General features: G+C 39.3%; 1 protein-coding gene, 2 long non-coding RNA genes and 1 other non-coding gene across 5 annotated transcripts; 1 reads left to right on the plus strand and 3 right to left on the minus strand.

Moving 5' to 3' along the window:
- Positions 1-24329: 24329 nt before the first annotated feature.
- Positions 24330-25678, minus strand: LOC141364294 (uncharacterized). The gene is made up of 2 exons (XR_012369998.1): positions 24967-25678; positions 24330-24856 (listed from the first exon to the last, which is right to left on the minus strand). It is a non-coding gene; the product is annotated as an uncharacterized lncRNA (long non-coding RNA).
- A 184-nt stretch (positions 25679-25862) lies between these two features.
- LOC129413609 (uncharacterized) lies at positions 25863-31226 on the minus strand. 2 transcript variants are annotated; one of them, XR_012369988.1, is made up of 5 exons: positions 30922-31226; positions 30238-30283; positions 30020-30151; positions 29820-29915; positions 25863-26865 (listed from the first exon to the last, which is right to left on the minus strand). It is a non-coding gene; the product is annotated as an uncharacterized lncRNA (long non-coding RNA). The 2 variants fall into 2 exon arrangements; XR_012369987.1 differs by having other exon boundaries at positions 30238-30286; positions 30922-31225.
- A 5841-nt stretch (positions 31227-37067) lies between these two features.
- Positions 37068-95032, minus strand: LOC141364204 (uncharacterized). Its single transcript, XM_073868292.1, has 7 exons — positions 94741-95032; positions 90913-91000; positions 53754-53819; positions 53486-53649; positions 53166-53292; positions 45834-46544; positions 37068-37351 (listed from the first exon to the last, which is right to left on the minus strand). The coding sequence occupies exons 1-7, from the start codon at positions 94876-94878 to the stop codon at positions 37332-37334; spliced, it is 1314 nt and encodes a 437-aa protein (XP_073724393.1). The 5' UTR covers positions 94879-95032; the 3' UTR covers positions 37068-37331.
- Positions 95033-123244: 28212 nt separating this feature from the next.
- LOC129445856 (uncharacterized) lies at positions 123245-126282 on the plus strand. Its single transcript, XR_012369999.1, has 3 exons — positions 123245-123467; positions 124042-124159; positions 126167-126282. It is a non-coding gene; the product is annotated as an uncharacterized protein (transcript).
- Positions 126283-144179: the final 17897 nt, after the last annotated feature.

Genomic DNA, 144179 nt, shown 5'->3' on the forward strand with positions numbered 1-144179 from the left:
GTTATTAGATTTTAAGAGGGGCTCGCAGGCTAAACCCCTCGCGCCCTCCCTCTATTCCTCCGAGACCTGTTCATGTTGCTGAAGCCCTACTACAGGTTCCGCGTTCGAGCCTTTGCAGTCTTCGAGTCTGAAGTTTTTGTCAATGAAAACTCTGACCCTGCTAGCATTGGCCTCCGTGAAGAGAGTAAAGGATTTATATGCATTCTCTGTTGACGATTCGTGCCTTCAGTCTGGTCCTGCTGTCTCACTGAGACCCAGACCAGACTACATGCCCACAGTTCCCACCACTCCCTTCAGAGATCAGGTGGTGAGCTTGCAAGCGTTGCCCCCGGAGGAGACAGACCCAACCATGGCTTTATTATGCCCCGTACGAGCGTTACGCATCTACGTGGATCGCACACAAAGCCTCAGGACTTCAGATCAGCTCTTTGTTTGTTACGGTGGTCAGCAGAGAGGGAAAGCTGTCACTAAGCAGAGGATGTCTCATTGGATAGTTGATACTATCGCCCTTGCTTATAATCTGCAGGGCATTCCTTGTCCATTTAATTTGAGAGCTCACTCTACTAGAAGGGTTGCCTCATTTTGGGCATTCGCTCGTGGTTCCTCGCTAACAGACATCTGCAGAGCTGCTGGTTGGGCGACACCTAATACGTTCATTAGATTTTACAGTGTTCGTGCCCCTGACTGCTGCTCCAAACTGAGCTCAGTATGGAAGGCCATCAAGGCAAAAATGCGTAATAATTTGTTTTGCCTTCCTCCGCTGCCTTGGCAGCCTGATGTTGCGGAGCATCCGCTGCCAGCCTCTCACTAGCTGCGTCCTTGCGAACCAGACCAGTTGGCTCGGGCATCCACATTGCGTCCCACCGGGTTCCTTTGTGAGTATTTTTCCGTGGGGTTAATCCTACTGGCCCACGTTTCCCTCAGCAGAGCACTGCTTTGCTTACACAGCCACGGCTGTCATTTATACCTCAACTACGGTTGATTTTTGCCCACCAATAGCCCTTAACGGGGCGGTGGCTTCCGCAGCATTCCTATACCGCTCAGATAGGGCGCTTCCCAGTCGCTGGCACTACTGTGGGGTTAAAGCAGTAATTCTCAAAGTGTGGTCCGCGGACCACTGGTGGTCCGCCAAACCCCCCCAGTGGTCCGCCAAAAGATGACCTAAACTAGGCAAGTGTTTATACCAGGGGTTCTCAAAGTCCGAACTGCGGTCCGGACCCGCGTCCACTTCATATTACAAGTGCATTAATTTCTATGTGATTGCTAAATGTGTGCATTTGCAACTTTAAGAGTATTCCTGGTCCGAAAATAAAACAAGTTATTAAAAAATTTCCTGTGTGACGCTGTAGCCATCACACCCAGATATTATGCATAGCTACTTCATGCACTACGGCTTTTGATCAGTAAGTCCATATCAATCTGAAATCACTGTTGGTTTGAGTCGTTTAAAACATGCATTTGAAAAAGCAACACTCGTCAAACATAATCACTATACATATTCTTTATTATCATGAAAATACCTGAAAACGTTTGAAAAACAGCAATATAAATATATCCTTAAGACATTTCCTGGAGCTGCGTGTGTCTGGTTTTTCGTTTGCAGCGAATATTGAGTTTCTGCAAGAGAGCGCCCCCTGGCTTATGGATGTAGCGTCATTTCACCGTAATTCATTGAGACATTGAGAAGCATAGTAAGCATTATTTCTTGTGTTTATGTTTAAAAAAATATTTTTTGTTTAAATGCAAAATACACTTTTGTTTTTCCCAAACTATTTGTGTTGATTTGTTATATAAACAAATGATTTACATAAAGTTTTTCCAGACCTATGTAAATGATGAGAATTCAGATTTTGACCTTTGAATGTAAACTTTGAGAACCCCTGGGGCCTCATTCATAAAGCGTTTTTACGCACAGATTTGATCTAAGACCGTGCGTACGCTCAAATCCACTCAAACGCTCAGATTTATAAAACTTGTCTTTGACGTGGAAAAGTACTTACCTCCACGTCAGGTTCCGACTTGACGTACGCACGTTTCCTTGTGGCAATATTGCAGTATTGCAGGTAGGCATATTCGAAACTTTTTGTTTTGTAACTTTTGTGGTCAACATGCAGAAACATTTTTTCATTTGTTTTGGAGTTGTCCTTATTCAAAAAAAAAATGGTTAGATTTGTGCTCTTTTGTTAGAATTCATATATTTTTCTTAAGACTTTGGAAAATATTTAATTAGTTTTTTTCTCTTATGATATCTTATTACATAAGAAATATTATTTGATTAATGTGTTACTTTTGTTTGCAACGTTTATTATAAATAAATGTAAATATGTTGATTATAAACCATTATTCCGTATTTTTTTTATTAGAAGTTAAGCAATAGGCTACCTAAAATCTATTAATAATCTGATAAACCAGAAAGCTGCTAAGTGTATTAATGTATGTCAGCATTTCCATGTTTTAATTTAATTATTTTTCTCTTTCATCCCCTGGCTAATGTAAAAAAAGGGTTGAATATGTTTGATAAAAAATAAATAAATATTCGAAACTTTTACAGCGTCAACATCATCTGTATTAGAGTTTAGATCGGGCACAAAAAAACCATAACCGACACGTTGTGTCCGTCCGAGCCCAGCCCGACCGACACATTACCGACAATGTTTTAACAGTGTGCTGTGACGTTCTCAACTACAATTCAGAGTTTTTTGAATTACAGAAATTTGTTTAGAATTATCTTAATGAGCTTATGCAACAAGGACGAAGCATGTAAACTGCGCTGTTTGTTTATTCAGAATAGAAACCTAAAAACATGCAACAATGATGCACACAGAAAATGAACAAACTGTGGAGAAGGCCTACTAGGCTACTCCAAAATAATTTAACCAGGTTTTAGAATATATTTTAAAAATATGTTGGCCTATTTTGATATTTTAAAATGTAGGCCTATTCTAATGCAAAAAATGCGCCCAAGATATGTTCAGGAAACGATTTTCTAGTTCGTCATCTTTTCAAAAAATATTTAAAAATATAGCAAAATTGTTTTGCGGTGTTTAACGCACATGTACATGTTACAGAACATGTGCTTTATTGAATGAAAGTAAAACCGATCGAATTTAATGATTAAAACGACGTGAAAGGAACTAAATTGTGAAGCCTCGATGTATCCTACAATAAGGGACATGCGACATTTAAGAGTGATGGGTATTTCAAAAATTTATACAAATTATTCCCATGCATCGATTTTAATGTTAAACATCTGTAAATCCAAATGAATCCATATGGAATATATTCCGACAGTTTAAGATACGATCTTTGAATTTTAAAGTCGAAAATATCTTATTTTAACACCGCCGCGCAGGATGCATGGCAAACTGAAACAAAACTTTAAAGACACAAATATTACGTTTAGCCTACGTGTAAAACTATATTTAAATGAAACCCGTGAATTGAAAGATCCACTAATAATCGCCTTAACTTGAGTGATGTCAATAAAGTTTCCATGTTAGAATTTAGAAATATTAAAAACTTAAGCAAACGACAACAAATATGTTTTCTTACCACTCGCCATTGTAGCAGTCATTGAATTTGGCCTTTGAAAATTTAATATTTATATGCTAATGAATTAAATTAGGGGCGTTTACAAGGCGGAGTTCTAAAAGCATTCAGCCGCGCACAATTTTAAGATCATTTGTGATTTATAAACCGCACATCTGGAAAAGAGGCGTACGCACGGTTTTTTGTGCGTAAGCTCCTTTTCTCTGAATCACACTTACGATCATTTCAGAAATGGTCTTAGATGAAATTTAGGACATTTCCTACGTCGCACTTTTATAAATGAGGCCCCAGGTTTATACAATTATCACTTATTTAAGTAGATTTTTAATGCACGTGCGAAACTGTGATATCAGTTCTTGCCTTTCTGTTGCCTTTCGGTTGGCTAAACCAAAGAGAAGTCAAAATAAAAGATCAAGCATCAACTGAAAGCAGCTAAAATCCACAGATCCACAGATCTATTAGTTTTGTAATGTACTAGTTTTTGTTCATGTGTAAAATCCCTGTAATTTTAGTGATTTTGGACATTAAGGGGAACATTTTTTTCCAGTATTTTATTGTTACCATAGTTACAATCATAGACTTCATATACCCACCACCTCAGTTTTAGTATGTTTAATTGCATTTTTTTTCTACACATGTGCAGTTTGTTGTTCATATTAAGCTGCAACTCATTTCACATTTACTTTTTCAAATGAAATAAAATTCATATAATAATTTCTGAACATAGCATTGCATTTGTTTTTAAAAAATTAGTTTTTGACTTGAAACAGTTGCATATTAAACTTAAACTTAGCGTATCCTTCCTATTTTGTTGTTTTTTGGGGGAGTGTTAGAGTGAGATTCTGTTAGATAAAGTGGTCCTTGGGCTGAAAAAGTTTGAGAAACACTGGGTTAAAGGAACATCTAGTGCCCGGCCTTCTGCCTTAAAACCTAATTCTCCTTATCCTTAAGTGGAACCGGAGGGCTTTACGCAGACACTGGAAGAGGTCAGCCCTCAGTGGCGTTTTGGTAGGGATTCCCAATTCGTCGGTCACGACGTGACGTCGTAGTGACCGGCTGAAAGGGAACGTCTCGGTTACGTATGTAACCCTCATTCCCTGAAGGAAGGGAACGGAGACGTCACGTCCTGTCGCCACAGGGCTGCTCCCTGCTGTTTATTGGCCGGTCACACTTTCCGGCTTTCTCAGCGAAACGAAGCTAATTTCCATATTTGCACCTGTGGCTTATATGCGCACCTGGCGGGCGGCGCCAGCATTATGCAAATATCTCAATGCCAAGTTCATTGGCGTTTTAGTAGAGTACGAAGCAGATTGGTCTCTCTAAGCGAGTTCCCAATTCGTCGGTCACGACGTGACGTCTCCGTTCCCTTCCTTCAGGGAACGAGGGTTACATACGTAACTGAGACGTTTTCCATAGTTTAAATCCTCCATCCTTATATTTATTATTATTTATTGTTAGACAGTTTCTAAATGGTCTTGATGAATGTGAAGGGGTCATGTTTGCCTTCTTATTCCTAATTACAACATTTATAAATGTTGTAAGCTATTGCATTTTGCAGAAAATCTTAATTAAATGTGTTGATAAGATAAACTTATTTGCTCTGTTTACATAGTTTACTGACACCTATTGGTTATTTACTGGTACTACTGCCTTAACAATGACACTCCCAATGGATAAGATGAGGATAATTTAATAGCATTTAATAGAGCCGTGTCTGATAGACTGGTTAATATACAACACATGACTTAATTTGGCATACAAACAACCAATTTGTAACCAAAGACTATGCTATGTAAAATGTGAATTAACTTCTATTAGTAAATTTGGTAAGTTTCAGATTTCAATTCATAAATAACCTAGATGGGGGGTGGGGGAGGAGGGGGGCAAAAAATGCAGCCTGCCTAGTGTAGTCTATTTATTTAATCCGCCTCTGCCGACGGTGGTGAAACTAATCCGACGGTGGTGACAGTGGCTTCATTACAACATACAATTCCAAAATGTATACCACTCAAGTCAATGGCTTCTTGCTTAAACTTTATATAAACATTTGGTCCAAAAAATAACAATCCTGAGCACTGTGATGAACAAATATCAAATCATAACTTCCTAAAATACATAAAACCTGACAGAAAAGACAGAAAACCTGATGGTGGTGACATCTGACGGTAAAAACCTAATATAGATAAAAAAATAGATGAGTTGTTCACATTAGCCATCTTGTTTCCCCTCTGTTGCTAGCTACTTCAGACCTCTTCTTAAAAATGATACATTTATTTCATAATCTAATCTAATATTTTTTTACAAAGATGATGGTATTGACATTTTATGTAGCAGTGTCCAAAAATATGAACAAGTTTAAGAGAAAATAGCAACCATACAGGGGCTTGAGTGATCCTGAAGCATGCAGTAGAGCTGAAGGTTTGAAAATTGGGTCCTCAGGAATGCAGTTGACCCTGTAGTCATCTGATTTTATTAATTAAGTTGAAATGATTATCTCTTAACCGAGGACAGCTGATTTTGTAGGCAATGGGCCAGCATATAATCATTAAATTAATAAAAAATAAACCTATAAAGAACCTTACATATGTGCAAAGGACCCCCTGATTATAACATTGATTCTTTTTCTTAATGAATATGTTATTCATTTCCAACAGAATTAGCACTTCTTAGTGGGACATGTTTTTGCCAAATTTCAAGAATCAGTGACAACCCCAAATCAGAAAAAGTTGGGACACTGTAAAATTTTGAGTAAAAATGTAATGGAATAATTTACAAATGTCATAAACTTATATTTTATTCACAGTAGAATATAGATAACATATCAAATGTAGAAAGTGAGACATTTTGAAATGTCATGCCAAATATTGGCTCATTTTGGATTTCATGAGAGCTACACATTCCAAAAAAAGTTAGGACATATAGCAATAAGAGGCCAGAAAATTTAAATGTACATATAAGGAAAAGCTTAAGGACTAATTTGCAACTTATTAGGTCAATTGGCAACATGATTGGGTATAAAAAGAGCCACTCAGAGTGTCAGTGTCTGTCAGAAGTCAAGATGGGCAGAGAATCACCAATTACCCCAATGCTGCAGCGAAAAATAGTTTTCTGAGTTTCTCAGAGAAAAATTGCAAAGACATTGAAGTTATCATCATCTACAGTGCATAATATCATCCAAAGATTCAGAGAATCTGGAAAAAACTCTGTCCGATGAGCTGGCTGGCGCCTTGCATGGCTGACACCGCCATCGGTGTATGAATGAGTGTGTGAATGGGTGAATGTGAGGCTAATCGTAAAGCGCTTTGGATGGCCATAGGTCTGTTAAAAGCGCTATATAAATGCAGTCTATTTACCATTTATTTACCATAAAGGTCAAGACCGGAAAACCATACTGGATGCCCGAGATCTTCAGGCCCGTAGACGGCACTGCATCACATACAGGAATGCTACTGTAATGGAAATCATAACATGGGCTCTGGAATACTTCCAGAAAACATTGTCAGTGAACACAATCCACCGTGCCATTCGCCGTTGCCAGCTAAAACTCTATAGGTCAAACAAGAAGCCACATCTAAACATGAAGCACAGTTGTTTTCTCTGTGCCAAGGCTCATTTAAAATGGACTGTGGCATAGTGGAAAACTGTTCTGTGGTCAGACGAATCAAAATTTGAAGGTTTTTTTTGAAAACTGGGACACCATTTCATCCGGACTAAAGAGGACAATGACAACCCAAGTTGTTATTAGCGCTAATTTCAGAAGCCTGCATCTCTGATGGTTTGGGGTTGCATGAGTGCGTGTGGCATGGGCAGCTTACATATCTGGAAAGGCACCATCAATGCTGAAAGGTTTATCTAAGTTTAAGAACAACATATGCTCCCATTCAGACGTCGTCTCTTTCAGGGAAGACCTTGCATTTTCCAACATGACAATGCCAGACAACATACTGCATCAATTACAACACCATGGCTGCTTAGAATAAGGATCTGAGTACTGAAATGGCCAGCCTGCAGTCCAGATCTGTCACCCACAGAAAACATCTGACGCATCATAAAGAGGAAGATGCAACAAAGAAGACCTAAGACAGTGGAGCTACTATAAGCCTGTTTTAGACAAGAATGGGACAACTTTCCTATTTCTAAACATTGGTCCTTCTCCAGCTGTTCCTTGTGTGTACATTTGACTTTTCCGGCCTCTTATTGCTTCCTGTCCCAACTTTTTTTGTAATGTGTAGCTCTCATGAAATCCTAAAATGAGCCAATATTTGGTAGCCTGACTACGTCAGACTTTGTACTTCCGCTAAATTTCATTACGCTTCTGTACTCAGTCTGAGATACCTCCAATTCAAACCGTTTTCTCCCGGCTTCAAGACCAACGGCCCAGTCAACAAACAGAGGGCGGGCTCAGAACCGTGACGTAGACGCTAAGCGCCGAATGTACGGTTGTAGTTTGTAGTGGACATGGAGGCACAGAAAGCTATTTGCTCTGTTGTGGAAAACCGGCACTTGCCAACTTAAGCCAGAACAAGAAAAGTGTTTGTTAAACATTTTGAATGGAGATTATGTTGTTGCCCTACTCCCGACAGGTTTTGGGAAAAGTTGAATTTATCAACTATTACCGATCGTCAGCGAGAAACTGTGTGCAGCACAACTTGATGTGCAAAACAATTGAGAAATCATGGAAGGGAATTTCATTGTTCACAATTAATGGTGGAGGATATAGTATTTTTTGTTGGGTAAATTACTGATCATATGCTGTATTAAAGGGGGGGTTTAATGGTATTTCAAGCATTCTGACTTATTAACACAGTTATAGAGTTGTTTCCTCATGCTAAACGTAGGCAAAGTGTCAAAACAGCAGTTGGGCGTTTCAGAGTATTTCTGTGCCGAATGCACTTTGCCAGGGTTCGTACAAGTTTCGGCTAGTTTTTTTCGATTACAGTTCTAACTGACGTTTCAGGGGTTTTCGATACGTATCACTTCTTTATATGGGCTTCCGCCGGAAAACTTCCCCCGGAAAACCCCGCCCAGCCGTTAGTCAGCGGGAAACGCTAGAGCTTGCTAACAGATTATCACGCCACTCAGCTTTGTTTAATTTCAAAAGTCAACAATGGCACAACAAGAAGTGTGTTTTTGGATGTAAGGAGAAGACATCCAGCCTTAGGGAAACAATGGATATAGTTTATTATCCGGATTAGCAGCGGAGTTTTGCGTGTGTGTTTGATGCGGTGGATTTTCAGAACCGGGTCATGACGAGTTACACGTGGTAAGTAAGACTTCTGTCTTATGTTGGAAATAGGCGCGTGTATATTATATAAATGACACGAACATGTAGTGAATCATAAGTTAAAACAGTGTTGTATAATGTTGCATGACTCGTACTCGCTCCTCCCGTGTTATAACTCCTCCTTCTTCATTTTTTCGTACGTTATCGGAAAGAATCGGTAAAGCTAATCTTTATTTTATAAATCTGATTAAACTAAAGAGTCTTTGGAGATATAAAGGATGTAACACTACTCTATAGGTACTCCAGATTAACATCAGAAATGCAGAAACAGCGTGTGTTACGTGAGCTTTAATATTATATTAGGCCTAAGGCCTGTTGTTTCTACACAAGGCTATAAGACACCCAGTTAAACTTTCGTTTTCTCAGTTAACTTTCATTTCCTAATTAAAAGAGTCCAGGTGCGATCCTGCGACTATACCCCGATTGTTCTCGCCACGATTATCTTGAGAAGCAAGGTCGAAACAACTGACAACAAGAGTATGCCACAACATAACTTGGTGACCCCGCGACGTGATTGGACAGAGGCTACGGAGTGGAGGGCTGCAGACGGGCAGAGGTCGGCCAGGTCACACAAGGGCACGCCACTATAGAGGTGAACATAAATTTACTTGCTTATTCTGTATAGTGCTTGTGTGGTCTGCCGAAGGTAAGCCCTGAGCGGTGTTGATACTCCAGGTCTCTCCAAATTGAACACAGCAATTTGATACTTATAATATATTATTTGCTTCCATTAAGATAATGATAAAATATTGAATTGATAAAGCAAAAAGGTTCCAGATTCTAAACAGGTGTGTGTGTGAGTGCGAGTGTCGAGCTTGGTGCTCGAAAAAACCCTGCTTGGGCAGGTCACGCGAGAGGCGTGTCGGGCCTTGGGGTCCGGAGCTTGGTGCTCGATAAAACCCTGCTTGGGCAGGTCGGGCCTTGGGGTCCGGAGCTTGGTGCTCGAAAAAACCCTGCTTGGGCAGGTCACGCGAGAGGCGTGTCGGGCCTTGGGGTCCGGAGCTTGGTGCTCAAAAAACCCTGCTTGGGCAGGTCGGGCCTTGGGGTCCGGAGCTTGGTGCTTGAAAAAACCCTGCTTGGGCAGGTCACGCGAGAGGCGTGTCGGGCCTTGGGGTCCGGAGCTTGGTGCTCGAAAAAACCCTGCTTGGGCAGGTCACGTGAGAGGCGTGTCGGGCCTTGGGGTCCGGAGCTTGGTGCTCGAAAAAACCCTGCTTGGGCAGGTCGGGCCTTGGGGTCCGGAGCTTAGTGCTCGAAAAAACCCTGCTTGGGCAGGTCACGCGAGAGGCGTGTCAGGCCTTGGGGTCCGGAGCTTGGTGCTCGAAAAAACCCTGCTTGGCCAGGTCACGCGAGAGGCGTGTCCGGCCTTGGGGTCCGGAGCTTGGTGCTCGAAAAAACCCTGCTTGGGCAGGTCACACGAGAGGCGTGTCGGGCCTTGGGGTCCGGAGCTAGGTGCTCGAAAAAATATATAATTATTACACTGTGAGATTTAGATGCTCAAATCCTGTAGGTCAGGTGGTTGTAAGTACGGTCTATGTGTTATTTGTCTTGTTGCTTTGTGTTGTTTTTGTCAGTAATTGTAGCATTAAGTTGGTGAACTGTGTTAAAACTGCAATCAGTTTGTGTGTTATATATGAAGGTTGGGCTGATGAGAGAGTGTTTTTCTATGTCTGTGTCTTATTCAGCGTGGGAAAATGTTTGCCTGCTAGAACTGTGTGTGTGAAAAGATAAGAACTAAGAGAGCAGAGGAAGGAGGGGCTCATTGTGTATGAGAAAAAGAGTGAGAGAGATTTTTGTGAATGAAAAACTGTTTTGAGTGAGAGCATATGAGAGATCAGTGTGTGTTAGTAAAGGGAAAGCGAGGCCTCTGTAAATATAAACTGTAAATATGAGTGATTTTATCTTTAAAAACTTTTAAAAGCTTTTGATCTTATTTTTCATTTTCTCATTTTCTTTTTTCCTTAATAGACTTGATGAAGTAATTATGGATGATAATAACTTAAACTATAAGAGACGTGTATTTATAGCAGCTAGGGATGTTCATATTGTATATAATAATAATTGTTAACGCATGCTGACACAAAGGTGGCCCCTAAATGATACAAATTAGCAAAAGCAAAACTTTTTGAAATGCGTCCTGCTTTAGAAATGACCTCTGTGGTAGATGAAAAAGAGACAATCTCCCCTTTTTGGATAATAATCATCTGAGCTAATTGCGTGCTCTTTGATGAGGTTATGTTGCCTGAATATCTGATAATGCATGAATACTGATCCTGTTGTTGATCTGTCGCTGCTGTTTGCACGTTTAAATGAGATAAAAATGTTTTGTTTTTATCAGGTCACAGACAACCGTTAACTATTTTTACTCAATGACAATTTAATATTAAAATCTTATAAGTTAATGGTTAATGTTCAGTTAATAAGCTGCAGTTGTCGGTTGAGAAAATTATCTGATATGAACATCCCTATTAGCAGCAGAAAGAGTGTGAAATGCTTAAATTCAAACTGAAATAAGAGATATTAACAATAACTTTTGGAAAAGCATTTAGCAAATATGTAGCAGTAATATAAATTAAAAGACTGGTAGCTGAGATAATTAGTGGAAGTACAAAAGTTACCAGAAGTAGAGAAAAAGTGGCCATAGATAACCTGGCAAGTAATAATTAGAATCCTTTTTGAGATGTCATGTTGATAGAATATTTAGATGAGGTTTGCTCATGCAACCTTCAGAGATCAAGTAGGCCACGTACGCCTGAAACTGGAAAATAATATTTTGGAAATATTATTTGTGACTGTGAAGTTGTGTATTTATTCATTAGTCACCCCTTATTTTGTTTTAGGGAATATACAATAATTATTACATAATAGTAAACAATAATAAACAGTATTATGAATAAATAAATGAATAAATAAAAAGTAATCCGTGATAAGAGTATATGCATAAATAAGACTGGTGCATTGCGAACATAGGCCTTTGATTGCCTGTGACAGACATGTGTAATAAGAGTATTTGTGGGAGAATTTGAGGGAGGAACCTTGAAGAAATAAATTTTTCAAATTTACCTATGTAATTAATTCTAATTATGGTGAAGTGTGTTTACAGACATGGCATCCATATCATTGGAAAGGCTGAAGTCCAGACATCCTATCAGCACGGATTTGATTACAAGAACTTCCAAACAAATGGACCAAACGTACCAAACACTTGAGGACAAAATGGCCAAAGGATGGGAAGTTTAAGGTAACAGTGTGTGAGGACATAAAAGCATTTGTAATTATTACCAACCCTAAAATTAAAACACACGAAGGGACGAGAAAAGATAGAAAGAACTGTTTTAAATTTACTCAGGTGGGAAAACTTTTTGAAATTTGGGAAAAGAGATTTGGGAAATTCTAGAAGATGATGATAAATAAAGATAAAAAGTCACAATGGTAGAAAAAAAAACATTTCCTAACCTACCTCCTTATAAGGGACCTAATAACCATTTACCAATGATTACAGGTGACATACAATTTGAGGAAAGAATAGAGGTAGAGCCAGACCAAAAACAGACCCAAACGCAAACCCCTGCAAATACCCCAATTAGTTTACTGACCCCTACACACACTCCAGCACACTTTCCCATACTCACCCCTGTTAGAGAAATGCCCACTAGCCCAATAGAAACACTACGGGGGTGTGCGGGTAAGGCTCCTCCGCCTTGTTTTGTGGATCCCGTGGCGCCCTCCTTTTCTCCTGGAGGCAGACAGAAAAGCAGAACAGTTCAATGTTTTCACGCCCAGGGGAGCACAGATACCTGGCGCCTTCGAATAAGGTGGAGGTAAGTAACTCGAGCTCTCTATCCTTTCGTAGGCGTATAGCTGACACACAGAGGCTCACTTCACAGGTGCTGGGACGTCCTCTCGTCACTCCAGGGCCACACACATGTAGTTCTCTCCAGGTAAGTATCACACGTTCTCCTTCTCTCTTAGTGTGGATCACAGCTATAACACAAGAGATCACTCCACAGGCAATGAGACTCGCACCGGCCACTCAGGACCGCACATAGGTAAGTACTCACAGGTGCAGAATCCAGGCTCTCTGTCTCGTTGTAGGCGTACCACTGTCACACTGGGGCTTTCTTTTACAGTCGCAGGGGCATCAGGGGTCGCTCCGGACCGCCCACAGGTAAGTATTTCACAAGAGATGTCCTCAGGTTCTCTCTCTTACTATAGGCTGATAGCTGTAACATAGAGGGTTAATTTAGACACTGGGGCTCACACTGGGCTCTGGTGACCACACAGGTAGGTATCTCACGGTGACAAGCTCTTTCTCTCTCTCTCTTGCTGTAGGCTTATAGCTGTAACACAGAGTGTTAATTTCAGACACTGGGGCTCTCACTAGGTCAACACTGGTAACTCTTGACCACTGGAACAGGGGTAAGTTAGCTTTAGCCACGCTATCTCTTCAGTTTCCTCAGACAATATTAACGTTCTGGGCATTCAACGAATAATTACAACAATGGCCCCGATTCGGGGATGGTGAACTTACGATGGTTGTACTTCAGTCAATCGGTAGGTATTCTCCAGCCTTTGAGACGGCGAAGCGTCGTGGCACGACCTTCCCAAAACGCCTCTGATACTATCAGCGGGGGCAATCCAACACTGGCACGCCGAGCCGAACCCTGCCCTCTCCTCTTGTTCACTTTGACTCCCGAGAACTGGACAGGGGCGCACCTTTGTAGAGGCTCCGTGACAGGTGATATCGATCTATGCCACCCTATGCAACAGTGCAACATACACACAGCGTACTCCTTAAATGGTTACTTTACTCACAATGGTCTGGTATCCCAATATCCTTCACCACCGTTCCACCGAATCGGCCACGTCCAAGGGATGACAGAGTCAGCACTCCGCTTGAAGCTCCAACACAAGAGTCACACACACAGCATATACAGTAAGTAGATTGCCAGCCTCAACGGCCTCTCGTTGTCTCACGACGAGTTCAGCAAAGGGGGCTACTGACGACACCACACAGCATCACACTGCAATAATTTAAAGTGTATTCTCACTACAAAGTCTCAGACTCACCCACAGCACTCTTCTACGTGAATCAATAAAGTCGCAGCCCCAACCTCATCTGACTGTCTTCGGGCCGATTGGAAAGTGGTGTTGCAGGCTAGCGGTAGAAACGTCGCTGCTGTAGCCCTTCAATCCTCTCGAAATCGTTGCGCCCCGGCTCGCCCACCGCTTTACTCCGTGGTGGGGCCGTAGTCTCACACACTGAAGGCTCACAATGCACGTTGAACAAGTATTCCGCAATATCACACTGAATCAAATGCTGAGTACTCACAATGTTGACGATTGCTTTCCTTCATTTACCTCCGTAGGACAGATACTTTCCTCTTCGCCCCGAAGTATATCCACATCTGCCGTTTCCCTCCATACACTCCCGGTGAGTCGGCTTCTAGCAACAGCACACACACATCAATGACGTACACAAAGCAACTCGTTTCTCAAAGAGCCTTCAATGCATCATATACTCAGCCTGTGTCTCTCTCTTCTTCTTGTCCTTAGTTCCAGTAAACTGTAGAATCCTTTCGTTACCAGCGTGACTTAGCCCAAATCTTCACTCGATGACACCGGAGTGGTCCAACAACGAGATCCCAGCCGCTACCAACACACAGCGAACTCCTGCGCTGACTGAACTGCACAACAGAGCAACAACAGCAATGGAACACGTGTCTTTGTGGTGCTCCTTTAATGATCCACAGCATGCCTTCCTTTCACCTCCTGCGGCTCCGCACTCTCTCCGCTCGCTTCCCAGCGATCGCCGGATCAACGGAGCCTTTGGGCTCTTCAAAAGGCGTGTGTGTTTTCGGTCCGCCCTTGGCGGGAAGGAGCTTTTCCCGAATCAATCGCTACCCTACTTGTGTTCCTACAGAGCCATTTATGTGTCTCATCCTCACACAGCCTCCAATCACAATTTACTTCCTTAATTCTTCACACCTGTGGCTCGTAAGGCCCCGATTGTGTTGCCCTTGGAAACAGGAAGTACTAGTGTTTTTTAAAATTAGGTCCGGGCGGAAACCATCTTCAGGCGGAACCAATTTTCGCCATTTTCGGTTCTGCCCTATAAAAGTCACCCTGTGACAATAGTCCAGTGCTTAACACATATGATGATGCTGCAAAAGCATTTAAACAGATGATGGTGCCCCCAGAGATACATAACACATATGAGTGCAGTACAGCCAAAGCTTTACATCAGATAACACCCCCAAATTTAGGGAGAGCAGTAAGGCCTAAGTTAAGGATGGACAAATACAGTGATGATATTTTAGAAGAGGAATATGAGACAGATGCATCCTTAGGAGAGAAAGACATTAGGGAGGAAGAATGGATGAAAACCCTTCCTTACAACCCAAGCAGAAAGTGTAGAGTAGGGAACAGACAGGCTGGAGAAACCGGATCAGTGAGAGAACCTCGCACAAAAGGAAAACTAAAGCAAGTCACTGGCAGCCTCTATCTTGAAGATTAAGAAAGAGAGCGGGGATTTAAAGCATGGGACCGAGCACCTGGGAAACGTTTGACAAGGGCAGCAAGCTGTGTGGATCTAGTGGACTTGTCACAAGAAGACAATGCATGTTTTTCAGGACCAGGAAATGCGTCAGTGTGCCCAATCACGATAAAGAGACAACAAGGACAATATATACCAGGATATTGATGGACTAACTGCATGTCTTCCAGAAATACACGAAGGAGCCGGAAAATGGATACAAATTTTTGAGCAAAAGACAACAGAGTGTGTCTTGGCCATAGGAGACATTAAAGCCCTGTTGGCGAGGTGTGTGGGAATGAAAAAACTGAATGAACTCTTGACCAATGCTGGACTGAGAATCGCAATTGACAATATTAGAACAGACGGAATGGCTTTTGATCCCTACAGAATGAACATGTGGGCAACACTACGCAGAGAATACCCCATGCGGACTGACCCAAAGATGCTGAGAGGTGATCCGATTGGAGAAACAGAGAATCCAACAGCATACATGCAGAAACAGCTGAAGCAGTGGCATGAAGAACTGGAAAAAAAACCCAGAAAAAGACTTTGCTTTAGCTGCACTGTTCAGAAATGCAATAGTGGAGGCTGTGCCACCACCAGTTAAAACCAAACTTGAAGATCTGGTCGGACTGAACTCCAAAACACACAAGGAGTTCTGTCATCATGTTTCACATGCAGTCAAGCAGCACCGAAAGAATGAGCTGAAGGCAACAACAGCAGAGAGAGAGAGAGAGAGAGAGAGAGAGAGAGAGAGATGCAGAGGGGGCTGCCACAGTTACAGTTGGACGACTTTGTGAGCAAAACTAAGAAAAAAGCACAAGCTGTTCTGAAGGAGAAACAACCAGCTTTAATGGCGCTCATCAACACACCTGCCCCTACCATCCAGCAAACACATATAACAACACCAGCCCAACCCACTCCGGGAAATGCTCAACAGCAAGCCATTCTCATTATTATCTGTGCAAAGCCAAAACAGAAAAACAGCAGGAATGGACAAAAACAGCAAGGAGGCAAAGGACAAGGCAGAACAAAAATATCACGTGATAGATGCTGGGACTGTGAAGATACTGGGGCAGCCTGGACACTTCAGAAGTGAATTTCCGAATAACCCATGGTATAATTAAGATCACCAGAACTGACAGCAGAATTAACAAGGCGCACGGTTGAACCAACAAGACTGGTAGCCAAACCAGAGACAGTAAGGCCCACCCATAGCAGCAGCAGCAGCAGCAATCACAACAACAATCACAGTGTGGTCCAGTCAGTGAATCTGTGGTGTGGGCCAGACCAAAGCTACTAAGGTTGCCCAGAGCTTTCTAACGGGAGGGGCCAACATCCAATGATAACTGAGAATGGTGACGACAGATTATTGACTCAGCAGGTTGAAGTTGAAGGCAAGTCTGAACCTATGATGACTGACACTGGAGCAACTTACACATGCGTAAGTCCAAATTATACCACACACCTCCACCTGTCTGAAAATTTTGACAAACAAGCAGGATTTTAAGGAAAAAACCCAGTTGACACCTCTGACTGCTCCAGTCTGTCTGTAAGCAAAAGCTAAACAAGTGATTTTAGCAATATTAGGTTTTAAGCACACCCATTAATTAATAGAAAGAGGTGCCCGGTGTAGATTAAAATTGAAGATATCTTGTTCCCCTGATGGAACTTATATTAACAGTGAGGTAGTTAGAAAAATTACAATGATGACACCACAAGTAAACTTATATTGGATAGGAAAATTTAGAATAGAATATATACATGATAATTACAAAATGGAAAAAGTTTGTGAAAAAGCAAATTAATGAACATAAAAGGTACAGTCTGAATTTTTACTGTATTGTGATGTATGACCCCTTATGCAGAACAGATCTAGAAAAAAAGTGAATAAATGAGAAGGAAGGATAGAAAGTTCCCCTGATTTCCCCACATGAATAGGGCCCCAAGTTACAGCTTCACAGATAGACACTTGATTTAAAAAAAAAAGAAGGATTTTTGACTCTACAGCACATGTAACTATTTTGCAGGCAAATCATTTTAGTATTAAGATCTTAGCCATATGATGAAAAATAAAATAGGGAATGCAGTAAAATTCTATACTGCTCATTTTGGAAGAGAGGAGAAACAAGAAAGTTGTGTGCACCATGGTTCTGGCAGTAGTTGCAACTGATAAGATAGAGATGCTTTGGCTGTCATCCCAGAAATACAGGCAGGCCTAACATCAGAAATAGAGCAGCTGATTTGAACTAATTTATGGAAAAGCTAAAACATATGTAAGTTTAACAAAAATTAGCAAAATCCGTAAGAATTAAAATAGAAAACAAGAGGTACCCATTGTAACAGGAAACAATAAAATGTTAGAAGCACTATTGAGGCATTAGGAGTTTTTAGTAGAAACATCAAACTATTGTAAAACACCAATATTTTCTGTAGCTAAAGCTTTATTTTTGTACATGATTGGAGAAATATAAATGATGTATTTGAAGATTGGCCAGCACACAGTAAGTTCCAGATCCACACACACTGTTAACTAGTATCCCTCCTGAAGTAAAATGTTTAAATTAAATTGACTTATGCTCGGCTTTCTTTAGTATTTAACTGGACAAGAAATGCAGAAACTTTGCATTTATCTACAAAGGTAAACAACTCACTTATTCTAGATTACTGCAAGATTTCCTTTTTAATTATTAAAAACAGATTTGAAAAGATCTAGTGCTGGACAATGCGCTATTCCAATATGTGGATGACCTATTAATTTACTATCTCACACTTGACCCATGCTGTAGAGATTATAAAAGTATTAAATAAATTATCTGAGGGGGGAGGCACAAAGCCTCTAGAGCTAAATTACAACATTGTTAAACATAGGTTAAATATTTGATAAGATTAATTGCATATAAGACTGAAATTATGACCCAGCAAATTAGAAGGCATGAATAAGGTTCTTCTGCCACAAAGGAAAAAACATGACAGAGTTTAGATTTGATAGGATAGAAGATCATTTAACAAAGATTGCATATCCCTAAAATCATTCATAATTCGGTGAAGCAACAAAATTTAAGTGCCTTACTTTCATTTTACAGCATTCATATTATAAAAATGAGACATAACTGTAGCCCCAATTGTGATGAAGATTTCTCACTAGATGATAATGTCTTAACAGAACTAATGGAACAGGGGAAATAAATGTGGGAAAAATTCCATAATAATTGTATCACAATTTGACATTTGGATAAATATATATTTTGGCAAAAAGGATATGTCAGAACTGATTTAATCTGTGAGCTAAAATGACATTTGCAGACAATTTCACAACAGTACAGTCAACTAGGAATACCTGTAAAAACTAAACTATAACTTTTTCCTGTTACAAACAAAAAATGCTGTTGTAGCTGAATGTTTTTGGATGTGTGGGAGAAATGCCTTACGATACACACTCCCCAGATACTGAAAATGCTTGTGTGCTAGTTAACTTAGCCCAGGCCATTAGTATTTAAATGTGAAAATTATATAACCTTGTTTCAAACCCCTGCTCTTTATTTTTGTGTAGTTTGGGTTTTTCTCTGTCCTAGTAGTGGTTGTCCATTTGGAAGGGGACAGAAACCAATTATCTATGACACCTGGGGTATAACTATTTAAGAGCTGTTGCCCCTCCCCACAGAGGATAGCTACCTATTTGTTTGAAAACCTTTCGTATGTTTGCATTTCATTTGGTATCAAACAGTGAGTTTGAATTTGTCTAGTTAAATTAGCTCAGAGAAAGTGTGGGTAAGTGAGCTGAACCGGAAGACTTTTTCCTGTGTTTGTTATTTTCTTTCTCGGAAGTTAGGATAGTTTTAACTCAGGAGATCATGTAGTTCAGATTAGTTAGCTCACTGCCCTGGCCTTATGTACGTATTAAGTAACATTATATTTTCCATTAGTTTGTTTCATTTTGTTACATTTTTATTTTGGGAAAACTTTTGCTTCGCCATGTGATTTGTTTTCTGTTTTTTGACTAGTTTAACCTCAATTGGGTGGTAACAAACCTGATGAGCATGTTGAGCCCTGACCACTTTATGATAGAATAAATAGAGCATATCAAATTGCCAATTCTTTAATGATTGGATAGATTGTATTGATCAGCCAAGAGGAATACCAAATGGTATCTGAATTCCAAATTTGGATTTAAATTCACACTGGTTTGGATCTGAATGAATTAATCATCTCTATTACAATTAGAATCAATTTATTAACTATAGTGATGATAAAATGAAGCTGATAGAACAACTTAATGATGGTACTGATTTGAAAATTGATAACTGTTTTGCGTCTGTTCCTGGGGAGCTTGGCTAACCAAAACTGATATTTCATGTTGTCTTGCACTTGTTGTTTTTTCTTTCTGTCTTCTGTTGTGTTCTACCTATCCTCAGGTCTGGACAAAGCTGAGGCAAAGATGAAGGTGCAAGCAGAACTTAGTCTGTGCCAAAGTACCGATGGCCTAATGCTAAAACATACAAACTGCACCATTAGCTGACACTACACCACCACCCGACTATGCTTATGAAACTATGAATTAAAAAGTCAAAACACTTTGTTTTTACTTTACACCCTTTTTGTGATGTTTTTGGTAAGTGAGGGAGCTAGATTGTAATTGTATTTCTTTTATTGTTTTTCAGTATTAGTTACAAATTATTAGTTCTGAGTAGGCAGAAAGTTAGAGAAATTTTGTTTTTATCTTTGTTTTCATCTTTAATTTCCCCTCTTGTGTGGTGACTGTAGGTCCTGGTGTCTTCTTAGATATAAAATCCAGGGGCAATGTAAAGATGTGAAATATACCATATAACACACATAGACACATTTTACAAAACACAGATATGAGAGCACACCTTCACCTCAACGACTACGCTAAAGAGTGTCTCGGATAGCGCCCCTGGTGACCGGAAAAGCTAGGGGTTCCTCTGAGAACGAAGATCCATCATTACGCAGCCACTGGAATTATAATCTTTGCATTAAAGTTACACACATTACCATTATATTATTAAACATAGACTGTCTAGATATTTTGACTACTGATATACTACACTACTGAATTTTTACTGCTGTATTACACTACAGTTGTATCTCTCTACCTGCACTGAGAACATCTTTAATTAATCAATATATTTACTACTGATCATGATTATTGGCTTATTTTGATTGATATATTTTCTTTCTGCATTCTTTAGTAATGATAAGTCTTACACATTTTAAAATGACTGAATTTGATTTTACATGTGTCTTTCTTTTTCTTAATTACAAATAATGAGATATTAATTGTTTTTGAACATTTTCATTTTTTGGGTTCCTTTAGTATGTACAGGGTCCAATAATCTTTTTTCCTTCTTTTAAGCTACAGTAATACACTCACTAAAACAAACAAGAATGGTACCATTTTGGGAAGGTTTTTGATTCTTGTTCCCTTAAGGGAGTGAGTGCTGCATCTTAACTGCGTCTGTGTTAGGATCTGCATGGAACTTTTGATCCATGAAAGCTCTTAGCTAGTATAACATCATGTGCAACAACGTTCTGCTGCAGCACTCTCATTATGTGATGTTTTCTTGAAGTACCCCCTCATGTTTGATGGACTCAGGAGTCCATGAGGGGGGAAATATATAGTAGTTTTTGTTGCTTATATTACTGATCATATACTGTATTAATATTATATTAGGCCTAAGGCCTGTTGTTTCTACAAGGCTATAAGACACCCAGTTAAACTTTCGTTTTCTCAGTTAACTTTCGTTTCCTAATAAAAAGAGCCCAGGTGCGATCCTGCAACTACACCCCAATTGTTCTCGCCACGATTATCTTGAGAAGCAAGGTCGAAACAACCGATAAACAAGAGTACATCAATTTAGATTAGAGAATTTGCCCAGCTGTACTTCGTTACATTAACAATAAGGTATCTGTGCAAGCTAGGCCAAGGCCAAAAGAACCAATAAGCAGAATACATCATTTTAGATGAGGAAGGATCCAGCTGCACTTTTGCTACATCAAACAAATAAATTAATTATGGTAGACCGAGACCAATGAGAAGAATGTACGTCATCTCAGATAAGAAGTGTTTGATCTTACTGTATAAAAATGGAGTCAGATGTTGGGAGAGCAGATGATCTTTGAGCACCTCTTTGAGGGGTATTGATTGTCTCACTTTGTTGGCTCGAGCGAATAAAGTAATTTTTGTTTGGCACCTGGAACCTTTGTCTCCTGAGTATTTTTCTTATGAAGATTCAAGCTTAGACTTTTTGCCACAACATGAATCAAATGAGTGTTGTTTTTTGTGCCTTTCTTATGTGATAAAAAGATGTTATTTCTTAAAATGTATCATTTTAATAAAAAATCCTGTATAATGTTACACAAATAATCAGACCTAATCTCACTTTGATAGAATTTCAAGATTTGATTTTAAAATACATCCATTAACCTACCATAAGATGTTCAAATTACAAGTAGCAAATGTAATGAACTACAATATGTTAATTTACTTGTCCATATCTGTAACACCACATTTGCAACGTTTGTCTTTGTTTTTTGAATCATTGCTTTGCTGTAAATATGAGCAAATAAAATGATGAGGACTCCAGTTTTCTTTTATATTCATGCATTTTGTTGAAGTCATTGGTACTGTCATACACTCTAAAAATTTTGGGTTGTTTTTAACCCAGGGCTGGGTATTAGACAGAACACATTGCTGGTTTAAAATGACTCAATGGGTTGTTTTAACCCAACTGATGGGTTATTGTTATACAATGTTAAAACAACCCCTTTTACATTTTACTCTCTGTAAGCTAAACTCTGTAGTGCTCCGGCCCTCCAGGGTAAGATTTGGGGAACCCTGCGTTAAATCAACATTTGAGTTTAAACAGTTTGAGTTTACACCCCCAAAATCTTTTCTGATGGCAAGAAATGTTAATGCAAATTAAACAGATGCCACACTTCACCATCTAAGAGGGGACTGAATGTATTTTATCTTCAATTAAGTCACCATTTAATATTATTTGCACACAAATCTTAGAAATGAGCAGTTTAAGCAGAAAAAATGAGACATGAACATGTTATGTTACTGGTCCCCTGTTTGATGATACAGTTCTGTATTATTTTTGAGAAGATGACTAGACCCTTCGGTCAGTTTAAACACATGCTGTTAACATTTTTTAGAGAAGGGCCTAAGATAAAAAAATTGTGTATCACTTGTGGCTATCTGTGCTATCCGAGACAGTTCACACTCAAGTTTCACATATGTTTACAAAAGACCATTTTTTACCTCATTATTCATTCGACAATTGTTAGATAGGTGATGATAATAGGACAAAAATAACGCTGTAGCCTTATTCCTGAGAGTGAGAGCTTTCATTTGATATAAGACTTGCCCATGTTTGTCATACTTGAAAAATATGAAATATGTGAATATTAAATGATATTAAAAAAATATGGGGGGGGGTGATAGTGTAAATTAATTGTAAATAACTTTCTTACAGTAAAAGATATGTCAAAGTGATGCATATCTGCAGAAAGTAGAGAGTCTAAGCTTTCAAACAGTATCTCATATGTGGTACTGGGTCCATGACAGACCATTATAAATTAAAGGAAGATTTTATATTAAGTCAAAATAAGATAATTCTGGACCCGGTACAGGGTCCCAGAGTTAAAGAAGTTAAGAACACTTTAATAGTACTTCAGCATATTAGAAATATACTAGCATTAAATGAATAGAAATGTATTAGCATTACACTACTATTTTATTATAGACCAGTTCAAGAGATGTAAACAACACTGGTCCAGAAGCACTTCCTGTTTCCGTTTTTTAACACTAGATAAACGTTGGGATAAAATAAACCAATTAACTGAAGTTAAACAAACATCTTAAAGATAATAATATATGTAAAATAAAAAAATAACTGTCACAAACTGTAACAGGAAGTGTTTCTGGACCAGCGCTGTTCACATCATTTGAACTGGTCTATAAAGCTGTTTTTAATATTTAAAATGTATCATTAAAATCATTAAATATTAAGACACATACACAGATTTTGAATACAGAAAAATTTAATATACTTCATATTGTGTTGTGTACATTACAAAAATATCTAAAGTAAATGAATCAAGCAAAGAGACTGTAAGGGTGGATTCACTACAGTGGTTCAGTCTGTAGGAACGCTGAAATGACTGAGAAATGTTAACAGCAAGATATTATAAAACTGTGTATTTCTGGTCAATTATCACCCTTCTGCAACCTATACCAACGACGGAAATAAGTGCAGTTAAAATAGCAAAATATGTGGGAGAGCATTGCTATTATATAAATATATTGTATTGCAATAGGTAGCGTTTAAGTATTCACATTAAATCGAAACTAAACAACAGATTTGTAAATGAAAAGGTTTAATAACAGTACTGACTTAAAGTTACAATTTAAATGGATAAATGCATGAAATGGTACTTAATACAAACAATTAACTGTTTCCAATGTATGTGAGATATTACCTGATAAGATAGAGAAAGAAAGAAAGTTTAGAAGAAAGAGAATGACCATTAAGAACTGGAATCTGGGCCTAATGGCCTAAACCCAAGAACTCAGGTAAAGAAGAAAAGCAGAGGGCAGATGGCAAATGCCAAAAGGCAAAAGCCCAGATCTCATGAAAACCAAGACCTTTATTCTCAATCCCTTGACCATGTGACTAAACCTAACATCATACATTCAAACTGACCAATCAGAAGACCACACCTTTAACCCCCACTGTATTGAATAAACAGCTGTGACAATAGTCTGTGATCACCATCAGTAGGCACAGGAATGCAGATGGTACAGTATGGAAATGGGGGTTGTGACAAAGTAATAAATTCCTATATTTTTTTCCCTACAAGACATACATAATCAATTGACCGAAGAGAAACAATATAAAACAAATAGAGAAATGCAATTACAGAGCTACTTCTATCAAATTGTACAACATTAACATTAAATGTATTAATGAAAAGTACACTATGAATATGCAATCACTAAATAGGCATAAGCAATGATTATATAATAATCATAATGTAATTCTCTGCATAAAAAGTTACTGAAACAAAAATGTTTAAGTGCAATTTAAAGGCGGAGTGCACAATGTTTGAAAAACGCTTTGGAAAAGGAAATTGGGCCGACTACCAAAACACACTTGTAGCCAACCAGCAGTAAGGGGCGTGTCTACTAACCGACATCCTTGCCGGGGTTGCGTATGTGTGTGGTGGGTCTATCAAAAGAAGGTCCAGATTCTATTGGGGTAGAGGCATGTTTGTTTAGGTAATTTCAAATGTTAACATTGGCTTTCAAAAATTGTGCACTCCGCCTTTAACCAACTTAAGATAAACCTGTAAAAAGCTGAACCAAAACACAAAACAGTTTAGATGTCACATGTTTAAGTGGAGGGTCACTTCTTCTTGCAATTCAGACACCTTAGTAATTGAAGACTGCTTTATCGCACGGTCTGTGAAAAGGAAACCGAATATACCAATTAACCAATAATGAATGAACATTTGGCTATCCAAATTGGCATAGATATGCATGTATGAAAGTTTTGTTAACTTCTCAGTTTACCTTTTAAAGCTTTGACTGTGTCCTCATCAAGCGTGTCAGTTTATGTGTCACAGCACTCTAAAAGTGGGAATGAAGATAGGATTAGAACAGGCTCATGATATAAAGCAACCTGTGTGTATTACAGGATATGTTTTACATTGATAATTGTGTTTTCTTTAAACCTAGATCATTTTCCATTGTTTGTCTATTGTGGTCTTGTAAACGTAAGGTTCACCTCTGTTTAAGGAGATTTAAGGAAATCAGAAATGATGCCAAACAGGGCTCCAGACTGCCATCAAATGGTGGCATTTTGCCACCTAAATTTGAGAGTGTGCCACTGAATTTTATATCGTCGCACATGTGCGACCAGCAAATTTGACCTTTTTTTTGTGATATGACACTGAATTTAAAACAGCACATTGTACTTTCTGAATCTATAATTAAAGTATTTATTAGTAATACAGTGGAAATTAGTAGACATGTGAATATTTGGTTAGCATGTTGATTTACACTGTGTGCCCCTAAATTTTCTGGTTGCGTCCCTAAAATTTTCAGTTGGGGGCCACTGTGCTCCTAGTAAAAAAAGTTAGTCTGGAGCCCTGCCAAATTGTATATGCAAGGATGACTAGGCCAAGTCCCTTACAGCTTTACAATAAAAAAAAAAAACAGGTTTTTACATGAATAACTCAAAAGGACAGAAATTAGCCACCTGGAATGTGTTGCAAACGTTTTACTTCCGAATCACTCCACATTTGTCCCAATCCAAAAATGTCAATACACTGTAAAATGTAATAAGTTGAGTTTACTTAAAAAAGTGAGGAAACTGATTGCCTCATAATTTTAAGTAAGTTAGTATATTGCTTTTAAGTTGGCAAAACTTTATATTATTTGTAGCCTAAACTTATTAATCAAGTAAGGTAGAGTATTGATTTTAAGTTGTCAAAACTTAACAGTACAAGTAGACTAAACTTATTAATCAAGTAAAGTTAAGTACTCTTTACTTAAAATCATTAGTTGAGATAACTTCTTTTTATTGTTCACTTTACTTGTAAATATAAGGAAACTGATTGCCTTACATTTGTAAGTAAGCTGAACTAACAAAAATGAGTAAAGCCAAAAAGCAACAAAATGAGGTTAAAACATTTATTTTAAACATGTTAACAGTGTACAAAGTAAAACATTTTACACAACACACACACACACACACACACACACACACACACACACACACAAGAAAGGGGTTTGTGTTCAGTCACCCATCAATCTGGATACCCAAAATGCAACAATAGACCTAAGACAGTCTTGTTTCTGTTATTACAAACACAATGAACACACCTTGACAAACAAATTCAAAACTAGTTTTTTTTTTTAGTGACTGCAGTTTTGGTTTTGTATCCAGGTTGTCATGTGACTGATAAAAAAATCACAAATTGCATCAACAGACCTACAGTAACAATCTTGTTTCTGCCATCAGAAACACGCAAAATACAGCTTAACTAAAACATCAAAGTTTTGCAGCAATTAAAGTTGAGTTTTTCTGGAACTTGTATCCAGGTTGACGAAAAATAAAAACCCCAAAATGCAACAGATCTACAGTAACACGGACTTGTTTCACACAAAACACACTACTTCACATTAGTATGTTTTGTAGTGATGGCAGTTTTGACTTTAGTGATTTGTGCCCCAGGGAAAGAAAAACCCTGTGAATCAACTCAAAATAAGCTGTGAAGAGGTACTCCATATTTAAAACAACGATCAGTCCAAAAACTAAACACATGGCATGTGATACTTTCTCAAGTCCATCCATGGCTGTGACACCCTACCAAATAATTGCTGTAAACCATGTGGAGAAATGTGTCTGTCCTCCGGCACCAGACTGAGAATTCCTATTGATAGTTGAGGTGGGTCACCATCACAGTCCTAATAAGATAGAAACGCAATATTAATATGCATTCTCATAATACAAATGCAGAGTGGATGTGTCATTTAAAAATTTAAACTGTTCAAGGTGATGTTACTAGTTTTTGAAGTGACACTTAAATTTCTAACAGTGCTTCGGTTGGAATTGCCAATAATAATTTGGATCTTTCAGGAGAAGCTTCTTTCCTGGTGGTGCAAAAACATCCTTGGAGCATATTTAATTAATAATATCTTGTTAGAAAACTCTTCTATAGGTAAGGTATATTGTATAGGCAGCAGGTTGTTTTTGCAGAAATAATCCCCAACAGTGTGATCAGGACTCTGTGTCAAGCAGAGGGTCTTGTATCAAACTGGAGGGGCTTATTTCACGATAACAACCTGCTGTCTGTGCATTATTCCACTTATTATGTGGCTATTTTACACTCTAAAAACAAACGGTGCTATATAGCACCAAAAGTGGTTCTTTGCTCGTAATCATAGAAGAACCGTTTTTAGTGCCATATAGCACCGGTGAAGCACCAGTGAAGCACCTGTGCAGAACCACATAGTGCCACGCAGAACCAAATGTGGTGCTATAGTGGTTCTATATGGCCCCTATATGGCTCTACACAGGTGCCCCACCGGTGCTACACGGCACCAAAAACGGCTCCTCCATGGCCACGATTCAAATCAACAGTTTTGGTTCTATACAGCACCGCTTGTTTTTTTAGAGTGTACTCATAAGGTAAGCAACATTAAATATTTATTTAAACTATTTTATTAGCTCATTTTTAACAAATACAGGAAAACCTGTTTATTTTCAGGTTTAAGACAAGACGTTCAAATGTCACAAACACACTATTTGGTTTAATCATTTGTAACTATAACATCATATGTTATTAAAAGACATTTAATTTTGTGTATTGTTAAACTGTACCTGTCAAAATTATTTCCAGCATTCAGGTTACAGCGTGTTTAAGCGGTTCTAATCTGTTTTGAATACATCTGAATGTAGTCGAAAGTGGACAGCTCAAAACGGTTTACACACTGTTAACACCTGTATGTAAGCAATAAGGTACGAGAGGCTGTGCTGTATTGTGAATAAGGCTACATTTACACATAGCCGGGTATTTTGAGAAACGAATACTTTCCCGCCTCCGTTTTCAATAATAACATCGTGCACACAACATCGTTTTCAAAAAAACGTTCCATTTACATCAACCCGCATAAATACGCCATCGAGCTGCATAATAACTATGCCAAACCTGTGGGAGGCAGTGTAGGAAGGGGAATACAGCCATGCAAGCCAATCAAAATCGTCAGAATCGACACCAACGAAGAACACGAGCGACTTCCTGTTCCTTTCATAACAGCAAACATGATAAACCAGTAGCCAAACAAAGTGTAAGGGCGCTCTCATGACGTTAAACATTTTTTGGCGCAAAATGTAACGTTTAAGAACCTAAAACCCCGTTTCTCCCAGTTGACACGGCAACACATAACCGGGGTAATCAGAAATATCCACTTTGGCCGGAGGTTTTAGAAATAATCGTTTTCTGTAATAAAAACGCGGTTTTCGTGTAAATGACAGGCCAAACCGCAAGGAAAAATATATGCGTCTTTCCTTCGTGTAAACGGGGTATAAGTAACGCCTGAAGGGCATTGTTCGCGTCGTGCCTGCAACCCCTTCAGCCGTTACTTATTCACAATACAGCACTTGCCTCAAGTACCTTACTGCTTTTATAAAACGGTTACCACACAATATTAAAGTAAAAAAATTTTGTGCAACTTTCATGAAGTTAAATCAATAAAAAGCATTCCTTCCGCTAGAAAAAACCATGAACAAAAATGTGTTCCAATGTGTAATATGCATGAAAGCTCAAATAAAAACAACAAACCGATATGTGAGGTTGCTAAGGGTGTTGCTAAGGGCGCAGTGATCAACAGAACCGTTGGGTGAAGCGGTCATAGCCGTGTTTTATCATGAATAAAGCACACCTATTGACCAATCAGAATCAAGGATTGGAACTAACCGTTTTATAATAAGCTTTGTTCACTCATAATGCGATCAACCAAAACCCATAGTGTCGTGTTGATGTATTTCTTTATTTCGCTACTGTCAGGTATACATCTCAGACTGATCTTTGAATATTTGATGTTTTGCTTTCTTTATAATCTTTGAATTGGTTATGTAATTGGCATAAAACCTTTACCTGGCAAATAAATTGTGTTTTCATTTATTCACAGCATTTACGCCCGCGGCCGGCGCAGGTTTTCAATTGTTTTCAATGGAAGCTCAGCGTTTTTCAAATAAGCCAGCAGCTAGCGGGTTTTTTCCGTGCTGAAAACCGGCGCTCGGCAGTTTTTCTGCACTCTGCGCTGAGCGTCGAGAGTTGAAAGAGATTCAACTTTGGGAGAAAAGCTCCGCTCTTCAATGTCAGTTCTCACATGGCCGCCCAATCACAGTGGAGGAGGGGCGGGACATTACCACAGCAACCAACCGGCTCGCAGCTGAAGTATCACAGCTACCAAAGCGCTCAGCTGAAGAAAGCTGGCACTCAGCTGAAAAACAGCTGGCATTCGGCGTCCTTAAGGCGTTTTCAGCTGCGTTTAAAAGTTTGGGTTTGTCCAGCCCCTTATCGATTCTCTTAATTGACGGAATAACTCAATGGTGGGGAAAGAGTTCAAAACTACAATACAAATTTCTCGCTAGAAATGCAACCAAAAGTGAAAATATTACTTTATTTACACTAAATGTGTGCTCAGTTGCTTTCTTGGCCACCATTTTATTTTATCGAACTCTACCAGGCTCGACCAATCCTGAGCATGCTCACGCAAAGAATTGTGGGACAAAAAGATGTGCCTTGGTGCCTTTAATTATCTTCTATTTACACATTATTTCTTTAATAATGCTAATTAAATGCTAACACAAAAATTAGGACATCTCATATTGATTAAACAAGAAGAATACTAACCATGTTTGTTTTCAGGAAGTCTGTAGTGTCTTCCGCAAGAAGGATAGCAAGACCACGGAGAACTACCGTCCACCGAGCAGTGACATCAGTGATGTTCTGACGAATAATACATAAAACATTGAGATCAACAGTGAGAACAGATTACTTAAAGTTAGCATATGGACTTAAACTATTTAAAACAAACAAACAAAAATACTTACTATTAGATACTCAAGAGAGCTTTTAAACTTTTCTTTCATTCAAAATCTTCAAAAACAATGTTTAGCAAGGGATGAAAACCTTCTTGCTTGAGGTTTTTGCTTGCGACTTGGTTGTACTCCACAGTAACGTTACTATATGAAAGAAGGATAACAAAAGAAACAACATATCAAGATTTAAAAAGTTTTAACATGCCCTAAATAAAATGTGTGTTAATTACCTGACTTTCCATGATGGGTATGCGCTCTCTTCAAAGAAACAAGCTCCTGCTAAATAATAATACAATTAACAAAGTATATTGATTGATAGATACTAAAAAGCAATTGTAAAAACAACATTTTTAGCATTCACTCTATAAACTTAAAACTTTTTAAACAGCACATCTTTTATTTAACATAACTTGGCATTTTAAGGTATGAAATTATTAATGTTTTTTCTCCAGAGGTGGGTAGAAACATGCTTACTGCATTACATTGACTTGAGTAACAATTTTGAAAGCACCTACTTTAAATGTGCTATTTTACCTTTTATAAGCAGTTCTAAGTATTTAGTTTATTATTATAAACCGCACCAACACAAATTATAAACTCACTACTTAAGCAGTTTTTCCATTGCATACTTTTACTTTACTCAAGCAGTTATTACTATAAGGCTTAACTTTTTATATAATTACATTTTTACTCAATCTACCTCTGCATATTAGTTACTTATGTCTGTTGAACGAAAATATGTTTATCTTTAAACATACATGATTAGCAGTTGTTGGATTGCTAATTGTGATCAAATAGCATGCATCAGTTTTATTATTACCGACAAAATATTACTGTTTACAAACTGTGATTGTAATATTGCGATAAAAATGTAGCAATTAAAAAATAAAAATGATATATAAGCACAAACTTACCTCCTCATGCTCTCATCCGACCATGTGCTGTTGTCGTCTTCTTCAGTTAACCACTCAGTTAAGCCACCACTTACTCCTTGGGAGCATTACTGCCACCTACTGTGCAGTCATCCTTTTTGAAAATACTTGAAATTTTAAGTTGAGCTAAATTAATTTGTTAAGTTTAATCAAGTTGACTTGAGTTTGCATAGAAAAAAGTTGGGATTACTTAGTTAAACTAAGTAAGGTTAACAAACTTAATTAAATAAGTTAAGTTTACTTAATCTTTTTAGTAAGCTCAGCTATTACATTTTACAGTGTAGCAGTTGATAAACAAAACAACAGGCAGGTAAATGATGATTTGTTTTCTTTTTAAGAATTACTTACTTAATGTTATTCAAATAGCAACAACAAACTTACCACCAAGAATAAGTGGGTGATTCTCACGAAACCATTAAAACACCACGGCACTAATGATTTTAGCTTTAAAATGTGTAATATAGTAACATTAAAAAGCATCAGAATTAACACAATACTGTGTTCTACCTTGCACAATGTGTGATTTCAACATAAGAATTTATAATTGTAAATTTTATCTAATTTTCTGCTGAAATTCTCATTACCGCAATGTGTCCGGCTGTGTTTGAACATGTGTTATGTTGTAATTTAATCAAAATCACAAAAATATATTAAAAAAATGATGTTTTGCTAGATATTTTGCAACATTTACTGAATATTCATGTATAATAATAATGAAGAAAAATTAGGAAAATTATGTGTCCATGCCTGATGTTCTCAACAGTTTAAGCACACATACAGAATTTTAATAAAGTTTGATTTTGAGTGGCCAAGCACATGGACCAGTTACTTCAAGATGGCTACCAGGTAAGATCATTTTTTTACAGTTAATTTGAAATATTGTCTTGTCAGAATGCTTACACGACATTTTGATTATCATTACCGCAACAGATGCTTATTAAATGTTAATTTAATTAATAGAAGCATAATACTTTGATTTTAAATGCATGTGTAGAATCTCCAAATTATGTTCTTTCAGTTTGTCATGTCATTTTGAAAATACGTCAGTGTTGATGTTTTCTGACTGTTGCGGTTATGAGATTTTTTAGGACTAATTTTTTTTATTATGTTACAAAAAGTGTTAAATGATAAGTAAAAGTTTTTAAATTAATGTTCCCATTTACTCGAGACTTTGTTTTTCAATGTCTGGTGGGAAAAAAAGTAAATTAAAGCAATTTTTACATTTTCATGCTTGACATTTTTAAAACCAAGTTTTCGTGAGAATCACCCAAGTATTTCTATGGGCTGTATCTTCATTTGTTCCTGTCTATTTGGCTCTGGTTGGTCATATTTATGTCGCTGTGCTAAAAAAATGAAAGGTTTTAATGATTTCTGAAATGCTTAAGAGAAATGCTTAGTCACACTATAACGACGTTCCAATTATCACACGCGACACCGACATAACGTTACATAAAGAAGCTGGGTTAAAATAAGGACAACTGTAATGTTTTACTTATTTAATAGTTAACTAAATAAAGAAATGCGAAAATCTGTCATCACTTACCCTCGTGTTGTCTCGTCCATCTCCAAACAAAAAGCGAAATACTTTTTCCCTCAACGTCAGATGCACTAAAACTGCTCACATTTTAAATCGAGTTGTTTTATCTTAGTCCTCTGGTGAAATATGATCGACGATTAATTTAGTTTAGGCCTATATGTTTAGTGCAGAGTCGCCATCTAATTTAACAGTTTATACGTTTAATGCAAGCAACCGCATGCACGTTGTGAACTTACTAAACAACAGGTGTGGTCGACATCGGCTGTGGCTGGATGTAACCGATCGGCGGGATTAGCCGCGTGCAGGTGGGGAGGAGCTGAAAACGGAGAAGTGAAGTCGGACGTGCTGTGGTTCCCGTAGTTTGCTGCATTTACGTCAGGCATGGCTGATCACGTGCCGTTCGCTTGCTTAATTGCATTAAACATGATTTGTAAGATGTAAACTACATAAAAAGTGAAATATACTGTTTTGAATGTCCGTGTATGAGCATGAGTGGAACTGAAGAGGCTTACAGCATCTGTTTTTACAAGAATAAAGTTCAACATAAGCATATATTATTTAAATACCAATGTAGTGCGGTCTACGTTTTTTATCCATTTTATTTTGATGAAGATGACACAATATAACATCGCGACTACATGAAAAGAGCTTTAACTGTTATAAAAATACAGATTTGTAAGCATTTGTGGAACTGAGGGCGTGAAAATACACACGAAACACACGTGATTGTTGTCATGTGGTGAATCTGACCAATCGTGAAACAGCTGTGTCGTCATTACAGCCCGTGCAGCTCCCCTTCGCGAACTGCGCTGGCTAACTCAGGCGGCTGATCTCGAATCGCTCTTGCGGTACTTAAAAACCATATGACACAGTCACGTGCCTGCAGCGCCAGCTTAAGTCGGACAAAGTTACTAACCGGAATGCACTGCTTCAAGTCAGCCGCTGATCGGTCTGCGCAGCGCCACATGAAGTCGAACACACCTATCAGCTTTCAGATAGCACCGTGACGTCACGTGTTACTATGACAACAACCAATCAGGTTTAGTCACGTGTGTCACGTGTGTTGTTTGAAAATAAACACTAGCGTATATAGATTGCAAATCTTTGAAAAATTCGTTTATAATGCAATCGGAATGATATGATGTTGAAATGCTTGAGAAAATTTCAATGTTAGCTTATTACAATTAATGAATCATGTTTTGAAAAAAGTATGTTTATCTAAACATACTAAAACTTCACTAGAAGTACACTTGTGTTTAGCATATTTCTTAAAAGTGTAATTACGCACATTTATTACCAGCATACTTCTAGTACACTCAATATAAATACATTAAAAATATTCTTAGGTTTAGCATATTTCTTTACAATGTAATAAAGCATATATTTATTACCAGCACACTTCTAGTACACTTAATATAAATACATAAAAAATATTTTTAAGTTTAGCATATTTTTTAAAAATGTAATTAAGTATATATTTATTACTAATGTACTTCTAATACACTTAATATAAATACATTAAACATATTCTTAAGTTTAGCATATTTCTTAAAAATGTAATTAAGTACTGTATATATTTATTACCAGTGTACTTCTAGTATACTTTTAAAAAATATCTTTAAATGCAATTTAACATATTTTTAATACACTTGAAATAAGTATGTTGGAAATACAAATGTATTATAAACATACTATTTGTATTTTAAGTATATTTTTAATACATTAATACTACTTAGCTGTAACATCTCACTCAAACGACACCCGCCAATAAAACAAGAATAAGAACATCTTCCCAAGGAAGGAGTTTGATGAGCCTTGTGCAAAGTTACTCAAAATGCTTTGCCCACCGTCATGCGCACCCAGTCACACCCGTCGCTATGGGCGGGCCATAGGGGGCCGGGCCTGCCTTCAAAGACGCCTGTGTCCCCCCCTAGTATTTAAAAAATACTGTCATTTTAAATGATCATAGTTGCTAATTTTGTGTTGCATTAATGTTGTATTCTTTATAATTAAAACATTAAAAATATAAAAAACAATGGTGTGATTTTGTTTGATTGATGGGAATCTAGCTACACTGCAACAGCCTATCACGAGGCTACTACGACACGTACGTGACGTAGCCTACGTCAGTGTAGCCGCTCAACAGTTACCGCACTTTTTTTAAACTGGATGAGTTTTCACTTAGCTATACTGCTTTAAGATGGATATTATCCACAAATGGTTAAAAAAGGAACAAGGACCTCACTCACAAGTTTAATTCCGAGTGGACACTTTATTAATGAGGAGGTTCTGCTTGGAGAAACGCCGCCTGCCGCGCTGTACTGACAGGAGGGAAGGGAGAGACGACAGCGCTGCCTCCACTCAAGTACCGTAGGTTCAAAGTCTGCGTGTGTGTGTGTGTGTGTGTGTGTGTGTGCGCACGTGTCTCATGGCAATGCATATCCCTCTGTTGACAGCTTTAAAATGCAATGTTTGAGAGATGCCTCTGGTGTTAGATGTAATATGTTGTATAGATTTATGGATATTCATAAAATTGCTTCTATATGTAATGTGGTGTAGGTTATAGGCTATCTGGTCATATTGCTGATGGTTATGTTTAACGTGATGATTACGTGCTGCGCGAATAGAGTATATATTATTAGGGCTGCTCGATTATGGGAAAAATCATAATCCCGATTGTTTTGATAAAAATCTTAATCTCGATTATTTAACACGATTACTTAAATGACTGTAAAAACATGCATTTATACATGGGCTTGACATTAACTTTTTTGCTCACCAGCCAAAGTGGCTAGTTGTTTTCCAAAGTTACTAGCCACTCAGCATTTTCACAGGCCACAATTTTGTTGCTGGTAAAATAAATTTTATATGATTAAACTTGACTTTGGCATCCTAAAATGAATTTAATTTGAGCAAATTTACTTGGTTTAGCTAAATTAGATGCAGATTGAATTTCAAATGCAGTCTGACCACCCAAATTAGGACAACATTAGCTGGTATATACCAGGTATATCAGTATAGATCATATCATATATTTAGGTGCATAAAAACAGTCTAGTAAGGCATAAATAGATTTACATTGAATGAATATATTAAAAGTGGAGCAGGGGTGTAGAAGATTAACTGAAAAGATATACACAAAACCCCTCGACAACCACTTTAAATATTTATTAACAACAGCAGTCAAGAAATGTACATGAATTTTACTTTCAACTTGTTTATGCAGATTGTATTTTATATGCTTGATCATGTTTTCTGTTAAAAGTGATTTAAGACTTTTAATGACAACTGTCGAGAGGGCATTATTGTTGCCCAAAGTAGCTTACATCATGCGCGAACCTCTCAGCTGGCGGGTTTCATTTGATTTCGTGTGCATTCAGGAATGCGCTGAATTTCTCTCCGCTCTTGCCCTGAGAATGTGCACGCAATATATATCTCTCCAATCACTTCCATGCAATTGTTGTATCTTTCCCGAAGTGTGTATGCGCTCAGACTGCGTCCTCTTGTGCATTCGCAAATCCATCACCTCTCGCGCGCTCTCTGGGAGGTGGCGATTTGGTCCGCAACGCTCCGCTGAACGCGCGCGTCTCCACAAACGGTCGCAGCCGAAATCTACCCCCATTTGGCGGGTGTTAATGTCGAGCCCTGCATACATGCATTGTTTAGTGTTGCTGCAGAAGGCTAGACGTGTCAAAGCAGTAGTGTTTAAGTGCCAGCAGAACGCGATTCACATTTTAAACATGATCGCTTTAAATGCATATAACTTTACAAACATAAACAGGATTATTAGTGACCTGACTTTAAACAGATGACTGAGTGCGCAGCTCTCTGCACGGAGAGCGGCGCAACGATACAGCTGATATTTTAAACGTGAGGGATAGTTTGCCTCCGCTCGCTTGAAAAGCATAAAACTGAACAAATACATGAGGATTTCTACTTTGTGTGCGAGGCGCAGCTGCTTATGACGCGTCGGATTAATGACTCAAAACGAAATAACAGAAATGCAGCACACTAATCGATCTCCCTCGATTATCTTGTTTTTGCAATCGAAATGTGCAAAAATCGAAATTGAAATCGAAAAACGATTAATTGCACAGCCCTATATATTATTATAAGTATACGTACTGTAGGCTAATAATAAGTGTGCCCTCCCATGCATTTCATGTACCCCCCTTAAGACTGAGGTCTGGCGACGGGTCTGCACTCAGTGGACACGTCCGCCCACTTCTCGCATACAAAAACTTGCACATTTGGATGTGCCCACGACATTGTTTATAACTTTGGGAAACACTGCGGTTTGTGCTTTACTGTCATGTAAAATCAATCACACACAGCTTAGAAATACACTCCTTAGAAGGTGTTAAAAAATGCAACGTCTGTGATGTTTGAGTATAACAAGACCTTTGCAGATTCAGGAGAGCCACACAACAAATGAAAAAAGGTATCCCCGATCCATTCTCTTGGTTAGACCAGGGGGTGTTTAAACTGTGGGTGGGGACCATCTAGTGGATTGCGCAAAGTCACTTGTTGGTTGTAGTGAATGACTCAAAAACAGTTTTGTCATATTAATGACAATGATTTTAATGTCAGGTTGTTTGGACTGCAATTAAACATACATTTAATTCATACATTGAAAAGATAAACTACTCTCTTCTAAAAGAGAACAAATAATTTTTTCTGTATTTCTAAAAATATTTTGGTGGGTCCTGAGAAAGATTATACCCGTCAGTGGGCTGCGGAGTAAGGGTGGTTCGCAGAATGGGGGGGGGGGTATTAATGTTGGGGTTGGGAAATTTCGCATCTCAATGTTGACAGGTATGGTGAAGATCCATCTCCAAAGCTGATTGGTTTGTCTTTAGAGTTTATCTCCTCTCACTGAAAATAATGAACAAGAAAAGAAGATTTTTAAATAGTACGACAACATTTACGTATTTTAAAATAAAATAATATTATAATATTTTAAACGAAGAGTCGAGACGTCTAACCCCTAAGGTTAACTGATTGAGGTGGATGAGCAAAGTTACTGAATGAACTTAATCCTATGATATCGACGGCGGCTCCTTTCACAATGTGCACTTGACCGCAAGATGTGCTAACATTTCTTATGATTTGTAAATGAGCATCATTTATAAATGAACGCTTACAAAAATGTTCCATTGGCGGCGATTCCGCTGGTGGATTCTCACACTCAATATGTAATGTATTTTGAGCAGTGTTAACTCTAAAATACTGTCTTAAAGGAAAAGTTGACTCAAAATTTTTAATTCTATCAAAATTTACAAAACAGCCTCATTTTGTTCCAAACCTTTATGAGTTTCTTTGTGTGCAACACAAATTAAGTTATTTTGAAAAATGTTGTTAACCAAATCCCACTGCCCTCCATTGTATTTTTTCTAGTCAGGAAACCAGTAACTAAATTTTTCAAAATAATTTCATTTGTGTTTAAACAAGAAAGAATCATAAAGGTTAGGAACAATTTTGCAAAACATTTATAATTATTATTAAAGCAAATTATATTACAGTTAGCACACCCTGTTGGCAAATTGGACCGTGTCCTTTGGTGTGAACCCCTAAAATTCTAACAATTATAATGGAATAAAATAAATTAAAAAGATCTATAATGGAGTCATACCTTAAAACTTTGAATCTAATTCAAATAATTCAGATGATGAGCGGAAAATTTGGGATGTGAAATCATCTCAGGTTACGTATTTAACCCTGGTTCCCTGAGAAGGGACCGAGACGCTGCGTCAGAGCTGACACTATGGGGAATGCCTACAGCGTGATGGCGTCTGAGTATGTATATCAAATTCGACCAAGGGTTGGGTGTGACGTCATAAACGGAAGCCAGAGAGCATAAATACGGTGGAAAGGAACGCCCACTTTATCTGGCATATGCCGAAGCGGGTGTACAGGCATGCTGGGAGTATGGCAAGGGAGAAGCAGCTTCTGGTTCCCTTCTCAGGGAACAAGGGTTACATACGTAACCTGAGACGTTCCCTTTCCAGGGAAATTCAAGGCTGTGTCAGAGCTGACGCTATGGGGAATGTTATACCCAATCTGACAGACTACAAGTGCCTGTCTGTGTGTAAAAAGCACAACTGAGGCCAAAACATGATCCCCAGGAGTAGAGTTGAGATCCAACTTATAAGTGTACAAAAGTGAGCGGTGAAGACCTGCCTGCCGCATCACAGATATCCTGGATCGAGGTCCCTGCCCACAGGGCCCTATATGCTGCCGTAACTCGAGTTGAATGCGCTCTGACAGTTAAAGGAAAGGGCCGTCAGGAGGCTTTATAAGCACATGGGATAGCCTCAGCTATCCATCTACTTAAAGGCTGCTTGGTGGCCCGGAACCCATTCCGGGCCAAACCAAAGCATACATACATGTCCAGTGCATGTACTGCACTGCAAACTAAGCGCCTCTATCTAAAATACTTGAAAGGTGGTGGGCTGAAAGCCTGCAATATTACGGGCTGTGGGATATTATTCCGAACCTTATGCACGTAATTCAACCTAGGGTGTAGAAAGCCTTCACCATGCCGGGAGCGAACTTGAAGGCAGGTGAGTGAAACCGAGAGAGACACTAAATCTCCTACCCTCTTAAGGAAGGTAATAGCTAGGAGAAGTATAGTTTCCAGAGTAAGAAACATTCTGAGATGGAATCCAATATCCAATGGCGACCCTGATAAGTCCTCCAGGACCACAGACAGATCCCACACAGGGATCCTAGAATGACTCGCAGGCCTCAGCCTCCGAGTGCCACACAGGAAACACATGAATATATGGTCTCTATGTCACAGGTTGGAGCGGACCACTTCTAACGTGAGTCACGCCCCTCCCTCAGTTTCCACCCCGAGGAGGTCCCAAAATGCCCCAATGACCAAACATATGAGAAATTGAATAAAATATAACAATCTTTATTAAATATTAAAAGGTCAGGGGAAAAGGGGAAGGGATTCTTAAAAGGTGAGTGCGGAGACTTTGAATGGCTCTGAGTCGCTTCCGACTCACACGGGGATCACAGGTAAGTCCTCTTAGCCTGCCTTTATCTTCTTTGTCCACTCGTGAATTACAGGGGGATATTCTCAACTTCCGCTCTTTGTGTCTTGTAGATGGACTCCAGGTGGATGCTCCAACCTCTCTTCCTGGGCGTAAAAGCAGAGATAGGTAAGTACACTGGAGAATAGGTAGGTAAATACCTTAACGGGCCACCTTCGGCATGTAGAGGAATACGCTGGGCTCACAGCACGGCGTCTAGAAGGTATACAAGTGCGTGCCGGGACTTGGGGCTGAAGACATCTAGGAGGTACACAGGTGAGTATACAGAGAGGTACACTGGGCCCTTGGCTCTGGGTGTACAGGTGAGTATCCGGGGAAGTACACTGGGCTCTTAGCTTTGGGCGTACAAGTGAGCATACAGGGAAGTACACTGGGCTCTTGGCTTTGGGCGTACAGGTGAGTAGACAAGGCTTAAAACAAATGTAACTCACAGACCTGTAGATAGACAGACGTCAGGCTTTAGCCCTTAGGCAGCTTGAGAGGATGTATATACACACGGCAAACTTCTAGCCTTTCTCGCTAGGACGGACTTCCAATGCAACACTTGAACGTTGACTTTCAATACATCGTGGAACAGTCCCACGTTGACACGGAGCCCTTGGCTCAACCCTGCAGACTGGCAGCAGACACACACACAGAGTCTCCTCAACAATATACTATTGCAGTGAATATGTAGGGAGAGATACAACACCTCTTGAGTTCGAACAAACGAACAGATGGAGGGACAGGCCGAGGCTGCTGAACGTGTGGCCCAACACGGACACGGATGGAATCCTAGACGGTGGGTAGGATGGAATAGGACAACACCAGGTGATGCACTGTACGAGTGGGCCTTTCACTTCCCTCTCCTCTCTTTCAACAGCGTGACAAGAGATCTAGACAGGGGCAGGCATCTGCAAACACTCAACAGGCGTATAATCATACACCAAAACAGCACATGTACTTTCTTCCACACAGCAGCCAATTAAAGTTCTCCCTCCTTCCAATACTCCACACAATATCCACAACAATATTCTTACTTCTCACAGTTGGTACGCCACCACCCGTTGGGGGAAGGGATTACGAGTCACAATCGGGTTGTATATTAGATGTTTCAGTCATCCACCGACACCAGCTCACCTCCTTCAATCCAAGGCTCTCCTCTTTGGCCTAGTGAGTGATCGCTGACAACATTGACACAGCACAACACTACAATTCTTCGAGTGTACACACGTCAAAAGACTCACCCACGGCACTCCACACACACTCACGGTGAATTAAGGTCCGATCACCACGTTGGGCCGAGAATTGGTCCTGAACAGCAGAAAGGGGTTGGTACGGAGAATGACTAAATGGCGACGTCACATCCACGACTTGTAAACACACTTTTTCCTCTTCGTAGCTAGCTTCGGCTCGCCCACCACTCCTTTCTACGAGTGGGGCCGTACTGTATACACGCTGAGCGAGCACTCAGGAGATGCACTAGGACACACGGTTAACAAAAGATGTAACTAGCAAGACAACAACTCCACATACTCACAGTTTGTTGACAATTGATGTTTCCCTCTCTCTTCCAGAGGAATAGCGTATACAAGGTTGCTAGTACCACACTCCTTCGTTCCTTCCAATGTATTTCACAGTGACTCCTCAGTATACACAATCTCTTCAAAGTAAACAGCACAGGTCAACACAATTACTTTGGCAGGAATTTCCTAAATACTTAGCTCCATTTTCCTTCAGCCCAATCCTCCACTTTGTCTTCGCCCAGTCTGCAATCTCCACAATAATAAAACGCCTCTCCAACACACCATGCTGGAACAAACTTCGTCTTCCTGTTTTCCTGATGCTCTATTTATACTCCTTCTCTTCTCTGAACTGCCCAATCGGCAATCGCCACGCTTGATAAGCACACCTGACGGCAATATCGCCTGATTACGGTTGCCCGAAGTTACCGGAGCTGGCCGGGTGTTTCGGTGAAAATGGTCCGGGTGGAACTACTTCCACCATTTTTTTGTTCCGCCATATTTTTAGTTCCGCTGCTTACAGTCACTCCGTGACATCTACTTAATGAGGGACCGACCACTAAGGCATGAAAGGCAGATATAACTGCCACAAAAGCCTTACTGGTCAAAGGAGACAGCCCTGCTGCAAACTTCTCCTATTAAACTCCAGAACTGTACCAAGGGGCAGATAACTGGGTCATATAAGTGCCCTGGCACCATGTAAAAAAAGTCTTTCTTTTAATGCATATAATTTCCTGGTGGATGGAGCTCTGGAAGTAAAAGTCTGCACAACCTCAGTTGAGAGACCCGTTTCTAAGTCTGTTCTCCTCAGAGGCCAGACCCAAAAACTCTAGGCAGGGGTAAAACACAGTGCCCCTCGCCTGAGACTACAGAGCCCTCCAGATCGGCCCCTGAAATGGGGAGCCGTCTAAGAGGGAGATCAGGTTCGAAAACCACACTCGGGTCGGCCAACACAGGGCTACACGCAACAGCTGTGCCTGTGCTGCCGGACCCTCTCCAGATCTCCCGGGCGCAGAGCAATTGGGGCAAAACACACTGGAGGCCCTCAGGCCCTTCCTGTGTCATGGCAACCAGTCTGAGTGGGACTGGGTGAGAGAGAGAGAAAACCAAAGAGTACAATGTGAATTCTCCTGAATTGCAAAGAGGTCAGCTTTCGCTTCGCCAAACCTGAGCCAGATTTGCTCCCCCACGTGTGGGTGGAATCTTCATTCTCCGAGCTCAACGTCTGCCTCAGCAGAATGTCTGCTCCATGTGGACTTACATAGATTTTGACCTTATGGTCTTCCATAGCCACTTCCAGGCCTTAGAGGGATGCATCCGTCGTAAGACTGATATAGTTTCTTCCATAATACTAAGGCACAAAGCATCTGCGTGTGACCTTGATCATGAGGGGACCCTGCCTGCTGGCATTGAAATCCATACTACGCCCAGAAAAGGGGTCCTCTGTACTGGAGAAGCACACTTTTTCTGGCGATTTAGCTGATTGGACATTTTGGCCTTCAATAGCTGATCCTCAGCTTAAGAGAGCTGCATCTGTCATTAATGTCATGCAGCAACAGACCACACCTAACCTCGGTCCTTGAGAAAGAAACCCAAAATCTTTCCATATTCTAGAGTACAAAGACATGTGCGCGTAACCCTGAACATGCACAAAGGGTTGCCCCTCTGGGAAAAATCCTGTTTTTGAAACCACCATTTGGTGTGTGATTGACCTAGCTTCATCTTATTCACTTCTGTGAAAAATGAACATGACATGAACAGGAGACATCTGTGTCTGCATCGTCATCGAGTTCCATATTATCACATTAAATGTGATCACCTGTGTTGGGACTAACATACTTTTCTTGGTGTTCCGTTTCAACGCTAGGTATCTTAGATGTGCAAGCACAACATCTCGATGCTGTGCTGCCATCTGTGCTGACTGGGCTAATATAAACCAATCGTCAATATAAATAGTAGGCAAATGCCCAAAAGATGCAATGGCGCCAGGGAAAAATCGAGCATGGCGGCCGTTCTGAGCCCCAATTTGAGCATGGTGGTGGACCTCCCAGTAAATGACCCAGATAACTCGACCAACAGGGAAACCAACAGAAACGATTCGACCCTCACAGGAGCCGGCTCGAGTGTCGTGGCAGCCACCCCGGGGAATGAATCGGGCGTGGTGACTGGTAACTTGAGCTCAGCCTGGAGTTTCGAGCACTCCCTCTCGGTAAGTTCCAAGGGGCACCGGGACTTCGAAATAGATATGTTTAGAATGTTTTCCCATGCTGTTATAAATTTTACCAAGGGAACCTGATTTACTGTGCTCTGTACTTCGAGAGGCAGAGTGTTCACAGTTAATACAGGAGGGCACTGAGAGGTGTGGGAACCCGTAAATGGTGGATAAATTCCACACTCCCCAGGAGGGCATACCCTTATAGGGCTTTATACACAAATATATATATTTGACAATGCTGGAGTCTTTAGGGATGAAGCCACTCATGGCAACATAAAAACATTCGCTAAATATATTATGTTTAAAAGCTAGCTGAAGTGCTTGTGTAAACATGGTCAGAGAATGGCTTTTCCATAACTTGCATAATAAGAATGGAGATCAGGAAAGAAAGGAAACCTCTGGTGTTGAGGTTGCATTCATTTAGTAAAAAATCGCTCATCTAACTTGCTGGATGATATAGTTTATTTCTTATCTACTGGTTCATACATATTAAAACTAGCAGTGTCACGAGAAACAACCTTGATCAACTTCTCATTTAATAGATCTGTTGAGGGGGGCCTCGAACCATGAGGCACGCGAACATCATCTGACACCGTCAAACAGTGAAGCAGGGGCTACCGATCGGGGTGGGAGAAACCGGCATGCGGGCTCCCGAGTCCCTCCTGGCAGCAAGGATAAGTGCACACTGCCTTAGCGGACACGGATCTTGAACCGGTTCGTAAAGAGAAGGGCTGTGCTTACAACATATATCTCCTCAGAGGTAAAACATTGCATAGGGCTCCTGTTTGGGTTGGAAGTGACCGCAATGCATGCTTCCAAACCCTCCTAAGGCAGAGCCTTCACGGTCAAAGTACACTAACGTTACACTACCTCAGTGGACGCAAGACTTCAGCCGCGATAGATGCGGTCATTGTCTTGACTCATTAAAACAAGGACACACAGTCCGAAGGGTGTGTGACTGAGTTTTAGGATGTAGGAAGGGCTCAGACAGCTTATTGTGTGGACACTCTTCCCGAGATTGCGTCCCTCTCACTGAGGGGAAGTAACTCCAGCGCAGGCTTCCACACCCAGAGGAGGAATCACGGAGCATTTTGAAAGGTTAGTTATCATAATGAACACACTCCACGCCCTCAAAAGTGGCGTGAATGTGCTCAGCTCCTAAACATGCCGTCTAAAGTTTCTGAATTCTTAGTTACTTTCATTATCAGCCACACAGTTAAACTATTAAGTCACACAGTTTAAGCTATTCAAACACTCTTGATACACACACACACATAGATAGCCGCTGAGGTGAAAAAAGGATAAAGTGGGCGTTCCTTTCCACCGTATTTATGCTCTCTGGCTTCCGTCTATGACGTCACACCAAACCATTGGTCGAATTTAATATACATACTCAGACGCTGTCATGCTGTAGGCGTTCCCCATAGCGTCAGCTCTGACGCAGCGTTGAAGTTCCCTCAAAAGGGAACCCAGCTAACAAAGACATAGTACACTGAAAAGAAGTGGAGGACAAAAAAATAAGTTTTACAAGAAGTTTTGAAACGTCTGGTATTGTGTGACGACTTCTAGTGACTCCTTTATTTCAGCAAATAAAAAACATGACTAATATAGGGTGTAGAGGAATTTCAAATATATTGTTATGCATTAAAACATTTCTGATCTGTGTGATGCCTTTTCTTTTAGCAACAATTGCAGCCATTTCAAGGGCATTTCGCATTAAATAATGGTGCAAATACCAGTCATAACACACACACAAACATTAGTAAATCGCGTTGCGTAAATCATTTAAATATTCTCATCCATAAATGTTGCATCTGTAAGGGAAACTCCTAGATTGCAATAAGAGATATGCAATAAGGTCAGTCTAAAAAAAACTAGGCCACACCTTTTCAGTGCTAATTACCCAATGTGCGTTTTTCCTGACAGTCTTTATTTAATGTCAAAATAAGGGTTTGAGGTGGCGCAAGCTGTTAGTAAATCTGGCCTTTACAGTGCAAACCTTTTATTTGCATATTGGTAAATTATTATTGATTTTACTTATTACACCAAGAGAACCAAAGCTAAATAACCATTTCAATAAATAAACAAATAAAAAATATTTAACATCAATCCTAAACTGGTGGTCTTCTTAGTCTGCAAATTCCATCATGTAAATAGGGAATCTGCCATGGTGGGAGCGCAACTGGCTTTTAAATGGGATGGGAGAAGAGACAGTCATTGTTTTATTGCACGTTACGCCAAAAACACACCCATTAATCATTAAGAGAATATGAACAACCCTTTTAGACCATGCGCGGGGCACACATTTTTCCTGTCATTGAACTAGCAAAAGTGGAATTATACATGCCCTACGGTAAGCGCACTTGCGCTGTACACTTCAGACCACTCACTTAGATCGTTAAAATAGGGCCCAATATTTTACTATTTATTGTTAATGTTTTGTGCAGTTGTTTATGAAATTTATTTTTATTGCTTCTATTGTTTTCCCTATTGGTAAGTCACTTTGAATAAAAGTGTCTGCAAAACGATTAAATGTAAATGTATTCAGTGTTTATATCGTCACTGTGGTGTTTACTCACTCATCTGTGATCTGATCATCTCTCTCTGTTTCTTCATCCTCTTCATTCGTTCTTCTGCTCTCTCTTTCTCTGCTCTCCTTCTCTCTTCCATTTCCTGTAAAATCTTTCTGTCCATTTCAAAATGGCAGCCGTTGTTTTCTGTCACTGTCTCCTCTATCTTCTCCAGCAGATCTTTGATCTGAGTCTCATCACTTCTGTTGTTATTGTTGAGAAGATGATATCTGTTCCCACATTTCTCCACCAGCCACTGGAGATCCTCACCTTCACTCTCAATGTGTTGCTCTATAGATGTGTCTCCTAGAAAGTCTCCATGAGTGAAGAGCACTATAGTGTGACTCCAGACTCTCTCACTGAGAAGATCAACATAACCCTGAAATACTTTTCTCTCATCCTCTTTAAATCTTCTGTCCACACGTATAACCAGAAGAACAATGTGAGGTCCTGGAGGACACAGAGACACACTGAGTAAAATCTCTTCTTTCAGTAACTCAGAGCTCTGATCTACAGGTGTTGTCCACCATCCAGGAGCTTCAATCACAGTGATGTGTCTGTCTGCTACTTCTCTCTGTCTCTTCACACACTGAGCAGATGTCTTCAAGTCAAACTCCTCTCTGTTCAGGATGATGTTTCCTGATGAACTCTTTCCAGCCTTTTTATATCCCAGTAACACAATCCTCAGATCTGAGTGAGAGCTGTCACCTGCAGGCTCCCCTATGTAAAGATGAACATGAAATTACTAATTAACACTATAGAAAATGGCTAAAAACATCAAATACACCCTGTAGCGGCCCGTTAGTTCTAAAGATGAGGCACAGAGATTTCACTGATGCTTGTCCGTTTATTTTTTATGCAATAACCCTTTTCTTTGCATTAACCCTCTGGGGTCTAATGGGGTTTTAGGGCCCTAAGGAAGTTTTGACATGCACTGACATTTGTGCTTTTTTCAGTTGCTTTAAAACATATTAATAGCAAAAGTCTCATAACACTGTGTTTAGCACAAACTAAGCTACAATATTTATATGATCAACATGTATGCACATGTTTGTATTTTTGAAAAAGCAAAAATTTTAAGTCACTGAAATAAGTCCACAAAACTCATTCTAAACATGTTTTCCCAAGATTTTTCAAAACAGGATCTAGTAGTCTGGAGTTTTTTCTTCAAAATTATGTGAAAATCATTTGGCCTGCTCATTCACATAAAACAATATATTGATTTACAATTTCTAAGACACTTTTGCTTGGGAAAGGCCGTATGCGTGAAGGCAGGAAAGCTTCTGAATAATCAGTGATTGACAGCTCAGGAACAAAAGAGTTGAATAATGTGCCACATAATGAGCCTCGTGGGGATGTTCAACACGAATGTAATCATCATCAATCGGCTGCAAACAGTGTAGGTTGACAGTCGGTCACTAATTTTGTCCATTCCTCGCGATTTTTGGCGACTTTTCGTAGTTCGCTCATTGTTGCTGCTACGTCCTTGTTGATAAGTTCCCCGATATATTGGTGGTATAGTTTTCGCGCTCTGCCTTGCCCTCTTTTGCCATGTCGCTGTTGTGGGGTGTAGAGGACGTACTTGTTGATCAAGTCACTCTCATGTCTTCTTATTGAATGTCCTACAAATCTTAACTGCCTCTGTTGTACTTGAAGGACAAGTTGGTTGCAGCCGACTCTATAATAAGCCTCTTTATTGCTTTTCTTGTCCAGACGTTTTATGCCTTAAGCCCGGAATACACTGCACAATTTTTGTCCTCTTATTAGATCATTACCTTATCACACTGTGCGACATGTATCGTTTAAACTCGGGTACGAGAGGCGTGTAGACTGTACGATGATGACACGGAAACTTCGGCGGCTGCGTCACACGTTGCGCAACGTCACCAGCATGCGCTCGTGGTAAACAAATACCGGCGCGCAGGTCGTAGCAGCAAACACACTGTGCGGTGATCATGCCGAATTTCTGACACTGCCAGAAAACTATCGTAGGCTATCTTTGGACGCAAGACCGGGCCGTCTTTGAACCTCTCTCACTGTACGACATAGGACCACCGATGGAGAGCCACGATCACAGAAATCGTGACGATAGTTTCACGATGGCAATCTTTCGTCTGGGACAGCCAATTATCGTGCAGTGTATCCCGGGCTTAAAGGAATGTAACTTTCTCTGTAGTAAAACCATGATAAGGTTTACTTGGGAATTTATAACAAAAATTTTCAATAGAATGTAAACACACACACACACACACACACACACACACACACATTTATTGAAATATTTTATATTAATTTCACAAGTATACCTTTAAAAACCATAGTAATCATTGTAAAGGTACTGTTTGGCCATTGTAAAAATGAACACAGGGTTAGTGTTTGGTTGGCCAGCGAGAGGTTTAAGGCCCGGGTATACTTTTTTCCGCGTCCGGCTCGCGCGCACGCATCCGCGCAGCTTTCCGAGTATAGTCCCCGCGGCTACACGCGGATGGCCGCGTTCGACACTATATGCAATACAAATGATTTCTTATTCAAATTATTAGTCTAACAGGCTGTCAGGGCAGCACTGATTTGGAGACATTTACAGTACATTAAAACATTAGGATAGGTGAAGAAAAGTAACTGATCCACAATTGCAAACACAGTTTGGAACAAACATTAAGACAACAAATGACAGGAATCAAACAAACATGCTCCAGGGCTTTCTGTTCTTGGAAGAAGTAAAAGTTAAAGAAGAAAAACGATAGTGTGTGCGCAAATGCTGTCTAGTCCTTTGTATAATTGTTTATAGTGGAGTGCCCTGTCTAAATATTTTCACGCGCATGCGCTGTTGTACGCGGACTGTACGCGCACTGTCCACGCGGTCTCAAATTTTGGGCTGCACGCGGACGGTCCGCGCGGCCGGCCGCGGACCCTCTTGATGACGAAAATGACGTCCCTAGTATACTTTCGGCTTTACTTTTGTGCAGTTAACAGCTCAAAAGAAGAACTGCCTATCGTTGTCTGGACTCTAATTTGTGTTTTTGTAATCATTATAGTAGAAAACACAACATGGCACACGCGTGATAAACTATCAATGTTTGTTTACAGCCTCCGCCGCCACCATTACTCCCTCACGTGTTGATCATGAAAGCATGCACATTCGAGTGATCCTGTGTTTAATAAACTTGCTGTGCAGAGATAAACGCTTAGATGCAACTAAATAAGGATTGTACTGTTTGCAATCGCGTTTTTTATAAGAATTCCAAAAACTGCGTCGAATTTCCTGACTCGTGTGTTTGTGTTTGTGTGTGTGCGTTTCTCTTCGCGTGAACTGTTTGACGGAAGACAAAGTAAACACTCGCGTCTGGAGATACTGACACCCATACACAAGTAAATAAGGATTTAGATGTCATGTTTGGTGCAATCGGATGAAACAACAAGGGACTCATGTGCAATAGGCCTAAGGGAATCACATTGGACACTGCTGCTATCAGACCAAATTCTTCAGTGTGAATGTGGTCTAATATGATCTTGGATACTGCTGTCAGGATTGACTCAGTGCAAACGGAAAATAGAAGTGCCTGCCGAGAAACAATGTTCTTTGTTCGGAGGTTAGATTGCTCTTTTATTGATTTAAGCCATAGCTCCAGACATTTCATATGGCCAGGAACACATCACACCATTGACGAGAGTAGATAAAAGTAGCATAGGAAGGTGTGTATGTTGTGCGAGCTTTTGGAGACAGATCATGCGTGGCCTCAATTTCGCTCTATGTTTTTAATCCATAAGGTCAAAAAGAACAGTTTCGTAATGCGATGCATGCTGTATGCACCAAAACAAACTGACATCTTAGTGTACAGAAACTCAAGCTCCAATTTGAAACAACACGTAGCGGTATGTGTCACAGTGATGCCTATTTGTACTATTAATGGTAACTTGGTAACTATGGGCACTTTTACCTTATTGTAATACTATTTCAAACACTGTGCAAGTGTTTTTGTCATATGCACTATTATGCAAGCAAATTCTATAAACCTTAGAAACAACGCATGTTTACATCTGCACATTTCCATATCCTTTCCTCACAAAACTAAACAAAATAAACATCATAATGTGACGTCTTGAATTTATACACAAATCTGTACACCTCACCAAAGTGTAGAAAAATACAGATAAAAACGGGATTGTATTTTATTAATATCCTTCCTAAAGAATGTATATACTTATAAAAATAAAAGAATAAAGTATGTTTTTAAAGAAACATATTATATATTATAATAAATGTAGAGTTGATTTGCAAAAACAGATAAGTTCCATATGAAAATTAGCATTTTTATCAAGCTCCTGTTTATGTTCAGTAATAGCAATGAAAATAGCATATTTATATATAAACATGACACATAGAGCCCGACCGATAAAGGATTTTGAAGGCCTATACCGATACAAATGTTTGTTGGTTTTAAAATCCGATTTTCCGATATATCGGCCGATTTCCCTAACATTAGTTATTTGTAGTTATTTATGAGTTTTAACTAAAATAATATGATAATGCATTTTAACTCTTTCCCCGCCATTGACGAGATATCTCGTCAATCAAGAGAAAATGCTTCCCCGCCAATGACGAGTATTTCCGTTTTTCCGCAATACCGCTATTATCCACTAGGTGGCGCCCTTCCGCAACTTTTTAAAACCGGAAGTATTGCCCTCTGGCAAGCTGCTGCATGTCCGTGTCTGTTTTAAAGATCGCTCTGAATGGGATCTCTATGAAAAGTCTGTCACAAAAATGGAATTATCTCTGCTTTTTGCTCAAAATGTGGTGTTTTTGAAGAAACCTACCCATATTCAAAAGCTGATTACAAAAGAACTACTGAAGGTAGGATGAAACTTTTTTTTTTTTTTGAAAGCAGAGGGTCTGTTCTTTCATTTGGTATATTGTATATTTATTAGGGCTGTCAATAGATTAAAATATTTAATCGCAGTTAATCGCATGATTTCATGAGTTAACTCGCGATTAATCGCAAATTAATCGCACATTTTTATCTGTTCTAAATTTACCTAAATGTAACACTTTTTAAGTTTGTAATGCTCTAATCAGCATGGATTTGGATAATATATATGCTATATGCAAATGTATGTCTACAACAGCCTGTTTACATTTTCAACAGAACCATCAGCCATAGTTTATAAATGTTTTTGCCTTTAGAAGACCTTGTTCTTTCTCCATTTCTGTTTGCTGCTGCATCATTTGTGACCTGTGCTGGCAAATTGAGTTGGGATGAGCAAATTTTTTAAAAATGTGTCATTTATATTTTAACATTCTCTATTAAAAAACTTCAAAACAATTGGAACAATTGTTGGAATCTGACAAAGCATGACAGAACTTTACCTGTTAATGCAGAGCAAAAACAATATCAATATTCATATATGTTTTTCTTTTATTGTTTAATTTTGACATTGAGACAGACCACTTTAAGACTGTAGGATATGCAAGGGTTTAATATAAATGACACAACAGATACTTTTCCTTAACAGTTAACCAAACATTCACTTCAGATATAACAGATTATAGGTCATACCTGCGTGAATTATTGTCAAAACAGATATTTTTAAACCTGTAATTTTGTGTTAGATATCTATATATATCAGGGTCACCCACTCGCGCATTTGTGTGCATGCGCTTCAGACGTCTGCGTCAGACATCGCTTTTGAGCCTTGTCACTCTTAATAACTCTTTTAACATCAATCAGATCCCGAACTTTATCTCTCTTAATAATTATTTTAACATCAAGAAAGTCCTGCGGTCTATTTTCTATCATTTCTGAATGCTTTTTAAAACGAAACTAAAAAGTGAAAGAAGACGCATCTTTGCTTTATATGGATTTGGGACGGTACACCTCACAGAAAACGTGCAGATAAAGAAAACTGCACGTGCAGAAAACTTGCATTTTAGATGTTTAATTGCCATTTAGAGCATTGGATTCGCTAGACGAGAGCTTAATGTTCTTATTTTTATGAAAAGCTCAGACTCATCTAGACAGCGCCAGTCACTTGCTGCGTCTCAATTCATCCAGCTGTGGGTCAAACAGAAATTGCGTGTTGCGTTAATCGCGCGTTAATAAAATTAGTGCCGTTAAAATGAATTTGCGTTAACGCGTTATTAACGCGTTTATTTTGACAGCCCTAATATTTATATATTTGAAGAAGAACGTTTCTGGAAGGCATTAAACTTTTGTGAAAATCATGAAAAACGCTGGCGCTGGCTGGCAACTTTTTAAAAAAATGCTGGCGGTGAAAGAGTTAAAAAGAAACTTGTTTCTTTAATTGTCTCGTAACCAACTCACCATGAACTCACTTAACCGTTGTTCTCTCTGCCCGACTCTGGCTGGATCAGCAGGTTGCAGGATGTGTGACGCGTTATACACGAGTGTTGCCAACAGGGAGGTTGTAGAGTGCTTTCTGGTGGACAAACTATACAATGGCAACACTCATGACATGGTTGAAGGCTGTTTCGTCCGTTCTTTTTTAATTTATTTATTTATCGGCCATTCTGAATGCCAATACCGATAGTTTGAAAAATGCCTAATATCGGCCAGGCTCTAAGTCACATTCTTTTTTTTTTGTTTACTGTTAGCTTGTTTAAAGGCAGATGCTGACGAGTTTGTGTTGTAAATGTGAAAGTAAAAACATAGTTAATTGTCAGAAAAACGTACCGAGCCCCTAAGGTGACATTGGAGTAAAAAAAATCAAAAGTTTAGTTTCATGTGCTCACGTGATAGTTTCACATGCACACACGAAACTAAACTTTATTTCATTTTTGCTCCATGTCCCCTTGGGGGCTCCGTAATAACATCTGTGTGTGTTTGAGATTTTTTCTTAAACGACACGTCATGTAATGTTAATGTTTCCATTGCAGGACTGAGATACACTACTATAAGCTGAACAATGAGACTATCAAGGAGAGGTTTGTGAAAGCCCTTCAAATAGTCTGAAATTCAGTGTTTTAATGGTTCTCTATCAGATCGGAAGTAACTACTGTAGTAAATAACTACTTGAGTTTTTTTCATTTAATTTTTTTATTCTTACTTAAGTAAATAATTAGATGCGAGTATGCACAAATAAGAATTGAGAAACACCCAAAGTGTACCGAGGCTCAAGAACCTATAACATTGTGCAAAATCCCCGCACAGGCACAGTGGCTATTTGAACTGAACACAGAATCGATTCTACATTTTTGAGAATCGATTCTGAATCGTTCCATAATGAATCGCGATGCATCGATGCATCAAGTTTTTCTCCCACCCCTAATACAAATATGAATGTAGCCTTCTGGCCTTACAAACACATGAAGAAATCTTTTCTTACGGTTGGGAGGTCCAGCTGCCTGTAAGCCTTGGTAAGGAGGTTGTGTGGTGGGTCTGGAGAACACAGGTGGCTCCTCACCGAACACCACAATCATCACCTGGATGAGCCCGTACAGATCTGACTGAGGCTGATGAATGATGAGGGAGCACAAAGATGATCAGAAAATCATTTTTATTTCTTTAACAAGCAAACATTCCTAACTAGACTGTATTTATTTGTAATGTGAACATGCAGGTGATCTTTGTCCTGCAAAACTCGCCACTGTCATGCCAACTGTTCTGCTATATGGTTACTTGGGTAGTAAGATGTTAAGGTCATACGTGTTTCCACTCATGCATGTAGGACAGGAAAATCTTGCCATGGGCATCAATTTGTTTGCCAGTCTTGATCATCATCGTACTGGTAGGCTTTACAAAACAAATAGGGGGATTGTGGGGATATGTGTCCAGCAGCCAGAGGCACACAGGAATATTGTACACATTCCCTGTAAAAAGAGGCAGAACAATTAGGACAAGACACCATGTTTGGCGTTTTTGCCCTCTAAACACGCTGGTCAAACACACTGCTATTTTTAAATGCCTCACTCACCTCTATAGCTAACTGGTATAGTCCCTGTAAGACACACAAGATCACTGGTGGAGCCATCAGTAAATACTGTGAAAAAAAGAAGTGTTAAAAAAACACGAAATTCCTGTAGTTCCACATCTTGAGGTCAAGGGTGTGATTCCAAGGGAACAAACAAAATAACTAAATGTGTATCTTGAATGTACTGTAAGCTGCTTTGTATAAAACTGTTTGCCAAATGAAATGTATACAACATACTTCATTTAGAAGGTATTTCAAATACAGCAGTAGCCAAAAGTGATTTGGGGAGGGGGTTGCATAGAATTCTAATGCATAGAAAAACACGCAAAAACTCACGGGTAATAAACCATACGATGACTACAATTTCATCTGTAATTGGTTTTGTACAGGGGAGATTCTAGGATTTTCATTTTAGGGGGGCTCAGCTCCCAGTAAGAGTATGATTAAAAAAATATTATTTAACTATTAGGCTGTATACTACTAACCTTATTGCAATCCACTATTCAATTGTATTCCCTGTGTGTCATATATATATGGGACTAGAAATTTTTCATTTGGGAATGGAGATTTTTTTACAATGAAGACTTCCTGATTCATTATTCACTGTGCAAATACACGTACACTTTTCCAGTACAAACACATCATTTTACTGTTTGCATTTCTATGCTCACATAGAAACCTTAGCTAATGATTTTTTGACAAAATAAACTTTTAACCAGAAAATAAGATAAATGTGTGTGTTAACATGTAAACATAAATCGGATTTGCTAATCTTATAGGTTAATATTATTAGTTGATAGCCACTGTGTTAATCTGGGAATTATACAGATCTAAAATATAGAAAAGGGGACTGACCAACAAGTGATCTACCTTAATACTGAGTTGTCAAGATGCAGTATGATGTGGTTTTCAGGACAGGGTTTAGATTAAGCCAGGACAAGGCCTTAGTTATATTAGGATGTTTATGTCGTTTTTACAAGCATACCTTACAAAAATATTACAGGTGTGCATCTTGAGACAAAACAATGTGACTGATGTATTTTAAGATATGTTAGTGCAAGCTACTTTTAGTTAAGAACTAAAACTCAAACAGCCATTTTAGTCTTGAACTAGACTTAAGCCCTGTTTGGGCCTTACACATTTTAAAAGGAAGGAGTTCAAATGTTGAAATATTAATATTTTAAATGAAATGAAACTAACATATTTAATAAGATATACTTTACTTATATTATTAGATTAAAAAAAAATATTTTACTGCAAATATAAGGTGAAATGCCCATTAAAAGCTCGATTTGCACGTTTGATCCAGTTTTTCCACAAAAAAAAAACAAGTTTTATAAAAGGATACACTTCACAATCACCTGGTGTTTCGCTGCATGAAATTATCTGCCTGATGCATTCAGAACAACAACTGTAAAGCAATGCATCACGCCAGCACCTGACTTAAAAACCTGTAACGTTAATAAGCAATATAGATGTGTGCTTTTACTGGTAACTTGACTGACCTGCTCCCTTCTTGGCGAATATTTCTGTAATTGATTTTGCAGCATCTCGCTGCGTCTGTCTCTCTTTGTTTCTCCTTTGCGCTGCATATTTGTTAGATAAAGCCAAAAAGGCAGTGGGTTGCCGCCGTTAGATCATGTGGTGGCATTTTCGCACCGCGATTGACTGACTCATAGGTCCGTCATTCATTCATATCATATTATTTCACATGTCAACCTGAGCTGACTGCACGCCAGGTTAGAACAGCCGCCAGGTCAAGATGGCCAGTCCGCCCTGCACACACCTTGTACTACTGATATTCATTCTGCTCCTCGTCCCTGCGGATTGAAAAACGCGCGGAATCCACGCAGACTCAGTTCAGGTGAGGAGCCGAAACATGACGCAGCATGCCGCCTTTTCTAAAGAGTTTTTATAGGGGACTGAAGCGATCACAAATTAATGAATCAAATCATTTTTTAGGGGGGCTGGACGGAATTGCTGAAGCCCCCCTAAAAAGAGCCTAGTGACGCCCCTGGTTTTGTATAAATCTTTTTGTGGCAATATTTTGTAGTCATTGTCTTGGCCTATGTCTTTATAAACTTTACACGTGTGTGTGTGTGTGTGTGTGTGTGTGTGTGTGTGTGTGTGTGTGTGTGTGTGTGTGTGTGTGTGCGTGTGTGTAATTCTTTTCCAAGCCTCCTTAAATTTTTTTCAAAGCTGAGCTTCAGTTTATACTCCAAACACACCAATGTAACGTAATTGCAATGAGTAGCAACGTTAATACTTGAAGAGTTTCGATGCAAAATGAGATAACATTTTTTTTTCATAAATCTCGTTTTTTGGTTGTGCATTCCAATTAATGTCAATTCAATTACAGTTGGTTTGTTTTGATTTAAACCTTTATAACTTAAAAAACACAGCTAAGTTGCACCATAATAACAACAAAATAATAATAATAACAACAAACATAATAATAAACATGTTTTGACAAAAATGTTAAAAACTGAGTTATCTCGTTTTGCAACAAAACTCTTCACCTGTAAATAGTACCAGAAAGATATTTATAATAGACAGGGCTTGATGTTAACTTTTTTGCTCACCAGCCACAGTGGCTAGTGGTTTTTTGAACGTTACTAGCCACTCAGCATTTTCATTGGCCACAATTTTGTTGTTGAGGAAAATACATATTTTATGATTATCAATTTGCATTTTCAAAAAGTTCTGCTGTTTTTATGCAACCACAGCGAAACACCAAGGGTGATATGTGAAGTTTATCATTTTATAAAATTTAGTTTTTGTAAAAAACAGTAATTTAGGTAATTTCACACTTTAACTTGAAAGCTCTTAAAAAGGTATTTAAAAAATCTATGAACATAAGTAAAGTATAGATTATTAAATACGTTTTATTTAAGGCTGTCAAAAGATTAATCACGATTAATCGCATCCAAAATAAAAGTTTGTGTTTACATAACATATGTGTGTGTGCTGTGTGTAATGAAACAAACATATTTGTGTGATGTTCGACAGCAAGAGAGACGCAAGAGAGAGACGCAAGAGAGAGACGCAAGAGAGAGACGCAAGAGAGAGACGCAAGAGAGAGACGCAAGAGAGAGACGCAAGAGAGAGTGGAGTGGCAACACTGTTATCGGAGCTCCATCGAGTTCATCATCCAAATCCTATTTTCTTACTATCTTGTTACTATCTATATAATATAACTTACTAGTTCATCTTAGGAATACTTTAGCGTGACGATTATTCAACAGTATTTATAACTAAATCGATTTATCACTGGTAAACACTTAGTGTTAGCATATAGCCCGCTAGCTTCAACAAACGTGCCGGCTGAAGTTTGTTTACCGTTTCCTCACTGTTTGTTCACTGTAAATCTGCCTTCCTTTTCGATCTAATGGCGGACTCATCCGATGTATGTTTTTCAGACCTTTCCTCACCAGAGCGGGAAGCTGTGGAGGAGTTGTGTCCCGGCATTAGCACTAGGCGGTACAGCATGCCTCACATCACCCTGGCTCCTGACACCCGGAGACGTACGAGGCAGCCAGCGAGCGAGCACCGGTCTCGATGCAGCTTCACGGACCGCTTTCAGGCGAACAGAGACGCCATCGCCCAAAATGAAAACGGTAAGACTCCGCTTGTCATTGTAACCTGCACTGCTTGCCACATGTACAGTTTAGCTTCCTCCGTCAGCACAGAGGGGTTTACATGTGTTAAGTGTATTGAAGTAGTAAGGCTGACGGAGAAGGTTGCAGAACTAGAAGCGCACATCCGAACGCTCGTTGAGGACAGTAAGACCGCTAATGTTAATGTTTCAAACACTGTTTCGGATGCGCCTACGGCAACGCGTAGTACACATAGCTCGGTTCCGGCAACTGATTTAACACGGCCGACTAACTGGGGGACTGTCAGGCGGCGTAGTCATATTCGATGCCCATCGAAGTCCCCCCTAGTAATTTCGAACAGATTCGACATTCTAAACAATACACCGGCTGAGACATCTGTTAAAGGTGCCCTTGTTATTGGAGACTCGATACTTAAGAACGTGAACATTGAGGCACCAGCCACCATAGTTGACTGTATACCGGGAGCCAGATCGTCAGACATTAGATCCAAACTTAAAGTACTGGCTAATGCTAAGCGTAAGTTTTCTAAAATTGTTATTCATGCCGGCACAAATGACACCAGACTCCGCCAGTTAGAGATCAACAAAGATACTATTAAAGAGGTGTGTGAAATTGCAAAAACAATGTCAGATAATGTCATTTGCTCTGGTCCCCTCCCCGCCTACCGGGGTGATGAAACTTATAGCAGATTAGTGTCTCTTCACCACTGGATGTCAAAATGGTGCCCTCAGCATAACGTAGGGTTTATAGATAATTGGAAACACTTCAGGGGGAGACCTGACCTGCTAAAGAGAGATGGCCTTCATCCGTCATCGGAAGGAAATGCTATACTCTCTAGAAATCTGACCAATACTCTAAATTCTAATACAGTTTGACTACCCAGGGCCCAGGTCAGGAAACAGATAGATCGGCCTACCCGTCCATCTGTTAGTAGCTCTGACATGTCAAGATCACATATATCCCAGAACTTAGAGTCTATCTTACCAGAGTATCAACACATTCCAACTGTGTGCGTTCCTCGAACAAACGAATACAGAGCACCGTTTACCTCGTCTCGTACAAATCTTACTAACATAAAATTAGAAAACAATACGTTTACAGATGAACCTCGAATGTTAAAATTCGGCCTTCTTAACATTAGATCGCTTACCAATAAAGAACCTATTGTCAATGAAATAATTACTGACCAAAACTTAGATGCACTCTCTTTAACAGAAACCTGGCTTAAAGCAGACGATTACATTAGTTTAAACGAATCCACCCCACAAGACTACTATTATAAACATGAACCGCGTTTAAAGGGGAGAGGGGGTGGTGTAGCTACAATATACAAATTTTTTTTTAAAGTAAACCATAAATCCGAACTAAAATTTAATTCATTTGAAATAATGCTATTAAATATGGAAATAACTGATCGTAACCATAAACAGCTCTCTTTTGTCCTTGCTACAATCTATAGACCTCCGGGCCATCATGTAGATTTTCTTAAAGAAATATCAAATTTCCTGTCTGACCTCGTAGTCACTGTAGATAAAGCTCTTATCGTTGGTGACTTTAATATACATGTTGATAACCCAACAGATACATTAGGATTAGCATTTATGGATATTCTAAATTCTCTCAATATTAGACAAAACGTGACAGGGCCCACGCATACTCATAGGCACACATTAGACTTAATTCTGTCAATCGGGCTCAATATTAATGAAATCGAGATATCACCTCAGAGCGATGCAGTTTCAGACCATTGCCTTGTCTCATACACGGTACTTCTAGATATGATCACTCGATCTACAATACGCTACCGACTAGCCAGAACAATAATTTCCACCACTAAAGATAACTTTATTAGCACTCTTCCAGACCTGTCCCAAATGAAACATGTAGCAGATAACCCTGAAGATCTAGATATTGTAATAGAAAACCTGAACAGTATTTGTTCTAACACATTGGATGCCGTAGCTCCAATTCGAAAAAAGAGAATCAAAGAAAAAACGCCAGCTCCATGGTACGACCATCATACCGCTGCCCTTAAAAAGGCTGCTAGAAAAATGGAAAGAAATTATAGAAGCACAAAGCTAGAGGTATGGCGTGCAGCATGGAAAGAGAGTGTTAAACACTACAGACAGGCTATAAAAATCGCCAGATCTACGTATCTCAGCAATCTTATTAAAGAAAATCATAATAACCCTCGCTTCCTCTTTAGCACAGTTGCGAAACTGACTAGAAATAAAGAACAAACAGAACCCACTAACAAACTCCCACACAATAGTAACGACTTCATGAACTTCTTTACTAAGAAAATTATGATTATTAGGGAAAACATTGTAGGTACCCAAGCAGCCACCACTCTACCCAGTAATACATTTAACGCTTGCCTACCATACAAACATCTTGAGTCATTTAAACCTACTACAATAGATGAGCTATCTAAATTAGTAGCATCATCCAAATCATCGTCCTGTATATTGGACCCTGTTCCCACAAAATTACTTAAAGAGGTATTCCCTATAGTGTCTAACCCAGTATTAAATGTCTTTAACTCATCATTAGAATTAGGCTACGTTCCATCAGCTTTCAAACTAGCAGTTATTAGACCGCTCATTAAAAAAACAAACCTTGACCAGGGAGATCTAAATAACTTTAGACCAATCTCAAATCTCCCTTTTCTTTCCAAAATTTTAGAAAAGGTAGTGGCAAGCCAGCTACGCACATTCTTAGCAAATAATAGTACGTATGAAAAGTTCCAATCAGGATTCAGGCCCCACCATAGCACAGAGACAGCGCTGCTTAGAGTCACAAACAGTGATGGGCAGTAACGCGTTAGAAGTAACGCGTTACTGTAATCCGATTACTTTTTTCAAGTAACGAGTAAAGTAAGGGATTACAATTGCAAAACCAGTAATTAGATTACTGTTACTTTCCCATTAGCAGGCTGGGTTACTGCGTTTTTTTTTAATCTTGATTTTGTTTCGTGAGACTCTCTCGTGTCGTGACGCGAGTCGAGTGACAATGACGTATGAGCGATGCGCCGTCAGTCAGTGTATTGTTGAACGTGAGAAGACAACATGGGGCGCGGAAGAGAACAGGACTATGCAGCGTTCAGTGCTTGGAAGTACAGACATTACTTTGAGTTTAACCCAGTTAACGGTGACAAAAACATCAGCGTCCGCTGTACACTCTGCGTGGGAATAAAACTTTTATCTACAGCGAAAGATTCCACCTCAAATCTAAGCAAACACCTAGCAAGCCGGCACAGGAAAGTGAAACTTACTGAAAATATCCCTGAACCCCCAGCTGACATGACCGCTGCGGCTCCATCTCATACACGTTCACGCGAAATCTGATGTAACTTAAAACAACAGACTATATATCTGTATTTCATGGATTATACGCATTTGTGGACAAGCTGACGTGACCGCTGCGGCTCCATCTCATACACGTTCACGCGAAATCTGATGTAAACAACAGACTACTATATTTCATGGATTATACGCATTTGTGGACAAAAATTGTCATTTGATGAATTTTATATTTCATGTGTTATTCATCTGAAACAGACCGGATTCGACTCGCGGTCGTTATAAGGTAAGAAGTCCCGTTTATATTTTGCATGTTGTCATCTGGACTTATGTAACAAAATAACTTACTGCCTTCATTTTGTACATTAAAATGGTCTTCTTTTGAAAAATATATATGATGCTATATAGCATATAACGTTAGCCTATGATATGTATCTCAAAACAGAGACCATACTCTGATGCTAAACCCGTAGACCTTTTAAACGATGTATAGTAATGTTGATATTAATATTGTTAATGTTAGCAGGCTTAAAAAAAACGAATTAGTGCGCGTCGAGAGGTTAAAACAGAGAATGTTTTATTTGATTCAATTTCAGATGATGGATGCAGAAAGAATAGAATTAGGCAGAAAGGTCTTGGTCCGGTTGCATAAAGCACCTTAAGTTTTTCCCTTACACTAACCCACATTAAGAGAATAATTTAAAGGTGTTGCATACAGTATAATCCCTAAAATGGTTCTCTTAGGTAAGGGTAATCGTTAAATGTTTCACGACAGCGACCCAGGTTTATAAAATACTATTGTTGCCATGGAGATGCAACAGAAAAAGCTTAAGGTTTTTTGCAAAACCCTTAAGTTTAAATGAAACATAATGGTGAATTTAAGGGAACATTACACTTAAGGTACTTTATGCAACCGGGCCCTGTTGCTTTATACTGTGTAGCATATTCAGGTCGTGCATCATGTTTTTGAAAAGTAATTAGTAAAGTAACTAGTAAAGTAACTAATTACTTTTGAAAATAAGTAATCAGTAAAGTAACGGGATTACTTTCATAGGGAAGTAATCAGTAATCAGTAACTAATTACTTTTTCCAAGTAACTTGACCAACACTGGTCACAAATGACCTTCTCCTAACATCCGACCGTGGTGAAATATCACTCCTTATATTATTAGACCTTAGTGCAGCCTTTGACACAATAGATCACACAATCTTACTTAATAGGCTAGAAAGCTATGTTGGCATCAGTGGTCAGGCGCTAGCTTGGTTCAGATCGTATCTAACCAATCGCTATCACTTTGTTTATGTAAATGAGGAGGAGTCACATCACTCCCTGGTTAAATACGGCGTACCGCAGGGATCAGTTTTAGGTCCTATTCTGTTTTCGTTATATACGTTACCTCTGGGAGATATTATCAGAAATCATAACATACAGTTTCACTGCTATGCAGATGACACACAGCTTTACATCTCCTCGCATCCTAGCGAAACACAAAATTTTTCTAAGCTATCAGACTGCATCAGCGATATAAGTGACTGGATGTCACATAACTTTCTTATGCTAAACTCCAATAAGACAGAGATGCTTGTTATCGAACCGAATCGCTACAAATATAATATGACAGATTACAAGTTGCCCATAGATGGCTGCACTGTGGTGCCAACCTCCACGGTTAAGAATTTAGGTGTGATGTTCGACAGCAGTTTATCCTTCGACAGCCATATCTCCAATGTCTGCCGCACAGCATTCTTCCACCTTAGAAATATCTCAAAAATACGCCATATGTTGTCTGCATCAGATGCAGAGAAGCTTATCCACGCTTTTATGACCTCTAGAATAGACTATTGTAACTCGTTACTCGGAGGATGCCATTCAAAACAGGTCAACAAGCTTCAGCTAGTTCAAAACGCTTCTGCAAGAGTTCTTACTCGAACTAAGAAGTATGACCGCATAAGCCCAATTCTGGCATCTTTACACTAGCTACCAGTTAAATATCGTATACAATTTAAAATATTACTAATCACCTACAAAGCCTTAAATGGCCTAGCACCCTTATATTAGGGATGCACCGAATATTCGGCCACCGAAAATTTTCGGCCGAAAATGGCCCAAAAGTGGTTTTTCGGTTTTCGGCCGAAAGACTTTTATCACCGAAAAAATACGGCCGAAATAATGTGATGACGCAAACAGAAACCTGCACGTGCTTGTCTGAAGTAACATATCTGCGGTGTGGACTACATTTCTCTCAAACCCGCGTCCAGCGAATTTCTGACCAGGACCTCCGCAACCTGTGAGTTTCACTCCCGCCCACGACCGTAATGTGTGTGTCCAAACCCGCGGAGTTTCTCTGGGCATTTGTACAGTTTTCACAAGCTCCGACTAAACATTCGTTCAGATTAACATCCAGAATAACAGACATTTAACATGATTGCTTTTAAAATTAGGGATGTGCACGAATGGTCAAATATTCGATCTGCAATAATAATTAGAATGGGGAAAAAATGATATTCAAATGTTTTTAATCCGCCACCGCAGCATTAATGCTACTGCTCATTGAATCCTTTTTCACTTCACCTGTACGGTCTTTTACAAGCTTTAATATAAAATATACATGAAAATTAATATGTATGTATTTCTGATTGTTTTGGTAATTCAGATTGCAGACTCATTTAAGTGTTTAGAGTTTTAATGCCGGGTGTTAGACGTGCTTCTCCGCCGCCGCATCAGCGTGCATGATGAGAGATTTGTTCGCTTCCTTATATAGCCTAGTTTATTTTGTTGTTAAAACGACACGAGACACGCATGGAAAGCGAAACGGAGAACGTTTATTTTATCTGTGGATATGGTTATAACAAACCCGATAACAGCAAACAATAGCTCCGTTTTGTGAAGTGTTGTTAAATTAAGCTCGTAACTTTGCACCCTCAGCAATAATGTATCAAGCCAGCTTGCGTTATTTGTAACATAATATTAAATTCAGATATATTTGTTAGATCCATTTGTTGTTCTTACTGGATAACAACATAGAGTTTTTTCTGCAGCTGGCATTAATGAGAAAAACGGGTTTCAGCGGAGAAGGTAGGCTAAATATGATTTTCTTTTTAAACAAAAACATGTCAGACTAAATAAAGAAGATATTCATATTTGACTGAGCCTTCGACCCATTCGGGGTTTTAACGTGCATTAAAATGCCATCATTTTTATATCAGCATTTTGTAACATTAACGTTAGGACAAAACCACAACTAGCACATCTCAGTTTTTAAATGTATACTGCATGGCAAACAAGCACCAAAGGATTAATCAAACAAATCCTTCAGCCTATATAACTGAAGTTGGGTTTGTTTATGGCACATGCTGTTTGGCTTATTTTTCTTCTCAAATTGTGTGTGTTGACTCCATTTATATTACACACAAAAATACTATAAGTGCAATGGTAGTACTAATAATTGGCATAATTTCTTTCGGTGTTTCGGCTTTCGGTTTTCGGCCTTGGTGTCCTCTTTTTCGGTTTTCGGTTTCGGCCAAGAATTTTCATTTCGGTGCATCCCTACCTTATATCTTAGAGAATTATTATCAGAATACAATCCATCACGTGCATTGCGGTCACAAAATTCTGGCCTCTTAATTATCCCTAAAATATCAAAAGTGTCTAAAGGTGGCAGATCCTTTTCCTACTTAGCCCCTAAGCTATGGAATGATTTACCAACCGACGTCCGAAAATCAGAGAAAGTAGATAACTTTTAAATCTAGACTTTAGCTTTAGACTTTAGACTCTTTAACAAGGCTTTCAAATAGTTGTTTTAACAATGGTACTTATCTCCTAATAGCTAGCTTGTACAACCTAATAAATAAATAAATTAATGAATAAATTAAATCCTTTTTTTTTCGTCAACACTTCAAAGCATGGTAAATCTCATTAATACTCTTTAGTAATATGCTGAAACTTTGAATTGGTTTTCGATTGAGTCTTAACTGCCAAATATGGCCGGCTTGCAATTTTGGCCTTTTCCCATGACCTTAAAATAGTATGTCATACAGAACCGTTTGCCACTGTATGTTAGTATTAACGACGGCAGTGGGGCCTCTGGCCTTAGTCAAACGAGTTCTGTTTCCGTTTCTAAAAATCATCAACTATATGTAATACACTTAACCAGCAATAGTTAGCCTGTCCGGAACCGAGCTGACTAAAACCACATTACTGTGTGACACTTGTTTTCTATGTGAACGGCCCCTACGCTAATAAGATTTTGTTTCTCTCTCCCTGTCTCGTCCTTGATCCCGAGGACGAGACAAACAGATCCAGTTCCGGTACATGTGAAAGTCGGCACACAACTGATCTACTAGCTGTTCTTCAACGTGATGTCCAGCTGATGCCTGACCAAAGACCACCGGCAGAACCCGCTTAATCTCCGCTTAATCTCCGCTTAATTTCCTTCCTTTTCAATGTGTGTGTATATATATATATATATACCTCCCAAGGGTTTTTTCCTCCTATGACTTTTTTTACTTCCCCGGCTAAAATTCCGGGGTTTTTTTCTCCTAGGGGGTTTTTCAACCCGGGGAGGCAGCCTTTTTGGGCTTAACTTCTATACGTTACATTAGTAATACGTTTGCTTATAATGTTGATTTATTATGGAGGTATATTTGGTGCAAAACAACTGCACACCTGTGACAGTGGAATTTGTATTTGTAGAAATTATCCACACATGTGTATCAGTAAATTTGAAGTCACAGATGAAGATTTGCAAACTTGTAGATTTTTTTTCTTTCCCTCAAATACAACACAACAGTTACACATTCACAAATCCTTCAGTGCAGCTGCACAAATCCCATTTTACAAATCACAGATTAAGAAACTCACAAGCTCACGTTTATTGCTACAATTGCTGCAGTAAATATGGTGCAAAACCTACTTGAACACCTGCATCAAAGTATGTGAAGTCACACACAAATTTTGTACATTCGCAAATCAGTTTGTGCATCTGTGCGATGAGAGTTGCATGTGTGTAAAACATTTTTTTCACAAATATTTTTTTATTTTTGAAATATTTTCTAGCACAAACACAAGTACATAAATACAACTGCTTGAATCTGCTGCTACGAGTTTCAAACACTTTTCCGTGTGCTCTCTGTTTTGCACCAAATATCTCGAGATAAATGGTGCGAAAGTGATTTGTATACCTGTAGGCTATGTTCAGCACTTCCCACCAGGTGGCACCCGACACTCACTGAAGCAGAGTTTATTAATTACCAGCAATGTTTCAGCAAGGTAAATCGCCTTTATCAAGGTATTATTTTCACCAAGTGGAGAACAATATAAATGGGAGTGCTAATTATACACAGATGAAGGTAATTACATACAATATTCCAATGATTCATTAGTAAACGAAATATAAGTTCCAATAATCTCAAACCATCAATATAAGTAGATTAAAAAATACAAGCAGCAAATACACACATAGGCCTACATATAAATAAGATACCAAATGATGTAAGACCCATTCATTTTTAATATCATAATACCTATAAAAACAACCCAAATCAAAATCTTTTAAACCATGTGTGGCCAATCTTCGCATTTAATATACCTAAACGGCCTCCTGTCTAAGTAAAAATTGGTCCAACTCACCTCAACTTCTAGATGAAAATACCCTCTCAATTCCTATATACAATAATGAAGTTATAGGATGATTAAGTTCAACAAAATGCAGTGCTAATGGAAGGTTCATATTTCTGCATATTATTGCACTCTGATGTTTCACGATGCGTGTTTTATACTCTCTATTTGTTTTCCTACTTATGATTTTCAACAATGACAGTGTTAAAGTGGTTTTTGTTGGTATAGATGGAGAAGAGAGGTCCGATCTAACTAATTTATCTCCTAGATTACATTCACCTATATTCAGTTAGCCTATGTTTACTTTACTGACACAGCAATGTGCCCAGGATGGTAAAATAATTATTTCAATGTATTACTAATAAACAACACAAGTCTTGTGCATACTGACATGGTTTGACATCTATAGTTATTTGATTGTTTTTTTTCTGATGTATTAGAAGTCATATATGTAGAGCAGAGAAATAAGAATTTTTTTTCCTGGGGTGCATGCCCTAGAAAAATATATATGGACCTTGGTATTTATAAAATCCTCTGTACGACCCTGCTCATGACAATAAGAATCCACTCTCAATAGTGTATTAAGAGCTGTAGGTTTTTTAATCGGATCCCTATATAAAAAATTACGAGCTACCCACAAGTCTAAAAAGCGGATTTGATTTGGGTTAGCATCCGGGGTAAATGTTAAGAAATTAGAACAACTGTTTAGATAATAATAAAAACAATTTAGTTGTTCAGTTACCCGATTCAAAAAGACAGAAATAATCATCCAAATTAGTATATTAGAAGAAAAAGCATGTATCTTATTTATATGTAGGCCTATGTGTGTATTTGCTGCTTGTATTTTTTAATCTACTTATATTGATGGTTTGAGATTTATGGAACTTATATTTTGTTTACTAATGAATCATTGGAATATTGTATGTAATTACCTTCATCTGTGTATAATTAGCACTCCCATTTATATTGTTCTCCACTTGGTGAAAATAATACCTTGATAAAGGCGATTTACCTTGCTGAAACATTGCTGGTAATTAATAAACTCTGCTTCAGTGAGTGTGGGGCGCCACCTGGTCGGAAGTGCTGAACATAGCCTACAGGTATACAAATTACTTTTGCACCATTTTTCTCGAAATATTTGGTGCAAAACAGAGAGCACACGAAAAAGAGTGTTTGAAACTCGTAGCAGCAGATTCAAGCAGTTGTATTTATGTACTTGTGTTTGTGCTAGAAAATATTTCAAAAATAAAAAAATATTTGTGAAATTTTTTTTTTACACACATGCAACTCTCATCGCACAGATGCACAAACTGAGTTGTGAATGTACAAAATTTGTGTCTGACTTCACATACTTTGATGCAGGTGTTCAAGTAGGTTTTGCACCATACTTACTGCAGCAATTGTAGCAAAAACGTGAGCTTGTGAGTTTCTTAATCTGTGATTTGTAAAATGGGATTTGTGCAGCTGCACTGAAGGATTTGTGAATGTGTAACTGTTGTGTTGTATTTGAGGAAAGGAAAAAAAATCTACAAGTTTGCAAATCTTCATCTGTGACTTCAAATTTGCTGATGCACATGTGTGGATGATCCCTACAGATGCAGGTTCCACTCTCACAGGTGTGCAGTTGTTTTGCACCAAATATACCTTCATAATTTATAGCCGTAGCAAATTTAACTGCTTGTGCTATCGTTTATTATGTTGTGCTATCTGTCGATTTTCTGTGCTTTTCACTGCATCTATTATGTAAAGCTGCTTTGATACAATTACCAAATTGTGAAAAGCGCTATATAAATAAAATTGAATTGAATTGAATTGTAAATATTATGTATATATAAAAACACACACATTCATGTATATATTTAAGAAATATTTGCATTTACTGTATATACATTTATATAAATTATGTTATATATAAATATAAATATTTTATATATAAATATAACCAATTTTTCTTAAATATCTACATGATTGGGAGCGTTAATAATTATACACAGTACCCACACATATGTTATGTAAACATAAACTTTTATTTTGGATGTGATTAATCGCGATTAATCTTTTGACAGCCCTAGTTTTATTTCATTTCATTTAAAATATAAAAATTTGAACATTCTCATTACTTTTAAAAAGTGTAAGCCAACTGTCTATTTGTCTTTTGGTATGGTAGTACACATTGTGTATTCCTAGTAAATTTTTGAGGGTTCACCTACAGTATAGACATAGACTGCATCTTGACAACTCATTATTAAGGTAGATCACTTGTGGGTCAGTCCCCTTTCCAATATTTTAAATCTGTATAATTTTATTCCCAGTCAGGTGAACACAGAGGCTGAGTTTATAATTTGTCTGTTGGTCTACCTGTTATATCAACCAATAATATTAACCTATAAGATTATCAAGTCCAATGGATTACATGAACATGGTGACAGCAGTAGCGAAGGTGGCCTGGAATGGAGTCAAATTCCCGGCGTGAATTATTCTGCCCCTGGTACTAACTGATTTTGTGTGCTTGCTGTCAGTTATGGTGCGTGTGTACATTTCCATATGCCTCGGGAACTAGGTGCCACCACTCTGGGCACTAGAAGGCAGTTTATATAATTCACATGGCTTGTAGGTGCTGTCATTATTGTGCAAAGGCTGGCTTACAGTCGTTTGTAAACTGCCCCCTTCAGAACATAACCAATTATGATTTTGTCTGAGCTATGAATTAATATAAATAATAGAATTCTTGTATTCTCATTTTATTTATCTTATCTTATTATTTTAGCGGGTAGACTGAGTAGGGGAGACCGGGGCTGGTTGTCTCACGGGTTGGTTGTCACACTGCTTATTCCAGACATACTACATGGCGCTGTGGTACAATTTTGATATCAATTTGTTAGCCTTTAATAGCTTACTCATTTGCACTTGAAATTTTGCTGAGCAGACACAAAACATTGAGGTTAGGAGACAATTTTTTATTTTTATGGGTCAGAGTAAATGTTTATGTTGGTGTTGTTTTTGTGTTGAGATCTTGTAGGATATTAGTCATTCAAAAACAAAACACTCATTAAAAAGCTAAAAGTAGTAGCTTTATTTTGAATCATCTTTTAGCGATCAAGTTAAAGCCGTGTGGCAGCAAGCTTATCATGTTTGTCAAGAAGTCAGTTGGGGATGGTTGTCATATAGCTTGCGGGGTTGGTTGTCACATGTGAGTATGGGAGATGTAGACCTTTTGAGACTGTTTGTTTGTTTTTGTTTGCTGTTATAAATAAACAAAGCATCAAATAAAGAGGTTTTAACACAAAAAAATATTTCAATTTATTTCTCAACACAGTAGACAATAGGCTTTATGCCCAGCTGAACTACTTCCTGAACTTCATCCAGCTTCTTGTTTCCTGCCTGCATTATTGGACAAACTGATTAATCCAGGTGTGCCTGACCTCCGTAGTCACAATAACAATAATCAGACACACCTGGATTAATCAGTTTGTCCAATAATGGCAGACAGGAAACAAGAAGCTGGCTGGGGTTCATATTGCAGCTGGGCATAAAGCCTATTCAAGTAACTGATCACCCACTTTAATTCCATTGTTTAAACATAAGGGGCATTAATAACAACTATCATAGGGGTGGATTCATATTAAAACTTATTTGAAGTTTCTAGCTTAAAAAACTAAAAAGTTACACATTATCTTTTCAGATCCCAATTTATCACTGAAATCATATTGAATCACTATAGGGACAACCAACCCCATACCCTGTGACAACCAACCCCGTGATGGGGTTGGTTGTCACATTGTGTCAGAGTGTCTTTGATGGTTAATTACTTCCTGTTACAATACATTCAAAAAGTAAAACATATACACATTTAAAGCCAAGACTCCAACGTTTCATTTCATGTAGGAATTACTGCTGAAAGATTTTTTTAAGATGAGCAATTCATGCATGAGTAAAAATTGTGACAACCAACCCCGGTCTCCATTAACTTATGGCTATTTATTTAAACTATATTTGAAAACCAGAAAGTTGCACTTAGCTGCACTATATGGCTAATCTGACAGTATTCCAATTCTCTTGTCTACCGGTAAATGGCAAGAGCAAATACATATGTAAGCAATAAGGTACGAGAGGCTGTGCTGTATCGTGAATAAGTAACGGCTGAAGGGCGTTGTTAGGTACGACGCGAAGCGGAGTGCCTGCAACCCCTTCAGCCGTTACTTATTCACGATACAGCACTTGCCTCGAGTACCTTATTGCTTTTATAAAACGGTCACCACACAATATTAAAGTAAAAAAAAAATTAGTGCAACTTTCATGAAGTTAAATCAATAAAAGCATTCCTTCCGCTAGAAAAAATAGTCCCTGACTGTGAACAACAACATGAAAGCTCAAATAAAAACAACAAACTGTTCTCAGACTTTGTCTCATTATATGTTTATGTGTTGCTAAGGATGTTGCTGGGCGCAGTGATATTAAATAGAACCGTTGGGTGAAGCGGTCATAGCAGTGTTTTATCGTGAATAAAGCACACCTATTGACCAATCAGAATCAAGGATTGGAACTAACCGTTTTATAAACACCCATTAAACACTAGCACATACATATAAACTTGATGCACGCATACACATAGAAACACCCGCACATAAGCATACGTATAAACTTGATGCACGCATAAACATTAAAACACTCGCGCATAAATAAACTTGATGCACGCATACAGATAAAAACATATACAAACTTTCAGGAAGCCATTTCGGTACTCTCCCTGTGTGTTTCACCAGCTCGCACAAAAGAGTGATTTCCCTGAAAGAGCAGCACGTTTGAGCTTTGTGTCTTTTTAAAGACAGCCACTCATTCGTGTCACGGTCGGGGTCGTCTTTTTAAAGATGGATTTCTGTCCGTGCTCCGTTTCTGGATGCGGTGTGTTTATCGCCCCCCAGGATGGCCACAAGCGTTGTCTTTCGTGTCTGGGGCTCCAGCACGCAGAGGCAGCGTTGCGTGATTGCTCATGCCCCATCTGTGAGGGTATGACTATGGCGGATTTGCGGAGACGGGTGATGTTCCTCCGGCAACGGCCCCCGCCTTCCCAGTCTGGTGCTGCTAAGGGCGCAGCTACCAGACTTGCGAAGGATGACCTCCATATAACGGTGCTGGGTCGGTCTGCTGGTTCGTCCAGTAGCTCCCAGCGCCCTGATCCGTTGCCAGCGGAGGTCCCGATGGAGACGAGCGGCCCGTGTTCTACGGTGTCCTCACGCTCTGTCGAGCCTCCACCTGACGCGATATCCACCGTAACGTCGGAGGGGGGGTTGTCAGCCTCGGACGTTGATCCGGATCCGCTCCCGCCTTCGGGCCAGGTTGCGGGTTCCGCGTTCGACCCCGAGATGGCAGCCATGCTCGCTCGGGCGGCGGAGGCGGTCGGCTTGGAGTGGACTAAACCTCCCCCACCTGAACCGTCACGCCTCGATGATTGGTTCTTGGGGGTGCCAGGGCTTCTCAGTCCTCGCCCCCGGTGCCTTTCTTCCCCGAGGTGCATGAAGAGCTGACGCGGTCGTGGAAAACCCCGTTTTCCGCCCGGAACCGGCCGTATCAGCCTTCACCTCTCACCTCTCTCGAGGGTGGAGATGCCAAGGGGTACACTGGTATCCCGTCAGTGGAGCGCCCGGTCGCGATGCAGTTGTGTCCGGCCGGTGTCGCTTCCTCCTGGCGGGACCAGCCTACTCTCCCCTCACGGGCCTGTAAGCATTCTTCGGCGCTGTCCGGTGCTGCTTACAAGGCTTGTGGGGAGGCAGCCTCTGCCCTGCATGCCATGGCATTGCTGCAGGTTCACCAGGCTAAGGCTCTGAGGGATCTGCACGCGGGAGGTCACGACTCGGCGGAGTTCTCGGAACTACGTGCGGCTACAGATCTGGCGCTTCGTGCGACCAAGGTCACCGCACGCGCCGTCGGGCGTGCGATGTCTACCCTGGTAGTCCAGGAACGCCATCTCTGGCTGTGTCTGGCGGACATGAAGGACGCTGATAAAACCCGGCTCCTGAATGCTCCGGTTTCCCAGACCTGCCTGTTCGGCGAGACGGTCGAGGAGTTTGCGCAGCAATTCTCCGCGGCCAAGAAGCAGACTGAGGCCATCGCTCAGATCATGCCACGTCGGAAGCGTCCTGCGCCTGCCCCATCCACGTCGGCGCCTCAGCCTGCTCCTCGCCGAGGGCGTCCTGCGGCGGCCGCCTCCGTTCCTCCCCGGGGCTCTTCTAAGAAGCGAGGAACCGGTCGTCAGCAGCCCGCCCCGCCCGCTTCAAAGGGTGGTAAAAGAAGATCTAAGCGGCCCTGAGACGGGCGACCTAGAGATGGAAGGGATCGCTCTTCGGGAGATGGTGAAGGCACCACTCCCCCCACCGGAGGAGGGCCGGTTGGGGAATCTTTTGTTTCATTTTTCTGTTCCGCCGACTTTTCAGTCGGCACCCACAAATCCACAAAAAGAGCGAATTCCACTTCCATCTCTAGGTCTTCAGATGAGCGTTGGAGACACGAGCGGGCTCATAACCCCCCCTCGTTCTCCGACTCATCAGAGGAGAACGAGAGCGACGCACGGGCTCATAACCCCACCGCGCTCTCAGCCGGTAGGAGACAGCTACGGGCTCATAACCCATCGTCTCCCTCCTCCTTCGCCAGAGGGTGCATCGAGTGGTGTGAGGTGTCTTCAGCAGAGCCTCCCTTACTCAACCACCCAGCATCGGACTCAGGTGAGTGTTATCACACACAACACTGCTGTCGGTGCGGCCGTTACGCACACACCGGCGATCACCTCCGTTGCGCCCGCCGCGGGTACACCGATCGTGCCTTTAGTCCCTCTCGCACGGTATCTGGGGGCGTGGGAACAGCTTCCCAGCCCGTCGCGTTGGCTTTTACGCACGATTCGTCTCGGCTATGCGATCCAATTTGCCCGGCGTCCCCCCAAATTCTCCGGCGTTCGTTTCACTACGGTGAGAGCTGCCGATGCGCACGTCCTCCGTGCGGAGATCGCTGTCTTATTGGCGAAAGACGCGATCCAGCCGGTCCCTCCAGCCGAGATGAGGTCGGGGTTTTACAGCCCTTACTTTATTGTACCCAAGAAAAGCGGCGGCTTACGACCGATCCTGGACCTGCGTTCGCTGAACCGTGCACTTCACAGAATGCCGTTCAAAATGCTGACGCCCAAACGCATATTTCCATGCATTCGTCCAAACGATTGGTCCGCATCTATCGACCTGAAGGACGCGTACTTTCACGTATCGATTCTCCCCCGACACAGGCCGTTTCTCCGCTTTGCGTTCGAGGGGCGAGCATACCAGTACAAAGTCCTCCCATTCGGGCTCTCTCTGTCGCCCCGTGTATTCACCAAAGTAGTGGAGGGGGCTTTGAAACCCCTGAGAGAGAGAGGTGTGCGCATTCTCGCGTATCTGGACGATTGGCTAATAATAGCTCAAACACGTCAGACGCTGTGCGATCACAGAGATTTAACTTTAAAACACCTCGCTCGTTTGGGTCTTCGGGTCAACTGGGAAAAGAGCAAGCTTTGCCCCGTGCAGAGAATCTCTTTTCTCGGTATGGAACTGGACTCGATCGATTTGACAGCTCGTCTAACAGAGGCGCGTGTACAGTCGATTCTGACTTGCCTGGATACATTCAAGAGCAAGAGCGCGGTCCCGCTGAAACAGTTTCAGAAGCTTTTGGGGCATATGGCAGCAGCCGCAGCTGTAACTCCGCTCGGACTGCTTCATATGCGACCGCTTCATCATTGGCTTCACGATCGAGTCCCGAGGAGAGCGTGGCTGCGCGGCATTCACCGTGTTATCATTACACCTGCGTGTCGTCGCACTTTCACTCCGTGGTTAGACCGTGCGTTTCTCCGAGCCGGTGTGCCTCTGAGACAGGTCTCCAGGCATGCGATAGTATGCACAGATGGGTCAGACACGGGGTGGGGGGCCACGTACGATGGGCTTGCGGCTTCGGGGGTCTGGACGACACCCCAGCTGCATTGGCACATAAACTGCCGGGAAATGTGGGCTGTATATCTTGCGCTCGTCCGTTTCAGCAACGAGTTACGGGGCAAAGATGTATTAGTTCGAACAGACAACACTGCGACCGTGGCGTACATCAATCGTCAAGGCGGTTTACGCTCGCGTCACCTGTCGCATCTCGCCCGTCACCTCCTCACTTGGAGTCAGAAGAATTTGAGGTCTCTTCGTGCCATTTACATCCCGGGCACGCTCAATGTAGAGGCGGATGCGCTCTCTCGAGCTGCGCGTCCCGGCGAATGGCGACTCCACCCCATTGCGGTTCAGCAAATTTGGAGACGTTTCGGCAAAGCGCAGATAGATCTGTTTGCTTCCCCAGAGACGACCCATTGTCGCCTGTTCTATTCACTAGCCGACGACTCGCTCGGCGTGGATGCATTGGCACACAGCTGGCCGCGAAACATGCGCAAATACGCGTTCCCTCCGGTGAGCCTCATTGCGCAAACCTTATGCAAAATCCGGGAGGACGAGGAGAGCGTGCTGTTGGTGGCACCGTATTGGACAACCAGGAGTTGGTTTCCAGAACTCTCTCTCCTCGCGACAGCCCCTCCGTGGAAGATTCCCCTGGGGAAGGACCTTCTTTCTCAACAAGAGGGCACATTATGGCACCCGCGCCCCGACCTGTGGAACCTCCATGTGTGGTCTCTGGACGGGGCACGGAGGAAATGAGTGATTTACCGCAAGAGGTATCTAACACTATTGCTGCTGCGCGAGCGCCGTCTACGAGGCAGGCTTACGCGCTTAAATGGAACCTGTTTGTCGACTGGTGTTCTTCCCGAAGTGAAAACCCCCGAGAATGCCCGATTAGTGTTGTGCTTTTATATCTCCAGCGTCGTTTGGAGAATAGGCTGTCACCATCCACTATTAAAGTCGATATCGCTGCGATATCAGCTCACCATTCACCCGTAAACGGTAGAACAGTGGGTCAGCACGACCTAGTCATTAGATTTCTCAGAGGCGCTCGAAGACTGAATCCTTCGCGCCCCCCCTCTATTCCTCCTTGGGACCTGTCCTTGGTGCTGAAATCACTCCAGGAAGCCCCATTTGAGCCTCTGCATAGTGTGAGTGTTAAATTTCTTACAATGAAAACATTAACTCTCCTTGCTTTGGCTTCTGTTAAGAGGATAGGGGATATTCATGCATTTTCGGTCGATGAATCGTGCCTTCAGTTCGGGCCGGCTGCATCCAGCGTAACACTGAGACCCCGGCCCGGCTTTGTGCCCAAAGTTCCCACCACTCCTTTTAGAGATCAAGTGGTGAATCTCCAAGCACTGCCTTTGGAGGAGGCAGAACCAGCCATGGCTTTGTTATGCCCTGTTCGTGCACTACGTGTGTATATAGACAGGACGCAAAGTTTTAGGACCTCAGATCAGCTCTTTGTTTGTTACGGTGGTCAGCAGAAAGGAAAAGCTGTCACCAAGCAGAGGATGTCCCATTGGATTGTGGATACTATAGCCCTTGCATATCAAAAGCAGAATGTGCCTTGTCCATTTAATTTACGTGCCCACTCTACACGCAGTGTGGCATCATCTTGGGCACTGGCTCGCGGTTCCTCGCTAACAGACATTTGTAGAGCTGCAGGCTGGGCGACACCTAATACGTTCACAAGATTCTATAGTGTTCGTGTCGAACCGGTTTCCACTCGGGTTCTTTCTACTAACTAGTTAAGAATGCCGAGGGTCGGCTCGTGTGTCGGCTTGGAGCCTCTATTTTGGTGCTGCACAGTTGCACCATTATGGAAGGCCATCGGGGCAAAAACGTCTAAAAAACTGTTTTTGCACCTCCTACACCGCCCTGATAGCTGGTGTTGCGGAGCATCCGCTGTCAACCTATCACTGATGTATTCTCTGTAAACCTGTGTAGGCTAGGCGTCCACATTTGTCCCCTACGTGGGGTTCATTTGTGTGTAAAGTCCGTGGGGTTCTAATCCTCCACGTTTTTCCTTAGCAGAGCCTGCTCTGCATCTCTCAACATACCATGTATTGTTCAGAGACTTTATTTTGAGCAACCTGTCGGTTGTTTCATATATTTTTATGTCATCCATTTAACCTTCTTAGGGGATGGCTTCCGCAGTGTTCTAGCTCCGCTCAGTTTAGACGCTTCTCCCAGTTCGCTGCTTCACTATCGTGGGTTAAGGAACAGGTAGTGACCGGCCTTCTGCATTTCGCCTTAGGTTCCGCCCCTTATGTGGAGGGTGGAGGGCTTTTGCAGGCACTGGAAGGGTTCAGCTGCAGTGGCGTTTTGGTAGGGATTCCCAATTCGTCGGTCACGACGTGACGTCGTAGTGACCGACTGAAAGGGAACGTCTCGGTTACGTATGTAACCCTTGTTCCCTGAAGGAAGGGAACGGAGACGTCACGTCCCGTCGCCACAGTTTGCTGTTCCATTGCTGTTCAGGCTGGGCACTGTTGCTCGGCTTCTCAGCAATAATATAGCTGATTTGGTATTATGCACCTGCGCCTTATATACGCACCTGGCGGGGCGGCGCCGGCATTATGCAAATACCTGCATGCCAAGTTCATTGGCGTTTTTGATAGTTCTCGAAGTAGATAGGTCACCCGCGAAGCGGTTCCCAATTCGTCGGTCACGACGTGACGTCTCCGTTCCCTTCCTTCAGGGAACGAGGGTTACATACGTAACCGAGACGTTTGTTTTTGAATGACTAATATCCTACAAGATCTCAACACAAAAAAAAACACCAACATGAAAATTTACTCTGACCCATAAAAATAAAACATTGTCTCCTAACCTCAATGTTTTGTGTCTGCTCAGCAAAATTTCAAGTGCAAATGAGTAAGCTATTAAAGGCTAACAAATTGATATCAAAATTGTACCACAGCGCCATGTAGTATGTCTGGAATAAGCAGTGTGACAACCAACCCGTGAGACAACCAGCCCCGGTCTCCCCTACTTAAGCTAATCTTAAAAACATAGGTGTCCTTACCAGTGTTATTTTGAGATGTCATGAATATGAACTGAAATGCATTTTACATACTATCTCGTATTTCAAAAATGTATACCTCTTTAAGTAATCTTGTACTCATCTTTCATACAAATATGGGTTCAAATGTATTACAAGTGTTACCTAAATACATTTTAAAATTACATTTTGGCCTTATTTCATATTAATGTACTAAAGAACAAAAAAATAGGCTTGTAGGATGAATTAATAGGTGTGTACGACTTCACGAGGCGCTGCAAGAAACGACAAGTGGATGACGTCAGAGTAACGCAAGATTTCTCGCAGTACTCTGACGCTGATGGCGCTGCGTAAAGTTGAGCACGCTTAAAAAACTGAAAGCAGCTGAACTCGACAGAACTTACTGCCCTGCGTATGTCTGTTGTATATAGCAGGACAATTTATCTCCTACTTCTCAGCGTGAGAAATACAAAGTGTGGCGTTTGAACTGACGTGTGTGTCAAGGTGAATGCGTGAGACTTGAGAGCCCTGATTAGATGTATTTCCACTCACATACCTAACAACGCCGACCCAAAGTCCTCGTCTTTTCCATCACTCTCTCGCCTGTACTATTGTAACTGACTGGAAAACTGAAGTTTTGCCAAACTTGCGATCTTAAAGAGGCTGGTGGAGCGTCTAACTCTTGTGGAACACCACTTGCCATACTCGCTGTCGGCTGCTCATTCACTGACTGGACAGGCGTCGATGTGACAAAACAATGCAGAGTGCCAGAGAATGTAAACGGGCTCTGATAGAGCGCATACATAGGCGGAGCTCGGCTGCATCGGCGCCAATCAGAGCTTCAGAGCTAAAGCGGGGCAACAGATTAGCTGTCCATAAAGAACCCGCGGATCTAACAGTAGTTTCGCATTACATTAATTATTTTGCACGCAAGTTTTTTTATTTTCATACCGTGTATTCTCCGTTTAAATTCATGCACCGAACCGTGACCCCCGTACCGATTCGGTTCGAAACGAATACATGTATTGTTCCACCCCTAATATATATATGTATGTATGTATGTATGTATGTATGTATGTATGTATGTATGTATGTATGTATGTATGTATGTATGTATGTATGTATGTGTATATATATATATATATTCTGTTAATTTAACATTGCTTGTCTTTACATTTACATTTTATTTTTATTCAACACATTCTTTTCATTAGGGCCCAAGCACACCGGGGTGTGAGGACCCTATTGTTCTTCAAGCAGTTATTATTATCATTATTATTATTATTATTATTATTCTCCGACTTCAGCGGGACTTTAGAGGGCCTAAACATACTCGAAAACTCATGAAATTTTGCACAGATGTCAAGAGTGATGAAAATTTACATGTGGTGTAGGCTTTGGAATTAGGCGTGGGATAATGGCTCTATAGCGCCACCTACAAATTTTCAACGAAGCAGCCCTCGGACTGTGTTTGACGTACAATTACGAAATTCGGTACGCTTCTGTAGCATGACAAGGAATATGTTTTAGCGCCACTTTCAAATATTGAATGAAGCAGCCCTTGGACTGTGTTTAACTTACATGTACGAATTTCGGTATGCTCATGTATTATTACAAGCCCTACAAAAAAGTATCTTGGAGCAATGCCCTAAACCAAACAGGAAGTCAGCTATTTTGAATTATTTCTCAGATTTTGGCTCAGTTTTTCTCATTTCCAGCAGTCATACTTTAACTAACTCCTCCTACAGTTTTCGTCGGATCATCATCATATTTGGCGAGTCTCATCTTAAGGCCTTTGTGATGCTAAATTGCGAAGGATTTGATTCTATATTAAAATTTGTGTCGGTTTCGGCCAGCCAAAGTTTGATGTTTCGCTATGAAACAGGTTGCTGGAACTCAGGCATACAGTGTCCGATCTGTCCCAAACTTCACATGATTGCTAAGAGTCCTGACCTTAACACATCTACACGTCAATAGTCACTTATAGTTATAGTGCCACCAGCTGGCAACAGGAAGTGACATGTTTACACTGATTATGCAATGTCCGATCTTTCCCTAACTTCACATGATTAATAAGAGTCCTGGACTGAACACATCTACATGTCAATAGTCAGTTATGGTCATAGCGCCACCAGCTGGTAACAGGAAGTAACATGTTTACAATGATAATGCAATCTCGGATTTGTCCCAAACTTCACATGATTGCTAAGAGTCCTGAACTGAACACATCTTCATGTCAATAGTTACTTATAGTTATAGCGCCACCAGCTGGCAACAGGAAGTGACATGTTTACAATGATTATGCAATGTCGGATTTGTTCCAAACTTCACATGAGTGATAAGAGTCCTGAACTGAACACATCTACACGCCAATAGTCACTTATAGTTATAGCGCCATCAGCTGGCAACAGGAAGTGACATGTTTACAATGATTATGCAATGTCTGATCTGTCCCAAACTTTACATAATTGACAAGAGTCCAGGACTGAACACATCTACATGCCAATAGTCACTTATGGCCATAGCGCCACCTGCTGGCAACAAGAAGTAACATGTTTTACACTGATTATTCAAAGTCAGATCTGCCCTACATTTTACATGATCAATAAGAGTCCTGGACTGAACACATCTATGTGCCAATATTTACATGTAGTCACTCATACTCACACACACACACTCGCTCACTCTCTCTCTGTCTCTCTCTCTTTCTCTCCCTCTCTCATGCTATCTTACACGATGCTACCTTGCTGTAATTTGTAATTAGCAACAGGAAATGTGGCACATTATACTACACTTTTAAATAGTTCACCTATGTTTACATGCTTAAATGCCTATTTACTACTGTTCCCTTTAATTCTTATGCCACGGCGTGGTGGTGTCATGTGTGCGAGGGCCCTTCCATCACTGCTTGCAGTTTTAATTTCATATTGCTTTTCTTTTACAGTTTTTCTTTTCATTTCCCAAAACTTTTCTTTACTCTTTTAGTGAGTTGTTGTACAAATTTGTTGCAGACTATGCATTCTTTAAGACTGTATGGAAAGGAGTGTATTTGTTGTCTGGGCAAGAGACTGTAAAAATCCAACTAATGAAATGTTGGACGGGCAAAAATATATAAGTTAAACCAATTTTTTTTGTTTGAGTTAGTTGAGAAGACATATTATTTTAAGTCTAGATAAATCTGTGTTTAAAATATTAAATGAATGGTTATTTTCAAATCCAGTCAAAATTCAGAATGGCTAGTGTTGACTGAACTAATTAAGACAAATCAGGTAAATATGTGGACTTATGACAGCTATGTTTCCTGACAACAAAATGCTCATAATATTACTGTTATTTGGTCACAAAATGTAATTGTAAGAGTTGTTCAGGCGTGAATGTATGTGCTTAAAGTTTAAATATGCGGTCGGTTAATAAAGATAGCGTCTATTTAAAAATGTGCTCGGACACTTTCGGACGTAGATGAGCTCCATATGCGCTCCAGAAAATCACAGACACTTAAGCGCTCACACCCCGCCCAGCGCAGCCTCGCCTCGGCAAGCCCATCAGAAATCGACTGCTGGCTCTGATATCTCTGTGGTGTTTAATCGTGATTTAATTCATTTTATTTTCTCATACTTAACAATGAAAGGGTTATGTTTTAAATCATATTTTAGGATTGCACTTGAATGATGTTTCATATCTTTTACATTTGTTATAACTGGACTGCATGCGAATTTGAACTTCAGAGCTGAAGGAGCAAGTGGAGAAATAGTCCCAATATCATAACAATCTTAAATAAAACTTCTAAATATACCCGTGTGTGTACCCGCTCGCGCGCGCGTGTGTATGTACAGTATGTGCGTGAGTTTTTAATTTAAAATGTCTTAACTCGGAAGGATCTGGATCACAGGTCATTTAATCTGAGATCATTCCGCATGTAACAGCTGGAATCACTCACTGTTTCCCACAACGGCACACAAGTCATCAGCCGTTTCCTCAAGGTCACGTCAGGTAAGTGTTTGTAAATAAATGTTAATTTTAGACTATATTAATTGGCAAAGACGCAAATACTCGACGTTTTTGTAAACATATAAGTTATATAAAGGTGTGTTATGTTATGTGTCCGAGTTAAAGTGTGTGTTATGTTATGTGTCCGAGTTAAAGTGGAGCTATTTTAGTTAAGATAATACCGGACAGGGTTTAGGACTCCGTCTTAATTATAATTGGGACATTTTTACAAACAAGCCTTATAAAATACAATACTGGCGTGCATTTTGAGACAAAACAATAGCACTCATATGTTAAGAGATGTCAGTATTTTAGTCAGTGATAAGTCCTGTCCGAGAAAACCGCCCAATAGTGTTTAATTCAATTACGTGTGATGTCTGATGATGAAATTTGGCAATTTTAGGGTAAAAAATCTTTCACCGTCAAGCTTTATTATATTAAACATGTTATTTATGTATGTGTGTGTGTTTATATTCCTCTGTTTATTAAACCAGAGCGGTGATGGTGTGGAGAGGCAGACCAGAGGGCTGAAGAAAGTCTCCTAAATGACCCTGCAGATGTTCTGACTGACTTTGGAGTGCCTGGACTGTTTCATGCCCTCTATTTAGAGAAGACTTAATTCTGTATGTTCAGTCTGTATAATAAGTGAATAAAGCTTTTGTTTTTATGTGACTGAAGTTAATTATTTGTTAACAACACCAGCATAAATTATTTGATAAATAATTTTAAAAAGTTTCTTAAAAATTCCCAAATAATAAATATTAATTGAAATAACACATACAACATTGAGTAAATACTTAAATTTTAATTGACAGAGTCTTTGCTGTAAGTTTTTAAAGATTCAACTGATTAAAACATTTTAGTTGAATGAACTATAAAGCTAGTTGAGCAAACATACTTTTTTATATTTGAGTTAAGTTTGGGCCAACTAAAAAACATCAATCCAGGTAACACTTTGGAGTCAGAAATTGAGTGAACATAAAATTTCTGTGGAACTAGTTACTAAAAAATAATTCATTGAGCCAACAATTTATTTTTTACAGTGTAGAGTGCAAACAGTTCTGTTGTTTAACGTCATCCAATTCCTTCCCCTGTGTGAGATGCTAACTGTCCCCCACCCTGCTCCTCTTCAGAAAAGTAAATTTGCTGTCCCGTTGATCGCATTAAGGCGGGCGTACACGGTGCGATTTTTGCTGTCGTAGGAGCTCGCATGCGATTTTTTTTTTCTCGGGACCAAATCGTTCATGCTCGTATGGTCGCGGCTCGCACCGTGTGAGAGGAATTACGAGCCCAGCTGAGCAGGTTACGAGCACCTTACGACCTCCCGATAATTTTTAAACATGTCAAAAAAGTTCGGGAGCTGTCGGTATAAATTCGTAGTGTTGGTGCGGGTGAACGAGAGAGACAGAGAATAAAAAGCAACGGAATGTCCATGTTTAATAGGCTATAAGATATGCATTTATTGTTTTACACTTTTTACTCATATAATAAATGCAAAATAAATTGTCAATGAACAAGAGACTATATTAAACATGATGATCATACGCGGAGACGACGTTTTCCAGATTATTATGGAGCTTCTGCTTTAACAAGAGCTTAAACGTTTTTGTTCGGTGTTTTTTACCCATATATATATTTTTTTTACATATTTTCGACCAAAGGAACACATGATATAGCCCAATGTACGTTGTTATGGTAGCCTAAGCTTGTTCTGAAATGATGAGAATATTTAAATGACTAAAAATGTAGGCTATCTCTGAAACTTTATTTAAATAATGATTAATTTGTTTTCATACTATATTGGTATTGCTATGTATTCATTTACATAGGCCTATTGAGAAAATGCCATATATTAATATGCAATGCCTTCTGTATGGCATTTATTTTGTACATTTACATGTCACAAATGTCATCAAACATCAGGCATGTCACAAAACATCTTGGAGACATCCCAGGTCAAAACACTGGCATCAGCTAGACCTGATTATTACTAGGAAGGACTCCCTGAACAGTGTTTGTAACACCAGAGCATACCACAGCGCCGACTGCGATACTGACCACTCTCTGGTAGCCTCCAAGGTCAAACTGAAGCCCAAGAAACTTCACCATAAGAAACAGAAATTTCAACCAAAGATTGATACAAGCAAAACTGCCTACGCTGACAAAAACCAGGAGTTTATCAAGCGACTTGAAGAAACTTTGGCCAAAAGAGAAGGACTTAATGCAGAAGATCAATGGAATTTCCTTAGAAACACCATCTTTGACTCTGCACTCTTGACATATGGAAAGAAAGAACACAAGAGCACGGACTGGTTTGAGGCCAACATTATGGAATTGGAGCCAGTCATTGAAGCCAAACGGGATGCACTGATCAACTACAAGCGAAACCCCAGTCTGCAAAATATGCAAGCACTGAGAACTGCTCGCAATGAAGCAAAACGAACAGCAAGACGCTGCGCAAACAATTACTGGCTCCAACTCTCAGACAACATACAGGAAGCCTCAGACACTGGCAACATTAGGAAAATGTATGAGGGGATTAAGCAGGCAACAGGCATACCAATAAGGAAAACTGTGCCCCTGAAGTCCAAAACAGGAGATGTCATCACTGACAGGGACAAGCAAATATGTCGTTGGGCTGAGCATTACTTGGAACTCTTTTCCAAAGAAAACATTGTTACCCAAGAAGCCCTCGACAGCTTTGAAAACCTGCCAGTGCTGGATGACCTGGACACTGAGCCAACTTTAGAAGATCTCAGCAAAGCCATTAACGAAATAGCCAATGGCAAGGCACCAGGTGAGGACGGCATACCACCGGAAATCATCAAGTGTGGTAAACCAGCTTTGCAGGGACCGCTGCATGATCTCTTGTGCCTCTGCTGGAGAGAAGGGATGGTGCCTCATGATATGCGAAATGCTAAGATCATTACACTCTATAAAAACAAGGGTGACCGCAGAGATTGCAATAACTACCGGGGCATCTCACTGTTGAGCGTGGTGGGCAAGGTGTTTGCTAGAGTGATCTTAAAACGACTGCAAGTCCTTGCTGACCGCATCTATACAGAGTCACAATGTGGATTCAGGGCTAAAAGAGGTACAGTGGACATGATATTCTCTGTGCGTCAGCTTCAAGAAAAATGCAGAGAACAGCGGATGCCACTCCTCATCGCCTTTATTGACCTCACTAAGGCGTTTGACCTAGTGAGCAGGAAGGGTCTGTTCCAGCTGAGGCAGAAGATTGGTTGTCCCCCACAGTTGCTCAACATCATAGCTTCTTTTCATGATGACATGAAGGGGATAGTAAGTTGTGATGGCAAACCTTCTAAACCCTTCGACATCAAGAGTGGCGTCAAACAGGGATGTGTCCTTGCCCCAACCTTGTTTGGCATCTTCTTCTCCATGCTGTTAACATTTGCCTTTAAACTCTCCACAGAAGGTGTTCATCTACACACCAGGAGTGACGGAAGGTTGTTCAATCTGGCCCGCCTGAGAGCCAAGACTAAAGTCCGCTCAGTACTCATTAGAGAAATGCTGTTTGCAGACGATGCAGCCCTGGTGGCGCACACTGAAGAAGAACTACAGCAGCTGCTCAGTCAATTTTCCCATGCCTGCAAAGAGTTTGGGCTCATGATCAGCATTAAAAAGACCAATGTCATGAGCCAAAACGTCCCTTCACCACCATCAATCAAAATTGACAACAATGTGCTGGAAAACACTGATAAGTTCACGTATTTGGGCTACACCATCACCAATCACTTGTCGCTTGATAAAGAAATAGACATGCGTATTGCAAAAGCTGCTATAATTTTGTCCAAACTCAGCAAGAAAGTGTGGGACAACAATAACATCTCATTGAATACCAAACTCAAAGTATACCAAGCATGCGTTCTCAACACATTGCTGTATAGCAGCGAAACCTGGACGACATATGCCATACAGGAAAACCGCTTGGAAAGTTTCCATCTCCGCTGCCTGCGACGAATCCTTGGTATAACCTGGGAAGACAAGATCACAAACACATCTGTCCTGAAACAGACAAATTCCCACAGCATGCACACTTTGCTCACTCAACGGCGGCTCCGATGGATAGGTCATGTGCGCCGTATGAAGGATGGCCGTATTCCCAAGGATATACTATATGGTGAACTAGCAACAGGACACCGTCCTGTAGGCCGACCAGCACTGCGTTACAAGGATGTTTTCAAGCGTGATTTGAAAGCCACTGGTATAAACCCTGATACCTGGGAGTCACTTGCAGAAAAACGCAGTGCATGGAAAACCATAGTAAGTGATGGAATCCAAAGGGGAGAAATGAAGAGACTCCAGCAGTTGAAGGACAAAAGAAGTCGCAGGAAGGAGAGGAAATCAAGCCATGACTCCAACCTGCCATCCAGCTTTGTCTGCCTAAATTGTGGCAGAGACTGCTATGCACGAATAGGACTACTGAGCCACTCCAGATGTTGCCAACAACAAAAATAATTGACTGAAAATAAAGGCGCAGCCATTGTCTTTCGAGGCAGAAGGGGCCTACTAAACATGAGCACAAATGCTGCGTGCTCACTTTTACTTCAAGACCCCGCATTGACCGAGGGTCCGCGTACATTTGCACTAGACAATGCAAACAAGCCTAGACAATGTGCTTAATATTACATTAAATGATTTTCGTTTTACAAATTAATATTTGTCTGTAGATGTATTGTCTAAATAATTTAATCATAAAGGGAAAGACGTGTTACGTTATCTTACCTTGCGTTTTACCTCAATTGCTCCTCATTCTGCATTTACAAATAAATAAATATGCCCACTGAATTTGTTTTTAAACGTCATATTTATAAAAAAGCAACAATATATGTAACATTAATAATACCAATATAGATATTTACTTGGCACTACAATAATGATATATTAAGAAGATAAAACCGCATATGCGCTAGCAAGAAAAAACACTGCCAGAGAAATTCCTTTACCGCCACAGCACTAGACCTATATTGCAATTTCGGAATGCATAAACAGAAATACAAAAAAACAGAAACAGTTTTCTGCACAAAAGCCAATATCTTTGCCGTATTCTTCTTGTTTTATTTTTTGTACATTCTCTCACATGTGCGAAAATGCTTACATTAGAATTCTTCAAATCCTACAGTAAAATCTTGTCGTGTGTGACTGCGTACAAATTATTTTCACATAAACTCACTCGTGTCGTGTGCGAGAGCTCACGACGTTCCGACCGTCAGAATTCGCACCGTGTACGCCCAGCTTTAGTATTTAAATGAGGGTTTTGTTTTTTTGTCAGGAGTGCCTTCTGTCTCTGCCGTAGCGTCCATCATCCGTCTGTTTTTTTTCCGTTGTCACTCATCATCTGACCTCACACACTAACCTCGCAACAACTGCCACCTACAGTACATGTAGGTGGCATTATCGCAAGGCTAGTGACAGAGCTCAGATTTGGGAATGTATTTTTTTCTCCACCCGGTATATTATTATTTTTTAATAATGCATGTTAAAATACGGGAGATTTATGGGAAAATACTAATTCGGGAGGGCGGCTGGAAAGAAGGGTAAAATACGTGACTTTTCCGGCCAAAACAGGATACTTGACAGGTATGCACCTTTTCACCGCTAATGATGCAATGCGCGAGTGTGCGTCTTTAGTAAATCCTGACAGTCATTAATTACAGTAATAGGAAATGGTTTGCTTTGTAGTAAGTCTGGCCCTAAAGCTGACGAGTTTCTCCAGCAGACTTTTTCCCCTTGTGCTATATTGCACTGGACACATTGTCCGCATATGCCAGAGAAAAGAAGCATTGTTCTTAATTTGCTCTTGTTGTATTGATGCTATACCTGGCCAACTCGCCCGTATTGCAAAAAAACCCAAACAATTTATTCCATTTTTGTGGATTTAGGAAAACCTCATCTTTTGGGGTCCCCAGCCAAGGACTGTGTCGCATGCGCAACCCCCTTAAGCTGGGCCTTCTTAGCTCCGCCCCGTCATTACTCTGCATTTTTAACGCCTTCAATCCACGGCATCACTGTGCATAGTGAACTTCAGAAGGGAACAATGTGTGTGTATTTACTGCTATTTGCTATGACATCTGCATATGTGCACTTCCTTACTATAAATGCATAATCTGACGATGGAGAAAAACAATGCAGTTTTCTTTCCACTGTAAAGTGTTGTGCTCTGTTCACCCCAGTTTTTTAATAAACAAGGTGATTTACGTTGCCTGTTTTGTGTTATGATTCTGACGTGAATTCAGCCCTTATAATCTGTTTTAATGAACACATAAGCTAATATATTGCCGTATAAGCTAATTAACATAAACTAGAAATGCTATTGGTTAATCACTCCAATGTTTTGTTTTTTTCCAATGTTTTTTTCCAATGATTCAGCTGGGTTTTCACAGGCACGGTCACAATTATTTTTAATCTTTGTTTAAGAATATTGCATTTTCTCTGAATATTTGATTACTGTAGCTACTGTATTTTTCAATTAAATTTACATTTGCACAATAAATATTTCTTAGCTGCAGACATTGTAGGTCTCAAAAGAAATAGGTCTTATAAATAGGTATTATTAAATAGGTATTTTTAAAGTGCAGACAAAGATTTTGGATAGCTAGGTTGGATTGTATGTTTGGTGTGCGAAATGGATATGGTAGGGGGCCCAACCCCATATTCTTTCATAGATAAATGAGTCACAAAATGAGTTACAAAAAATGCACCCACTCACAGTTGTCATGAAGGGAAAAATTAGCTATAGACCAAAAACACTTTTTTACCAGGCTGTAAACATATCATTTTCTACTGTAAAGTTGGGCATTTTAACATGGAGGTGGCCAGTCGATGAATTGCAGTTTAAATCACTTCTGTATTGACTTCATCAAAAAGATCGGAAGGTTGCCCCTTGGTATAAAGGGTATGCACGTGATGTCACCTTCGGCGAAAGTGACTACGGTTAAGCTCACTGAGTGGCAAAAGACAGAGTGGCACAATTGGGGAACAGTGTGAAATCAGCGAAAACACAGGGAAAACGCATCTAAATGGGAAAAAGCTTTTGTACAATAGAACAGATTAACAAGAATTCGGAGCTATCGCTTTACAGACTGCCAAGAAACACCAAAAGGAGAAGTAAATAGATTGTTCATGCCAATGTCCACAGACCACAGGTGGGTTGACAAGTTGCTAGGGTCACTATCAAACAGAGGTGGACACTATATTTACTTTCTACTTAAAAGTATTTCTTTAAGTATTTGTATTTTATCAGTGTTTTTATTTGGAAAACATACATTCCAAAGCATATCATCATAATTACATTTCATAAATAGAAGTTTTTGTTTTACATTTAATATTTAAGTATTCAAGTAAAAATACACAATTTTAATGGAATTAGGTATTAAATTAATTTTAATATGCAATATAAAACAATACACAGTATGATTCTATGCTTTAGAATGTAGTGTGGTAAAAATAAAATAAAAAAATTGAAGGTGGACACTACTTGAGTATTCTAAGTAAATTTTCCAAGCATCTGTGCTTTATCAGTGTTTGTCTTGGGAAAAATTTACTTTACTAAAAAATGTTCACTACATTGTAAAGCAGAGAATCATAGTGTGTATTCCTTTTATATTGCATATTAAAATTGATCTAATACCTAATTACATAAAAATTGTGTACTTGTCTTGAGTAGAAAGTACAAAAGTACAAAAAAAGTAAAAGTAAATAAATACTAGATGTTTAATGTACGTAAATGTGACCAGTCACGGAAAAAATAGTGACACAAGTCGGATCTGGGCCATTTTGAGTTATTCACAGATTCTGAAAGTGCAGTTTCTAAGCTTTCCAATGGTGAGTAACACATGGAAATCTGATAAGATTTGGAGAAGTTGTGGCAATTTGAATATAGGAACTCAGAAAAACGCAAACCGAGAAAATCGAGACGAAAGGGATTCTTCTTTCCAGCTGGGGGAGACAATAGGGCTCATTTACATCTCATTTAGCTAAGCCATACCCCCTGTAAAGCCATTTTGAGATACAGATGTTCTAGCATGTAGTATTTTGTGAAAGAAGTCCGGATGACAACATTCAAAAATAAAATAAACTTTTAACCTTTGTGTTTATCACAAGTCGAATCCAGTCTGTTTCAGATGTGTGAATCATCCAATGACCTTTTTTGTCCACAAATGCATATAATCCGTGAAATATAGATATATAGTCTATTGTTTACATCAGATTTTGCATGAACGTCTGGTAATAGTATATACAATCTGAGGACTATTTACATCGTAACATGTAAGGGTATATGAGATTACACTCCGGTAATTTAATTCCGTTAAACACACAAACCCGCCTTTAAAGTTTGTATTTAAAATAAGGAGGTAGTATAATAGATAATCCAAACAGCGCCGTCGAAAACGTGATGTCCTTTAGGGATTTAACCAATTGCTCGCTCGTTCCTCCATCAGCCAATGACTTCATGGAAAATATTGATAGACAAAACATGAAGCCAATTATAAAAAGAATTCAACAATCTCTGTGTAACTTGTGTGTTTGGACTCATGCTGCGCTGCAAGAACTGACAGAGAGATGAAGTCAAAGTACCACGAGAGGGAGTCGAAATTAAACTACTCCGTAAGACTTCTTGAATAGCTCTCGCTGTACTTTGACGTCATCCGACTGCGCGCCGCATAAAGTCAGTGACGCTGCTGGCGTACAACGCGGCTGAATGTTATTTGTTCCGCCCCAGCTTCTTTTATTTTTCTTTTGTTTTGTGCGCCCGAGCTTCGTTTACAGTCTGGGGAGATGCACGCTACAGTCACGTGACTTCACGCTCGAGCCAGAAGAGAAGACAATGCTGAATAAAGTCGTATTTCTTGCTATTATTGGACCAAAATGTATTTTCGATGCTTCAACACATTCTTACTGACCCACTGATGTCACATGGACTACTGCACGCTAGAATCTCCAGAAAAACAAGCCGATTTCAACCGCAAAATGTACGCTTTTAAATATACAAAAACTGCTCAACAAAACTCAACAAAACTGCTATCAAACATGGACAGGCTTCTTCGTGATCTCAACTAACAGATTCTGCAATAAAGCGAAAATCACAAATTTTGAAAAAAAAACTTTGTTTCTCATTATCTCGAAACTTGTGCTGCCGACTTGTGTCACTGGTTTCCGTGACGGGTCACACATATTAAATATAAACCAAAAACTTGAAATTATGAAATGTAGTGTAGAAAAAATTATGATAATCTGCTTTGGAATGTATGTTTTCCAAAGAAAAACACTGATAAAATAAGAATACTTAAAAATTTACTTAAGTAGTGTCCGCCTCTGGGAAAATGTAACTAATGTTCCTTAGTATTGTCCACCTCTGGTATAATGTTCAACTAAATGCAATTTAAGCTAATAATAGTTAGTTTTACTGGCATTTTCGCAGCAGCAGCTATAAAAACCAGCCATTTTGTTAAACGTTTGTCACTCAACAGGGCGTGCTCCGGTGTGGTCATGTGGAAAAGTGACATCAATGCATACCCTCTATATTATAATAACAAACAAAGAAATGAGTAATGAAACAAAAGTAAACATGGCATGGCACTTATCAAGAGATTTACAAACATTACAACATTAAAGCTAGACAAGGGAATTTATACATAACAAAGATCTGAAATGGCAGTTCTTACAATAAGTATCCATCACTGGTTTGAGGTCTTTGTGCCGAGAGATGACATTCATAATCTCATGGACAGTAAGATCTCTGTATTTGTATTGCTGAAATATAAACAACACATAAATGAAAACAATCCTAACAAAGTGTTTTATCAAACTAGATAGAAAAGTTTGTAGACAACATCCAGTTTGTAGACAAACTTTATGTTGGTTTACAAAGCCTGGCCTGAACGTTTAAAACAGATTGACAGAAACTTAAAATAAGTTTTGTTTAGTAGTCTACCTTGTGTAAACAGGATTTAGCATTAAGCTAGCATGATTTAACATGAAGTTAGCATGATTTAGCATGAAGTTAGCATGATTAAGCATGAAGCTAGCGTGAAATTAACACAAAGCTAGCATAATGCTAGCATGATTTAACATGAAGTTAGCATGATTAAGCATGAAGCTAGCGTGAAATTAACACAAAGCTAGCATAATGCTAGCATGATTTAAGCTAACATGATTTAAAATGAAGCTAACATGACACTAACATGATTTAGCATGAGGTTAGCATGATGCTAACATGATTTAGCATGAAATTAATGCATGAAGCTAGCATGATGTTAACATGATTTAGCATGATTTAACATGAAGCTAGCATGATTTAACATAAAGCTAACATAAAGTTAGCATGATTTAAAATAAAGCTAACCTGCAGCTAGCATGATTTAGCATGAAATTAGCATGATTTAGCATGAAGCTTACATGATTTAAGATGAAGCTAATATGATTTAGCTTGAAGCCAACATGATTTAGGATAAAGCTAGCATGATTTAACATGAAGATAGCATGTTTTAGCATGAAGCTAACATGATTAAGCATGAAGCTAGCATGAAGTTAGGATGATTTAGAATGAATCTAGCATGATTTAGCATGAAGTTAGCATGAAGGTAGCATAAAGCTAACATGTCCCAAAGACCAAACCCCCATGTCTCTGTGTTGTTCAGATGCAGAGATATAAGGCTTTGTTAATTCGGTTGCTAGGGTGCCCATATTTGGTTGCTAGGGGCGTGGCTTAATACCTCTGTAAGAATTCTGAGAGACTGATTGGATGCCTGAATAAAATGAGCCCACCCCCATGTCTCTACGACCCTGTGCTGCAAAGATATTAGGTGTGTTCGACATCGGCTGTGGCTGGATGTAACCGATCGGCGAGATTAGCCGCGTGCAGGTGGGGAGGAGCTGAAAACGGAGACGTGAAGTCGGACGCGCTGTGCTCCCCGTAGTTTGCGGCTTTTACGTCAAGCATGGCTGATCACGTGCCGTTTGCTTGTTTTATCGCAATAAACATGATTTGTAAGATGTAAACTACATAAAAAGTGAATTATACTGTTTTGAATGTCCGTGTATGAGCATGAGTGGAACTGAAGAGGATTACAGCATCTGTTTTTACAAGAATAAAGTTTAACATAAGCATATATTATTTAAATACCAATGTAGTGGGGTCTACGTTTTTTATCCATTTTATTTTGATGAAGATGATACAATATAACATCGCGACTACATGAAAAGAGCTTTAACTGTTATAAAAATACAGATTTGTGAGCATTTGTGGAACTAAGAGCGTAAAAATACACACGAAACACACGTGAGTGTTGTCATGTGGTGAATCCGACCAATCGTGAAACAGCTGTGTCGTCATTACAGCCCGTGCAGCTCCTCTTCAGGAACTGCGCTGGCTAAGTCAGGCGGCTGATCTCGAATCGCTCTCGCGGTACTTAAAAACCATATGACACAGTCACGTGCCTGCAGCGCCAGCTTAAGTCGGACAAAAGTACTAACCAAAATGCACTGCTTCAAGTCAGCCGCCGATCGGTCTGCGCAGCGCCGCATGAAGTCGAACACACCTATTGATTAGCAGTGGTTCTCAACTCCACTCCTCGGGACCCACTTCTCTGCACATTTTGGATGTCTCCCTTATTTAACACACCTGATTCAGATCAACAGCTCGTTAGGATAGATTCCATGAACTGAACGGAGTGTGTCAGATATGAGTGACATCCAAAATGTGCAGAGCAGTGGGTCCCGAGGACTGGAGTTGAGAACCACTGCATTAGGGCATTTTATAATGGCAGCCTATGGAATATGATGCTAGGGTGCCCAAAATTGTTGTTAGGGGCGTGGCTAACTCTGGGATGAATCGCAGCTATGACCTGTCAAAGTTTGTCACAATGTTAAGTCAATGGGAATTTTGATCTTCATTTTTAGGAATTCTGTAATAGGGCTGGGCGATTAATCGAACCGCAATCGCGATGTGCAACGTTGCGATTAGCAAATCGCGAAAGGATGCGATATGATGCGATTTAAGAAATATGCAGAGAGGCTTTGTGACAGTCTAACCAATTGAGTGAGCGCAAGTATGGCCGTGCTTTCTCCATATAAGCACGTCAACCAAAGCAGCGCTTCTCCTAAACTGACGAGGGGTTTCAATTTAAAGCATGAACGCAGCCCGTGTCTCTCATTGCTTGTTAAATACTCGCGCCCGTTTCCGCATTGCAAGACTTTGCGCGCGCGTCTTCCACAACAGACAAGGTGTTTAAACTTGACGCACACGCGCAATCTGTGTCTCTATGCTTATTAAATATTCACGCCTGTCTCTGCAAGTCCGCATCGTAAGACTTTACGCCCGCGTCTCCCAAAACGGATGATGCGTTAAAACTTTACACACACACACCCAACAATGCTTACAAGCCCGGCTCCTTATTTAAAACAAACTGAAATACCATTTATCTTGGTTGCTAATGTCACTTGAATGAAATGACATGACATTGAACGCATTTGGATTTTATATTCATTTTAAAAATCCCAAATGTAGCTATTTAATATTTTGATAGTTATGAAGTTGAGTATTACAGTTCTTTGTTTACAAAAAAACAAAAACAAACATGCATTCAAATCTTTCCAGTAAAACTCAGTCACCCATTTAAATATTTTAACTTATTGTTAAAGTTGCAGCTATAATGAACTCCTTTATTTAAATACTGTTACAGTGTTAGTCCAAACCATTTTACATTTCATACAATAAGAAGTGTTAATTATTTTCTTAATTTCTTTGTTTTTGTTTCCTTATCTTCACAAAAAAAAACATAAGAATACAGTTAAATCACCAGACCCATAAGCAGTATCAGTAAGATCTAACCATCTAAAGAGGCAGATGCGCATTGCATCTGCTACAAAATTTAATCGCAAATCGAATCGCAATTCTTGGCAGAAAAGGCGCAATTAGATTTTTTCCCTAAATCCCACAGCCCTATTCTGTAAGTCCGATCCCTTAGAAAAGATATAGCACACATCGTCAGATCAGACTGAAGGTTTGTGCAAAGTTTGGTGGCTGTAGCTTGAAAGCTCTGGGAGGAGTTAGAAATTTTGTAGCTCAGAAGAAAAAAGAAGCGGAATAATAAAAAGTTTGAGTGCAACCACACAGTAGGCTATGTTGGCTTTCTCAAGCCAACATAATAAAATGAGGCACTGATAATGAAAGTGAAACAGGAATATTCTCTTAGCTGTATGTAACAAATTAGTAATGTTTAACCTTATAATAATATAGTAATAGAATATAATAAAACATAAACTAATGATCTAGCAACTATAATGACTAATATGAATTACTATAAAGCGTTACATTACTAGTAGACAAGGCACTCGCCTAACTTAGTTAGTAAAGATACTGATGAATAAGACATACAATAACTAGACTAATAAAGCTGAAATTATCAATTAAATAGCTTGAATAATATCACAATGCCATCATATCATTCTCAAATAACATTTTAAAACTGACCCAAAAGCATGACACATACCTTCAACATATTTTTTAAAGTTGCTTCTGTGACGACAGCCATTTTTGACCAACAAAATGAAACACACCAAACTCCTGAGACATATAATAATAAATGTGTGGTATAACTCAGCTCAAGCCCGCTACTCCACGTTGTCATAGACGGTCAAACTAGCTCTCGCGTTTTTTTCTATGTGCACATTCCCGAGCTCTATTAGGCATTACGGTAAACGCACGAGAGGAATGATTTCAAAATAAAAGTTTTTCACTTAATCCGTTTATCTTTCTGTTGCATTCTGTGTGTATTTTAAAACGTTGCTAGGATATTATGGGTGGTTTCTAGGCTGTTTCTGTTGCATTCCGGGTGGTTGCTAGCGTATTATGTGTGGTTGCTATGTTGTTTCTGTTGCTTTCTCTGTGTGTTTTAAGTCATTGCTAGAGAATAATGGGTCGTTCCAGGTCCGGGTATCATTCGTTCATTTGTTTTTGCTTTCACATTTAAAAACGAAAAAACGAGAAAACAACTCCTTTTTTCGTTTTTTCGTTTTTTTAGAAAAACGAAAAAACAAAATTATGACTCGATTTTCGGTTTTTCCGTTCCTGCACGGACATCAGAAAAAACACTTGATATTTGGATTGTGTCCAGTGGGTGGTGCTAAATCTGATTGGCAGGATAGGCGTTCATTGTTTTTCAGAATGGGAGTTTTTCGGGCAATGTATTTTTTGGCCTGTAAAGTTGTTGTCTGTGTGTGCATGCTGTTTGTCACCCAATTGTTTGGCTTCACGGATTGAAAAAATGTATTGAAGTAGCCTAAATGTAAACATGTTCATGCTTAGTTGTTATCATACACATTTTAATGATACATTTATTCTTTGTTTTAGATTTTTTTATTTACTTAAATTCTTATGAATAATATTTGTATAATTTCTCTTTGTTATTTATGGACTGTATGCACATACAGGATTAAGGGGGCAGGACTATGGAGGCTGGGGGCTTAAGTTTATGCTTGGGCCATACTTACACTACAAACATCATGATGGAGTAGCACAAATTACACAAAAATGTTAGTATTTAAATATGGTTACTAGAACAAGTAATATGCAACATGCCTTTAGTCAAAGTTTGGTGGTAGGCTAATACATCGTCATTATAATGCAATATAATTCAGAATGTGCTCACTCGGTTAAGAGATCATCAAAACTCTAATAAAGTCAAGACAATAACTAGATATATATTTTTAATTGTCATAGCTGTCTGTCCTCTTGTGTCGGGTTCTTGAATTTGGTCAACAAATTCAATCAGAATGCAAAGACACGGTGTATGGCTATTGTGACCAAATAAAAGGAAGTTAGTATCAATTAAATCAATTTTTGGATTGACGCAGGCTGTTTGGATGTTGCATGCGGATTTACACAGCAAATTATAATTGCATAAATTATGTTAAGAGATTAATGTTTTTAATGTAAAAATTTAAATGTAGAAATATAAAAAGATTGGGAAAAAAGTATACTTTTTACTATGAAACTAACGCCGTCAGTAGATGGCGGAAAACCTCTCTTATCTAAACATCTACTGAAATTGACTGTAAGTAGACTCTGAGTAGCCGACTGTGGGTAGCCTACTGGAACCATTTACTCTTCTGATTCTGTCAAAAATTCAGATATTTGCTCGGAGACGCAGCGGATCTGCAGTTTATTCTGTTTTCTTGGACGGAGCAAAATCAGAATGTAGCCTTTAAACGTTACTCAGTAACTTTATTGAACTGTTTTATAAAATGTGCACTTTTGCTGGTGTGATAATTTGCATATCATAGGCTCTTGTTATAAATATATAAAACTGGAACTCATTAGGTCTAAATGTTTTTTTTTTTTTCATTTTGATGACATGTATGCCTATTCCTATGTAACGGAGAGTATGGAGATAGTGCTTCGAGAGCACATAATTTAGTGAACAAATTTATAGAAATGATCATTCTCTGTAAAGCAATGAGACATGACAATATGAAAAATTATTAAGCCTTTTCTAAATGTCTGTTTTTTTTACTAAAAGCCTAATTGAAGCGGTTTAAAGTAGCCGATCGCAATTGAGTTAATGGATCAGCGCACGTGCTTTCTTTGAGAAGTAAAGATAAATATCAGGTTGCGCCGTTTTGTCATGGAAGCTCTCAGTCGGAGGATAAGGCCCAGGGGCCTGGGGCCTCATATATAAAAGTGCGACGTAGGAACTGTCCTACATTTCATCTAAGACCATTTCTGAAATGATCGTAAGTGTGATTCAGAGAAAATGAGCTTACGCACAAAAAACCGTGCATACGCCTCTTTTCCAGATGTGCGGTTTATAAATCACAAATGATCTTAAAATTGTGCGCAGCTGAATGCTCTTAGAACTCCGCCTTCTAAACGCCCCTAATTTAATTCATTAGCATATAAATATTAAATTTTCAAAGGCCAAATATGGAGGTATATTTGGTGCAAAACAACTGCACACCTGTGACAGTGGAATTTGTATTTGTAGAAATTATCCACACACGTGTATCAGTAAATTTGAAGTCACAGATGAAGATTTGCAAACTTGTAGATTTTTTTTCTTTCCCTCAAATACAACACAACAGTTACACATTCACAAATCCTTCAGTGCAGCTGCACAAATCCCATTTTACAAATCACAGATTAAGAAACTCACAAGCTCACGTTTATTGCTACAATTGCTGCAGTAAATATGGTGCAAAACCTACTTGAACACCTGCATCAAAGTATGTGAAGTCACACACAAATTTTGTACATTCGCAAATCAGTTTGTGCATCTGTGCGATGAAAGTTGCATGTGTGTAAAACATTTTTTTCACAAATATTTTTTTATTTTTGAAATATTTTCTAGCACAAACACAAGTACATAAATACAACTGCTTGAATCTGCTGCTACGAGTTTCAAACACTTTTCCGTGTGCTCTCTGTTTTGCACCAAATATCTCGAGATAAATGGTGCGAAAGTGATTTGTATACCTGTAGGCTATGTTCAGCACTTCCCACCAGGTGGCACCCGACACTCACTGAAGCAGAGTTTATTAATTACCAGCAATGTTTCAGCAAGGTAAATCGCCTTTATCAAGGTATTATTTTCACCAAGTGGAGAACAATATAAATGGGAGTGCTAATTATACACAGATGAAGGTAATTACATACAATATTCCAATGATTCATTAGTAAACAAAATATAAGTTCCAATAATCTCAAACCATCAATATAAGTAGATTAAAAAATACAAGCAGCAAATACACACATAGGCCTACATATAAATAAGATACCAAATGATGTAAGACCCATTCATTTTTAATATCATAATACCTATAAAAACAACCCACATCAAAATCTTTTAAACCATGTGTGGCCAATCTTCGCATTTAATATACCTAAACGGCCTCCTGTCTAAGTAAAAATTGGTCCAACTCACCTCAACTTCTAGATGAAAATACCCTCTCAATTCCTATATACAATAATGAAGTTATAGGATGATTAAGTTCAACAAAATGCAGTGCTAATGGAAGGTTCATATTTCTGCATATTATTGCACTCTGATGTTTCACGATGCGTGTTTTATACTCTCTATTTGTTTTCCTACTTATGATTTTCAACAATGACAGTGTTAAAGTGGTTTTTGTTGGTATAGATGGAGAAGAGAGGTCTGATCTAACTAATTTATCTCCTAGATTACATTCACCTATATTCAGTTAGCCTATGTTTACTTTACTGACACAGCAATGTGCCCAGGATGGTAAAATAATTATTTCAATGTATTACTAATAAACAACACAAGTCTTGTGCATACTGACATGGTTTGACATCTATAGTTATTTGATTGTTTTTTTTCTGATGTATTAGAAGTCATATATGTAGAGCAGAGAAATAAGAATTTTTTTTCCTGGGGTGCATGCCCTAGAAAAATATATATGGACCTTGGTATTTATAAAATCCTCTGTACGACCCTGCTCATGACAATAAGAATCCACTCTCAATAGTGTATTAAGAGCTGTAGGTTTTTTAATCGGATCCCTATATAAAAAATTACGAGCTACCCACAAGTCTAAAAAGCGGATTTGATTTGGGTTAGCATCCGGGGTAAATGTTAAGAAATTAGAACAACTGTTTAGATAATAATAAAAACAATTTAGTTGTTCAGTTACCCGATTCAAAAAGACAGAAATAATCATCCAAATTAGTATATTAGAAGAAAAAGCATGTATCTTATTTATATGTAGGCCTATGTGTGTATTTGCTGCTTGTATTTTTTAATCTACTTATATTGATGGTTTGAGATTTATGGAACTTATATTTTGTTTACTAATGAATCATTGGAATATTGTATGTAATTACCTTCATCTGTGTATAATTAGCACTCCCATTTATATTGTTCTCCACTTGGTGAAAATAATAACTTGATAAAGGCGATTTACCTTGCTGAAACATTGCTGGTAATTAATAAACTCTGCTTCAGTGAGTGTGGGGCGCCACCTGGTCGGAAGTGCTGAACATAGCCTACAGGTATACAAATTACTTTTGCACCATTTTTCTCGAAATATTTGGTGCAAAACAGAGAGCACACGAAAAAGAGTGTTTGAAACTCGTAGCAGCAGATTCAAGCAGTTGTATTTATGTACTTGTGTTTGTGCTAGAAAATATTTCAAAAATAAAAAAATATTTGTGAAAATTTTTTTTTACACACATGCAACTCTCATCGCACAGATGCACAAACTGAGTTGTGAATGTACAAAATTTGTGTCTGACTTCACATACTTTGATGCAGGTGTTCAAGTAGGTTTTGCACCATATTTACTGCAGCAATTGTAGCAAAAACGTGAGTTTGTGAGTTTCTTAATCTGTGATTTGTAAAATGGGATTTGTGCAGCTGCACTGAAGGATTTGTGAATGTGTAACTGTTGTGTTGTATTTGAGGAAAGGAAAAAAAATCTACAAGTTTGCAAATCTTCATCTGTGACTTCAAATTTACTGATACACATGTGTGGATAATCCCTACAAATACAAATTCCACTGTCACAGGTGTGCAGTTGTTTTGCACCAAATATACCTTCATACCAAATTCTCTGACTGCTACAATGGCGAGTGGTAAGAAAACATATTTGTTGTCGTTTGCTTAAGTTTTTAATATTTCTAAATTCTAACATGGAAACTTTGTTGCATGCTTTATTGACATCACTCAATTTAAGGCGATTATTAGTGGATCTTTCAATTCACGGGTTTCATTTAAATATAGTTTTACACGTAGGCTAAACGTAATATTTGTGTCTTCAGTTTCAGTTTGCCATGCCTCCTGCGCGGCGGTGTTAAAATAAGATATTTTCGACTTTAAAATTCAAAGATCGTATCTTAAACTGTCGGAATATATTCCATATTGATTCATTTGGATTTACAGATGTTTAACATTAAAATCGATGCATGGGAATAATTTATGTTAATTTTTGAAATACCCATCACTCTTAAACGTCGCATGTCCCTTATTGATACAGCGAGGCTTCACAATTTAGTTCCTTTCACTACGTTTTAATCATTAAATTCGATCGGTTTTACTTTTATTCAATAAAGCGCATGTTCTGTAACATTTACGTGTGCGTTAAACACCGCGAAACAATTTTGCTATATTTTTAAATATTTTTTAAAAAGATGACGAACTACAAAATCGTTTCCTGAACATATAGCTTGGACGCCATCTTTTTGCATTAGAATAGGCCTACATTTTAAAATATCAAAATAGGCCAACATATTTTGTTTTAAAATATATTCTAAAACCTGGTTAAATTATTTTGGAGCAGCCTAGTAGGCCTTCTCCACAGTTCATTCTTGTTCATTTTCTGTGTGCATCATTGTTGCATGTTTTTATGTTTCTATTCTGAATAAACAAACAGCGCAGTTTACACGCTTCGTCCTTGTTGCATTAGTTCATTAAGATAATTCTAAACAGATTTCTGTAATTCAAACAACTCTGGATTGTAGTTGAGAACGTCACGGCGCACTATTAAAACATTGTCGGTAATGTGTCGGTCGGGCCGGGCTCGGACACAACGTGCAGAAGCTTCGGTTATGGTTTTTTGTGCCCGGTCTAAGCTCTTATACAGATGATGTTGACGCTGTAAACGTTTCGAATATTTATTTATTTTTTATCAAACATATTCAACACTTTTTTTACATTAGCCAGGGGATGAAAGAGAAAAAGAATTAAATAAAAACATGGAAATGCTGACATACATCAATACATTTATCAGCTTTCTTGTTTATCAGATTATTAATAGATATTAGGTAGCCTATTGCTTAACTTCTAATAAAAAATATGGAATAATGGTTTATAATCACCATATTTACACTGTTAACGATTTCCTTGTATTTTTACAGTACGGTACTGGCAGCACGGTTGCCAGTAAGTTACTGTATTTTGGTTTTACAGTACTGTACTGTAATACCATTTTACAGTACACGAACTAGTACTGTATAGTTACAAAGCAGTACTGTACTGTAATTTTACAATATTTTATTACAGTAGTCTATTTTTACAGTAATTTACTGTAATGTCTATATTGACCCAATGAATAATATGTATTACTTTTACAGTTAATACAACAATATTATATATAATAGCTAGATATTTAGGTTTAAATCTATAGTTATTGATATGGTAAAAATGCTATCCTTGACATGACATTATCTATGGCATGACTTTTTATTTTTTGGGGAAAAAAATATTTCACCTCACTTTTTGGGAGCTTGGGGGTCACTGATAAAATATCCATCATACAATTTATCCCCCCACCACCCCTGACTCAGAATTTACTTTGTTGCCTCAGGGCGACGTTGTGCTACAATGGTATAGAAACACCAAGGTTTTTTATGTGCAGGTTTTCCATCCATGAAAGTTTGTGAATCTGGGAGGAAAAATTCAAGGCCCTGGGAAGTTTTTGAAAATATACATACATAGATACAGGTCATTGAATGTATTTTATGCAAGAAGATTTCTGGTAAAAAATCCATATTATTCCCTGTGTAGTGTAGGATAATATCATACAGTTCGAGCCTTTTAAGCACACGTGCTAAACTGTTCAGTTTAAATGCTTATATCTTCTGTATGCAAATGTTGATTCATACCAAAATGCTTTTTTGCATAGTTGTTTTTGACACTTGAAAACGTCTCGGGTTACGTATGTTACTGTTGTTCCCTGAGAAGGGAACGAGACGCTGCGTCTCCCTTGCCATACTTCCTGCGTTCCTGTAACGTCGTCTTTGGCAATATTTCAGATAGCGATATACTTCCTGGCACCTGCGTCACCCTGTCTTTGTTGTTTAGCCTCACCATTGGTTGAATTTGATATACACATTCAGACGCACTTACCTCTAGAGGCGTCCCCAAAGTGTCACCGCAGTGACGCAGCGTGAGTTCCCTTGAAAGGGAACTGTAACAATGTATCTGTAACCTTGTTCTCCCTTGAAATATGTCCCCACATTTAGACTCTGAATTTGAGGGTATTGGACCTGGAAAGTCCTTGAAAGGTCCTTGAATTTGACGTTAACTAAGGTGTGGGAACCCTGTATATGATAAATATATGCATTAGAAAAAAAAACATCAATCACAAATGATTATAGCCAAACATGAACACTACTAATTGTAACTAACACTGCATGTGTTAATGTTTTCCACATTTACATATAAACATATAAACCAACAAATGTGTGCATGTGTTTGTGTGTGCGTGCGTGCATGTGTGTGTGTGTGTGTGTGTGTGTGTGTGTGTGTGTGTGTGTGTGTGTGTGTGTGTGCGCGTGTTTTTATGTGTGTGTTATGCATCATTTTGGGATGATTTTGCCTGAATAAAAGTGGTCTAACTGCACAATGTTGCCCATAAAACTAATTAGTCATGTTTGTGATTAAGTGGAATCATTTGTGATTGATGTTTGTTAGAGTTAAACTTTCTAATGCATATCTTATCAGATGGAAAACCTTGGTGTTTTGGTACCCTTGTGGCACGGCGTTGCCCTGGGGCAACAAACAAAAAGCACGGTCTTAGTATGAAAATAAAAACAAAGAAAGTCTTCAGACAATCAAACATACTTCTTTACATACTGATGCACATACACATATTTTTTTCTGTAAAATTATTTAAATTAAAAAATGTTAAAAAGTGATATTTATCCTGGCAATTGGTGGCACTGCATCCCATGTGGCTTTGCTTCCAAAAGCATGGCTCCACGCCCAAACAAAAGGTCACAACCACTCCAGCCCCTCATTTCATTGGAGAGACATGTCAGGTGATATTATACATATATTTTTTTTTATAAAAAAATTAAAGTGTCGGTGTGAGGCTCAAAAAGGTAGTATGTTGCCTGAGGGCAACACTGTGCTGTAGAGGGTTAAAAGGCAATCCAAGCAATGTTTGTATCAAACATTTTATTTAAAAAAACATTTAATTGAAACAAACCATATTTAAAACAAGATTTTAAACAATAATAAACATATAAACATATAAACAAGTTAAATAAAATAAAATCAACAAGTATAAACAAGTTTGGAGAACCCTGCTGTAACATTTAACTCTGGCAAATAGAACACTCGTCCATAGTTTGAAGTTTTCAGTTTAAAGTCCATCATCGACTAAAAGGTAACATTTCACTGTACTAAAAAGAACACTGGCCCATAGTTTCAAATATTATATTTGAATTTATTGAACACTAAAAATAAATGCATTAAACTGCGGCAGACAGACCCCACAGGCCTTTAGTTTGAAGTCGTCCATTCGAACTTCACCAGGGACTGCATGAAGCTGTTCACATGGGGGTTAATGGTCACAGCTCTTCTCTGCACCAAGTTCCTTGTCTTTTTGCTTGCTCCTTGTCTGGATGTGCACTTTTTCCCATCTTTGAAATTAATTCTGTACAGAAACCTGTTAGAAATATCATAAACATTAAGTCAACAAATACAAGATAGAAAACGATTCTTAAAAAACTAAACTCAGCCTCAGAATTTACTCCTATTCTGAAACCTTTTGTTCTTATTCTACTGTTCCACACCTAATTACATTAAAATACAGACGATTTACTTACCTCGGAACAAACTCTTTCCTCAATGGACAGCATCCACCTGGATCCTGTCATGATTGAATGTCCTGAACAGAAAGTACAATTGTTACTGATTTGGACTTTTTCTTAATTAAATTATTAATTATTAAATTATTATTATAACCAAAGTCTGCATATGTCTCTTTGTATATTTCTACATGGCAAACAAAGACAATTGTGTACATGTTGTGCGTGGGATGTGTATGATGGGTATTTAAAGAAGCTGTAGTGGTAAAGTGCAAACTTACCGAACATAATGAGCTTGGGTGTGTCTGATATCACCCGTTGTGCCTTCACTTCTGCCTTTACTCCTGAAAAGTGCAAGGACACTCAGGTAAACTACAAATAAAAAGTGATTAACCACCTTCCTGTGTACTTTCACATGTGACGAACGTTGCGGTCGAAAAAAAAACATGACTTGTAACTGTACATCATGTACTTGCCTGGTTCCTTTAAAGATGATCCATCTTAATCAATCCAGCTTACAAGCAATGGTAAGACTGTAAAAAATACAAATGTTACAAAATCTGTTAGCCATAGAAATAAGTAGACATTGTGAAGGGAATGGTAAAAGAAAATTTAGTAACACTTTATTATAAGAGTTTATTCCTTAACATTTGGTAATGCCTTAGCTAATATAAGAATGAACATCTGTGTTAAATTATATAAATAACTAATTTAGTCAAATATCAATTTTTGTCAAAGGTTTTTATTATTATTCAATCACATCTTGTCTACAGAAAATCTCTGAATATATCTCGTTTAGTGCCGAAAATAGCGATTTATAGTGACAATTAAGGTAAAAAGACTGCGGCTGCGTCCGAAACCGCATACTGTATAGTAGGTACTGAATTAGATGAAGTACCTACTTACTTAGCGTTAAAACAGTAGGTACTGTATAGTATGAATCCTGGTAGTATGAATAAGATTCGGACGTACTACATCCGCCATGTTGCTACATCACGTGATATACGTCGTCATCACGTCATGTCATTTCAGCGCGAAAACAACCGCATGCCTCGTCTTCTTCGTTGGATAACTCCTCTCCCGGGGCATCATGGGATAGTGAAGCGTCCATCGTATGCACACTGCAAAATCTAGCCGGAAGTAGTAGGTCATCCGGGTACTTTTCGCATACTGTTTTTCCAATACTATCCCTGGATCCCAAACCGCCTACTTCCATACTATATAGTACGTAAAGTAGCGCTTTTTACGTACTATATAGTATGGAAGTAGGCGGTTTGGGATCCAGTGTATGTATTCGGACATACTACTCGCCTCGCCTACTGCTTTTCGCGTACTATATAGTAAGTAGTAGGCTGTTTCGGACGCAGCATGCCTCTTTAATGTTTAACCCGGACCGGCTGCGGTGTAACACTATTTCACGCAAAGTTTTTTTTTAACAAAGTTAGTAGCTAGCTGCTCACTTTAAAGATAAACACGATCGCTAAATCTGAGCAATCCTGGTGATGCCTGTGTCCTACACCATGTTATAATGGACTATTTTACATCCAGAGATGAAGGATCAGATGACAGAGACGAGAAGACAAAGGTACGTAAATGCGGAGCCCATTCTCCTTTCGTGCATTGATTTGAGGTGTTTTGGAAACTTATATATACTGCATGTAATGCATCTGAAGTGGTGGAAACAATATGCCATAAACATTTATTGGACAACTTACTTGGCGTGTAAAACGCTATAAAGAAGATATTCTCTGCTTTTGCTGATATACCGTAATATAATAACAACAATAAGCGCGGCAATCCCTTTCATTCATCTGATATTAAGATGAGCCCAGGTCTGAATGATATTTGAAGTTAAAACTGCGATGAGTGCGATGCATGTATCCAGTTTAAATATGAGGTTTCTTGGTTTTACTTCAGTGGAGGAGTTCGGTACTACAGTATGCTGCTGTGTACGGCGTGACAAGTCCTGTCTGTTTACAACCACGAGTCAGCCTTGCTAAACAGTCGAACTTAATACTTATCTCTGCCGCTAACTGAACAGATGAAACGCCGAGATAAATGACCATATTCTGGGACCGCAAGACCGCGCTCGCGGGTTGTCATTGACCATTTCGTTAAAAATAGTTTCATTGTCACACACACTTTTAACACAATATATAAACTCACCCTCATAATTTAGTTAAAACAACCCTATATTCATTAATTAAGATGTGTAAAGCGAGTTTAAGCAGCGGTAGACATCTAACATTATGTGTAACGTAAGATTACTTTCTGAGGGAGATTGAAACTTTGTTGGCGACCGTTTCTCTCTCATTGCACGTTTAAATATGAGGCGCGGGAGTTGACAAAAGTGAAGCGAACTCGAGAGAGAGCGAGACCGCGCGAGAAAGAGTGAAACCACGCGCGAGAGACCGAGTGTGCGCGCGAGAGAGACCGCGTGACCGCGCGAGAGACCGAGTGTGCACGAGAGAGAGCGAAACCGCGCACGAGAGGGACAGGTATTACAGTAATTTTGGTTAAAAATAATAAGTATTTTTAAGCATTTACAACATGACTCCATTACCTTCAATCAGGAGGGTTCTCCAGAAAGATAAAACAAGGTTCTCTTATATATGCGATATGTAGGCTACTTCATATATGACATTTCTGAATAAATTAGTTTCCATGCTATATCAAAGATGATGTCTTCGTACTGTTCGACAGCTCACACCCAAACAGGTAGAAATAGCTGTCCATGACATTCCTGTCTCTCTCAGCTGGATCAGCTGTTCTCTGGTCAGATCATACCTGTGTAAATGACTTTTAGTGCAGTCATGTGTCAAACAAAAAAAGATTTTTGTACGGTGTTTTTCTGTTTTGTCCGGTTCTTCTCATTGGGTGGTTCTCTGTTCATTTTAAACTCATTGGTGGCTCTGTCCACGGCTCTGTATAGTTGTGTCCTGTTGAGTAGTAATTTCTAGATGTTTCAGCAGTATGCACAGCACATTTAATAAATATATAACAGTAATAACATTTCTAAATATTACTTCAGTCAGAACCACTGTTGCTGGTTATCAAGAGTAATAGTATTAAATCATAAAATATTGGTTGTTTCATAATGCAGTAGGCTACTATTCTGCGCTGAACTATAGATATTCTATAGATGTCTGAAAATCTGTATAATGTTTATTTTTATGCATTTGGGGTAGACTATCATCATACATGTGTTTGTTATTAAAAAAAAAAATAACACATTCACCTTGGTCGTCCACCGTCCTAGAGACTGATATATGAATTGTCGGTGTACATTGAGGATGAAGGAAAAGTTCAAGTTGAAGTAACATTTCTGAGAGACTGGCATGTAACTCAGATAGCATGGGCGTTATTTGGTAGTTCTGTGAAAAAGTTTGTGTTAAAATTATACATATCTTTTTTCATACAAAGTATTGCTTATAGCCTATGATCCAACATCCTAATTTGAACTTAAATGTTCCTCCAATAACCTGTGACAGTGCTCCATGGTGTTAAAATTTCTGGATAGCATACATTCATCATAAACTCTCACACAAGTGTTTAGCTCTCTGAAATATCTCTATATTTCGTTGCACTGACAAATAATTTAGTACTAGCATAATTGATAATAAAACTCTTTTTAGACATATTTAAAAAATGCATTATACCTCCACTTAACGCAACCATACAAGTTAAAACTGTTCAGTATATTTGATCCTTTACCCGACACCCGTTCTTTCTCGCGCACACTCGGTCCCTCTCGCGCGCGGTTTCGCTCTCTCTCGTGCACACTCGGTCTCTCGCGCGGTCACGCGGTCTCTCTCGCCCGCACACTCGGTCTCTCGCGCGTGGTTTCACTCTTTCTCGCGCGGTCTCACTCTCTCTCGAGTTTGCTTCACTTTTGTCAACTCCCGCGCCTCATATTTAAACCAATATTGTGACAAACTATTGACAAAATTCTTAAACTAAAAATTAAGTTTTCATGAAACAGAAAATATTCGAAACTTACCGAACTGCCAGAAATCAATCTCTCTCCTTCAGCTGCAGCCAGGAGTTGTGCTCTCCTTTCCTCTGTGTGATTTGACGTTGGTGCCCTTTCTCTGATTATTGCAAGTACACCTGGCACATTATAGGAATGGCAACAGCAAGGTTACATCTAGACCAAAATATACTGTAAAATTTTCCCGCTCAAACAAATTTACCCAGAATGCATTATGAACTGCAGTACTTTACTGTAATGTACACTTACAGTATAGTACTGTGGATTTTTACAGTAATGTACTGCTAAATCTACAGCGACATCTAACAGTGTACATTTATTTAATATAAACGTTGCAAACAAAAGTGACACATTAATCAAATAATATTTCTTATGTAATAAGATATCATAAGAGAAAAAAAACTAATTAAATATTTTCCAAACAAAGTCTTAAGCAAAATATATGAATTCTAAAATGAAAAAAATTTTCTGTATGTTGACCACAAAAGCTACAAAACAAAAAGTTTCGAATATGCCTACCTGCAATACTGCAATATTGCCACAAGGAAAAGTGCGTACGTCAAGTCGGAACCTGACGTGGAGGTAAGTACTTTTCCACGTCAAAGACAAGTTTTATAAATCTGAGCGTTTGAGTGGATTTGAGCGTACGCACGGTCTAAGATCAAATTTGTGCGTAAAAACGCTTTATAAATGAGGCCCAGTGGCGGAGTGGCAATCGGGAGAGTCGGGACTTTTCCTGGTGGGCCGGTAGTGTTTTAAGGCTGCGAGGGCTGGTCTGATAATAGCCGTGCTTTCAGTCTTTAGTCATGCACTCCGGCCACACTAAAAACTGTTTATCATATATTTAATATGCTTCAGCGCTCAAAATGTATCTGGCCCCACCACTCTCTCTATCAAGCCCGTCTCCCCTGGAGTTCTATCAGCCAATCAAAAATAAAGAAAAAGGCTACACAATAGCCAATCAGAAAATAGAACCTGGGTAAGATTTAACGCAACAACCAATAAAAAAGCATAGTCTCGAACACCCACAGATGAATGGAGCTCCGAGCAACACTTTGAGCAGCACAGAAGTCTGATCTCCTGTTTTAATGTAACAACAAATGCACAATTTTGACACAAACAATGACAACTTGACTGCTGATAGAGAATGTTTCCCAGATAATCAGCATCAGTTTTTCACGAGTGTCTGTAACTTAGCCAACAGTTTACAGCAGGGGTCTCAAACTCAAACTGGCTTGGGGCCATTTCTGAGACTGACATTTCATCAGAGGGCCGCAGAGCTATTTTAACGTTCAAAAAAGTACAATATTTCTTTAAAATATTTTTTAATGTATAATAATGCTTGAAAATATATAAACAGTGTTTTTTATTTTTTAATATACATTATTTTATAAAAGTAAGTAAATATTTTCTTAACCTTATTAGGCTTTGAATTATTAACTAAGGCCTATTAAAACTAACAAATTTAATTCCTATACATTTATAAACTATTATAAAAAAATTACCAACAGTACGTGTTTCTGTTTTTATTTATTTTTGACTGTTTTCAGTCATAGTATTGACTTCATTATGTTCCTTTTTGTTATTCCACCGTTTTAATGAATTTGCTATTATATTTAGAAAAATATTAATAAGTGAAAGTGATCCTAAAACATTTGGATGGGTAGTCAATGTTACATAAGCTAGTTGGACAGTAAAAATAAATAATACTGCTCTATGTATAAGCAAGCAAGATAATAATGTATTATACTTCATATATATTTCATTATATATAAAAGTGTACATACTTGTATCCTCTGTAATTTCTCCTCATCTTTCCTCTTTCCTAACCTGGGCACTTTGATGGGTCATTTTCTCATCCGTAGTTTAATATTAAACTGTTGCAGTACATCTCCCACTGCGGTGTCTCCATTAGAAGCTGTGACTTGATGTGAACTACGGTAATAACCCCACAGCAGCTCTTCTCTGAGTAACAGAGTATCCACCCGGAAGTAACAAATCTTCTCTGGACAAACACTACAAAGTCGCGATCAGATGAACTGATCGCATTGTGACAATGATATAATTGACGCGAGAGGAATTAAAATCCGATCACGCATTCCGTTACCCTCGCCATCACGGAGCGCGCGCTCGTGGCTGCGTAGCAACGGATGACGCGATCCCACGCTGCGCAACCTCCGCTCCCAAGCAAGCACTTTGAAAAGTAAACATACTTTAAGAAACGCCTCGACTCGTTTTAACTCGCGTTGTTAGACACGACATGTGACCGAACCCTTAAACGTTTAAATAAAAAAACGAATTTAAATAAAAATCTTTCTGCGGGCCAGATTACGTTATATTGTTGAAAGGTGACGCGGGCCGCAGAGAGGGGGAGGGCGGGCCGCAAATGGCCCGCGGGCCGGGAGTTTGAGACCACTGGTTTACAGCCTGTTCACTGACAACACCTGCTCAGAACACGTAAGTAGATGGCGCTGTAATGGCGACAGGTAGCAGCAGTGGAGTGAATACGTGGTTGTGTGTGCGTACGTCCTAAACTTCTGTCTTGCATCGTTTAACTTACATTTCATTTTTTTGTTTTTGATCTGATTGATTTATATACGGTTGCAAACAATGGCTTACCGGGGTGTGACAATCCTGCTGCTTTTTATGCTTTTTTTGCACTTTTTGAGCGGACTTGGTGAATGCAGTGGGCCTCTCCAGTATGGAAGGGAGTTTCTCCTGCTTCTGCGGAACAGTGCTGCGGGCGCCGTGGATCCCTCAGCTTCCTTCCCCGCTGAGATTATTTCTCATGGGTCTCCCGCAGAAGACTTTTGCGGTGCATACAGGTCGTCGGGGGTAAGGAAGAGAGGGAGACGGGGCGGCGTGCGCCAGAGGCTTAAGAGGCGAGGTCTCCGTCGGATACCTCTACCTACGGTCATCCTAGCCAATGTCCAGTCACTCCGCAACAAAATCGACGAGCTCCAGGCAAATGTCAGGTTCGTGGCGGAGTATAAAAATGCATGCATTCTTGCTTTAACGGAGACATGGCTCAAAGAGCAAGATCTTCAGTCCGATCTGGAATTAGATGGCTTCGGGCAGCCCCTTCGTCTGGATAGAGACCCCCATGTGACAGGCAAATCACTTGGGGGCGGCGTATGTTTATATGTCAACAGTAACTGGTGCAATACAGTGATTGTCAGGGAGACACTGTGCACCTCGAACTATTAGCCGTGTCTCTTCGACCCTTTTATTTACCTCGGGAATTTCCGCAGTTATTCATAATACTTGTGTATATTCACCCAAGGGCTAATGCCGAGGCAGCTACCCGGGATCTAGCCAAATCGGTGCAGCGGCTGCAGGGGATGTCCCCTGATGCACCGATCCTAGTTATGGGGGATTTCAACCACTGTCAACCAGGAAAGACATTGTGCAATTTTTCGCAATATGTGACTTGCCCGACCCGGAATGGTAAATGTCTGGATCTCTGTTTTGGCTCAGTAAAGGGTGGTTATAAATCGGTTTGTCGAGCTCCACTCGGTTGGTCGGATCATAACACTGTTTATCTTTTTCCTTCCTACAAACCGGTCCTGAAGAAACAAAAGCCGTTGCGACGTTTGGTTCCGGTTTGGTCAGAGGAGGCTATTTACTGTTTGCAGGACTGTTTCAGTTGCACGGACTGGGATTTATTTAAGGAAGCTTGTAGCGACCTAGACGATCTCACAGAGTCAGTTTCAGGGTACATTTCTTTCTGTGAGGACTTGGTCATCCCCCGTAAACTTATCTCTATCTATCCCAATAATAAACCTTGGGTGTCTAAATCACTCAAAAACACAATAAACCAGCGTAATATCTGTTATAATCAAGGCAATATTATTAGGTATAGAGAGCTACAGAAACAAGTTAAGAAGGAACTTAAGCTTGCTAAATGTAGCTACAAAGAGAAAGTGCAGTCAATGCTTTGTTCTAATAACTCCTGTACAGCATGGGATGGGGTCAAAAAAATGATGGGAATTCAGTCCAGGAGGACCCCAATCTCCCTGGGCAAAAAGTCTGACCATGAACTTTCTAATGAATTAAATAGTTTTTATAATCGTTTTAATATTCATGATTTTAGTAAAGAACAGGCTTTTTTCAAAGTTGAGACATCGGAGCAGAGCACTATAAACATTGACGAGATCATGGTTCAGAGGGTTTTCAGGGCCACAAAGGATAGGAAAAGCCCTGGCCCCGATGGCATTGGTGGTCGCATCCTTAAGAACTGTGCCAGTCAGTTGGCAGAGATTTTCTCTTTTATTTTTAATTGTTCACTTAATCTCCACAAGGTCCCGTGCCTATGGAAAGAATCCATAATTGTACCAGTACCAAAGGTAAATGCTCCCAAACAGTTAAATGACTATAGACCTGTTGCACTTACTTCGCTAGTTATGAAGTCTTTTGAAAGGATTATGAAAAACGCTCTGTTAAATACTGTAAAAGCAGATCTGGACCCACTCCAGTTTGCGTATACGTCAGGCAGAGGGGTTGATGATGCACTATGCACTTTATTAAATATGGTATATGCCCATTTAGAGGGGGCTAAGACGTTTGTACGTCTTGTTTTTATTGACTTCTCTTCTGCTTTTAATTGTATCCAGCCACACATCTTAGCGGAAAGGTTAAAAGAAACACATAACATTGACCCGGGAATTTTATGTTGGTTGATGGACTTTTTAACTGTCAGATCCCAACGTGTAAAGGTCAATGATGTTTTATCTGATGCTCTTATCTCTTCCACTGGCTCACCACAGGGCTGTGTCCTTTCACCTCTTTTATTTGTTTTATATACAAATATGTGCCAAAGTAAACATCCAAGACGACATGTGGTAAAGTTTGCTGACGACTCCGTCATTGTGTCTCTTTTAAATTCAGATGATCAGGACCACGGTCCTGTGGTGTCAGATCTTATTAGCTGGTGCAATTCATCTTTTTTAGATATCAATGTTGGTAAGACCAAAGAGATGATTATTGATTTTAGGAAGGGACATGATGTTATTTCCCCTGTTTTTATAAATGGTCAGGCTGTGGAGACTGTTCAGAATTACAAATATCTTGGGAATGTGATTGACAACAAACTTACATTTGAGCTTCAGGTTGATAATGTGTGTAAGAAAGCCCACCAATGTATGTATTTTTTTTCGTAAACTTAGACATTTTAATGTGGACAGCACTTTTATGAAGATGTTTTATAGTTGTTTTATTGAATCTGTTGTTACTTTTTCTTTTATTTGCTGGTATGGGTCTTTATCTCTGAAGAACAAAAACCGTCTCCAAGGCATAGTTAATGAATGCAGTAAGATTGCTGGGGCTACTCTAGCTAACATTCCTTGCCTGCACAGGAATAGAGCAATTAAAAAAGCCCAGACGATCCTAGATGATTCTAGTCATCCTTTGTATTCAGAGTTTGCACTGCTTCCATCTGGCCGTAGATTTGTGTCCAAGAGATGTAAGACAAATAGATACAAGAGCTCTTTTATACCTGTTGTGATCAGTTTTTTAAACACTTCTACTTGAATGTATGATTAACTTACTATTATTGTTTGGTGTGCTTTTATGGTGTTTGTTATGTCTATGTATTGTTTTTTACTCTATCTGCTGGCTGCATAAAAAATTGCCCCTCGGGGATAATAAAGAATACCTTGACCTTGACCTTGACCTAAGTTAGTTTAAGCCTCGTTATATTTTCGTTATCACACGATGACTGACATTTTGTCACATACAATATCTCTCTCAAAACAGGCTTAATAATTTTATAAGCAACTGCTTTGCAACCAAAGTAAGCTTTAGCTTACCTAAAACTAGGGAACTGTTGACTTTAAGATCTTTTAAATAATTATTATACTTGGTATTTCATGTTGTTTTGGAATCAGTTTATTGTAATTTTAGATTTCAGCATTTGCTTATTTACAGCGAACCATTTTCTTTTTTTTTTGACCACAGAGGGCTGGTGGTCTATGAAATTTCCCGGTAGATTTTTGGGTCCCACTCCGCCCCTGATGAGGCCCCAGATGTATAAACGTTGCGTACGCACAAAATGGGCATAGAAATATATACGCACATATCGGGATTTATAAAAAATAAAATTGTCGTAAATAAGTGTGCACTGTACGGATGCACGCACTCTTTTTGAGCTAAGTGAAAGAACACAAACTCTGTTCTTGTTTTTATACACATTTTGTTTTAATATTCCTGTTTCATTCATGAAGATCAGCACTCGAATTGCATCTAGGAGTTGCACCTGCCTATGATATTTAACAGATGAAAAGAATTGAAAAGACGAAGCCTCTACAGTGAGTGTCATCTGTCATGAGCGCGTCTGCATGTTTGAAACGCAAAGCTATAAAGAACTATATGAATAAGTATTTTCTTCACTCAGCAAACACTAAAGGCTAAAGTTTCATGTAGGCTATTTAAGGAATGATAAGAAGTTTATTAGTCTTTATCATCTAATCATAGACAAACTGTAAAAAAAATAATAGTTTTAATTTTATTAGGCCAAATGACAGAAACAAACCCGAGTACCTATAGACTTTATAACCTGTAAGATGACGAAAAATAATGTGATGTACCAGGACATTAAATAACGTAGCCCATTTAAAGTTTAGCCTAATATAAAGAGACGTTCTTACAATGCGGGTTTATATAAGAAAAATGGGTTGGAAAAACACTAACAAGTATTTAAACTCATTGGTTTTTATATTCTGGTTTCATCTGCTTACCTGTAAATATGCTTGTTTAAGGTTTGTACTGAACTTTCCGTTTGTACTGAATGTTTTATTATGCGAAACACTTAACACGAAACTTTGGGCTCGTCCACTTGCCTATAGCAGCATATTCTCTGTAATATTGCAGTCTTAATGCATTGAGTCGCGTTCAATGGTGATGCACTTGGCGCCTGAGATTAAGACGAACATGACCTCCACCATCCGCTGGTCAAAAACATTTAATCTCCCTCTGAGTTTGTTTTCCACTAAAAATTTTATGAATATAATGACACTTGTCTGGCCCTATGTGAAACCAGTATCAACTTTGACAATGCCAGTGTTTAAACAGTGTTTTTATAATTTCATAAAAACCCATGAAGCCAAAAAATTTATTTTTTGTTATATAGTCACGTATTTTTTTTTTAATTCTTTTTTCGTGATATTATCACGAATTTTTGCGTTTTTTTTGTGATCGTATAACGAATTCCTGTTTTCGTGTGATTATCACGTATTGGTTACTCAACTGTTTTGTCCTATTTTCTTACCATTGTCGCTTTGGTTTATGGTTAGATTTACGAAAAAAGAATAAAAAAAATACGTGACTATCACGAAACTTTGTGAGACTGGGTAGGTCATTAGGCTCAACTGTTTTGTTTAAAGTGATGTATATAGCCTACATTTCATTTTTGTTGGTTTTTCTTCAGAAACACGCACAAATACGCATTGACCTACATACAAATTGACCATCAACCTATTGATTTTTATTGAAATGAGAGAGATTGTATTATTACTTCAAAGTAAACCTTTTTCAAATCCTTTAATTGCAATTATTTATTTTTAAAACAGTCATCTTTTTCTTTTCCTTATTATTGTTATTATCCTTAATTATATTAATTTTATGTCTTTTATTCAAATGGAGAGGCCCCGGTAAATTGACGTTGCATGAAGGGAGGCTCACAAGCTGCCCTTCCCTTCAAATTGGGCAAATTGAAATTGCGAATACGCACACAGCCAAATTAACACCAGCTCGGTGTTTATATGGGTACCACCAGCAGGGTGTTGAAAGTAACACCAAAGCAGTGTTAGAGTTAATCAGATAAAATCAAAAAATCAAAATGAAAAAAAAAAACATTTAGACCTAATGAGTTCCGGTTTTGTGTATTTATAACAAGAGTTTATAACAAAAGTGCTATTTTCCCGAACATCTGCACAATCACAAATGTGACATTTTATACAAAAGTTCAATAAAGTTACTGAGTAACGTTTAAAGGCTACATTCTGATTTTGATCTGTCCAAGAAAACAGAATAAACTGCAGATCCGCTGCGTCTCCGAGCAAATATCTGAATTTTTGACAGAATCAGAAGAGTAAATGGTTCCAGTAGGCTACCCACAGTCGGCTACTCAGAGTCTACTTACAGTCAATTTCAGTAGGTGTTTAGATAAGCTAGATTTTCCGCCACCTACTGACGGTGTTAGTTTCATAGTTAAAAAAGTATACTTTTTCCCAATCTTTTTATATTTCTACATTTAAATTTTTACATTAAAAACATGAATCTCTTAAAGGCGGAGTCCACGATGTTTGAAAAACGCGTTGGAAAAGGAGACGGGCCGACTACCAAAACACACTTATAGCCAATCAAATCAAATCAAATGCCGGGTTGCGTATGTGTGCGGCGTGTCTATCACCAGAAGGTCCAGATTCTATTGGGGTAGGGGCGTGTTTGTTTAGGTGATTTCAAATATCAACATTGGCTTTCAAACATCATGGACTCCGCCTTTAACATAATTTATGCAATTATAAGTTGCTGTGTAAATCCGCATGCCATATCTAACCAGCCTGTGTCAATCCAAAAATTGATTTAATTGATACTGACTTCCTTTTATTTTCAATCACAATAGCCATACACCGTGTCTTTGCATTCTGATTAAATTTGTTGACCAAATTTAAGAATCTGACATAAGAGGACAGATAGCTATGACAATTAAATATATATATATAGTTTTTGTCTTGACTTTATTAAAGTTTTGATCTTCTCTCAACCGAGTGAGCACATTCTGAATTATATTGCATTATAATGACGATGTATTGGCCTACCACTAAACTTTGACTAAAATCAGTCCATAAATAACAAAGAGACATTATAAAAACTATATTATTCATAAGAATTTAAGTAAATAAAAAAATCTAAAACAAAGAATTAATGTATAATTTAAATTGGTATGATAACAACTATGCTTACATTTTTACATGTTTACATTTAGGCTATTTTAATATATTTTTTTCAATCAGTGAAGCCAAATAATTGGGTGACAAATAGCATGCATATATAGACAATAATTTTACAGGCTAAAAAATACATTGTTTGAAAAACTTTTATTTTGAAAAACAATGAACGCATATCCTGCCAATCAGATTTAGCACCACCCACTGGACACAATCGAAATATCAAGTGGTTTTTCTAATGTCCGTGCCAGAACGGGAAAACCAAAAATCGAGTCATAATTTCGTTTTTCTAAAAAAAACGAAAAAAACGAAAAAAGGAGTTGTTTTCTCGTTTTTTCGTTTTTAAATGTGAAAGCAAAAACAAATGAACAAATGATACCCGGACCGGACTCGAGTCATGTGACTTGGACTCGAGTCATGAATTTGATGACTTCAGACTCGACTCGACAAAATGTACAAAGACTTGCAACTCGACTTGGACTTGAACATCAATGACTCGTGACTTCACTTGGACTTACGCCTTATGACTCGAGAAGACTTGCTACTTCAAACGAAAACCTGGGGAATTTTTTTTCACACGGCCGCGCCGCTCTCAGTGTATCTGCATCTGTGAAAAAAATGTGCACAACCTGCATGCAGAGAGCACGCGCGCTGCCTGCACGACAGTCAATCAATGTAGTCCCACGTTTATGGCGAGTGGATATGGCGAGTGGATAGTGCCACGGATAACCAAGCAAAGGAGACAGTCGTGTACTTTTACGCGAGATAAGGATACGTCGCCTCCACTTACACGGACCCCACTGACGCTTGAGACCAACGTCGTGGGGTCGTGTACCTTTTGATAGTTTGTTTTTCAACTTCAAATGAAATAAGCAGAAACGAGAAAACGGCCCCTTTGTTCGTTTTTTCGTTATTTACCGAAAGACGAAAAACGAGATTACGGGTTGATTTTTCGTTTTTTTGTTTTTTGGGAAAAAACGAATAAACCACTCTAAAATTCGTTGTGACGTGTGGGCGGTCGCTAGACGCACCTCTCCGCCAATTGGTCAACCAAAATGTGAATATGTGACATCATCCGTTGTTCCTCAAGTCTGTTCAACAAAATAAAAGTCCTCCGCTGCTGTAGCAATAGGCTACTAATCTTTAAACTTTACAGGTCAGGTCTTAAATTGTGCTTTCTTCTGTGTAACTTAACGGGTTTCGGACAAATATTTATTTCATAAATATTAATCTGCACCTGCATAGTTTTATTTTATTATTTTATTTTAGATATTTGTTGAAGGCGTGCTACCCTTTATAAGCAGCGCAGATAGGATGTAAAGTACATGGCCGGGTTTCCCAAAAGCATCGTAAGGCTAAGTAGATCGTAAAAACCCTTACGAAAATTAACCATGGTTTTATTGTGGTAAAAGTGTAGTAACCATGTTTTTTTGGTGAATGGATTACTATCAGCAAAACTATGGTTTTACTACACTAACCATGGTTTAACTATGTTTTTTAAAAACCATAGTTGTCAAAACCATGGTTATTTTGTGGTTACCATGGTTTTCCTACAGTAACCATGTTTTTTTTTGTTTTGTTTTAACTGTAGTAAAACCATGGAGTATTTTCTTAAGGGAACGATCGTACGAATCATCGTAGAATTTCCCAAAAGCTTTGTAACAAGTAACACTTGAAAATCATCGTAGATCTACGAGTGGTCTGGAGTAATCGTTAATTCTTAAGTGCATCGTAAGACAAGAGTTACAAGGACACCTGCAGGACAACTAGCAAATTGCACTCCCGCAATGACGATAATATAATGTTTTAAATGTAGGCTATATTTATGTATTGGGTTCTTATTTGTTTATTTTATATTAAATATATAATATATTAAAAATTCAAATGAGAAATCAAATTTAAACGACTAAACATAAATTAATAAAGAAGTAAAACGTATTTGGTACAAGTTGGTAAAAGTTGTATTTTGGTAAACGTTGGTACTAGCAAATTGATAAATGGTTCCTACCAATTGCTGCTTCATCTAAAAATGTTTTGAAGGGAAATGGCATCTACTTAAAGAAACCAAATAAATATTTACAGTACAATGCAATAATCCATATTATACAACAGTTCTTTCTGGTTCTCGAATCTGATTGGCTAAGACCTGTGCGATATTGTGCTGATATCGGCACTGTAACCGCTTCACCTTTCGTATCATTCCGCCACCTAGTGAATGGAGGTCCTAAGCAGGCTCATCTCTGAATGGAAAAACACAGACGCGCTGTTTAAATCACTCTCCGTGTGTTTGTCTCATTAGTTTACTAGCTCATAAATCAGTCTGTGAATCCCCAATCAGAAGTTATTCCGTCAAAGATCAGCGCTCTTGGATGTTACGTTACAGTTAATGGGAGAAATGTCTTGTCACATCGTGTGGATTATTAACACTTGGAAAGAGGAATATAAACACTCGTTTTTTTTTTCTGGAGCTATATTTCTTATCAGAACGCGAAAACACCGTGAAACTGCAGGTAAGCACAGCAGCTTTTAAATGTGGACATTGATTATTTACTTTATCGTGACCTGACTATTAAAACATGTTATGAGATATCGCCACTGGTATATTTATAAGCAGCATGCAAAAACATATCTCTGACACTTATAAAAACCGTTTTATATAGTACTGACAAGAACAAAGTTTAATAATAATCGAGTGCTCGTATCACGTTAAGAATAAATGAGAAAGCAATAGTAACGTTATACAAGTAGTTTTATTAACTTTTACCTCGCGCCAAAACAATAACAACACAAAAGACACTAAATATGAATTAAAAAACAAGTAATAGTTTGATCATGACACCAAATACTGCTGATTTGATCTCATTTTGACGATCATAAACAAACAAGGCCAACATGAGAGCCAGGGGATCCCTTTCAGAGATGTAGCCCAGAGAGGGCGGTGGTCAGCGGAGCGAGTGAACACTGATGTCCGCTCATGCTTTGGTTCTCATTCGTACCGAATCTCACTAAGCAAACGTTCAAACAGGCGCTCTCTTTACTAATCGACTGCAGATTTAAATATAATACATATACATTCTCGACTGAACTAATCTTAAAACTACACTTTGTGACCAAGAAACGGTAATATAAAGTAAAGGGTTTTTCGTCCATTGAGTTGTTATGAGCTTCAAAGCAGCCGAAAGTTTTACCTGTCATTCTGGCCGCCCTCAAATCCGTGGCGGAAGAAGTAGTTCTCAAACAAAGAGGCTTTTAAAATAACTCCGTTGTTGTTTTCTAGTTTTCGTTTTTCAAACGTGTGCCGTCAAACTGTTGTATAAAAGCAATATCGCTCTCGGAGTCGTGTGATATAGCTCTATATCATCACGGCTGTGATTGCCTCTGGCACTCGGCCTGCGGCCTCGTGCCTCTGGCCTAATCACAGCCGTGATGATATAGAGCTATATCACACTCCTACTCCAGCGATATTGCTTAAATAATAAATAAACATATATAATAAAAACAAATAATAATAAACTATAATATAAAATGCAGAAGGCATTTCGCGGTGGGACGAGTCCTAACTAAATACGGAAAATAATATTTCATTATGCACAAATTATTAAAACATTTCATAAAAGTCATTGATCAATTATGATTAATAATATTAAAATATTAGTGCACATCGGCTAAAGATCATCGGCCTAAACAAGCTTCTGCTACAAATTTGAGTCATTCTATTGGTGACATTTTAGCACTTGACAAATGAATAGCGACTCGTAAGTAGCACTTAAAACCCAGCTGCGACTGCGAGCGATCGTTATACGTGCATCTTTGGGAAACGCACGTAAATGAACAACGAATGTTTGTTAAGTAGCTCGTAGAAAGCGCTCTTAAGTGCAATGTTCAACCAAGTGTAAATACGTACCTTTCTTCAGTTTTGGACAAGAGATAAAGTTTGATTTATACGACAGATATGAAAAGTTATAAAAAAAACAATGTCATGTGGTAATTTTGTTGAGGATTGTTGTGTGTGCGCTTTTTTTTTAAGAATGAACCACAAATCGCGTTCTTGTGAAGGGGAAATTATCTTATTTTTAATGTGTTTATTACAACTAAAATAATATTTTTTGTTATATTTGTATCTTAATATTGTATTACATTTTACAACCAGACTTTCTTAAACTTTTTAAAATCATGAATGTAAAAGCAAGTAGTTTGGTGGATGCTTCAACACAGTGCAACAGATAGCTTTGGCACATTTTTGCCGGATTTATTTGTTTTATGAAGAATTGATGTTGAATCAAATCAATATTGGATTGATTCAATCTCTTACAGTACACGTGATTTAATAAACACACGATATTTGCTGTGTGGTGAATAACAAGGCCTAACAGTAAATAATAACTAATCAATATCTAAAATATAGAGAAACTCAAAATAAGAGGACAGAATACGACAAGCAAGTTCTGCATAATGCAGAAATGCTGATTGAGCTTCATGTTTCTTTATTGAGATCACGCGCATTGGCTTGGCTTATAATGATCGAGCTAAGCTCATTGCTGCTATGAGATGATATTAAGACATTATTAGGTAATTAAATAGATTTGTAATAATTGTTCATTTATATTTAATTCATATTGACTGTTAGGCCTATTTATAAAAAAATATATTTACGTAATAATTTTAGATATATTTATTTTTATGTCTCTAATTTTAGTGTTAGCACCAAAAAAAAAAAAAAACATGAATGAAAGATACATTTGCAAATTTACATTAACAAGCGGAATTCACGCCGTACAATATTTGCCATGGCTATACTCATGAGTACTTTTTAAATGGCTTCTTTTTAGTCAAAGATTTGTATTTAGTACAGTCACACTGCATGTTTGGGAAGACAGTACTTTTCCGTAATTAGATTTTTTAGTATTCCCACTCATGCAAATATGACTATTGCACAAGTAGCCTATCTTTTTATATTTCTCCATAAACCTTCGAATACTAACAAAAAAAATCTGCTATGATTTTCATAGTTTTGCAATACCAATACATAAAATTACATCCTAACCCAACCCCCAAATGTAACCCCAACCCCAAGCAATAATTTAAAAATAGAACATAAACAGGAAAAACAATACTTAAAATAACATTAAAAATAAAGTCGTGCGAGCCGGGACACGAAAAACTATTTATAAAAATAAATGTGGTGACACGATAAAAGCAGAAAAGCGTGTCCATGAGTACGAATAAATATAAAATATTTCGTAATTATACCACAGAATGCCTTGAGGTAGGGTTGCAACACCAACTGATAAGGAATATAATGAATATATTGACATTACTTATGAAATGTATTCATATATTTACAATAAAATTCTATAATCGTTTCTGTGGAAATTATGTTTTGAATGTTTTAGGTAGCCTAATTGGTTTCGTTTATTTACTATTTATTTATATATTTATTAAGGCATTCTAACATCTCTGAGTATATTCATGGCAAGAACCGGTTAATCTATACACAAGTTACAAGGTAATCTACACACAGTCGAGAACAATTGCAATAATGTTTCTTATTTAGGCCTATGTTTTATTACTCTGAGTTTGGGAAATAGAATTTGTGGAATATGAAACATATTAAAATATATTTCAATAATAAATAAATAATATATAAGTTTGCTATATTTAACATTTTTTTATTATTATTCGAAGGTTTATGGAGAAATATAAAAATGTTGGCCTACTCTCTATTATATCTGCAAGAGTCATATTTGCAGGGGTGGAAATACTGAAAAATCTACTTACGTAAAAGCATTGTTACTTCCCAAACATGCGTGACTGTCCTCAATACAAACACTAAAAACAAGCCATTTTAGTCATGTACTCATACAGCCAGTAGCAAATATTGCACTGTGAATATTATTCTGCCTTGTTAAAAACTAGAGATCTGCCCGAAGCCGAATACGTTATAGGTTATTATATAGGCTATAATATAAAATAGATAAAGAGCTTAAATAGATAAAAAATATTAAAATGTACAATTTTATGAGCAAAAATTTAAACTGTAGGCAGTTACTATAGCCCTATTTCGACGAAACTGTTTTCACGAGGATGTCTTTAGAAATATGTATGCCTCCTTCGTGATAAATCTAGTACGTTTGGATGAAGATTTCGCGGTGGATATGGGAGTTTATAATTAGAAACACCCAAATGCGCTCTGCACATTCATGTTGTTAATGATCATTCACATTGCTTAAAAAAAAGAAAGCCACTTCACTGATTCAGTGTAAACGCAAAGCGAGTGACCATACGGTGTTGATCTAAAAGGATGCGCTCTGTCTTACCAACAAAAATCCTGCAATGTTCGACGGTATGAGCTTGATAATTTTAGCCAAGCCAATGCGGGTGATCTCCGACAATAAAGAAACGTGAAGCTCAATCATACTCTATTTGTTTTACTAGTCTTTACATGCTGTAATAATTATTACCTATTATTCCCGTCCTTGAAGTGGTAATTTACTGTGGTGCTTTATCACTGTGCTCATTTATGTTCAGGAGTTGACTTCATGCACTACTCTCTTTCACATCATTCATTGCACCAATCCTACATTTATATAGGTCATTGTTCGAAGGGAGAAGCAAATTCGTCAGATCAGACAGGGGTTAAAAGACACAGGAGTCTTGTGTATGATAAAAGAACGGCGTGATCTGATTGATGTTCTTTTTCCAAGATCATCAGCGAAAAGGATCACTTCAGAGGTATTGGTGAATTTACATAATTGACTGTTTATTTGATAAATTGCATTGTGCCATTTAAATAGGGAATTGTAATGTGTGTACTAGATCAGGGGTTTTCAAACTGGGGTCCCCCATGAGGTTTTAAGGGGCCGCTTACAAAAAAAAAGTAAAAAGAAAAAGCCAAAAAGTCTAATATGTAGCCAAAGTAAGTTTGTTAACAGTTTGTTAACAATAACTTTTTATATAAGACAGTTTCTTTGTATAAAAAAATTGATGACGGGCCATTATGCATTATTTTCAAATAATTCAAGGACCTGTCGTCAATTATTCCGTTTATACCACAGTTACCACAAACATTGCTCTGGTGGTTATTTTAGAGCATTTGACAAGTCATGTTTCTCAACCTATCAGCATTCAACAGCCCCGTAGAATAAATGGATATATGGTAGTGGTATATATGTACATTTATAATTTGAGAAAGTTTCCCCAAGTTCTTAAATTGTGGGGCACCCTGCCATTATTAAGTTTGAAAATTCTGTACTAGATAATTACTGTCTAGTCTAATATATATATATGTATTACTTGGTATTTTTAGATGATCCTCGACAGAACTATATGGCCAAGAGTTGACAGTGATGATGAAGAGTATGGTGACTATACTCTGGAGGACACATGCAAAATGACTGGTTTTTTTCGAGAGTACATCGAAAAGGGTAGGTAAAAAGAAAACTCTGCACCATGCGGAATTATGAAACATGTTTACCCTAACATAAACGAACAAATGTTATTTTTCTTAATGCTTTATTCCACTTGTTTGATTTTATTTTGAAAATTCGGTGTTCCATTAAATGATTTTGGTAATTTTTAAAAGACTCCATAGACAAGTTTCCTGGGTGAAATAGGCGGGCCGCCCTTACCCTTTCCCTATGCCAACGACTTCGGGTTGTGTCTGCCAAAGTCTTCCGGTTAGCGAGTTTGTTTTCTTCACGAGTTGTTGCAACCGCGAACAGCACAATATGTCCAAGAGCAGTGTCGGCATGTAACACCATCCATAGTTTACTTTTTTCTGCACGCTAACCGGAAGTGCTTGGCAGACACAACTGGAAGTCGTTGGCAGAGTGAAAGGCTAATGGCCAGTGGTGTAGTGCAGGGCATACGCAGGTATACTGAGTATACCCACTTCTTAATTTGATGGCATGGGGTATACCCACTTCTACTGGGGACATACATTAAGAGTATACCCACTTCTACTGGGGGCATAAATTAAGAGCACTTCTCCAGACACCACTACACCACTGCTAATGGCGGCCCGTGTCACGACGGGGAACAGAAGTAAGGACACAAGTGCAGAGTTCACAAAACGTAAGGACATTTAATAATAAAACATTAAATAAAACACGGGAATCAAACAATGGGCAGGTAATGAACACAGGAACATCCAACGTGAACAGACATGGAAGAAATGACAATGAACCGGCAGTCAGTATTGCACAAACACAGGTATAAATACACAGACTAATGACAAACAGGTGGAATGAATCAGGTGATTAATCAATGAATGTCCAGGTGACAACGATCAGAACAGAAACAAAACATGACACGGATTTAACCGTGACATAACCCCTCCCTCTACGAGTGGCTACCAGACACTCACATAAACACAAAACAAAAACAAAGTCTGGTAGCGAGAGTCCAAGGGAGGGGTGGAGGGCTTGGGGACCCTGGCGAAGCCGGCAGCCGCCGGGACGAAACCAACAGGACGGTGGGCCGGACAGCGCCAGGAGAACCGGAGCGATCGCTCCGAGAACCGAGGCAGACGAATTACCCCCCTTCTGGGAATCGTCGACAATGAGGTGCCCCCCGGAAATCATCTCCCGTCCCCTCGTGGAAATGGAGACCCTCACTCGGTAGCCACCCCGGGGAAATGATCGGGCGTGGTCCGTTCCGGATCCCCCTACGAGCGGGACGGTGGTCCTCCGAGGGACCGTCGACGACGACTCAACCGTTGGGGGACCGCCTGGGCCGATCCTCCTCCCGCAGGCCTGCAGGAGCGAGCGATCGCTCACGGTGGTCCCCAAGAGACATCGGGGCTGATGGGGAATGAACCCCGATGTCACTACTCCCCCTCAACGAAACTCCTGGGGGAGCCGCCCTCCGTGAACTTGCTGCGTCCTTGAATGGCCGGTTCATTCTGTCACAACGGGGAACAGAAGTAAGGACACAAGTGCAGAGTTCACAAAACGTAAGGACATTTAATAATAAAACATTAAATAAAACACGGGAATCAAACAATGGGCAGGTAGGTAATGAACACAGGAACATCCAACGTGAACAGACATGGAAGAAATGACAATGAACCGGCAGTCAGTATTGCACAAACACAGGTATAAATACACAGACTAATGACAAACAGGTGGAATGAATCAGGTGATTAATCAATGAATGTCCAGGTGACAACGATCAGAACAGAAACAAAACATGACACGGATTTAACCGTGACAGCCCGCCTATTTCACCCGGGAAACTTGTCTATAAAGTATTCGAGCTCTATGAAAATATTACATGCAATTTGTACACCAAATTTTTACGTCTTCTGAAACTATACATGTACTTTATTTTTGTAAACAGGCTTTTAATTATTCACTTTTCAATTATGCATGCAACTTGACCCTGCAGTGTCCCTGAAGTAAAATAAAATGTCATTTATTTTTTATTTTCAGGCACACCAGAAGAGCTGATACAACTCATTCAGTTCTGGGTGGGTTGGGGTGTTCTTCCTCAGAATCTATATGTAGAGGTGTCCTCTGATGTTGCAATCCAACAGCATCTGTCACAGGGTGACTATTGTAGGGCGGAACCAAAAGTGGCGGAGATTGGTTCCGCCTGAAGATGGTTTCCTTCCAGACCTCATTTTACGAACACGACCACTTCCTGGGTTACTATGGCAACACAATTCAGGGCTCACGAGCAACAGGTGTGCGGATTAAATGCAGATGCGTGTGATTCGAGGATGTGTTGAAGAGAAGACACATAAATAGATCTGCAGAGACACAAAGAGGGAGAGTTGATTTTCGGGGCAAGCTCCGCTCCGCCAAGGGCGGATTAAACACCCACTCCTCTGAAGGCGCCGTTGATCCGGGGATCGCCAAAGCGAGCGGAAAGAGTGCGGACGAAGGAGCCGAAAGGAAGGAGTGGAGGCTGTTTATTAAAGGAACACCACGGAAGAGTGGTTGTGTATTTTGGTGGTGCAGTCGATACGTTGAGCTCGAGCGGTGAGGTGCTTATTGAGCTGTCGTGGCGTGAGAACGGAGAGCTGGATGAAACGGTGTCTGACAACAAATGAAGAGGATATTGGATTTTGGGCTGAGTATATTGGAAGTTCTTTGCTATCTTGGAAGGATTGACATGCATGTTTCATAGATGTGTCTGTGCAACAGTTGGATGAATACGACCGGATCACGAGCAACTGAAGGGAAACCAGCCAGCTTGGAAACGAAGAAAAAAGTGTGACCATTTATCGTGAGTACGAAGAGCTTAAAGCTGGATGTGATTATTAAAAGTGCATTATTCAACGTGTTTGTGAGCCCTCAGTGAATTTAAGTAGCGGCCCTATCACGGAGCAGAGTGGTGCGTGAGCCGGGAAAACATCAATACCAGGACAGTGTTTCCCACAGATCTGAAATTTACTTGTGGTGGTAGCTCGTGAAAAGGGCAATCATTATATCCACCGACAAAAAATGGTCAACTATACATGTGACAAAGAACTAATAATGTGTGACACAACACAATACTTTGATTTATTAAACATTAATATTAATTTCGCATTATAGTTCATTAATCTAACCACCCCAAACTTTCTTTGCCATAAACAAAGCTGACACTGTTTGTTAAAGCACCACGAAAACACTTTATGTTTTTGCACTGATATATGAAGCAATTTGATGACCCCTTTTATCAAACTCAATTATATACAATACTATGTACAGTATATTAATGTCACGACAGGGTTGGAGAGACAGGACGCAAACGCAAGGTTCAAAATAAATAACATTTAATAATAAAAACACGAGGGCAGACATGGTGAAGGCAGGAACACAGGAACATGAACACAGGAACATTAACACAGGAACAGACAGGGTATCAATGACAATGATCCAGCCGTAAGCAAACAGAAGACAGAGGTATATATACACAGAGACTAAATGACAAACAGGTGTGATGAGGCAGGTAATTAATCAATGAATGTCCAGGTGATAACAATCGGAACAGAGACAAGACATGACACGGATTAACCGTGACAATTAATAGACAGTGCAGGTCTATAGATTATAAATGTGACTGATGTTATAATGTTAATAATTTCTATTAGTTAGGCACTTTTACTGCTTCTGCTTTCTATTTTTCTTTTGCCGATTAAAAAAGCTTAATCCACTCATTATTTCAGATTTAAAAGTCTACTTGCTGTCCCGATGACAGACTTTACATTACAGCTTTGCGTTTTTTATATCCTGAGTCAGCTAGAGCTTTGCTCATTCAGTATTAGCACTGCTTTTTGCTACAATCTCTGTGCAAACTGTTTAGATTTTAGTAAAGATATGGTCTATTACTTGTAAGATTATAAAAAATGGGATAAAGAAAAAATGAAGCGGCGCATGGTCGTGACAAGAGCCAGCTGTTATCGCCAAAGAAACCGGAGGCACGCTGAAACAGCACTCGAGCTTTGCGCTAGCGGCCGTTCTCTGATCGACTTGGGTTTTACACACAATATTAATCAGACTTGGGACCCGAAGTAATGAACTAGGACCGACCCGGACCCGACTGACCATTTAAAATATAAACCCGGAACCGTACGGGTCCCGCGTCCTCAGTGACTGCGTTTACATGCAGCCAATAACCCGTTCAAATCCGGAATATTAGCAATAACCCGGTCGCGCACGTCCATGTAAACACCGGCAAAAACCCGAATATGGTAATATTCCTGTTTTTAAAATCCCGAATATTACCCCTGGGTTACCTCTTTTCTAGTCCGAAATTTTGGTCATGTAAACGCGCATCGGGATATTTCCATCAAAAGGAACATTGATTTGTGTTCTGCGCATGTTCTATTCGCAAGGAATCTTGGTCTTTTGAGTAGAGGAACTTCTTGTATACACTTTCAGAGCGAGGAGGAAACCAATTGCAACAACCACGCTTTGCACGTTAAATTAATATATTGCTATGCCCTTCTTGTTTTTCACATCATGTATAATAAAGTTCAAATAGATTGTCAATAGTTATGAGAGTAACTTGGTTTTTTTTGTGAATTTGAATTCAAAATGTAATACTATGCTATTCATATTTCGTTAAATACAGTGAATGTGTGAAAAAAGTGAAAGATGACAGAATAACTGCATAGCGTCGTCTGCATAGATGCAGTTTCTAAGATTAAAATTACTTTAATTTAACTGATCCACACAAATACAAAGCGGCATAATATAACTGATTGCTTACCAGCATTAAAACCACTTAAAATAAAAACCTTAGGTTTTTTCTTTGTATGCAGCGTCCGCTCTGTGGATTAGGATGTTGCAATAACGGCGGTGGCTTTATTATTAACTGACTGAATACTTGACTCTTACCTGACATTGAGATATGAAAGTTTACCATCAACAGTACCTGCGCGAAACATTAAACATTGATGATCATCTGCCGACTCGACTGTTTCTGCACGTCCTCAGTCCGCTTAATTAACGGCTTTTCGTTCTATCCGCGTAAGCTAAACATTTTTGTTCTGTACTTTTTTACTTGCATGTATTTCTACATATTTTCGGCCAAGTAACACTCAGGATATAATGTAAGTTATTATAGATAGCATAAAAGCTTGTTCTGAAAGGATGACAATTATAAAAACAATCTTTCCAGCTTAATTTAGCCAAAATAATAATTTATTCGTTTTCATACTTTATATATGTTAATTTATCTACTAATATATTATTGAAAATGCCATAAATAAATATTCATTGCCTTCTGTAAGCTATTGCATTCGTTTTGTACATTTATAGGTGCATAAATACTGTGTAATTTAAATTTCTTTAAGACGTGGTTGTTCTCTATTTACCGATGCTCTGTAAATTTGCACTTAAAACCCTTCTTGTTAGAAAATTGTTCTTCAATTAATTTTTTTTTCAAAAATATATTTAGCTGAAGGCTAGTATATAGCTTGTTAATCTTTTTATCAAAAGAAGGAAAGACATGTAACTTAGCCTACCCTGCTTCTACATCGGTGCAGCTTGTTCTGGATTTAAATAATACTTTTATTTTAGTAAATGAAGGCAGTAAAACCGCAAAGCGCACTAGTGAGCCACGCAAAATCACCGCATTTACCTTTCAATCACAGTTTACATCGGGATATTGCCAATTCCATGTATACAGGGGTAACTCTCTCTGCTCACGCATGTAAACGGGTTATTCCGAATGTTTCAGAAACCCGAAACCCGACCTTAACTCTACCATAACCCGAATATTGACAGCATGTAAACGTAGTCACTGAAGAAAGACCTCTAATGGTAAAACTCTGCTCAAGTTCAGAAACATGAAAGGATACAATGTGACACTGAGGTTGCTTCGCGTCGCACCCAATTCATTGAGAAACAGAGAGCACGTGAACGGACACTCAACGAGAGAGACAGAACGTGCTTGCACTCAATATGAAGCCAACTTGGATGCTATAAACACATATGCACATAAGCATATGCGACCATTTTGGTCGCAATGTAGTTCCCTGGCTGCTCAGTTACCTCAGTATGTGCTGCAGTTGATCCAGTTTGCCGCGCTGGATGATGAGTTTATGACGCGTGCATCATCTTCACGGTCACCCGGCCCCCTCTCTCGCTCTCTCTCTCTCTCTCTCTCTTGCTCTCTCCAAAACACGGGTCATCCAGTCGAGTTCAGAAAATACGGAAATTCGTAAAGTGATTTTTTTACCTGGGCGGGTCGCAATTTACCTGGGCGCACCGCCCAAGTAGAGCCTATGTATGGGAAACACTGCAGGAAGAACAGTTAGTCGCAGCAGCTACGTTTAACCATTGGCCCTTCACCACTACAACGCCCCATAAGCCTCCAGCCCGGCTCCATGAAGACCTTGGCCTGACCTTATCCATTCACTTAAAGTGCGTCGTGGGTGAGTCTTGACTTTGCTGAATGTGTGTACACTTGATGTATTGCAGTGGAGTGCTGTGCATTTGTCGTCAGAGACCATTATAGGTTGGAGTTAGCCGTGGGAGAAGAAGAAAACACAGTGAGGCTGGTGAAGTTTTCTACAATTATATGCTGTCCAGCGACACCGTGTGGAGACAGGTGTGACGTCAAGAAAATCTCGGAAATCATTGTGGCTCTGTGGAGATGGTGGTACATCGTTCAGGGAATCCAGACCATACGTGAGTAGGACTCCAAAGTGTTGGTTCATATATGAGGAAGGTTGCATTGTTGTTAAAGCCCAGTGTGGAGTAACTTGCCTGTTGCGGAGCCTCTTCAAAGGTGCGCCCCTGTCCAGATGTCCGAAGTCATACGAAGAGGAGAGGAGAGGGCAGCGTTCGGCTCGACTGTGACAGTGCTGGAGTCCCCGGTTGTACTGGAGGCCTTGAAGGAAGGCCCACGTGAAAACATCTTACCACGAAAGGTCTGTGAGTAGTCCCAACCACTGTGTACATGTTAGTCCATCACAAGCCACCACAGCCACGAACCTTCTAAAGGAGGAGACCACGAGTCAGTTACCTGAGAAATACCTACCGTATCCACTGCTACCAGCCACCTGTAAGAGAGAAAAGTTACAGTTAACAGTAAAGAGTCAATTCTGTGTTACAGCCACGACCCTTCTAAAGGAGGAGACTACGAGTCAGTTACCTGAGAAATACCTACCGTATCCACTGCTACCAGCCACCTGTAAGAGAGAAAAGTTACAGTTAACAGTAAAGTGTCATTCTATGTTGCAGCTATAAAGGAGGAAACTACGAGCCCAGTTACCCGAGAACCATGAATCCCCCCCCTTAACATTATTTTAAATATTTAAATAAAAGTTGTTAAATTTTAATTCTTGTCTGACTGGTCATTGGGGTGTTTTGGGACCTCCTCGGGGTGGAAGTAGGGGGAGCGTGACCCGCGACAGGGGCAGTCCGCTCCTCCGACCTGTGACACATCCACTTGCAGAGAAACAATCAAGCTCCCAGTGAAATACAGCACTTATGAGAGTTTCCAGAAGGACCTGAAAGCTGCTGTATCATCCACAGACAGTGGGTTTGGTTTGGTGTAATTACTGTTCAGTGAACAAACATGTGACTTCAAATCAATTCTAAAGTTCAAGTTAAACTACATACAGGTCACAGTTTAAACCGCATGTTAGCTCATTTTGGAATGTGCCAATTTTTCAATAACAGCATTAGTGCATGTTTCTGCACTATTTTGTTCACAATTACGAAAAACAGTTTTGCAACGTAGTCATTTATTACATAGAAAATAAAGGTTATGTTTCGTTTACAACAGTTCACTGCATTAACTGTTTTGTTAAAAAAAAAACAGTAAGCAATGTTAGACCAATGTGTCTTATTCAAGTTTAATAAAACGCAACAGTGCTTTGCCTGGGTTCTTGAATAAACTTAGAAAACCGTGGCTGGAGAGTTTATATCAACATTTGAACTGCTGTAAAATACAGTACTGCTTAAACGTTGTCCAGTAGTTGATGAAGTTTTGTCACAGGTCGGAGCGGACCCGAGATATCTAAAGGGTCACGCCCCTTCCTAGTTTCCACCTCGAGGAGGTCCCAAAGCCACCCCAATGACCAGACACACGAGTGAAAAGTATATTTAAAATAAATCTTTATTAAATTATTTAAAATCAGGGGAGAGGGGGAAGGGTAGTTTAAAACTAAGTTCTGGTGCGCCTCCAGGTGGGGGCCCATGGGGACTGGGGTCAGGGTCTTTAGACTTTTTCCTTATACCCGTGGCGCGCTCCTCTTCTCCTGGAGGCAGATCACAAAGAAAAGGTCGTTGCTGGACTGGTTACCAATCTCACCTAAGGCCGGGGGGCTCCAACGGCCGATGTTATATGAAATGCCTAATCCTCTCCCCTTTCCTCTCTTCCAGACCCGTCGTCCAGGCAAGCGATGTCCGGAGGAGGGCACTTCTCCTGTCTAGGTTCGTGCTGTTAGCAGAGGTAAGTGGTAACACAATGCCGGGACTTTTCTTCCTTCTAGGCTCGTGCTGTAAGCAAGGGTAAGTGATTATACAATACTGGGACTTTTCCTCCTTCTAGGCTCGTGCTGTAAGCAAAGGTGAGTGAATATACATTACTGAGACTTTTCTTCCTTCTAGGTTCGTGCTGTAAGCAAGGGTAAGTGATTATACAATACTGGGACTTTTCTTCCTTCTAGGCTCGTGCTGTAAGCAAGGGTAAGTGATTATACAATACTGGGACTTTTCCTCCTTCTAGGCTCGTGCTGTAAGCAAAGGTGAGTGATTATACATTACTGAGACTTTTCTTCCTTCTAGGTTCGTGCTGTAAGCAGAGGTAAGTGGTTATACATTACTGAGACTTTTCTTTCTTCTAGGGTTATGCTATAAGCAAAAGGTAGACGGCAGACCAAGCATCAAGGAGACCCACACAGTGGTTTTGACTCACGGCCTCCAAGGAGAGGGGGGGGACCAGACGTAGAGAACAACCCCGTGGAGCCAGACGCTTCCCTGGGTCTTCCTTCGCTCTCGGCGTCAAGGATGCGGGACCGGGGCAAACTCCTGAAGAGGCTCCACACAGGTGTAACTTTTCGTCTCACAGCCGTCAACCCAATGGCCCTGCGGCACAACAGAATCTGAAGTGGTCTACTCACTAGGGTCGTCCAGATGCTTCACCGCTGCCTCCTTAATCGTCAGGGCAGGGAACTTTACCACTGCACACCCGAAGGGGTCCTGACAGGCGTACGTCTTCTCTCACACCCCACAGACCTCAACAGCCTGGATCTCTTCACAACTCCCTGAGTCTTGACAACGGCTTCTGTCAAACAAGGCACAGCACAGCACTGCAAGCGAATTACACACAAGTGAAGACAGGGACTCACCCACAGCACTACACACACACTTCGTGAGTTAAGGACGAAGTCGGACTCGACCCGGGAGGCCGTATGGGTGGTTGGCAGGCCTTTCGTGGGGGGACGGGAGTATATAGAAAAGAGGGACCTCCTCGTGGCGATTCCGATGCTCCCCGGCTCGCCCACACTCTCCTCCCTCTTCAGTGGGGCCGAAGGGATATACAGCACAAAACAGATGATACTTCAAATTTACAACACACCATAAATAGCAAGGTTACTCACGTAAAGGCTTCCTTTCTAGAATGGCTTCCTCGGCTCGCCCACACCTATCTCTCTCTCCAGTGGGGCCGTAATGTTACTCAGCACAAACACAGGTAATACTTTGCATCTACAATACACCATAGACAGCAATGGTACTCACACGGATGCTTTCCCCCTAGGGTGATTCCTCGGCTCGACTATCTCTCTCTCTCTTCAGTGGGGCCAGAATGACACACAGCACCAGGACGGGTAATATTTGGTATTTGCAATACAACATAAAGAGTAATACTACTCACGTGGATGCTTCACTTCTAGGATGGCTTCCGCGGCTCGCCCACGCCTATCTCTCTCTCTCTTCAGTGGGGCCGGAGCGACACACAGCACAAAGACCGGTAATACTTTGTATTTGCAATACAACATGAACAGCAATACTACTCACGTGGATGCTTCCCTTCTAGGATGGCTTTCACGGCTCGCCCACGCCTATCTCTCTTTCTTCAGTGGGGCCGGAATGATATACAGCACAAAAACCTGTAATACCTTGTATTTGTAATACAACATAAACAGCAATACTACTCACGTGGATGCTTCCCTTCTAGGATGGCTTTCGCGGCTCGCCCACGCCTATCTCTCTCTCTTCAGTGGGGCCGGAATGAAACACAGCACAAAGACCGGTAATACTTTGTATTTGCAATACAACATAAACAGCAATACTACTCACGTGGATGCTTCCCTTCTAGGATGGCTTTCGCGGCTCGCCCACGCCTTTCTCTCTCATCAGTGGGGCCGTGGTGATATACAGCACAGCTCAGGTAATACTTTGTGTTTGCAATACACACCATTCAGCGACAATGTTACTCACACCCGTTGGGAAATTCAGTTGCAAAACAACCGCCGTCTTCGCTCCACTGGTTAAGCTAACTCACTCCAGCGTTCTTTCTTCACCCAGTCCTTTGTCTTACAATCCTTCGTGGCAACCACAATAGACAGCACGGCACACTATCACCAACGGACCGCAAACAAACAACACAGTCACCAAGCATCCCGTTTGTGTCTTCCAAAGTCCCTTTTATGCTCCTTCCCTTCTTCTCTTTAACCAATCACCAACCGCTGCGTTTATACTCCGCACCTGCGTCCCATCTGGCGTGATTTGCAATTCACAATACTACCGGAAGTTCCGGGGTTTCTGGTAGGTCTTCCGGCCGGAAACCGCCCCGGGCGGAACCAATGTTCTTCAATTTTGCTTCCGCCTATGGCAAAAACTCACACCGTGACAGTTTAGTAACTGTGTTGTAGTATGTGTCAATGGCATCTGAAAAGGGCACATTAGGATTTGGCAGGGTACTCAATTCCTGTTCAGTAAGTTGTCGAGGAAGAGCCACTTCTGGAACTGACACTCCATCGCTGTCATGACTTGGGGGACCATCCCAGTCAATCCCATAATTTTCATCCACCTGTTTAATGAAAATCAGTCAATGTGGATGTAGTTATAACAGTTATGACTAGGGGTGTGACAAGATCTTGTGCAACGAGATCAATATGATTAAAATGTGTCACAAGATTAATTATGTCAAGATTTATCGTGGAGATGAAATATGTCTCTTGATATCAGCATAAAGTTGAGTACAGAGCATGCATTATAGTCTGTCTTTTACAGTGTGTGCTTTTTTGTTTGGATTTCCAATAATGTCCATTGGGGAACTCGTATAAAGTCTTAAATTACATGAGTCTAACTTACATGATTAAATTTCTGCATGTTTTTGCTCAAGAATAACAGTGGCTTTAGCATTTCTACTGTAATTGGATTTAAACTCTAATCTAAAGTTATTTAAATCTTTAATACAGTGGGGCAAAAAAGTATTTAGTCAACCACCAATTGTGCAAGTTCTCCCACTTAAAAAGATGAGAGAGGCCTGTAATTTTCATCATAGGTACACTTCAACTATGAGAGACAAAATGAGGAAAAAAATCCAGAAAATCACATTGTCTGATTTTTTAAGAATTTATTTGCAATTTATGGTGGAAAATAAGTATTTGGTCAATAACAAAAAAGCAAGATTTCTTTCTCTCACAGACCTGTAACTTCTTCTTTAAGAGGATCCTCTGTCCTCCACTTGTTACCTGTATTAATGGCACCTGTTTGAACTTGTTAGCAGTATAAAAGACACCTGTCCACAACCTAAAACAGTCAGAATGCAAACTCAACTATGGCCAAGACCAAAGAGCTGTCAAAGGACACCAAAAACAAAATTGTAGACCTGCACCAGGCTGGGAAGACTGAATCTGCAATAGGTAAGCAGCTTGGTGTGAAGAAATCAACTGTGAGAGCAATTATTAGAAAATGAAAGACATACAAGAACACTGATAATGTCCCTCGATCTGGGGCTCCACGCAAGATCTCATCCCGTAGGGTAAAAATTATCACCAGAATGGTGAGCAAAAATCCCAGAACCACATGGGGGAACCTAGTGAATAACCTGCAGAGAGCTGGGACCAAAGTAACAAAGCCTACCATCAGTAAAACACTATGCAGCCAGGGACTCAATTCCTGCAGTGCCAGATGTCTCCACCTGCTTAAGCCAGTACATGTTCGGACCCGTCTGAAGTTTGCTAGAGAGCATTGGGATGATCCAGAAGAAGAGTGGGAGAATGTCATATGGTCAGATGAAACCAAAACATAACTTTTAGGTAGAAACTCAACTTCTTGTGTTTGGAGGAGAAAGATGCTGAGTTGCATCCAAAGAACACCATACCTACTGTGAAGCATGGGGGTGGAAACCTCATGCTTTGGGTCTGTTTTTCTGCAAAGGGACCAGGACGACTGATCCGAGTTAAGGAAAGAATGAATGGGGCCATGTATCGTGAGATTTTGACTCAAAACCTCCTTTCGTCAGCAAGGGCATTGAAGATGAAACGTGGCTGGATCTTTCAGTATGGCAGTGATCCCAAACATACCGCCCGGGCAAAGAAGGAGTGGTTTCGTAAGAATAATTTCAAGGTCCTGGAGTGGCCTAGCCAGTCTCCAGATCTCAACCCCATAGAAAATCTTTGGAGGGAGTTGAAAATCTGAGTTGCCCAGCGACAGCCCTGAAACATCACTGCTCTAGAGGAGATCTGCATGGAGGAATGGGCCAAACTACCAGCAACAATATGTAAAAACCTTGTGGAGACTTACAGAAAACGTTTGATCTCTGTCATTGCCAACAAAGGGTATATAACAAAGTATTGACATAAACTTTTGTTATTGACCAAATACTTATTTTTCCCCATATTTTACAAATAAATTCTTAAAAAATCAGACAATGTGATTTTCTGGATTTTTTTTTCTCATTTTGTCTCTCGTGGTTGACGTGTACCTTTGACGGAAATTGCAGGCCTCTCTCGTCTTTTTGGGTGTGAGAGCTTGAACAATTGGTGGCTGACTAGGTGCTTTTTTGCCCCACTGTATTTGTCCAAAGTAATGATAACATCTGTGGGTCTGCTAGTGCCCTCTGCAGGCATCTGTTATAATACATATTATCAATTACCAAATAATTGTTATGGACAGTCCTAGATTAGTTAAAGCATTTCAGAGTTATGTGATTTCTGTTTCCCGTTCATTTTATCATTGAGGATTTTTTTGAAGTGTAAAAATCTTGTTCTCGTGGAGTGTCTCGTCACACCCCTGGTTATGACTGTGGAAAAATAAATTAGGCATGATGATCAAATTAACAACTTATGGCATTGGTTCTCTATAAAACGTAACTCTGATTAGTCAGTAGTTGAATTTATAGACGATATATTCATATCATTAGCAGCGCTGTTTTATACAAATGCAACTGTCATCATGTAGTGTTCTTTTTTTTGCATGCACTAAAAATATCAGCATGCTCAAAGATCTATACATGCTTCTCATTGTAGTGTTTTAGACTAAATGTATAGCAGTGTGTTAAACAGCTCAGATGCAAGCATTTTGTTAGAACATTCTGAATCTTGACTTGATGTCTGTGAATTGTCCAGTTGTCCATTCTGAACTAACCAAAGCAATAATAATTTGCAAAAACGTACCATACTCTTCTTGAATAGTTGGCACTGTATCTCAACCAAAGCTGGACGGGTCACTGGCTCCCAGCAGTTCTGATGCAGTGGTTATTCCAGGCATCTTTAAAGAAAGCGAGATGCCTCTGCAAATGAGGCGCAAAACTCCAGTGAAGAGCAAAAATGTCAGTCTCTGAATCTGGATTGAGTATTCCCTCTGTCTCCATGTTGTAGAAGATGTGATAAAACATGCTTAAAACATGTTCATACACATCTCTCCAAAGCCTCTCAATTCTTAGGGGAGAGAAATAATATTAGAAACAAAACATAATTATGTTGATTATATGAAGCCTGATGTAATAATATCATTTATCCTATATAATGTAGGCTATATAATATTTACCTCTGATTGTGTACGCTTCTCCCTGTAATGTGAGAATTCCTGTTTTCTCCTCTGTGTGCCACCATGTACTCAGCAACTGCAATATTCTCCCCACCTTTATCAGACCGGACCCTTGATGGAAAACCATACTCATTCACAGCAGCCATGAAGTTCCTGAGAACAGTACATGCTCGGTTATTTGAGGATGCAGACAGATAAACTAGTCGGCTGAAAGCATCAATACCGCCGCGAATCACCAATCTCCATCTACAGAATAAACAAAAATATTTGTAAATAAGTTCAAACATCAGATTAGAATTATGTGGACATGTGTCACATCAAAAGCATATAGAGCCCATAAAAGTGAAAAATAACATTTGATGAATATTTCCAGATATTTCACACATGTGAATGTAATAATTAATATAACACGCAGTGGCGGCTGGTGCTAAAAAAATTTGGGGGGGCGCAAACACACTCAAAATCAAACTTTTACTGTAGTAATGCAGTACTCTTAATAGCCATTTATCAGCTGATGAGTATCATTAGCATTTAATGCTGAAAATGTTACAGTTGAAATCAAATGCACGAAATAATTGTACTATGAATCTGTAATGAACTAATATCAAGGTAATCATTTGCACGCACGCACACACACACACAGAGAGAGAGAGAGGTTGCGATAGACATTTTCAATCTCCGTCATTTTTTTGATAAACAGCGTTGTAGAGTCCTTCACAGTCATTTATTATATTATCCGTCATTTCATGTTTTAATTATTTTCATTTTCGTTCACATGTCCATTTCTAATCATAAACTTACAAGACGAGCATACAAGTCAAATGTGTTTATCCATTTGTTTAGAGAACAGATAAACGGAAACCGTGCATCACTTTACCATCACACGAAGCACATGAATTAATGTTTTTTTTTCTCACAGTGACAGCAGAGGCAATAAAACACGGAGCTTTATGCTGAACAGGCAAATATGAACAAATCAAATAACAAAATACTACTGCGATTAAAATCTGAATTGAACTAAACTCATCTGAAACCATCTTATGTAATAAACGCATGAAGGCAGATTAATGCAGACTCTTGTCATTAGATTTTGTATCTTTACCTTAGACAGGCGTCTTGTTGCAGTGCTCCTGTAGTGTTTAACTTCAGCAGCCATGTGCAGACCAATCAGTGTATGACATCAAAATATCGCGAGAATGTCTAGAAACCAGCAAGTACCCCAGAGTGCACCCTGGACGATGGGGCGGGTCGACACGCGACACGTGTCGCCCCGCCCAGCTCGAGGGTTATTGGTTTATGATTAAGATGAGCTTATTGGTGTAGAGATGTGCGACGCTTTTACAGCTAATTGGTGTAGAGAATTATGACGCTTTGAGCAGGCTTGGAATGCGGAAGTAGCCATTCAGACGAATCATGAGACGAATACACTTTTAATATGTATTAAAAAGCGAATATAAATTGTGTTTTTGCGTTTATCGTTTCAATTCCACAACATTTCATGAAAACAGATATACAAAGAATTAAGGATTACGACGAACAGAATAGAAATAAATGGTTTAATTTACTCCCTCAAGAGCTTACACCCTCAGACACTAAGGTTACCTCGACATTCCTTGCTGGTTTTTGTAAGTGACACGACAATATAATGCGAAGCATGGTTATGAGATGTACCTTGATTAATATATTCAAACACACACATTATATGTATAAAATGTGTTTGTGTAACACATGGTAATCCCTATGCCAACAAAGACTTTTACAACTATAAAACCTTACTTTTTAAAATGGTCAATCTTACCAATAAAAATTACTTTTCGCAAGAAAGTAACTAGGCCGTATTTGATTTCTGAACTGCATTACTGAAAACCTTATTAATCCTAAATGTAGTCTCCCATTTCTATGTAAAAAAACTTAAAAAAAAAATAAATTTAATAACCCCTTTAAACACTTTCTTTCTAAAATCATTGGTAATTGAAATATTACAAAAAATTGTCACAGCTAAATTAAGAATGTATTAATTAGATGGACTTCATGCCTGCTTAATACATAGCAAATTATGTTTACATGGAATATGAGAAACCCTAAAGAACAATAGACTGATGTAAATGACTGAAACTTTGGCCATGCAAAGTGTTGCACTGCTTTCTGAAAAACTTCTTGAGTGACCACATCCATAAACCATCTGCATCCCAGAGAAAGTGTCAAATACGCAGAGTCACCTGTTGAAACAAAAACAAACATATGTTTATTTAGACTATAATAGTCATTAAACATTATATGAACACAGACTACAGACAACCTTACGGCGCATTCACACAGGGTGTCAGCGTTAACGCGTCCCATTCACTTTTAATGGGTGACGTCAAGCGTTGGCGAACTGCATTGTGGATCCGTCGGCGCCGCGTCAGTGCCGTTGCTTGCGGCAGAAGTTGAACAATTCTCAACTTTTCAAGCGGCAACGCGTGCGGCAGCCAATCAAATCGCCCTATGCAAATTACCTAGTGCAGACGCTAGCCAATTACTTTTAAGCAATAGACGGAGAATAGAGGACCATGGAGGAAAGATTAATTGTTGCGGTGGGTAATCACCCGGTCTTATATGACCAATCTTTATTTACTTACCGGGACTCAAACCGGAGGGATCAAGCCTGGAAAGAGGTAGCAGAGGCAGTTGGTGAATCTGGTGTGTATTGTGTCCGTGTACTTGCTATTTATTGCCTAGTTTTACCTCAGACGTCAACCATGGGGGATTTAAATTGACACGATCTCATAGCAAAATCCCAAATAAAATATTAATTTAGATTTTATACAAAAATTTTGTGATTTACATTTACGTGGCAGGTGAATTTGACCATTTATGTTAAAGCATAGGCACTTTCTGTATTATATCATATGAGTTTATTTTATGTTTATTTTATGTACGGTATGTATGTATGTATGTACACACACACACACACACACATATATATATATATATATATATATATACACACACACACACACACATATATATATACACACACACACACACACACACACACACACACACACACATATATATATATAGCCTATATATATATATATATATATATATATACACACACACACACATATATATATATATATATATATATATATATATATATATATATATATATATTAGGGCTGTCAAAATTAACGCGTTAATAACGCGTTAACGCAAATTCATTTTAACGCCACTAATTTTATTAACGGAGATTAACGCAACGCGCAATTTCTGTTTGACCCTTGGTCCAGCCCATAGTTGAATGAACAGAGACGCAGACAAATGTGACTCTCTCTAAATGAGTAAAAGGTTTTCATAGAAATAAGAACATTAAGCAAATCGTCTACCAAATCCAATGCTCTAAATGCTCGTTGGACATCTGATATGATCGATATTTATACGTCTGAGAGGTGTAACGTTACCGTCCTCCTAATGCTTAATCTAATACAAAGATGCGTCTCAATTCATTTTGGTTTCGCTTTTATGCATGACTTAGAAAATAGACTGCAGGACTTGCTTGATGTTAAAAGAGTCATTAAGAGAGATAAAGTTCGGTACCTGATTAATGTTAAAGAGTTATTAAGAGCGACAAGACTCAAAAGCGATCCCCTCACGCTGACTGACTGATATCTGAAGCGCGTGCACACAGACGCGCGAGTGCGCGACCCGAATATATAGACATCTACACAAAATTAAAGTTTTACAAATATCTGTTTTGATAAGAATTCACGCAGGTAGGCTCTATAATCTGTTATGTTTTAAGTAAATGTTTGGTTAACTGTTGGGTAAAACTATCTGATGTGTAACATTATATTAGATCACTTAGATTTTAAGCAGTCTGTCTCAATGTCAATCAAACAAAAGGAAAAAAAGTTGAACATACATTGATGATGTTTTTGCTTTGTGTGTGCTAAATCTATTAGTTTTACCAGTGATTTTAAGGTATTGATGTGGTAATATAATGTATGGATGTGGAAATGTTTGTGGTAATTTGACTCTTTCAACTTCAAACACGTGTAGTTCTGTCATATTTTGTTAACAAATCATGCATTGTTCTTTGTTTTAATAAAGAAAGTCAAAATATGAACAACTATTTTTTTTAAATTTGCTAATTCCGACTCAACTTGCCAGCACAGGTCACAAATGATGCAGCAGCAAACAAAAATGGAAAAGAAAAATCTTCTGAAAGGAAAATTCATATACAAAACAATGGCTGGTGATTCTGTTAAAATGTAAACAGGCTGTTGTTAACATACATTTGCATAAAGCATCTATATATGTATATATGATTAGAATATTAAAAACCTGAAAAGTGTTAAATTAGGGTAAATTTAGAATGGATAAAAATGTGCGATTATTTTGCGATTAATCGCAGTTAACTCATGAAATCATGCGATTAATCTAGATTAATTTTTTTAATCTATTGACAGCCCTAATATATATATATATATATATATATATATATATATATATATATATATATATATATATATATATATATATATACACACATATATATATATATATATATATATATATATATATATATATATATATATATATATATATATATATATATATATATATATATATACACACACACACATATTTTTATATATATATATATGTATATATATATATATATGTGTGTGTGTGTGTATAAACATATACCCTTACGAAAATGAACCATGGTTTTACTACAGGTAAAACCAAAAAAACATGGTTACTGTAGTAAAACCATGGTAACTACAAAATAACCATGGTTTTGTGTGTGTATATACTTTTACTTGCATTATACTCCTGTGCTTATTTTTTAATAAATAAACAAATTCAAAACATTTGAGCAACACTTGTTTTATTTCAAGAAATTGTTTAATTGTTTTTTAAATATCAGAGGAAGTGTGCAAAACCAGATGGAAGTCCTTGAGAGACAGATTCAGAAAGGAAAAAAATAAAGAGAGGGACATAAAAAGGAGTGGTGCGGGGTCGTCTGCAGCACATCCTTGGCGTTTCATGGCAGTGATGGGATTTCTTACACCATTTCTCACCGACCGTGAAACATCCAGCAACATCCCCAGACGACCTCTGTCCCCATCACCCAGCACCTGTTCTGTCCCTCAGTTAAGTCCAGAGTCAGAAGAGCACAGCCAGGTCATCACCCAGCAAGCCCCCACAACCAGAGGCACAAGAGATGAGGTGGCCAGAGAGGCATGCATGCAGATGGAGGCATGCAGGCAGACGGAGGCATGCAGGCAGACGGAGGCATGCAGGCAGACGGAGGCATGCAGGCAGACCGAGGCATGCAGGCAGACCGAGGCAGGCAGGCAGACGGAGGCAGGCAGGCAGACGGAGGCAGGCAGGCAGACCGAGGCAGGCAGGCAAACCGAGGCAGCCAGGCAGACTGAGCAGCAGAAAACTGTAGTTGTTGACAGGGGTAGAAAGAGAAATGGACAGAATATGTCTGCTTTTGAGAAAGGTATGTTGGCAGCAATCGAGCCACTTGCACAGATGGCCACACGTCCACCACTGCCACCACCCACACCAGCAGCAGATAATGAAGATGAGATCTTCTTCAGAAGCCTTTTGCCCTCGTTTTCAAGGCTTTCTGTCTTAAGGAGGGCAAGGCTGCGTTTTGAGATTCATCAGCTGGTCTTTCAGGCTGAACAGGAGGCTGCTGAGTTTGTTCAATGAATTTTTGTTCTAAAATGTAACAGTTAACATTGCACAAACATAATTACATTTTGTCATTGTTCTATTTACATTTTAAATTTAACTTAGCATGAAATAACATTTTATATTTAACACTTACCATTTTAATATAAACACTAAATTTGTTCTGTCAATTTTCTTTTTCTACATATTTTGATATACATTTTCCTTTTTTGCACTATTTCACACACTACACTGTGTAAATAAATTTCTGAAATGTTCAATGAAAGCGGTAGGCCTACTGTGTTTTCACTTGTTCATATAT

This window comes from Misgurnus anguillicaudatus, chromosome 6, assembly GCF_027580225.2.
Source record: "Misgurnus anguillicaudatus chromosome 6, ASM2758022v2, whole genome shotgun sequence".
Lineage (NCBI taxonomy): Eukaryota > Metazoa > Chordata > Actinopteri > Cypriniformes > Cobitidae > Misgurnus > Misgurnus anguillicaudatus.

Excerpts from the sequence above, each read along its gene's own strand:
- LOC141364204 (XM_073868292.1), bottom strand. The coding sequence starts at position 94,878 with ATGACAACGTGGAGTAGCGGGCTTGAGCTGAGTTATACCACACATTTA. Across the intron at positions 91,001-94,740 it reads CTTTAAAAAATATGTTGAAG|CAATACAAATACAGAGATCT; the intron begins GTATGTGTCATG and ends TTTATATTTCAG. Across the intron at positions 37,352-45,833 it reads GATGATCAGATCACAGATGA|TGAGAGGAGATAAACTCTAA; the intron begins GTGAGTAAACAC and ends CATTATTTTCAG.